This window comes from Drosophila persimilis, unplaced genomic scaffold (assembly GCF_003286085.1).
Source record: "Drosophila persimilis strain 14011-0111.01,24,50 unplaced genomic scaffold, DperRS2 tig00000677-arrow-arrow-pilon, whole genome shotgun sequence".
Classification (NCBI taxonomy): domain Eukaryota; kingdom Metazoa; phylum Arthropoda; class Insecta; order Diptera; family Drosophilidae; genus Drosophila; species Drosophila persimilis.
In genome coordinates, this window is record NW_020825333.1 from 706,944 (window position 1) to 851,122 (window position 144,179).

Genomic DNA, 144,179 nt, shown 5'->3' on the forward strand with positions numbered 1-144,179 from the left:
CTTAGCAGGCTCAGGAGGGCATTTGAGACGACAGAAGGATTCGCGAAGTAGTTGGGTCTGTTTTCATCGCAGCCAGGGAAGTGAATATTTAGGAGAAGATTTAGCGATTCATCGCTGGACGTAGTCCACGACTGGTCGGTGTTCTTCAAGTAGCCCAGGGTGGGTGTTGTCTTGGAGAGAACTCTGCGCAAGCGCGAGGCTTCTGAGTTACTCGCGATTTCGCTGCAGAACTTACGCCAGGAGGCGCGTTTGGCCTTTCTAAGTCCTTTGTTGTAGGTTGACAGACTGGCCTTGTATTCGGCCCAGTTTTACTCAACGTTCTCAGCCTTAGCTTTATTGAAGAGTCTCCGGGAGGCTTTCCGGAGTTGGTCCAGTTTCGGATTCCACCATTCAGGTTTCCTCCGGCCTCTGTTCTTGAAAGAGGGGCATGCTTTGTCGAGCGCCTTATTGCAGGCGTCGGTAAAGATCTTAAGAAGACGGGTCGTTGCCTCGGGGAGAACACGACAGAGGTAATCAGAGTATCGAGTCCAGTTTGTCCGCCTAATGTTCCGGAAACGAACTGGCTTCGATACTGAGAAGGAGAAAACAGTTTCCACGAACCTGTGGTCCGAGAAGGAGTGATCTTCCAGGACCCTCCAGGATACAATGTTACTCTGTATCTCATGAGAGGCATGTGTGAGGTCCAGGACCTCCTTGCGGTTTTTAATAATAAAGGTGGGATCATTACCCCGGTTTAATAAGACCATCTGAGTGGTCAGTAAGTAACTGAAAAGGTACTCACCCCTTTCGTTTGTGTCAGTGCTACCCCACTGACAGGGATGTGCATTGGCGTCGCACCCCACAATTAGGCCGAACATTATGCGATTAGAGCCCGAAGAGGCGCGTGTGGAGGGGGGTCTGGTTGATCATGCCCCATGTATGCGGAGCAGATTCTCAGTGAGCGCTCCTGGCCTTCGAGGCTCACTGCGGTGTGGTCTTCATTGCTGAAATTTGGGAGCAAAAATAAGTGCAACACTCTTTTTGCAAGAATGCAGGTACGACTTGTACCTGCGGTTTCAGCTACGTATAGCTTGTAGTCAGAAGTCCTCAGACCAGAGACCAGACCAGGATCCAGGGCTCCTGAATGAGGACTATGTCGGCTCCACCCTTGGCCAGGTGGAGCAGTAGAGCAGCGCATGCTGCCTTACAATGGTGGAGGTTTATCTGCAGGATCGTCAGTGACATTCCTGAGTCTCACCTCCACCATTGTTGCTTCTAGATCGCTGTCGGGGGAATCTGGCTCCTCCCCGACAACGATATGGCTGAGACCTCTGGCTAGGTCGCACTCGTCGAACGCGTAGTCGTCCAGGATATCGTCCGACATCATGGACGCCGCATCCGATGCCGGGTTGTTTTCCTCGCACGAGGCCCCCTCTTTCGGGATCTTCGGCAGCTCCGGGTCTGGCTCGACCTCCGCTTGCCTGCCCTTGCGATCCGACTTATAGGTGGTAATGGTGACCTTTTTGTATCCGTAGTCGACCACACCGTCCGTTTTGGCGAGGGGCTCTAGAGACTCCTTATTTAGGACGAGGATAATCTGGCGCCTCTGCCCCTGGATGTCCTCTACCTTGGCCACCTTCCAATCGGCTGTGGGAAGGTGGGGGTTGCAGACCTGCAGAAGCCTGAGGATTTTCTCAGGTTCTGCAGGTTTTGCCGATACCCATGCTCTGGCTCTCGGGCGGCTGGGAACATCCTCCCATCTCACGGCATCCAGTTTCGCCCCTGGGTAGACCTCTTTCAGAGCAGCCACCGCCTTCATGTAGAAGGCCGCAGAGCGAGCGTCTTGGCAGGCGATGGCTTTCACCTTGCCTTGATGCCACCCTGCGTCCTCACACTTTGGCGGTGGTCCGCCGTTCTCCTCCAGTTCCTGTAGGAACCGGTCCTGGAGCTCGTTCTCCACCAGGTGCCACTTATCGCGAGGGACATGGCCGTCCTCGGCGCCCCTGTCCAGGACACCGATCAGGGTCTTGCCCCTCGCCACCTCAGCGAACGACCGGTTCGTGGGGTGGGTCTTCACCCGCTTGGCTTGCTGGGCTTGGCCTGGCTGGCTAGCGGGGTCCTCCGCTGAGCGTTGCCGCTTTTTGGGGGCCTTGGCTGCGCCCTTTCCGGCTTTGGCTGGCTAGAAGAGTGGCAGGATTGAGGAGGCCCATAGCCTCTGCTCCTTTCCTTGTGCCGACGCCCTAAAGTTCGGGTCCTCGTTGGACAGGATGAAAGCCGCTCGTCTCCTGTCCTGGTACGACGGCTTTGCTCCCCGTGGTGCAGAGACGCTGCTCGCCGGGGCCCCCATGGGTTCCTTGGTCCCGGTGCGCTTACCAGCCGCGATTACGCTCTGCTTGGCAGCCACCCCGGTCTCCGGTTCGCCCTTGGAGCCACCCGACTTGGAAGGACCCGATTGGCTTTTCGGGCCCCCCCCTCGCTGCGGCCGCTGCCTGAAGACGGTGGACCGACTCAGTCTCCTTCCCCGTCTTCTTTGGACCTGTTTTCCCAGGCGTTGGTACAGAGGGATTGGCTTGTACCTCCGGTACTTTAAGAGGAGTACCGAGCTCCTTTGCGGTGTTTTTATTATGTATTTTTGATATATTTGGCAATTTTGATCCCACGAGTAGGCGGGAAGGGGTTGGTCACCCAAGGCATAGCCCGCTTGCCCCGGGAAGCCTAATTTAAACTGGAGGTCGGCAGGTATCCAGAGTCCGCATATTCGTGACCGGGCACCCCCCCGGCCATGCATCCCTCGGCTTATAACAGTGTCACTTTGGATTGGGGTAATTTCACTGAGAGTTTATTTCTCTCCGCCCGACTGCCATCCGCCAGCATCCTGGCAGAGATAGGACCGTGCCAGGACCTGTTTCCAGCCGCCCTCACGGGGAGAGTGTAGTCGCACTTCCACCGGTGTGTACAGTTACGGCGGGTGACGGTTCGCTCGCAACCCTCTGTGTTCTGTGTGGTGTGGGACGCAGGCCTCACCGGCTATTACTAACCGGAGCGGCTGCGCCTCAGTTCCGAGATCACAGTTGTGCGAGCCGACCCGTCATCTGTTTGTCCCCCTGTAGCACCCGATGGCTGACGGCCCAATTGTGGCATAATTTCGGACAAATTTTCTGTAATACCCTGTTAGTCCTAAGAAGCTACGTAGCTCTCTGATATTTTTAGGAATTGGATAGTTTTGTATTGTGGAGATTTTGTCTGGATCTGTTTTAATGATATTATGGGAAACAATGTATCCCAGAAATTTGGTTTCCAATTGAAAGAATTTTGACTTCTCTAGGGAAATTTTCATATTAGCGTTTTGCAAAATCTGTATTATATGAAACCTGACTCTAAATCAATGGCCGAGAAATACATTGCCTTACCTAAATTGGCAAGGATTACTGAAGGATCTTGCATAGGGTATCTATCCGGTATGGTGTTTTCATTAAGTTTCTTAAAGTCTATTACTAATCTATGTTTAGGAGTTCCGTCCTCATTTACTCCCTTCTTTGGTACTACTATTACCGGTGAATTATATGGGCTTTTACTAGATCTGATTATACCTTCATCTAACATTTTACTTATTTCGTTATTAACGAAATCGTTAACCGAATAAGCGTATGGATACTGTTTGCCATATACCGGTCTTTCATGTTCAGTGTTAATCTCTCCTTTTATATCCGTTCTGAACGGTAACTGTAAATCTATTTTGGCATGGTCTTCTTCGATGATAGATACCATTTTCTCTTTGAGATTTTCTAAATTGTCTTCTTTGTATGTTATTGTGTTATACAATTTCATTTTTTTCAATTCAGAATTTGCATAATTTTATATGTCGGATATTTCTACGACGGCGCGTTCAGGATTTTTGCATCCCAAACTTTTAAATCGTTCATTGTCGGATAATTCAACGACGGCGTGTTCAGGATTCTTTAATCCCAAACTATTCAAACTTTTAGTGTCGGATAATTCAACGACGGCGGGTTCAGGATATTTGAATCCCAAACTATTGAAACTTTGGATGTCGGATAATTCAACGACGGCGGGTTCAGGATATTTGAATCCCAAACTATTGACGGATAATTCTTCGTCAGCGTGCTCAGGATTTTTTTATCCCAAGCTATATATACTTACTTCCACCTTTACTGAATCACTTTTCATTTCTTTTTCTTCTTCAAAATATTTTTTTATTATATATTCCTTCAATAGAAGGATGGCTTTTCCTTCTATAAAGGTTAATTTGTTTAAAGAAAGAACCTCATCATATATTAGTTTCTCTTTATTGTCTTTATAACTTAAAGTCCCCTTTCCTGTATCAATAACAGCTCCGATTTTCTTTAATAGGTTAAATCCTATTAGTAAATCCGCCTCCATTCCATCTATTTCTTAAAACACTTTTTTTGTGTTAAAAATAGTTATATTATGGAAATATTTAATTATCGAAAACCCATTTACTGTAGCAACTTTCTTATAAATTGATAATTCTTTTTTATTTTCGTAAATTCCCTTTTTTATATAACAGGAAGTTGCTCCCGTATCTATCAAAACTTTTAATTCTTTGTTTATTTTTTTATCTACTCTTTTTAAGTAGGGCAGACCTACTTCGTGGGCTGATCTAAAAAATGGTCCACTTCAATGTTATTTATCCGCATTGCTTTATTAGCCGGTTGTTCCGAAGTTTCATTTGGTTTTCGTTTCTGCACTTGATTTGCGTTAGATTGATTATTCGGTACTACGTTTCCTCTAAATTGCTGAGCTTGGTTATAATTGTTATTATTTCTCCGATAATAACCATTAGTATTTTCCCGATAATATCTATTATTATTAGTATTATTATTATTACCCCTGTATTGAATGCTGTTCTGTCGGTTCTGGATTTCTATTGATTCGGCTACATCCATTGGTTCTGGGGCCTGTTGTTGTCTATTACCCAAGAAATAGGGTTGTCCCCATGACATGTTATTCCTTTGAAAATCCCTTTTTTGGTCGAATGGTGAACTATTAGTCCTTGGTTGCCGTTGGTTGAATCTTAATGTATTGTAATTATTATTCACTGAATTTCTGGGGCCTCTGAATTGGTAGGCAAATTGGGCCCGTATGTTATTTGATTGCAATTCCTGTACCTTTGCCAAGGCATTCGGTAAATCTGGGGGATTCAATGAGAATAGGATTTCTGCAATACCGCCGTTTAGGCCAGTGACAAAAATGCGTTAGGCATTGTCTCTAATTTTTATACCCGATACTCAAAATGAGTATTGGGGTATATTAGATTTGTGGTAAAAGTGGTAGTGTGTAACGTTCAGAAGGAATCGTTTCCGATTCATAAAGTATATATATATATTCTTGATCAGCCTCAATAGCCGAGTCGACTGAGCCCTGTCTGTCTGTCTGTCCGTCCGTCCGTCCGTCTGTCTATCCGTCCCTATCAGCGCCTAGTGCTCAAAGACTATAAAAGCTAGAGAGACGACATTTTATATCCAGACTTCTGTGATATGTCACTGTTACAAGAATATTTCAAAACTTTGCTCCGCCCTCTTCCGCCCCCACAAAGAGCGAAAATCTCAGAGACTATTAAGGCTAGAGCAACCAAATTTAGTATCCGCACTCCTGTTATATCTAACTATAAAACGTATATCTCAACATTTCGCCGCACCCCCTTCGGCCCCCACAAAGAACGAAAAACTGGTGCATCCATAATATTGAGGATACAAGAAAACTAAAAACGCAGAATCATAAATAATGACTATATCTTTTAGATTGCTGAATGCTGATCAGATCGAATCATTTTTGTAGCCAAAAGCAAGAAATCAATTTGCAGTAACTACGCAGCACCCGACGTCACGCTCAGACTCAGACGTCACGCTCCGGCGTCTGCCGGAGGAGAGCCATACTGACTTAGTATCGGGAATAACCGTAGAGTTGCGGTGTCCGCAGCAACTCACAACGTTCCCCCTCGTTTTATTTGATTCTTTTGTAATTTTACTGTCCTTTCCGTGAGTCATTATTGTCTTATTTATTAAAAAGGTCATTTTCTTGTTAACCTCGTTATAGAAATCTATTATTGAAAGGTTCCCTTGTCGGAGAACGCTTAACTGTAAACAAAGTCAAGTCGTGAAAGTATGGCATCGAAATTTAAAACTGTCCCGTGGTTGGTCAAGGCGTCATGTGCTGGTCCTGTTATTTTGTTTCTTAAAATTGTTAAGGCAATATAATATTGCTTACTTTCTTTCTTATATAGTTTCACTGCAGTTTCTGCAACTTCCCTCCATCCTACGTATTGGTTTAATCCACCATTGAAAATTGGTAGGGATTCTATTACTTTTAATGTGGTGTCATCTTTGATTGTCTTATCTATTGTTTTTGCCTGATAATCTGAAACCTGATCGGATTTAGATTCTATTTGTTGTTTCAAATTTACTATTTGCTCCTGTACTTGTGAAATTTGAAGTGCTATCAATTGTTTGACCAGATCTGCAGTGAGATCGGTCCTTGTCTGTGAGTTAATCATTTTTAGTTTTCCAAACTCTAAAGTTAGTTGATCCACCACAAATTGTTCTTATATTTTTGTTTTTATATTCTTGAAAACCGCTGGGCTTAAATTTAATTGAAATTATTTATTTCGTATTACTACTTTCGCTCACTAAATATCCGGTAGGGGTCGTCCTTCTTGGTTTGGCTGACAGATCTTCGAACGGGTCTTCCTTCGTAAATATCTTTGTTGTTTAACTGGGTCTTCTGGGGATCTTCCTTCTTTGGTTCAGCTGGTAGTTTCAATTTCTTTGTGTTTTGTTTTGATTTGTTTTGTTTAAAGATTTTGTTTTTTTTTTTATATTTTTGAAGTGTCTTGATTAGCTTTTTTGTATTTATTTTTGCACACCCTAAGCTCCGGTTTGTTTCCTTTTTATCTCAGTTTTTCTTATCTAATATCTCACAGTCACTCCGCGTTTTTATATTGAAGGATTTATTCCATTTATTAATTGTCCTTAGGGTTTCGGCACGACGCAAAACATGTATTATTCGGTGCTTTTTATACAACGTCGCCCCACGTTGGGCGCCAATTAAATAACTGCGGTAGCGGATTGCGTTTTTAAAAAGTTTTTATTTAATTTCTAAGTTTACAGATATAGATTTAAGTTGAGGGTCACAAAGGATTCCGGACAAAGGGTTTGCGCGATCTTAGTTTTTAGCTCGACTTTGCGGTGTCGCTTCTGGATCAAGACTGACTTGAACTTTTTGATCTTTGCATCGTCGATCCCTTTCGGGAATAGTTTTTCTATAAACATCTCAATTGATTTCGCCATCCCGAGTATTAGATTTCGTCATCCAAAGAGAGAACTGTAAAATGCCCAAAGTGCAGGATCTTCAGAAAGCCGGGTGTGAGATTGTTTATGAGAAGCCGGGTGTGGGCAAACATTGTTTTTCCATTTAGGCGAGTGTCAAAGATTGGGATTGTGGCGGGAGCCATTGAGATTGGACATCTTAGAAATCAATTAGGCGGAGGCCTAAGATTGAAATTGTTTTCGTTTTAGAAAGCCAAAGATTGTTTACAACTCGTATAAGAGCTCAATAGAATTGGGTACGTTAACTTGCACGCTGGCACATAGGTGACTGGCGAAGTTTATTTTCGCGTTTACGCATTGCCACCAAAGTTTGGTTATCCGGTGCTGGTATAACAGCTGACCCTACCATCATGTCAATATTTTCATGAATAGCACCACGATTAACAACACTACAAAGTCCATTATTAGCCGCTGCATTCATGTGGGACACCATATACAAGGTATCAGGAATATCTGGCAGGTGTCGTGACCTACGTATACGCATTAGTTTCACCTGGTGGTGAGATGAAGATAATCGATCATTCAACAAGGCCTTTACTTCCTCAAAATACGGCATAAATAGACGTGGTCTTACAAAGAGTCCGTGATTACTACCACTACGTATCCAGGCATTGATACGTAAATTTTCTCGTTCACCTCCAACCATATGTGAAGGTGGCGTGCTGATAAGACCTCGACGAATTGCTTGGCAGAGTATCTCACTATGTGGTGGTAAAACATGGTCTATGCGCACTAAAGGCAATAATTCTGCGATGATGTCTCGCAACTCTACATCACTCAAATCACAAAAAGTTTGGTTCACGATTCTTAAGACCTTAAAAGAAAAGTCTAGACATTTGCGAGTTGAGTTGTAAATTCAAACTAAATTTTATTCTTAAAATCAGAGCCTTATATGTGATTTGACAATGAGGTAGGAGGTACAATTTGGTAGTCTATAATTATCGTTAGACCTACGCAGAGGATACACTTTACTGAGGGTGTCTATTTGAATACATGCTTACATTAGTTTTATTTTAGGACCGCATTTGTTAAGTGTTTTCTCCACTTGTGTTTGTCGTATTAATGGGTTACAGATCTCTGTTTACACCCGTGCAGTCATAACTTGTCTACTTTATGTGATTTCTTTAGAGATCGGTGTTGTTACATGAGTGAATGTGTACAATAATCTATTAATGTTTAAACATTCAGCAAGGGGCCGAAAGTGGCATTGTATTGACGATAATATGTTCATGTTTGAACATTCTGCAAAGGGCCGAAAGTGGCATTGTTTTGTATTTTGATTCTTGTGAACCTTTTTGTGTACATTTTCTTTATTGCTATAATTACAAGTACAGATAATCATTTACAGTCAATTACAGTGGGTAGGGAAGTGCTATCGTTTGCAGTCTTCGTGCTACTTTAATTCTTCTTATGGCATTAATATTATTATAATTATTATTATTATTATAATTATTAATATTATTATAATTATTATTATGATTCCGATAATCAAGGCCGCATGTCCAGATACATGATGGAACTTAAGTCCTTTTAAATCATGATGACCTTCTTTTAACAATTTTAATTCGTTTCTTAACTTATCCATTTCTTCTGTTTGGTTAATTAATGGTACTGTTAATGGATTCAAAACAATTTTTGGTATTTTGCTTATATTACTTATATAAAATGATGAAATTGGCTCGTAGCTTTCTGTTGGAATACTGTGATGAGGTACTAGTATTTTATCATCGGTTCGCACAGTACAACCATGTATTATTGTTAAAATTCCTTGTTGCGGAAGATCTATTAGTTCTTGATTTGAGTTACTACATTGAAATCTAGCATTAGTGTTTACTGGAACTTTGAAGAGCCAACTACCCTGTCTTTCTAATTCGACCCAAAATGACCATGTCTCTGCTATCTTCCTATAAACGCAATTTGAATTACCTTTTACTACTACGAGTACTTCTGGTCTCTTTTGGAGTCATTCCTGAGTCTTGCTCTTCTGACTCGATTCCAGCTAATGGACAAATTCTAGTTATAGGTCGTTTTATCAACCCGTCTTTATGTTTTATAGTTACTACTCTGACTCTATCGTCCCTACCTTTATGTATTTCTTCTATTTTTCCCAAGGGCCATCTAGCTGGGTGACAGGTTTCATCTTTTATTAATACAATCTGTCCTGTTTTAATATTCTGCATTCCTATTTTCCATTTATTTCTTTGCTGCAGTGTGTGCAAATAATCTTCTTTCCATTTAATCCAAAATTCTCTTTTCATTTTCTGAATTAATCTCCATCTATCCAGATTCCCGATTTTTTACTCTGAAATTGTCTCAATCGGGCCAAATATTGGCCTTCCAATTATAAAATGACCTGGTGTTAATACATACAGATCGTCAATATCATTTGTAGCTGTATACAAAGGGCGTGAATTTAGTACCGCTTCAATTTGACATAATAGAGTTGCCATTCCCTCATAGGTCAAATTATTGTCCCCGATTAAGATCAATAAGTGATATTTCACGGATTTTACCCCAGCTTCCCAAATACCTCCGAAGTGAGGTCCTGCCGGGGGAATAAAATGCCACTCGATCTGTTCTCTTTCTAATATTGGAATCACTTTTATGTTGTCTTTGAGGGCTTTTCGGTATTCCTCGTCTAATTTGCGCGAAGCTCCCACAAAGTTGGTTCCATTATCGAAAAATTTTTTTGCACATTTTCCTCTTCTTGAAAAAAAATCTTCTAAGTGCAGCTAGAAATGCATCTGAAGTAAGATCGCTGACTACTTCCAAATTAATAGCTTTTGTCGCCATGCATACGAATATGGCAATATATCCCTTATAGGATTTCTGCCCCCGGTTTTTAGAGCATCGGATATGGTAAGGCCCGGCAAAGTCTACACCTGTATTTGTAAACGGGTGCGACATTGTAGCTCTGTGTTTCGGCAGATTTCCCATAATTTGTTCTGCAGTATTCTGTCGATACCTAGCACAGGTGACACACTCTTTAAGTTTTTTCTTTAAGCAATTTCTTAGCCCAAATATCCAAAACTTTCGCTGGATATAGTTTCGCATCAGATTAATTCCACCGTGCAATGTTTCTTTATGTGCATTCTTGATAAATAAAGACGTCAAGTGACACTTATCTAAAATCAAGGGATCAATCAAGATCTCAGAGACTATAAAAGCTAGAGCAACCAAATTTGGTATCCACACTCCCAAGATATCGGACCGAGACGAGTTTGTTTCAAAATTTCGCCACACCCCCTTCCGCCCCCGCTAAGGATGCAAATCTGGGGATATTCACAAATCTCAGAGACTATTAACGCTAGAGTAACCAAATTTGGTATCCACACTCCTGTTAGAACTCACTATTAAACGTATATCTCGCCCCACCCCCTTCCGCTCCCACAAAAGAGGAAAATCTGTGGCATCCACAATATTGAAGATTCGAGAAAACTAAAAACAATCATAGAAAATGATGATCTCATCCATATCTATCAGATTGCTGAATCTGGATCAGATCCGGATAATTTGTATAGCCAAAAGGAACAAATCAATTTGCAGTGGCTACGCAGCGTCTGACGTCACGCTCAGACTGATTTTCTGTCTCTCTCGCACGCACTCTTTGTCGTGTCGTTCGATAGAAGCGGCGTCTGCCGGGGGAGAGCCATACTGACTAAGTATCGGGTATAAATGTAGAGATACGGTCTCCGCAGCAACTCACAACGTTGCCCCTCGTTTTTTAATTTAATTGCGCGTCGAACGCGCAACATTGATAAGTGCGTTGAACGTTCCTTTCACGTGACCACGCGAATTGTATGAGACGAAATATTATACCGTTAACCTGGACATTATTGATTGATTTTATGCGGTTTTGGATCGTGTACGTCGGCAGGATCACTAGGGGAACTGCATGCCTTAACCAACACAGGAAGAGTGCGTCCAACGACACTAGAGGAAGCTATGGAGCTTTACCAGATTGGTCGGTTTTTAGAGATTGATATTTTGGCGCAAGGCTGTGAGGATTTAATACTCGAGTAGCTGTCCCTTGATACTTTACCAACAATTTTAAAGTGGGGTTGCCAACTCCATGGCTCCGCGTGGGTGTTTAGACAAGCATGTTAGTACCTACGAGAAGAATTTACCGTTATTAGCACCTCACCTGTCCTGCACCAAATAGATAAAACGCAACTGCAAAGTAATTTTTTAACCAGCTCCTAAGCTAGAGATTCTGCGGGCTGTTCTTAAATGTGGAGAACAGGAGCTCATTAGCCGCATGGAAGATCGTGAACCAAACTTTTTGTGATTTGAGTGATGTAGAGTTGCGAGACATCATCGCAGAATTATTGCCTTTAGTGCGCATAGACCATGTTTTACCACCTCATAGTGAGATACTCTGCCAAGCAATTCGTAGAGATCTTGTCAGCACTCCACCTTCACATATGATATGTAGTGGTAGTAATCAGGGACTCTTTGTTGAAGGATCGATTATCTTCATCTCACCACCAGGTGGAACTAATGCGTATGCGTAGGTCGCGACACCCGCCAGATATTCCTGATACCTTGAATATGGTGTCCCACATGAATGCAGCGGCTAATAATGGACTTTGTAGTGTTGTTAATCGTGGTTCTATTCATGAAAATATTGAAATGTCGGTAGGGTCGGCTGTTATACCAGCACCGGATAACCAAAATTTATTGGCAATGCGTAAACGCGAAAATAAACTTCGCCAGTCACCTATGTGCCAGCATGCATTGCTACTGCCACTTTCATCAAAACATGAAATTGAACGACAAATTCGGCTTCCTCCCTGATGAAGTATCAGCCAGAAAAGCTATGATGTTCACAAAGGAAATCCGTGTGGAGTTGCGTCCACTACTCAAAGCGAAGACAATTTGCTTGAAGATGAAGATCAAAGCCCACCGCCATCACCAGCGGCTACTGGCTCAGTTCCGCGAAACACAACCGTTGGATCTTCTTTTTTATCGTCCTCGTCAATGGGATCGTCAGCATCATAAATCTGTGGCACCGATGGAGTACACCCCTAATATAGCCGAAATCTCACTTTTCCGCGTCACCAATCAAATGGTCTTTTTGGTGTAGCCAGTATTTTAGCAACCAACTCTGGTCCTGCGCTTCAGTGTAGCTATGCACGTATTTCAGCGTCAGCGCGTCCACGAAATGAACTGCCGGCGTTAATAACTGAAGGGGACTTTCGATTTCCGCATGGAAATAGCTTGGGCTTGGATATTAGTGTTGAGAACGGCGGAGAATGGCCACCGCATCTTTAGGTCAGCTTCATTTGTCGAATAGTACTGGAAATACTAGCGGGCGTAGCGTCGGCAGCAATAACGACATGCCAGAAAGTTTACAATTAGATTTGGGGGATGGTCCAAACCCTCGCGTAGTTGGAAACGTTCTAAGTGCACTGACCCTGTGAAGTATACACGTTAGTATTTCCTTCTCGGTATTTATCCTAAAATAAAAATTTTCCATTCATTTTAGCACGCTCTGCCACAAAGCAACTATCACCGCTTCGTGCAGCGCTCTAGCTCGCCAATTGATATGATGCGTAATGGACAGTTATCGCCCACATCACACCCTCCAAATCCTGGGCCATTCAACTCTGGACCACCCAGGTTTTTATAGAGGTTGCAAGTGGGCCCAGATCCGGGGCACTTTATTTTGGGATGCCTTTCTGAACAAAAATTAAACTAAAAATGTAATTTAACAATCTAGATAAATAAAATAAACTATTAAATAAAGCTTACGGAATTTTTCTCTTCGGCAAGGGCTTAAAATTAGATAGTATGTATAATGTTAAAAATACTTAAGTATGTATATTATCTCTGGTATTTGCGAAGAAAAAAAAAGCTTAAGTAATTTGTTTATTACATCTGCAACCCTTTTGGACCTTTGTTACTCGTTAACCCTAGTAGTTGGCAGATTACAACACACAATAAATTGACCTTCCTTGCCAAATCCAACCCACCATAAACTTAAGTCGTCGAATGCTTTACCCGTTTAATCTGTCGAAATGTATAAAGTAGCTAGACTCAAGATACCTCTTGGTCATATGGTCATATATTTCAGATGTTTTAGATTTTATATAGAAAGATATCTCTCTAGTGAAAGGGAGGTACTGAAGTGGTGTATCTTTCAGCGTCTGGCTCGAATTGGGAGTGTGAGATCGCTCCCCTGCGGTTGGCCGAGTTTTTTTCGTTCTATCAAGTTCCACCAATAGACTGAGCAAGACAAACAAAATAAATGTATCGGACCATATAGTCTGGAAGTGCCAGCTGAAGTTATATACATATGTATATTAATGAATGCAGGTTTCAAGCCAGCCAGATCCAAAGCGGACGGAAGAAGGCGCCGACGCCGTCTCGTAGCGCAGAAGGGGAGCGGCGCTCGATCAGCATGGCCAAGCCGAGATAGGGGTGGGCAAAGCCATGAAGCTGCGGATGCAGCACGCCAGAGATTTCAACTTTTTCGCTTACACGTACACTGAGCCCAGTCTGTCTGTCCGTCCCTATTAGCGCCTAGTGCTCAAAGACTATAAGAGCTAGAGTATCGACATTTTATATCTAGACTTCTGTGATATGTCACTGTAACAAGTATATTTCAAAATATTGCCCCGCCCACTTCCGCCCCCACAAAGGGCGAAAATCTGTGGCATCCACATTTTTAACGATACGAGAAAACTAAAAACGCAGAATCGTAGAAGATGTCTATATCTTCTAGAGTGTAAAATCTGAATCAGATCGTATAATTATTATAGCCAGAATCAAGAAAACAATTTCATTCTTTCTCGTTCTGTCTCTCTCTAACACACAGGTTTCATGGTCGGTTTTGCCTGTTGCAAAATGTGAGTTTAAGGATCTCAGAGACTATAAAAGCTAGAGCAACCAAATTTGGTATCCACACTTCTGTGATATCAGACCTTTTCGAGTTAGTTTCAAAATTTCGCCCCACCCTTTTCCGCCCCCACAAAGAACGAAAATCGGTTACACCCACAATATTAAAGATTCGATAAAACTAACACAATCATAGAGAATGACCATATCTATCCGGTTGCTGAATCTGGATCAGATCGGATGTTAAGACCTTAAAAGAAAAGTCTAGACATTTGCGAGTTGAGTTGTAAATTCAAACTAAATTTTATTCTTAAAATCAGAGCCTTATATGTGATTTGACAATGAGGTAGGAGGTACAATTTGGTAGTCTATAATTATCGTTAGACCTACGCAGAGGATACACTTTACTGAGGGTGTCTATTTGAATACATGCTTACATTAGTTTTATTTTAGGACCGCATTTGTTAAGTGTTTTCTCCACTTGTGTTTGTCGTATTAATGGGTTACAGATCTCTGTTTACACCCGTGCAGTCATAACTTGTCTACTTTATGTGATTTCTTTAGAGATCGGTGTTGTTACATGAGTGAATGTGTACAATAATCTATTAATGTTTAAACATTCAGCAAGGGGCCGAAAGTGGCATTGTATTGACGATAATATGTTCATGTTTGAACATTCTGCAAAGGGCCGAAAGTGGCATTGTTTTGTATTTTGATTCTTGTGAACCTTTTTGTGTACATTTTCTTTATTGCTATAATTACAAGTACAGATAATCATTTACAGTCAATTACAGTGGGTAGGGAAGTGCTATCGTTTGCAGTCTTCGTGCTACTTTAATTCTTCTTATGGCATTAATATTATTATAATTATTATTATTATTATAATTATTAATATTATTATAATTATTATTATGATTCCGATAATCAAGGCCGCATGTCCAGATACATGATGGAACTTAAGTCCTTTTAAATCATGATGACCTTCTTTTAACAATTTTAATTCGTTTCTTAACTTATCCATTTCTTCTGTTTGGTTAATTAATGGTACTGTTAATGGATTCAAAACAATTTTTGGTATTTTGCTTATATTACTTATATAAAATGATGAAATTGGCTCGTAGCTTTCTGTTGGAATACTGTGATGAGGTACTAGTATTTTATCATCGGTTCGCACAGTACAACCATGTATTATTGTTAAAATTCCTTGTTGCGGAAGATCTATTAGTTCTTGATTTGAGTTACTACATTGAAATCTAGCATTAGTGTTTACTGGAACTTTGAAGAGCCAACTACCCTGTCTTTCTAATTCGACCCAAAATGACCATGTCTCTGCTATCTTCCTATAAACGCAATTTGAATTACCTTTTACTACTACGAGTACTTCTGTTCTCTTTTGGAGTCATTCCTGAGTCTTGCTCTTCTGACTCGATTCCAGCTAATGGACAAATTCTAGTTATAGGTCGTTTTATCAACCCGTCTTTATGTTTTATAGTTACTACTCTGACTCTATCGTCCCTACCTTTATGTATTTCTTCTATTTTTCCCAAGGGCCATCTAGCTGGGTGACAGGTTTCATCTTTTATTAATACAATCTGTCCTGTTTTAATATTCTGCATTCCTATTTTCCATTTATTTCTTTGCTGCAGTGTGTGCAAATAATCTTCTTTCCATTTAATCCAAAATTCTCTTTTCATTTTCTGAATTAATCTCCATCTATCCAGATTCCCGATTTTTTACTCTGAAATTGTCTCAATCGGGCCAAATATTGGCCTTCCAATTATAAAATGACCTGGTGTTAATACATACAGATCGTCAATATCATTTGTAGCTGTATACAAAGGGCGTGAATTTAGTACCGCTTCAATTTGACATAATAGAGTTGCCATTCCCTCATAGGTCAAATTATTGTCCCCGATTAAGATCAATAAGTGATATATCACTAATTTTATCCCCAGCTTCCCAAATACCTCCGAAGTGAGGTCCTGTCGCGGGAATAAAATGCCACTCGATCTGTTCTCTTTCTAATATTGGAACCACTTTTATGTTGTCTTTGGCTTTTTGGTATTCCTCGTCTAATTTGCGCGAAGCTCCCACAAAGTTGGTTCCATTATCGAAAAATTTTTTTGCACATTTTCCTCTTCTTGAAAAAAAATCTTCTAAGTGCAGCTAGAAATGCATCTGAAGTAAGATCGCTGACTACTTCCAAATGAATAGCCTTTGTCGCCATGCATACGAATACGGCAATATATCCCTTATAGGATTTCTGCCCCCGGTTTTAGAGCATCGGATATGGTAAGGCCCGGCGAAGTCTACACCTGTATTTGTAAACGGGTGCGACATTGTAGCTCTGTGTTTCGGCAGATTTCCCATAATTTGTTCTGCAGTATTCTGTCGATACCTAGCACAGGTGACACACTCTTTAAGTTTTTTCTTTAAGCAATTTCTTAGCCCAAATATCCAAAACTTTCGCTGGATATAGTTTCGCATCAGATTAATTCCACCGTGCAATGTTTCTTTATGTGCATTCTTGATAAATAAAGAATCAAGTGACACTTATTTCAAATCAATGGATGTTTAACCTCAAATACCGCATTGGAGTTTTGCAATGTACCTCCAACAAGTAACAATCCGTCTTTATCTAAGAACGGATTTAAGCTTAATAGTTTATTTTTTGTTTCTATTTCCTTTTTATTAATTAGGCTTGCTATTTCGGAACTGAATTGTATAGCATGTTGTTGTTTTACTATTAATACTTTGGCGCTCTTAAACTCCTTCACTGTCAAAAATGGAGGAAATTCTTTCTTTTTGGGTTTGATTTGAATAAACCTCAATACATATGCAATGACTCTAGTTTATGCATACACGAATATTTTTGTAATAATTCACAAAAAATGTTATTTTTTGCTATTACCATTTTTGTGCTAACTACTATTTTTTCTTCAATTTCCTCTTTTGGCCAATGTTCCTTAGATTTCGGCAACCATTGAGGCCCTTTCCACCAAATCTTAAAATCTTTTAGCTTATCTGCACTAATGCCCCTTGATGCTACATCTGCTGGATTGTCTTCAGTTCTAACGTGTTCCCATTTAATTTCCTTAATCTTTCTTACTTCGTCAGTTCGACGCCTGATAAACTTGTCTTTATTGTCTCCATTCTTAATCCAGGCTAGAGTAATAGTAGAATCACTCCAGGCATAACACTCTACATTACTTCCAACCGCTACTTTCACCCGTTGAATTAATTTTGCCAGAAGACGTGCTGCACAAAGTTCTAATTTTGGAATAGTTTTCCGATTCTTCTTTGGATTAACTTTGCTTTTGCTGGCTATTATAATTGTAGAACTATCTACCTTGGCATACACTACGGCAGCATAAGCCTTTTCGGATGCATCGGCAAACCCATGAATTTGCATCGACTTATTGTGCTGAGAATTTAGCCATCTCGGTATCCGAATGCTCTCTAACTCTGTTAAACTTTTTTAAACGAATTCCATTCCCGAGTATCCTGTTCTGATAATTCTTCATCCCAATTTTTGTCTGCTAGCCAAAGTTTTTGAATAAACAATTTTCCGACAAGTGTCACTGGAGACAACCAGCCTAAGGGGTGATATATCTTGGCTAAGGTAGATAATACTATTCTTTTGTTATTAAAAAACTCGTCTTTAACCGGTTCCCATTGTAGTCCTAATGTTTTGACGGATTCATTCTCCTCAATGGTTAATACTTTATTTTGTTGGTCATCTCTAATGCCTTCTATAATTTCTGGGATATTTGTTATCCACTTTCTTAAGTTAAACCCAACCTTATTAAACTCCCGGGTAACTTCCTTTACATGCTTTTTAGCATCCAGTATCGTGTCGGCACCTGTCATCAGGTCGTCCATATAAAAATCATTCTTTATGATTTCCCTAATTGCTTGATTTTTGCAATTATCTGCTATTGCAACCCTGGTTGCTAAGTAGGGTGCTGAAGCTGTACCGTACGTAACGGTTGTAAGTTTATAATCTTTAAACTTTTCGTTTGGATTATCTCTCCAAATTATATGCAAATATTGTTGATCGTCTTTATTAACATTAATTTGCCGGTACATTTTTTCAATGTCCGCCGATATTACAAATGGCCATTTACGCCATTTCACCATAATATCGAAGATATCTTTTTGGACCCTTGGTCCAACCCACATGATATCATTTAAACTTTTATTGTTTGTGGTTTTTGCTGAAGCATCGAAAACCACCCTCAGCTTTGTCGCTATACTGGAATACTTATGACTCCCTTATAAGGTAAATAATATTTCCAATCTTCTTTGGACTCTACCATATGTCCTAAGTTTTTATATTCATGCATGAACTTTATAAAATTTTCTTTTAATGTTTTATTATTGCTGAGCTTTCTTTCTAAACTATAAAATCGCGCTATAGCTTGGGGTTTTGAATCTCCCAGATCCTTTTTTTTTTAAATGGTATTTTAACCACATACCTACCATTCTCATCTCCTCTTGTTGTTTCCAAGAAATGCTCCTCGCACACATCTTCTTCTACGTCATTCTTTTCACTTTCCAATTCCCAGAACCGCTCTAAGTCCCCAACTTCAATTGTTGTCGCCACAATAAATTTATCACCTTTTGATTTGGTGCAACCGGATATAATCCATCCGAATTCTGTATTTTGTCCAAGTAGTCCGTCTATTTTTACTACTCCGTCTTTTAAAATATGGGTATACAAATCTATCCCAATTATTACATCTACCCTACTTGGTTTGTTAAAGTTAGGGTCTGCCAACACATAATCTTGCCACTTAGTTTTATCAATATTGAAAGACTTTAATGGTAAAGCTTTCATCAATTTCGGAAGAATAATTGCTTCAATATTTAGAGGACCTTTATTATAATCACGAGTTTTTACCGATAAAGTAACTTTGTACTTTAAAGTGCAAGAGTCTGTAGATGACACTCCACTTACCTCGGTGTTCGCTCTTTTTCGTACTAAGTTTAATATTTGCGCAGCTTCTTCTGAAATTATGGTACATTGCGACCCACAATCAATGAGAGCTCTAAGGTTTTGATAGCCACCATTCCTTGCCCTTACTTTTATAAGTGCTGTGGCTAAGAACGCTTGTTCTTTTGTCAAGCAAGTGTTAACATTTTCCCTCTTTTCGTAGGGAATGTGGAACATCGTATGATGAGGTTTTTTACAAATCCCACATAAAATTTCAGAAAAGCATTTCTTATACATATCATTCCTACAGCATTTTGTGCAAAGGCGCTGTTTTTTAATAAACTGGCCTCTATCTATCGGACTCATTCCCTTAAACTTATAGCAGTGAATTATGGTATGTCCTGCCATTTTACATAACGGACAATTTTCTTTTATTTTACCATATTGCTCTACTTTTTTCAACGGTTTCCACTCTTTATCCTGCGACGTGTAAAGAGAAGTGTACCGTTGTTCTAAAAATTCCATCACATCTGGCAATGCTTGGATCTCTTTTGTCCTTTTTATATGACTTTCATATAATTGTAAGGTATCTTTGTTGAATTTTTTCAACACAATGTGCGCGAAAATCACATCAACTTCTTCTGTTAAATGTGACTTTAATTTAATTAAATGTATTGACTCGTTTATAGAATCAGAAAACCATTTAATATGTTTCGCTGAATCGTGATCTAGCATTGGTAAGTCTAGTAAACGATTCAGCTGATCCGAAAAAATTTTTCGCTTATTTTCTTACCGCTTGGTCAGCAATTCCCAAGCGGCATTATAATTCTCCAGCGGCCCAGTTAAAAGGTGAGCTACCATACTCCGTGCCTCACCCTTTATCGCGATTTTCAAATAATTGAATTTTAGAGATGTACTCAGACTATCTCTGTTATGAATTAATTCACAAAATATTTGTGAAAAGCCGTACCACTCTTTTTCTTTGCCCGAGAATGTGGGTACTTCCACTTTCGGAAGATCAGGCAAATCGATATCTTCTTTTTTTACCGTTGCCCCTTTAGTATCCATTCTCCACTGATTGTAACTTTGTTTTTTCTACCTTCCCTTTCGTTAATGTTTCATTATTTTTTGACTCTACATACTTTTTATGTATGTCCTCTATATTTTTAATCATTTTTTCGTACTGCTGTCTCTTATAGTAGTCATTATAGACTACTCCATATGTTAACAGTGCAGAATTATTGCCTGTAACTTTGTTTTTAAGGTCTCCTAACCTTTGGATTACATCGCTGGTCAAATGACCAGCTTCAATCTTTTTAATCTCCCTTGCTATCGCTGCTTGAGCCTCTAATAGCTTAATTATTTGTTCCGACAACATCTTAGTTTAATTTTTTTTACTTTTACTTAATTAGGCTTAAAAAAAATTTGAAATATGAGACTTAGCTGATTCTGCTTCTGCTGTTGTTGTTACTGCTGCCGCTGAAGTCGCTGCTGCTGATACCGCTGTTGCTGCTGCTGGTGTTGCCTCTGCTTACGTCGCTGCTGCATCGCTGTCGCTGCAGTTATTGTTGCTGGCACAGTGGGCACACACAAACCCATTTATATATTTCTTTTTCACAGTCACAGTTATTTGCCACTTTTTTTTCAATTCTAGCCATTAAGCACTTTCGATGTTTCGGATTATTATTTTTTTTTTCTTTCGATGTTCCGGCCTCGAAAACGCCACCGTCGCGAAAAATTTTTATTTTTCAATTACAATAGATATACATATTTCGTTATCTATTAAAATACAGCCTGTACAGCTCGTATTTTTCAAAATTATTAATTGAAACTTCCGTTTCATTAATTTTTATTTATTTTATTTTTTTTTTATATTCTCCGATTACAATAGATATACCCAGTTATCTATTAAAAATACAGCCTATTTAGCTCGTATTTTTCCAAATTATTAATTGAAACTCTCGTTTCATTAATTTATTTTATACTCTGTTCCTTCCTATAGGAGGGAAATCAAAGTTTTTTTATTTTGCTACCTTTAACTGTCAGTGAACTAGACACTTGTTCAGTCTCAAGGAAGCTGGTTTAACTCCGTGCTCTTACCACAGGGGGGAAACAACGGAGAGTCTCGAAGGACCAAAATGTTAAGACCTTAAAAGAAAAGTCTAGACATTTGCGAGTTGAGTTTTAAATTCAAACTAAATTTTATTCTTAAAATCAGAGCCTTATATGTGATTTGACAATGAGGTACGAGGTACAATTTGGTAGTCTATAATTATCGTTAGACCTACGCAGAGGATACACTTTACTGAGGGTGTCTTTTTAAGTACATGCTTACATTAGTTTTATTTTAGGACCGCATTTGTTAAGTGTTTTCTCCACTTGTGTTTTGTTGTCGTATTAATGGGTAACAGATCTCTGTTTACACCAGTGCAGTCATAACTTGTCTACTTTATGTTATTTCTTTAGAGATCGGTGTTGTTACATGAGTTTATGTGTACAATAATCTATTTATATTTAAACATTCTGCAAGGGGCCGAAAGTGGCATTGTACTGACGATAATATGTTCATGTTTGAACATTCTGCAAAGGGCCGAAAGTGGAATTGTTTTGTATTTTGATTCTTGTGAACCTTTTTGTGTACATTTTCTTTATAGCTATAATTAAAAGTACAGATAATCATTTACAGTCAATTACAGTGGGTAGGGAAGTGCTATCGTTTGCAGTCTTCGTGCTACTTTAATTCTTCTTATGGCATAGATTATTAATATTATCATTATTATGATTCCGATAATCAAGGCCGCATGTCCAGATACATGATGGAACTTAAGTCCTTTTAAATCATGATGACCTTCTTTTAACAATTTTAATTCGATTCTTAACTTATCCATTTCGTCTGTATGGTTAATTAATGGTACTGTTAATGGATTCCATACAATTTTTGGTATTTTACTTATATTATTTGTATAAGAGGTTGAAATTGGCTCGTAGTTTTATGTTTAGATACTGTGATGAGGTACTAGTATTTTATCACCGGTTTGCACAGTACAACCATGTATTATTGTTAAAATTCCTTCTTGCAGAAGATCAATTAGTTCTTGATTTGAGCTACTACATTGAATTAGTACTGGAACTTTGAAGAGCCAACTACGCCGCCTTTCTAATTCCACCCAAAATGACCTTGTCTCTGCTATCTTTCTATAAACGCAAATTGAATTACCTCTTGCTTTGAAAGGAGCTATCTCACAAGCATTATCATTGGGATTGCTCCAAGGCCAACTACTTTCGCATACTCTTCTATTCGTTTTCCATTTCCGGCATTTGTTCAAGGTAGCTTCATTCAGCGAATGATAGGAATCAATTTCGAAGTTATATACTAAATACCTGGAGCTCAAATCTACTTTGACCAATTCTTGTTCATGCTCAACCGGCATCGAAATTATCCTAAACAAATGGGATGCGTGTCTACCAAACAGGTGAATCTTCACGTTCAGAATTAATTTGTTATCAACAAAAATTCCTTTCGCTGTTAATAGGCTGTAAATTTCCTTCAATTCTGTTCCTGTTCTTTTTCCTGGAAGCACCAATGTTTCTAATAAGTTATCTTTTATTTTTGCTATTTCTCCCTTTAATTGTATAGGTTTTAAAATATTTGAATTTAGTCTACCATGTTTAATATCTATCAGTAGATTAATAACTGCTGATTGAATTTTATCGCATTTTTCAATCAAGGAGCTTAGTTGCTTTGTTACCATAAAGAAATTTATAGATTCTGTGTACACATAGAAACTTTCCTTTAATGCTTCCGTTATGTTTTCTACTCTAGCACTCATACTTCTAAAGTTCAAATTTATTTCCTCGGTAGTTCTTTTGAGAATATTTACCGTTTTTCATATTTCCTTCCAACGTTTCCCTATCTTCGGCGTCCATTATCCCAAATAATATATGATAAAGTGAGCCCATAAACTCAAATGGGGCTCGCTTTTTTCTTTTATTATCCTGAGTCATGAAAAGTTTATTATTTCCTCCAGGTCTGCAATTTGTCTTTCCGTATTATCTAAGACATTATTGCATTGATCTTCAAAAGTATAAAGTTTATCACACACAACTCTCATTTTCCCAATCAATTCTTTCCCCTTTTTTATCATTTGGAAATACGGGTCCATGCTATAATAAAAAATTAAATCCCAAGATGAGGCGACTATTTCAACGTCCCCCATCGGGTCCAAATATATCGAAGTGGAACTGTTCATTTTTTCAATTGACCACTTCGCCGTTCCTCTAGCAGCAATGTTTGCATTTGACACTTGGCAACATAACACAAGCATTAACAATGCTGCCATCAGTCCTAGCTTGGACATTCAAGGTCTACTACGCGTACTTCTGGTCTCTTTTGGAGTCATTCCTGAGTCTTGCTTTTCTGACTCAATTCCAGCTAATGGACAAATTCTAGTTATAGGTCGTTTTATCAACCCATCTTGATGTTTAATAGTTACTACTCTGACTCTATCGTCCCTACCTTTATGTATTTCTTCTATTTTTCCCAAGGGCCATCTAGCTGGGTGACAGGTTTCATCTTTTATTAATACAATCTGTCCTGTTTTAATATTCTGCATCCCTATTTTCCATTTATTTCATTGTTGCAGTGTGTGCTAATAAACTTCTTTCCATTTAATCCAAAATTCTCTTTTCATTTTCTGAATTAATCTCCATCTATCCAGATTCCCGATTTTTTCCTCTGAAATTGTCTCAATTGGGCCAAATATTAGCCTTCCAATTATAAAATGACCTGGTGTTAATACATCCAGATCGTCACTATCATTTGTAGCTGTATACAAAGGGCGTGAATTTAGTACCTCTTTAATTTGACATAATAGAGTTGCCATTTCCTCATAGGTTAAATTATTGTCCCCAATTACCCTTTTTAAGTGATATTTCACTGATTTTACCCCAGCTTCCCAAATACCTCCGAAGTAAGATCCTGCCGGGGGAATAAAATGCCACTCGATCTGTTCTCTTTCTAATATTGGCGTGTCGGCACCTGTCATCAGGTCGTCCATATAAAAATCATTCTTTATGATTTCCCTAATTGCTTGATTTTTGCAATTATCTGCTATTGCAACCCTGGTTGCTAAGTAGGGTGCTGAAGCTGTACCGTACGTAACGGTTGTAAGTTTATAATCTTTAAACTTTTCGTTTGGATTATCTCTCCAAATTATATGCAAATATTGTTGATCGTCTTTATTAACATTAATTTGCCGGTACATTTTTTCAATGTCCGCCGATATTACAAATGGCCATTTACGCCATTTCACCATAATATCGAAGATATCTTTTTGGACCCTTGGTCCAACCCACATGATATCATTTAAACTTTTATTGTTTGTGGTTTTTGCTGAAGCATCGAAAACCACCCTCAGCTTTGTCGCTATACTGGAATACTTATGACTCCCTTATGGGGTAAATAATATTTCCAATCTTCTTTGGACTCTACCATATGTCCTAAGTTTTTATATTCATGCATGAACTTTATAAAATTTTCTTTTAATGTTTTATTATTGCTGAGCTTTCTTTCTAAACTATAAAATCGCGCTATAGCTTGGGGTTTTGAATCTCCCAGATCCTTTTTTTTTTAAATGGTATTTTAACCACATACCTACCATTCTCATCTCCTCTTGTTGTTTCCAAGAAATGCTCCTCGCACACATCTTCTTCTACGTCATTCTTTTCACTTTCCAATTCCCAGAACCGCTCTAAGTCCCCAACTTCAATTGTTGTCGCCACAATAAATTTATCACCTTTTGATTTGGTGCAACCGGATATAATCCATCCGAATTCTGTATTTTGTCCAAGTAGTCCGTCTATTTTTACTACTCCGTCTTTTAAAATATGGGTATACAAATCTATCCCAATTATTACATCTACCCTACTTGGTTTGTTAAAGTTAGGGTCTGCCAACACATAATCTTGCCACTTAGTTTTATCAATATTGAAAGACTTTAATGGTAAAGCTTTCATCAATTTCGGAAGAATAATTGCTTCAATATTTAGAGGACCTTTATTATAATCACGAGTTTTTACCGATAAAGTAACTTTGTACTTTAAAGTGCAAGAGTCTGTAGATGACACTCCACTTACCTCGGTGTTCGCTCTTTTTCGTACTAAGTTTAATATTTGCGCAGCTTCTTCTGAAATTATGGTACATTGCGACCCACAATCAATGAGAGCTCTAAGGTTTTGATAGCCACCATTCCTTGCCCTTACTTTTATAAGTGCTGTGGCTAAGAACGCTTGTTCTTTTGTCAAGCAAGTGTTAACATTTTCCCTCTTTTCGTAGGGAATATGGAACATCGTATGATGAGGTTTTTTACAAATCCCACATAAAATTTCAGAAAAGCATTTCTTATACATATCATTCCTACAGCATTTTGTGCAAAGGCGCTGTTTTTTAATAAACTGGCCTCTATCTATCGGACTCATTCCCTTAAACTTATAGCAGTGAATTATGGTATGTCCTGCCATTTTACATAACGGACAATTTTCTTTTATTTTACCATATTGCTCTACTTTTTTCAACGGTTTCCACTCTTTATCCTGCGACGTGTAAAGAGAAGTGTACCGTTGTTCTAAAAATTCCATCACATCTGGCAATGCTTGGATCTCTTTTGTCCTTTTTATATGACTTTCATATAATTGTAAGGTATCTTTGTTGAATTTTTTCAACACAATGTGCGCGAAAATCACATCAACTTCTTCTGTTAAATGTGACTTTAATTTAATTAAATGTATTGACTCGTTTATAGAATCAGAAAACCATTTAATATGTTTCGCTGAATCGTGATCTAGCATTGGTAAGTCTAGTAAACGATTCAGCTGATCCGAAAAAATTTTTCGCTTATTTTCTTACCGCTTGGTCAGCAATTCCCAAGCGGCATTATAATTCTCCAGCGGCCCAGTTAAAAGGTGAGCTACCATACTCCGTGCCTCACCCTTTATCGCGATTTTCAAATAATTGAATTTTAGAGATGTACTCAGACTATCTCTGTTATGAATTAATTCACAAAATATTTGTGAAAAGCCGTACCACTCTTTTTCTTTGCCCGAGAATGTGGGTACTTCCACTTTCGGAAGATCAGGCAAATCGATATCTTCTTTTTTTACCGTTGCCCCTTTAGTATCCATTCTCCACTGATTGTAACTTTGTTTTTTCTACCTTCCCTTTCGTTAATGTTTCATTATTTTTTGACTCTACATACTTTTTATGTATGTCCTCTATATTTTTAATCATTTTTTCGTACTGCTGTCTCTTATAGTAGTCATTATAGACTACTCCATATGTTAACAGTGCAGAATTATTGCCTGTAACTTTGTTTTTAAGGTCTCCTAACCTTTGGATTACATCGCTGGTCAAATGACCAGCTTCAATCTTTTTAATCTCCCTTGCTATCGCTGCTTGAGCCTCTAATAGCTTAATTATTTGTTCCGACAACATCTTAGTTTAATTTTTTTTACTTTTACTTAATTAGGCTTAAAAAAAATTTGAAATATGAGACTTAGCTGATTCTGCTTCTGCTGTTGTTGTTACTGCTGCCGCTGAAGTCGCTGCTGCTGATACCGCTGTTGCTGCTGCTGGTGTTGCCTCTGCTTACGTCGCTGCTGCATCGCTGTCGCTGCAGTTATTGTTGCTGGCACAGTGGGTACACACAAACCCATTTATATATTTCTTTTTCACAGTCACAGTTATTTGCCACTTTTTTTTCAATTCTAGCCATTAAGCACTTTCGATGTTTCGGATTATTATTTTTTTTTTCTTTCGATGTTCCGGCCTCGAAAACGCCACCGTCGCGAAAAATTTTTATTTTTCAATTACAATAGATATACATATTTCGTTATCTATTAAAATACAGCCTGTACAGCTCGTATTTTTCAAAATTATTAATTGAAACTTCCGTTTCATTAATTTTTATTTATTTTATTTTTTTTTTATATTCTCCGATTACAATAGATATACCCAGTTATCTATTAAAAATACAGCCTATTTAGCTCGTATTTTTCCAAATTATTAATTGAAACTCTCGTTTCATTAATTTATTTTATACTCTGTTCCTTCCTATAGGAGGGAAATCAAAGTTTTTTTATTTTGCTACCTTTAACTGTCAGTGAACTAGACACTTGTTCAGTCTCAAGGAAGCTGGTTTAACTCCGTGCTCTTACCACAGGGGGGAAACAACGGAGAGTCTCGAAGGACCAAAATGTTAAGACCTTAAAAGAAAAGTCTAGACATTTGCGAGTTGAGTTTTAAATTCAAACTAAATTTTATTCTTAAAATCAGAGCCTTATATGTGATTTGACAATGAGGTACGAGGTACAATTTGGTAGTCTATAATTATCGTTAGACCTACGCAGAGGATACACTTTACTGAGGGTGTCTTTTTAAGTACATGCTTACATTAGTTTTATTTTAGGACCGCATTTGTTAAGTGTTTTCTCCACTTGTGTTTTGTTGTCGTATTAATGGGTAACAGATCTCTGTTTACACCAGTGCAGTCATAACTTGTCTACTTTATGTTATTTCTTTAGAGATCGGTGTTGTTACATGAGTTTATGTGTACAATAATCTATTTATATTTAAACATTCTGCAAGGGGCCGAAAGTGGCATTGTACTGACGATAATATGTTCATGTTTGAACATTCTGCAAAGGGCCGAAAGTGGAATTGTTTTGTATTTTGATTCTTGTGAACCTTTTTGTGTACATTTTCTTTATAGCTATAATTAAAAGTACAGATAATCATTTACAGTCAATTACAGTGGGTAGGGAAGTGCTATCGTTTGCAGTCTTCGTGCTACTTTAATTCTTCTTATGGCATAGATTATTAATATTATCATTATTATGATTCCGATAATCAAGGCCGCATGTCCAGATACATGATGGAACTTAAGTCCTTTTAAATCATGATGACCTTCTTTTAACAATTTTAATTCGATTCTTAACTTATCCATTTCGTCTGTATGGTTAATTAATGGTACTGTTAATGGATTCCATACAATTTTTGGTATTTTACTTATATTATTTGTATAAGAGGTTGAAATTGGCTCGTAGTTTTATGTTTAGATACTGTGATGAGGTACTAGTATTTTATCACCGGTTTGCACAGTACAACCATGTATTATTGTTAAAATTCCTTCTTGCAGAAGATCAATTAGTTCTTGATTTGAGCTACTACATTGAATTAGTACTGGAACTTTGAAGAGCCAACTACGCCGCCTTTCTAATTCCACCCAAAATGACCTTGTCTCTGCTATCTTTCTATAAACGCAAATTGAATTACCTCTTGCTTTGAAAGGAGCTATCTCACAAGCATTATCATTGGGATTGCTCCAAGGCCAACTACTTTCGCATACTCTTCTATTCGTTTTCCATTTCCGGCATTTGTTCAAGGTAGCTTCATTCAGCGAATGATAGGAATCAATTTCGAAGTTATATACTAAATACCTGGAGCTCAAATCTACTTTGACCAATTCTTGTTCATGCTCAACCGGCATCGAAATTATCCTAAACAAATGGGATGCGTGTCTACCAAACAGGTGAATCTTCACGTTCAGAATTAATTTGTTATCAACAAAAATTCCTTTCGCTGTTAATAGGCTGTAAATTTCCTTCAATTCTGTTCCTGTTCTTTTTCCTGGAAGCACCAATGTTTCTAATAAGTTATCTTTTATTTTTGCTATTTCTCCCTTTAATTGTATAGGTTTTAAAATATTTGAATTTAGTCTACCATGTTTAATATCTATCAGTAGATTAATAACTGCTGATTGAATTTTATCGCATTTTTCAATCAAGGAGCTTAGTTGCTTTGTTACCATAAAGAAATTTATAGATTCTGTGTACACATAGAAACTTTCCTTTAATGCTTCCGTTATGTTTTCTACTCTAGCACTCATACTTCTAAAGTTCAAATTTATTTCCTCGGTAGTTCTTTTGAGAATATTTACCGTTTTTCATATTTCCTTCCAACGTTTCCCTATCTTCGGCGTCCATTATCCCAAATAATATATGATAAAGTGAGCCCATAAACTCAAATGGGGCTCGCTTTTTTCTTTTATTATCCTGAGTCATGAAAAGTTTATTATTTCCTCCAGGTCTGCAATTTGTCTTTCCGTATTATCTAAGACATTATTGCATTGATCTTCAAAAGTATAAAGTTTATCACACACAACTCTCATTTTCCCAATCAATTCTTTCCCCTTTTTTATCATTTGGAAATACGGGTCCATGCTATAATAAAAAATTAAATCCCAAGATGAGGCGACTATTTCAACGTCCCCCATCGGGTCCAAATATATCGAAGTGGAACTGTTCATTTTTTCAATTGACCACTTCGCCGTTCCTCTAGCAGCAATGTTTGCATTTGACACTTGGCAACATAACACAAGCATTAACAATGCTGCCATCAGTCCTAGCTTGGACATTCGAGGTCTACTACGCGTACTTCTGGTCTCTTTTGGAGTCATTCCTGAGTCTTGCTTTTCTGACTCAATTCCAGCTAATGGACAAATTCTAGTTATAGGTCGTTTTATCAACCCATCTTGATGTTTAATAGTTACTACTCTGACTCTATCGTCCCTACCTTTATGTATTTCTTCTATTTTTCCCAAGGGCCATCTAGCTGGGTGACAGGTTTCATCTTTTATTAATACAATCTGTCCTGTTTTAATATTCTGCATCCCTATTTTCCATTTATTTCATTGTTGCAGTGTGTGCTAATAAACTTCTTTCCATTTAATCCAAAATTCTCTTTTCATTTTCTGAATTAATCTCCATCTATCCAGATTCCCGATTTTTTCCTCTGAAATTGTCTCAATTGGGCCAAATATTAGCCTTCCAATTATAAAATGACCTGGTGTTAATACATCCAGATCGTCACTATCATTTGTAGCTGTATACAAAGGGCGTGAATTTAGTACCTCTTTAATTTGACATAATAGAGTTGCCATTTCCTCATAGGTTAAATTATTGTCCCCAATTACCCTTTTTAAGTGATATTTCACTGATTTTACCCCAGCTTCCCAAATACCTCCGAAGTAAGATCCTGCCGGGGGAATAAAATGCCACTCGATCTGTTCTCTTTCTAATATTGGCGTGTCGGCACCTGTCATCAGGTCGTCCATATAAAAATCATTCTTTATGATTTCCCTAATTGCTTGATTTTTGCAATTATCTGCTATTGCAACAAGCACCCTGGTTGCTAAGTTGGGTGCTGAAGCTGTACCGTACGTAACGGTTGTAAGTTTATAATCTTTTAACTTTTCGTTTGGATTATCTCTCCAAATTATATGCAAATATTGTTGATCGTCTTTATCAACATTAATTTGCCGGTACATTTTTTCAATGTCCGCAGATATTACAAATGGCCATTTACGCCATTTCACCATAATATCGAAGATATCTTTTTGGACCCTTGGTTCAACCCATGATATCATTTAAACTTTTATTGTTTGTGGTTTTTGCTGAAGCATCGAAAACCACCCTCAGCTTTGTCGTTACACTGGAATCTCTTATGACTCCTTGATGGGGTAAATAATATTTCCCATCTTCTTTGGACTCTACCATATGTCCTAAGTTTTTATATTCATGCATGAACTTTACAAAATTTTCTTTTAATGTTTTATTATTGCTGAGCTTTCTTTCTAAACTATAAAATCGCGCTATAGCTTGGGGTTTTGAATCTCCCAGATCCTTTTTTTTTTAAATGGTATTTTAACCACATACCTACCATTCTCATCTCCTCTTGTTGTTTCCAAGAAATGCTCCTCGCACACATCTTCTTCTACGTCATTCTTTTCACTTTCCAATTCCCAGAACCGCTCTAAGTCCCCAACTTCAATTGTTGTCGCCACAATAAATTTATCACCTTTTGATTTGGTGCAACCGGATATAATCCATCCGAATTCTGTATTTTGTCCAAGTAGTCCGTCTATTTTTACTACTCCGTCTTTTAAAATATGGGTATACAAATCTATCCCAACTATTACATCTACCCTACTTGGTTTGTTAAAGTTAGGGTCTGCCAACACATAATCTTGCCACTTAGTTTTATCAATATTGAAAGACTTTAATGGTAAAGCTTTCATCAATTTCGGAAGAATAATTGCTTCAATATTAAGAGGACCTTTATTATAATCACGAGTTTTTACCGATAAAGTAACTTTGTACTTTGAAGTGCAAGAGTCTGTAGATGACACTCTACTTACCTCGGTGTTCGCTCTTTTTTGTACTAAGTTTAATATTTGCGCAGCTTCTTCTGAAATTATGGTACATTGGGACCCACAATCAATGAGAGCTCTAAGGTTTTGATAGCCACCATTCCTTGCCCTTACTTTTATAAGTGCTGTGGCTAAGAACGCTTGTTCTTTTGTCAAGCAAGTGTTATCATTTTCCCTCTTTTCGTTGGGAATATGGAACATCGTATGATGAGGTTTTTTACAAATCCAACATAAACTTTCAGAAAAGCATTTCTTATACATATCATGCCTACAGCATTTTGTGCAAAGGCGCTGTTTTTTAATAAACTGGCCTCTATCTATCGGACTCATTCCCTTAAACTTATAGCAGTGAATTATGGTATGTCCTGCCATTTTACATAACGGACAATTTTCTTTTATTTTACCATATTGCACTACTTTTTTCAACGGTTTCCACTCTTTATCCTGCGACGTGTAAAGAGAAGTGTACCGTTGTTCTAAAAATTCCATTACATCTGGCAATGCTTGGATCTCTTTTGTCCTTTTTATATGACTTTCATATAATTGTAAGGTATCTTTGTTGAATTTTTTCAACACAATGTGCGCGAAAATCACATCAACTTCTTCTGTTAAATGTGACTTTAATTTAATTAAATGTATTGACTCATTTATAGAATCAGAAAACCATTTAATATGTTTCGCTGAATCGTGATCTAGCATTGGTAAGTCTAGTAAACGATTCAGCTGATCCGAAAAAATTATCTTCTTTTTTTACCGTTGCCCCTTTAGTATCCATGCTGTTTTCTTCAGCTATGGTTTGCATCCTAACTTGTAGGTTGCTCAACATGCTTTGAATATCAAATTCCAAAATCTCCGATCTGGTTGTCGAAGCTGTCGTTTGTTTCATAGCTATGATAATACTCCTCAATTTTTTAGCTCAGTCTTTTACTGAGGAACTCAATTTTTTCCTTTCTCATTCTACACTCTCCCATTTTAGCCTGATCAAACCTCTGCATGGTTTGCTCTAAATATGTCCTCAGGTTTTCCACTATTCTGACGATTTCCTCAGATACTTTTTCTATGCTATTGTCAATTTTAGGCTCTATGTCTTCCTTCAAAGTTCCAGACTCCACTGATTGTAACTTTGTTATTTCTACCTTCCCTTTCGTTAATGTTTCATTATTTTTTGACTCTACATACTTTTATGTATGTCCTCTATAAAAATTTTTTCGTACTGCTGTCTCTTATAGTAGTCATGATCGACTACTCCATATGTTAACAGTGCAGAATTATTGCCTGTAACCTTGTTTTTAAGGTCTCCTAACCTTTGGATTACATCGCTGGTCAAATGACCAGCTTCAATCTTTTTAATCTCCCTTGCTATCGCTGCTTGAGCCTCTAATAGCTTAATTATTTGTTCCGACAACATCTTAGTTTAATTTTTTTTTTTTTTTTACTTAATTAGGCTTAAAAACAATTTGAAATATGAGACTCAGCTGATGAATTCTGCTTCTGCTGTTGTTGTTACTGCTGCCGCTGAAGTCGCTGCTACTGATACCGCTGTTGCTGCTGCTGGTGTTGCCTCTGCTTAAATCGCTGTCGCTGATCTTCCTGTCGCTGCAGTTATTGTTGCTGGCACAGTGGGCACACACAAACCCATTTATAAATTTATTTTTCACAGTCACAGTTATTTGCCACTTTTTTTTCAATTCTAGCCATTAAACACTTTCGATGTTTCGGATTATTATTTTTTCTCTTTCGATGTTCCGGCCACGAAAACGCCACCGTCGCGAAAAAATTTTATTTTTCAATTACAATAGATATACATATTTCGTTATCTATTAAAATACAGCCTGTCCAGCTCGTATTTTTCAAAATTATTAATTGAAACTTCCGTTTCATTATTATACCCGATACTCAAAATGAGTATTGGGGTATATTAGATTTGTGGTAAAAGTGGATGTGTGTAACGTCCAGAAGGAATCGTTTCCGACCCCATAAAGTATATATATTCTTGATCAGCATCAATAGCCGAGTCGATTGAGCCATGTCTGTCTGTCTGTCCGTCCGTTCGTCCGTCTGTCCGTCCCTTCCACCCTCCGCCCTCTTCCGCCCCCACAAAGAGCGAAAATATGTGGCATCCAAAATTTCATAGATACAAGAAAACTGAAAACGCAGAATCGTAGAAGATGACTATATCTTCTAGAGTGCGGAACCAGATCGTATAATTAGTATAGTCAGAATCAAGAAAACAATTTCACTCTTTCTCGCTCTGTCTCTCTAACACACAGGTTTCATGGTCGGTTTTGCCAATGGCAAAATGTGAGTTCAAGGATCTCAGAACCTATAAGAGCAAGAGCAACCAAATTTAGTATCCATGCTCTTGTGATATCGGACCTTGACCATTTTGTGTCAAAATTTCGCCACACCCTCTTCCGCCCCCACAAAAGAGGAAAATCTGTGCATTCACAATATTGAAGATTCGAGAAAACTAAAAACGCACAATCATAGAAAATGACCATATCTATCAGACTGTTGGATCTGTATCAGATTGGATAATTTGTATAGCCAAAAGCAACAAATTAATTTGCAGCGCCCGACATAGGACGTCTATGGACTCAGTTATTAATAATAATCATTTTAATTTCGGTAATGCTTGTTCTTAAACTTTATACAATGCATAACAATCATCTTAAGAAAAGATACACCCAGAATATATAAATGAAGATTATTAAAAAAAAAAAATGCTAATTAATAATAATAAAGTAGATCCGAATATCTATGGAATGGAAAAAGATAGTAAGCAAAATTTCAAACAATAGAACCGAATTTGACAAATCATACAAATGCTTAAATAAAAGTGTGCCTATCACAACGCGTACAATAGTAAAACATACTGAAATCCTCATTACAAAGTACAACGAAATAGTAACTCTTCATCTAAATAATCAAAACGAGGGGGAACGTTGTGAGTTGCTGCGGACACCGCAACTCTACGGTTATACCCGATACTAAGTCAGTATGGCTCTCCTCCGGCAGACGCCGCTAATATTAAACGACACGACAAAGAGTGCGTGCGAGAGAGACAGAAAATCAGTCTGAGCGTGACGTCGGGCGCTGCGTAGCCACTGCAAATTGATTTGTTCCTTTTGGCTATAAAAATGATCTGATCTGATCCAGATTCAGCAACCTGATAGATATGGTCATTATCTATGATTCTGCGTTTTTAGTTTTCTCGAATCTGCAATATTGTGGATGCAACAGATTTTCGTCCTTTGTGTGGGCGGAAGGGGGTGGGGCGAAATTTTGAGATATACGTTTTATAGTGAGATCTAACAGGAGTACGGACACTAAATTTGGTTACTCTAGCCTTAATACTCTCTGAGATTTGTGAATATCCCCAGATTTGCATCCTTTGCGGGGGCGGAAGGGGGTGTGGCGAAATTTTGAAACAAACTCGTCTCGGTCTGATATATTAGGAGTGTGGATACCAAATTTGGTTGCTCTAGCTTTTATAGTCTCTGAGATCTAGGCGCTAATGTTTTACTCTAAGCAAAGCCGCCTATGCTACGTGTGTGTTAGAGAGAGACAGGGCGAGAAAAAATGAAATTGTTTTTTTGATGCTGGCTATAATAATTATACGATCCAATTCAGATTCTGCAGTCTAAAAGATATGGTCATTCTCTACGATTCTGCGTTTTTAGTTTTCTCGTATCGTCGAAATTGTGGATGCCACAGATTTTCGCCCTTTGTGGGGGCGGAAGTGGGCGGGGCAAAGTTTTGAAATATTTTTGGAGCAGTGACATATCACAGAAGTCTGGATCCAAAACATCATTGCTCTAGCTCTTATAGTCTTTGAGCATTAGGCGCTGAAGGGGACGGACAGACGGACAGACGGACAGACGGACGGACGGACAGACGGACAGACAGACATGGCTCAATCGACTCGGCTATTGATGCTGATCAAGAATATATATACTTTATGGGGTCGGAAACGATTCCTTCTGAACGTTACACACATCCATTTTCACCACAAATCTAGTACACCCCAATACTCATTTTGAGTATCGGGTATAAAAAAAAAACAAAACAATAGATCGTCTGTAATCCTACAATCGTACAGATTGTTATTAAAACCATTCAAAAACATACCTTCTTTAATATAAACACATATATATAAAACAAAAAAAAAACGCAACCACCAATAACTATTTATAACATACTCTCGAGTACTTATGTATGCGGATGATGTTAAACTCTGTGTCCAGTACAAGGACATTTCATTTCATTCTCTCTTGCAATCCGATCTCAATAGCTTTCAGTCATGGTGTTGTGCAAACTTGTTACACCTTAATGCCTCGAAATGCAAAGTTATGACATTTCATCGTTCTAGCCCTTTGTTGGCTCCCTACACCCTATTTGGTGGTTCTCTTGAGAGAATTACCCTGGTGGATGATCTGGGTGTTATGTTAGACCCCAAGTTAAAGTTTTCCGAACACATTTCTACCATGGTAAATAAGGCCATGGGCGTGCTTGGGTTTATAAAGAGGTGGTCAAAGGAATTTGACGACCCCTATATAACAAAGACTCTCTATACCTCGCTTGTTCGTTCGATCTTAGAATACGGCTCCTGTGTATGGTGCCCTCAGTACAAAGTACACCAGGACCGTATAGAAACAGTACAGAAAAACTTTTTACTCTTTGCTCCGCGGGGCCTTAACTGGGTGGCGGGTGTAAGACTCCCATCTTACTCTAGTAGACTACTATTAGTAAACCTCCCATCCTTAGTTAACCGTAGAAAAATGCTTGGTCTGATATTTATGCACAACTTGATCAGGGGTGACAAAGACGCCCTGATCTGTTGAGCCGCATAAACTTCACGATTCCTATTAGACTGACTAGAAATTTTATACCGTTGTTCCTTCCACTTTGTAGATCGAATTATTCCTTGCATTAACCGTTTAGGGTGTTATGCTCGGATTATAATTCCCTCTACCATATTATATCCAACACTAATTCTCTTCCTCTTATTAAATTATTAATCCTTACACACCTTTCTAATTAGTAACTGTAGTGGTATTTGTATTTTGATTGCATGCTTAGTTTCTTAGTAAGTTTAGTGCTAATTTTCCTCGAATGTTAGTCTAATATCTATCTTTCTTGCATGTTCGCGTTTGGTTCGGCTACGCACCGCGCGTCATGCGGCAGCGCCCCTCGGTCGGTTGGGCGGGAGGAGGGCTGCGTTTTGCCTGGGATTCGCGCGTAACAGCCTTCTGCTGATTTCACACGGGCCACTTGACGGTGCAGTAGCTGCATCGCCTCTTGAAAGATGCAGTCATTGCATGTCAACGTCCAAGAAGAAATACACACACTATATCCGACAACTGTCTTACACACATTGTCATTGTAATTTAGAATTTTACACTTTACACAAATCGCGATATAAAAAAAAAAAACAAAATAACGAGCATCGTTAGAATCGACATCACAGTCCTTTAAAAATTATACTATATTAAAAAAAAGGGGCAGAAGTAGAACAATAGGAAAACAACTTTCAGGAAAAGCAGGTGAATGTCGAAACTAGGCAAGGACAAAAGAGTTCCGATCACCAGGAGCAAATCAAGAAACAAGACCACAGATCCTAGAGAACCTATAAACAGAACAGATAGTAGCCCAGACAGGAATACACAGCTTCAATATGAATTGGTCTACAGATTCGTTCCCATCACCCTCCACCATCATCCCAACAAGCGCGGGGGAGATATTGACATCCCTACGAGTACCGGACGGAATACGACTACTGCACGACTACGACGGAGACACAAAAAAAACTGCACTCATTCATCAACAATGTTGAGGAAATTTTAATGCTCGTCAGAGGAACTGACGATACACCAAATGCCCAGTTCCCCTTGAGGGCCATCAGGAACAAGATAGTGGGTAAAGACGATGCCTTAACTGCATCGGACCCCGGGCTAAACTGGGACGAAATTAAAGAGACCTTGACCATCAACTTCGCCGATAAACGAGACCAACACGCGCTGTTGATCGAACTCCACAGCCTAGTAACAAAGAAGTTACCAGTGGACGAACTTTATAAGCGAACTGTACAAGGTGGCAACGGACCTTACTAGCAAGGCGGCTCACTGACTGTGGCGTTGAGGCGCCAAGTCGGCATATGGATCTACAGCTGCTACCTGGCACCCAGCCGCTCTCTGGAGACCTTCAGCCGCATTATGGACGAGCTGAGCTGCGATCTGCGGGACGGAAAAACGTCGTAGTCGGGGGCGACTTCAACGCCTGGGACCAGGAATGGGGGTCGTCCTGAACCAACGCCAGAGCCAGCGTGGTGCTGGAGGCATTTGCCTCTCTGGACGTCGTCTTTCTGAACGAAGGGTCCCAACATACTTTTTGCAGGGCAGGTGTATCGTCTATCATCGATCTCACCTACGCCATCAGCGCGCTGGCCTGGCCCGATGGAGGATCAGCGACGTGCACACTGCCAGCGATCACGAGACCATACTATGCTCCTTGGGCGCCTGCGACCAGAGCGTGCTACCGAGATGGTCGTTCCGGAAGCTCAAGGATCCAGATTTCTGGTGGAGTGAAGAGATTGCGATTTTCCGCAGAACCTGCCCTCCGCTCCAGAAGTCTGCTCCAGTGAGCCAGAAGCACACCGCGCTTGGCCCAATGCAGAAACACCTACAAAGCGGCGAGGAAAGAACTAAAGACCGGGACATCAAGAGGGAATGCTTCTTCAAGCTGTGGGTTGTCGCCGAAAATGATCCCTGGGGAAGCGCGTATAGGAGGGTTATGTAGGGCTAAAGCCCCAACTGGCCCTGTACCACTGCACAGTGGTTGCGCTTATAAGGGGCTGGTGGCCAAAAATACTTCCCGTAAAGATAGAGCACTGAGATTTGTTTCTGGGTATTAGAGATGAATTTAGATAGCATACAGTTAATATTTGTGAAAGAGAAACTCCACTACCCCCTCCGCACCCGCCATAAATCATTAAAAAAAAAATTGTTCAATCATATATAACAGCAAATGTAATTTAATTATAAGATAATAAAAATTACGAAAATTCAAAAGAAATAACAAAAAAGGTTAACATACATCATCCAATAAATCATACAGACGGCACTTTTTTATCTCTTTATTGTTTGACTCTGCAGCTTCCTCTGAGAGCTCTTCAATCGAAACCAAAGCGTGCTCTATTACCTTGGGACCATGAATTAAAATTGTAAGCACTGGTTCAGGAAAATAGTACCATGGATACATTTCAATTAATTTATTAGCCGTATCTAGTGCGTATTTGTCGAATTTGTGTATATTAATTTTGTATCCTGATGCTAAGGCTTGCAATATCGTAGCGCATCGGGCAATCACTTATTCAACAATGCCTGAGATGCTAAGCTTGGGTTACTGAAAAATTTCCTGGCAGTATTTCCATCGTTGGAGTTTCCTCTGCCTCCATCCTTTGGCTTATCGACAAGTAACCCCATTTTCTCGCGAAACTCCGCTTGAATTTTTTTTTTCTCTTTAACACAATAGACTTGAGATCTACCGATCGTATTTGCCAAAACTTTTCATCCAGTTTATACGAAATGTGCAAGAAATATTCAAAGAACCGGATATATGAATGAAGTGGTGATAACCCGATGTAATTTTGTATTGCAAATTTTATGCTCAGTTGTCTTTAAGTCAGCTATTTTCTCCTTGAAGTAGAGCTCTTCTTCGACGGAAAGTGCGGCGGTCTCCATTTTAAATTTAAGTCTGAGTGGTCTACAATATCGGGTAGACGATGGCCTGGGATTTTTCCATATTATCTTAGAGTCGGTTACAAGCTGAAGTGGGACGTACGATGTGACAAATAAACTTTTCTCGTCATCAATACAATTGGCAAACTTTTGTTTATACTCGCTGTGACCAGTGCTGCCATCGAATCCCCATTTTCCAATTAATGCTAGGGTTTTTTCTGTTTCATCCAAACGTTCTTCAATTAAAGTCTTTTGAAGAAGAAGAATAGACTTTCTAGTTCCACTTCTGCATATGTTTCGTCTATAACAATATTATTTGGATATCTCAATGTTTTAAATGTAAGAATTTTTTTTATAGTTTGGCAATAAGTTGTAGGAAACTTCTGAATTGATAAATGATCTAAAGACCAAGTATTGGTGTTTGGACAATCCAATGTCCACGAAAAGCGACAAGATTTTTTCAATATTTATTTCAGTGGCATAAAGTTTTGACTAAGAATCAGATGAGCGGAAAACAGAAGCTGCTGACTCATCATGATTTTGTAGCAGGGCTATTCGGTGACGTTTCGTCCGTTTTGAGGACTCAGCAAAATCCATTGTGGGCCGTCCACGACTAGAACTCGGATCAATTTGTTGAGCACTACCAGTAGGCTTCAGGGCAATCAATTCTTTAGTTTTTAGCCATTCAGATTGGTATTGTACAACTGAACTTCTAATTCTTTTGTATTGAGTCCAGTAGGCAACTATCTTTTTGCAAATGTACTGAATGCATTTCTTAAGGTCAACCGTATTGACTTCGTAGCCTTTGCTTATTATGTTAAGTTCCAGCAAATTATTTATGTCTTGCATTTTTTCGACATTCGTGCCCTTTTCTTGGCACCAAAGATCAAAGATGTGCATGCGTGAAAACACACAGTTATGAGAATCTCCTTTACAATGAATAGTAAAATGTCACAAGAAGACAAAATTATAAACAATAATATTTAAAAAGTTGAATATACAAACGAAAACGACAGCAACATCAAATAAACAAAAGAATAGCAGCTGATTGCGTTGCCTGTTTGTTCTTGAAAAATAGTCAGACCGCTTTAGTTTATTTAAGAATATACGCAAATCAGCAACTATCAGCAGCTAAACTTTTCATTTTTATTTCCTAAAAACATTGACAAACACAGTGATAACACTCACAATGGGGGCATCTGGGGGTAACATAACTAAAATATTAAGTAAACATAAAATAGACGTTCACAAAATACACAAAAACAGTTAAGTTGGTTAAAAGGACACAAAAAAGATTTAATGAATTATATTAATGCTACAATAATAATTTCTTTAACTAAATACCGTCAACTACAAAATCCATTTTAAATAATTAATCTTCGAACACTTTGCCAAACGATTAATAACTTTGAAGTGCGCTTTTGTTTTGACAAAAAGCATAAAAAGCAGAGACGCGTCGCAAAAATGAACACGTGTTCGTTATTTCAATTCTATTTTTTAAAAGTCCCGTTGCAAATCCGGTTTGCCACAAAGAAGTTTGGACATTTATGAGACGATATGGACATGTTGTCAAAATATTTTCTAATTGATTTTTTTGATTTTTGGCCTATGGGCCTATGGCAACCACTGTGCACTGGAGGGAATAGTCGACGCATTGTTTCCTCGAGGACGGCAGATCACTACCTCTTTAAGGATCGAGCATAGCCCGAGCGACATCTGCGAGGTTACGGAAGCCGAGGTGTTGCAGATAGGCAGAAACCGGATGCATAGGATTTCCAACAGTGCGTTAAGGCTGGCACTACTGCTGCACCCGAGGGAAGTTGCGGGAGTTATGTATATGTCTATATCCGTGTGCCGTGGTGGTCCTTTTCCAGTGGAGTTTTAATCCGTTGTAGCTATATGTATGTATTATGATCGTCCTTCTTTTCCATAGACTAATGATTATTATGACGATTGTGGCCATCAATAGACATGAATATGTGTAAGTGAGGTAGTTTTCTGTTGTTTTTTTTTAAGTCCCCTATCCTCATGGAGTTTTTTAAACGGTACAGATGTAGTTCAAATGTAGGTTCAATTCTTGATTCGTTCTGTTGATCTTTATCAGTATTAACGGTGGGAGCTCAATTGTTAATGCCTCCGTGAACTGTAATGAATCTTCTCCGTAAGTTAGATTGTTGATTTGGGTGGAACAGTTACGGGTGTTAATTATAGCTGTTCCGGTGAATGGGAAGTTCGATCCGCAGGAGGGTGTTATTGATGTGTTAATCGCGTTGATTAGTACTACGTTTCCATATTCGATTTGTACTATTATTTCCTCGCCTCCAGTCTATTTTGCTTCGCACGACAAGGCTTTCTGCTGAACGATCCCTTCCAAGCAGTCTTTACAAAATTCCTGACCAACCGACGCGTCGGAAAATATAATCTTTGTGCATTCTAATACAATTATTATTTGTGATTTTAATCCTATTGCTCTTATTTTAAACAATGTAGTTAGGTAACATTAAAAATTTGGTGTTATTAATTGTTCTAATTTATAATTTTCAAACATATTGGTTGATGCAGTGGTTTCTAGATTTAGGATTCTATACAATATTCCTCTGATTCCACATAGTAGTTTTTATTGATCAATATTTGTTCTATTATTTGCAGTTGATCTTTAGATAGTATAAATTTAGGAATGATCTTTATTTATTTTTTCTTTTTTTTAGGTTTTAAGTTACCATGCTACCCGTGAGTAGCGTGGGATTATTTGGCCGCCCGCCTTTTGAAGGTGGAAATTGCCAAGTCAAAGATTAGAAGATGTTGGAGTACTGTTTATAGCTTTACATCAATTTCGTCGATTAAGTCAATTAGTGTTTGGTATGCGCTGATGTTTTCTTTTTCAAAGAATTTGTAAATATCATTCAGCCAGGCTCCGTTTTTCACATTCACAAAAGTTTTCCGATTTACTTTTGAAATCACATAAATTGGGGCTCTCTTTTTCCCATTCCGCAAGATTTCTTCGTTTTCAAAACGAAAACATTTTCGTTGACGAAATGAAAAGTAAACGGCTTTTTATACAACAAAACGAACCTTAATTGCAAAAGGAAAAAAATAGATGACTTATTGATGCATTAACATAAACTTGATACCTATATCAGGGTAATTTAACTTGTGCTTTCTTTATAAATAATTTTATTTTAACCCAACCTAAAATTTGGTTCGGAAAAAATTGGCCACAGCAACAACAAATTTCGTTTTGGTGTAAGCAGCTGACGCATTCCGATTTGGTTATCGGAACGTTGGCAATTAATAAATTTTTGCGTATAACAGCACAAATGTGCATGTAACAGCTCAGACTGTGCTTGTAACATGTGCTTAACAGAACATCTGGGTGAGCACAGCTGTTTCCCGCCCAATTTAATTCGGACTTCAAAATGTAACATATCGATAAAAAAAATATGTGAAAAATGGAACACCTTAAAACGAAAACGAAACGTTTTGGCTGAAAACGTAATCCGCAAAAGTAAATGAAAAACGGAGCCTGCCTGATTATATTTTCTTAGAGATGGGAAGTTTTGCCTTGTTGTGTTGTACTTTGTACAATAGAAAATTAAATGCGAGGCGTTATCGATACTATCGCATGTATCACATATGTTACTAGGAACTACATGCATTTTGGCGAGAGTGTGCCTATCGAATGCGTTACCACTAAGCAGTCTGTTGATTCTTTTAGCGTCAATGGCTTTAAGCTTAGTTTTATTTAGGAACCACGGTTTGGATGATGTTGAGGGAAAAAGCGAGCAGTAACTTCGGTGCTTGAGACCAGCAAACTCGGCGTATTCTCTCTCCCATTCTGCTTTTAAGATTCTGTGTATTTCGCACATAGCGTCTTTAAGGTTCCATTGAACCACTGTGTATTTTCCTCGTCTGTGGGCTTCCTTGGCTGCTGCGTCAACTGAAGTGTTCTGAGGGATGTTAGCGTGTCCGGGAATGTAGTGAACCTCTACAGTTCTTAGATGTGGATTTTGTTGGATCTTTTCTCTGATTTTGTAGGCGATAGAGTTATCCTGAATGTTCTTCGCCAGAATGAGAGCCCCGTTTCTGCTGTTTGTCAGGAGCGCGACACGAGGAAAATTGTACAAAATAGCATGGCCTTCTCGGAAGCAAGCTGCTCGGCCGACAACGAGGAAAGGGTTTTGTGTGTGTAATAGCTATCTAAAAAACCTGTCCTATCGTGCAGGAAAGCGGCGCTGGAATGCCCATCTGCGACTGACCCATCTGTGTAATAGATTTCAAAACCAACTTTTGTCAGCTGATCCTTCTTTTCCCCGTGGAGCAGCATGATACCTGCCTGGTCTATAGCGTGCTTGTTGGCCGCAGAACCCTTGAAAAAATCTAAGTCGGAGCTGATTTTAGTGCAAAACGAAGATGTGTTCTCGAAAACCTCGACTCTATCTATTATGCTGCCAAACTCCCGATATGCCTTAGCGTAGCCCGTGTTTAAATCCCTTTTTGCTGACACCGTTTCACTTGCTGGGAGATTAAATGCAAACACCTTAACCAACTGTTTCGCCGCCAGGAATCTCATCCTGTAGTCCGGGGGAAGTTCTCCTGCCATCTGATATATGATAGGAACGGGAGTGCAGATTATCAGACCCAGCGACTTTCTGAGGTGATGGTTGCAGTGGGATTTGATTTTGGCCAAGGCAGACTTGGACAGGTTGCAGAATGACGAGCACGCGTACTCTAGCCTGCTTCTGACGAATGACTTGTAAAATATAAGCCCTCTTTTAGGGCTGATACCATAGTGACACCCACTGACTAATCTGAGAAACGCACAGTTTCTGTTCGATTCCGAGATGGCCAGATCAATGTGACCAGAGGCTGATTCACCGGATTGAATGACAGGTTTAGCCTATTGCATTTTCCTCGAACTTATCTATACTGTCTTCCAGCACCCGTTTCGCAATGGATACGTCTTTATGGAAACAAACTATGAAAAAGTCATCAGCATACTGAAACAGTAAGCAGTTATGACTGTTAATATCATGTAGTTCGGCTGTGTAAAGGTTGAAAAGGGTTGGGCTGAGACAGCTACCCTGGCAAACACCTCTGTTCACCTCTACCACGCTTTTGCCCTTTATGAGGATTCGTCTGTTAAGGTATCTGGAGATCCAAGCCGTGAGGCTTGTATTGAACCGCATATCCCTCATCCTGTGCTTGAGTGTGTCCACTCTTACGCAGTCGAACGCTCTTTGTAAATCCTGGCAGGCCGCGACAACCTGACAACCCCACGCCTTCAGCGCCAGAACTTTGTTGATAAGGTCGTTGATGCAAAGAGCCGTGGACCTGTTTCTCCTGAAGGCATAGGACCTGTCCGGCAGCAGGTCACAGTTTGCTATGCGCTCGCCCAACTTCAACTTTATCAACCCCGCTATGGATTTGAACAGCGTGTTAATCAAACAAATCGGCCTATGGTTTTGGAAGGAACTAGGATCTGCATTCTTCTTGGGGATGGGTACCACTTTTATCCTGCGCCAGACTTCAGGGATGACGCCACTCAGCCATACTTTATTTATAATTTCAAAAATGTCTTGTTTTTTCCCGCTTGGTAGCTTTTGAAGCATCCTGAACGAAATGCCATCAGGGCCTCTAGCCGAATTGGGGTTCCTGGTTTTTAGGAAGGCCAGGAATTCTTCCAGTTCCAGGGGTTCCGGGTCGTCTGGTCCTAACAAAGGGGCAGGAATTTTCTTAGGGGGCCTACTGTTTGACGTGGATGGGGTCACTTTCACCATATTGAGAAAGTTTTTGTCATCTTCGTTCGTCCATTTGTTCCCTACATATTTGATTTAACCGTATTTTTGTATGTTCTTCACCCTGCTCCACATAGAGGGCGATGAAGAGACCTCTTCTATAAACTTGGAAAAGTTGCTCTTTCTACGATTTTTTACGTGATTTTGTAGATTTTTGTCAGCTTCTAAGGTTGCTCTGGCATCAGCCAATTTTTTGGTGAGGTAGAATTTTTGCCTGCAAGAGTTTCTCACGCGAAAAAGTTTTTCCGTTTCCTCGTTCCACCATTTCTTAGCGACGTACTTGTTCTTGCTTGGGAATGTGACCGTGTTTTTTAAGGTCAGGGATTTCACTTTTTCATTGAGCTCCTCCAGATTTGAGAAGTCACTTGCACCCAGAATCCGGGCAATTCTGTTGTGAAGGATCTTCTTGCCTTGGAAGGGGGCATTTAGGCCTTGCACTGATATTAAAATTGGGAAGTGGTTGCTGTTCGTAATTTTTGTTTTAAGGACTTGCCAGTTAATAGTTCCATTTCTAAAGTTCGAAAAAGAAAGGTCAAGAACAGAGAATTGAGATGGGCTCCTGGAGAAGGTTGGGGAACCGTCGTTTAGGCAGATAAATCCGGCCTCTCGGGTGGATTTCTCAATGTTGCGACCCTTGCGATCGCAGATCGGATCTCCCCAGATAGAAGACCTAGCGTTGAAGTCCCCGCCCACTATTGAGGGTATGTCAAGCGAAGCCGCGAATTCGAAAACCTTTTTTGTGCCCGATTTAAACTGTGAAACTGTTGTTGATGGCGGTGTATATATGCTAAAAATATTGAAATTGCTCTTGAGGTTTAATGTTTTTATTCCTAAAATTTCCAAGTCGTTCTCTATTTTTAAAATGCTGAATTTAATGTTTTTCCTGACGTAAATGCCAACCCCACCGTAGCCGTCCTCTCTGGGCCTGCAGACAAAGTTGTAGTCTAAAATGCTGCAGTCCGCGTTGTTCAGCACCCAAATCTCTGAGAGGATGTCAATATCTATTGCGTTGTTGTCTAGGAACATTGAGAGGAGCTGTTTGTTGTTGTTGTGTGTCAGACTTTGAATATTTAGCTGGAGAATCTTCATTGTTGGATGTTTTGAGAACCAACAGCCATCCCTTGGGCAATCTGACGCCTATCTAGTTCTGCGTTGGAAGCATTGACAAATTCTCTAATTTCCTTAATAAATTTATTCGCTATAGAATCCCCTTTACTATGTTGTTTGGATCAACCAGGAACGCTGTGAGTTTGGCTCCTAGTGCGTTTAGCTTATCCTGGGCCAGAGAAGAAGCCACGGATGAAGATCTAACAAATTTCTCGCTCATTTGGACGCAGTCTGAGATTATTGAGTTCTTCCACTCTGTCATGTTGGCTGCTGCCTTGGCCGCGTCTGCGTTCCGGGCGGCTACCCTATTGGTTTTGGTCACTTCCGCGATAGAGGTGACAGAATGAACTTCCCTGGCGGACTCTGAGCTGTTATTTAGGAGTTCAGGGGAGCGGCTAGATTGCCAACTGGGTCTGGGAAATTCCACTTGATCCCTTAGGTTGGGGGAAGTTCTATCAAAAAGGATCGGATATCTAGCCTTGACCTCAGCTCTAGTTAGGTTTTCTAGTGTCATAAACTTTTGAATGACGTACGCTTTTTTCCTGGCCTCACACTGCGGGTGGGTGGCAGCATGTTCCCCCTTGCAGTTTGCACAGGCCAGCCCTGAGCAGATAATATCCTTGCTGTGATCTTGTCCGCATTTGAAACATTTCGCTCCACTCTTCCAATGTTGCCCCAGATGGCCAAACCTAAAGCACCTGAAACATTGAATAAGCTGAACAAAAGGTTTCACTTCTACTTTAGAATATAGAAAATTGATTCGGGTTGAGTACCCTTGAGCAGCGAAAACACTGTTTTCCACTAGACCGTTTGCACACTCCGCCGACCCGCACACAATCTTGCACCTGCCATCGCCCATTCTAGCAACCTCCTTGATATCGCTAATGCCCTGTTTCAGCAGCAGATCGGATAGATCAAACTGGTTTATAGCAATTCTGGCATTATTCGCACTCATTTTGTCGATACAAACAATGTATGGGCCTTTATGCCCCTCATAATACTTGTTAGCGATGATTTTACGGTTATTTCCGTTTTTCGTACTCACGGAAGCCACACAAACCGCGTCAGTCTTCTCTCTCTCTTTCGTCGTAGAAATGTTTGCTGTCATGCTTGTTGTCATGTTCGTGGACATATTTGTCGACACGTTCGTCGACATGTTTGATTTCTTGCACAGCAGTTTAGAAGCCAAAAGATGCGGAGCCGTTTTTGCCGCCATCTTTACTCCAGCCCGCATGGCGGAATTAGCTTCTTCTTCCCTTTTTTTCAGCGTTTCCATGCGAATTTTAACTCCCGTCGCCTTTTAGGTACGCGCCATACCAGTGTTGAACAACGTATTCTTCTGAGGAATGATCTTTAATTTCAATATCTGCGATATTATTCAGGTGATTTGACAACACGTCGATATTGAACTTGATGCGACTTATGTATTGTAACAAGTGTATCTCGTTGTGCTCTTGTGAGAGCTTCAAATAAACATCGTTTTTATAATTATTTATAATACTACTGAATGTTTCCTGCTCTTTGTTAATATGGTCTGTTATGTTTCTGAACCTAATTGTCGTTTCCCCATTTACTAGGCTTTGTTGTTTAATGTTAGCTGTAATCTCCTCATCGGCTCTATTTATTGTAACGAATTTATTTATTATTTTCTCTGCGTCGCTTGCGTCCAAGTTCCCTTGAGTCGCTTTTCTTGAGTCTTTTAACTTTTTATTTTTGTTAGTGATCAGTTTTGTTCCGAGGTCATCTAGCACCACGTGTTTGGTGAATCTAGGTGTTAATTTGTTTCGTCTGTTTTCTTTTCTAAACATTATATCGTCTGTTTTGGTCGGTACTGGTTCTTGGCGGTCTTCATTTAGTATAATGTTACTGGTCCTTTATTGGTTCTGGGTTTTTTCCTGTACTTGTGTACATAATCTTTCTCTGTACGCGTTGAGCTCTCTGAGGAACTCGTGTTCGTTATTGAATCGCATGTCTCTGTTAAACGTATGAGTCCATCCAGGGAAAAGCTCGTACGGTGATAGTTTAGTAGCTGAGTGGAAAGCGTTGTTGTATGTGATCAGGGCTTCGGAGAGTATGTCGTCATGGTCTAAGGGTATGATTCGGTAAATTTCCGTTAAGGACGTGTGGAGTCTTTCCACTGAGGAATTACTCGAGGATTGTAGGAACGTAGTTACGTGCATTTGTATATTGAATTGATCGCAAAAATCTCTTCAGATTTTTCCTAAGAACTCCGGACCGTGATCAAATACCAATTGTTTTGGGATTCCGTGTGTATTAATGAATGTTCTCAGGACTCTAGTTGTGTGTAGGCATCTCTGGCTGGGATTATATATCCTGAAGCGAATCTCGAGAATTCGTCCATTATTGTCAGTATGGTTTTGCCATTTATGGTATAGATATCGATATTTATTATCGCTAGTGGGCATGGAGGAGATTCTGTTTCTATGTATTTAATTTTTTGTGGGCTTCTGTCATACTTTAAAGCCTGGCAAATGTCGCAGTTGTTGATGAGTTGTGAGATTTTTTGTCTCATTTGTCGTCTCATTCTGTAATTATTCTTCTTATCTTGTTTCTGAAGGGTACATGTATATTTGTGGAGGGATTTTCTCCTATTACAAATATGATTTGTATGTTAAAGGTGTTCAAGGGATTTTCCGATACTTTGAAATGGTTTTCTTCGTTTGGGTTTGTCATATTGACGTTAATTGTGTTCGCTTCTATGGCTACTCGGCTTAGAGCATCCGCTACTATGTTTTGAGAGACCTTTGTGTATTCTACGTCGTAGTTGTATTCTAATAGTTGTAGTTTCCAGCGTACTAGTTTGGAGTTAGGATCTTTAAAATTCATTAACCATGTTAGGGGTCTGTGATCTGTACGAATCGTGAATTTTTTACCGAATAGATATGGTCTGAAGTATTTTGTTGCCCAAATGATCGCAAGCAATTCTTTTCCGACCGTGAAATACTTTGATTCCGTGTCCGATAAGGTTCTGCTGGCGAATAGACCGGTGTCTGACCCTGGTGTTCCCTGTGATAGGTATGCTCCTATGGCTACATTACTAGCGTCTGAAGTAAGAATAACGGGTTTTGTAAAATCTAGGTATCGTAATATTGGGTCGTCACATAGTAGTGTTTTGCATGTTTCGAACGCCTGTTTATAGTCATCATCCACTCTTACGGGTGCTTTCCCTTTTAGTTTAATTGTCAGTGGTTTTGTAATTTTGGCGAAATCTCTGACAAATTTTCTATAATACCCCAGTAGTTCCAGAAAAGATCTGATTTCTTTCCTAGTTTTTGGTATTGGGAATGACTTTATCGTCTCGATCTTCTTGGGGTTGGGTCTGACCCCTTCCTCTGAGACAATGTGTCCCAGAAATTCGATCTCTTTTCTAAGAAATTCGGATTTTTCGGCTTGAAGTTTGAACTGAGCCTTGGAGACTTTATCGAACACTTGTCTTAAGTTGGCTATGTGTTATTGCAGGGAGGTGGAGAATACTATGATATCATACAAGTAGATGAGGCAGCATATACCAGTTAAGTCAGCGAGGACATTGTCCATGACTCTTTGAAATGTTGCTGGAGCGTTGGTAAAGTCAAAGGGCATGCGGACGAACTCAAAATGTCCTCCTTCTGCTGAGAAGACCGTCTTTTGTGTGTCTCTGGGGTCCATCTCTACTTGATGATATCCGCTTGCTAAGTCTAACGCTGTAAAGTACCTTGCTCTGCCTATCTTATCTAGAACCTCATTCGTATTGGGCATTGGGAATTTATTTTTAACTGTATTTTCCTTTAGTTGTCTGTAGTCGACTACTAGCCTCCACTTCTTTTTGTTGGATGCGTCCATTTTCTTGGATATCGAGAAAACTGGAGCGCTCCACGGGCTGTTGCTATGTTTGATTATGTTTTGGTCAAGTAATTTGATTAATTTTTTCTGAATTTCTATTCTATTTGAACGTACTCGCATGAGAATATGCCGTACTGAACGCTGACTGGGATGTTGATAATTGTTCTTGATTCTTCTTCAATGACATGGACCTCTGTGGCTGAGTTAATCTGCATCGAAGCTAGTTGTCTTTAATATGAGTTTTGGGATGTGGATAATGGCGTTAACTTGCTTAAAATGTCTATTCCTATAAGACCATGGAAGTAGTCGTGGAAATGGAATATCATGAACTGGAATTTTCTATTGTCATTGAATTGTTTGAATATTTGTAGTTCCGTTCTACTTTTAACATGGTGTACGTTTAGTACCGTCTTTATAGGGATTGATGTTTGTATCTCTATCTGGTCGTGGTCCGGTGTGGCATGTGGCCCGGGGGTGGCATGATTGCTGGTACGTTTTTACCAGGTTGGCTCCTAGGGTCTGTATACTAGTTTTGTTGTCCCTGACGATAGTTCAAATTCCTATTATAATAGTTAGAATACCCTCTTTGATTGGCCTGAGAATTTCTGTTTTGGTTGTATCTATTGTTGTTATATTGTGCGAAATTATTTCTCGGTCTAAAATTGTTCATTTGTTGATTGGGGTTGTAATTATTGTTACTGTAAGTATTCGGATTGGTGTTAACTTCCTTGGTAACAGCGTTGGTAGTCTTTGTTATGGTGTCATTTTTTAGTGCGAGAACATTTTGTTCTTGGGTCGCTAAGTTGTGAGCTTCCTGTAGTGAGGTTGGTTCCATGGCTCTTACGACTGTACCTACTTGTCCTTGGCGACTAGTCAGGAAGGTTTGTATGCAGGATTCACTGAAAATTGCCTTCCCGGCTTTTGCCATGATCGGAGTTGATTCGAGAGCGTCTGCGGCTTTGTATAATGCCGACTTTATTTCTGTCACTTGCTTATAAAGTTTGTCCACTGGTAACTTCTTTGTTACTAGGCTGTGGAGTTCGATCAACAGCGCGTGTTGGTCTCGTTTATCGGCGAAGTTGATGGTCAAGGTCTCTTTAATTTCGTCCCAGTTTAGCCCGGGGTCTGATGCAGTTTAGGCATCGTCTTTACCCACTATCTTGTTCCTGATGGCCCTCAAGGGGAACTGGGCATTTGGTGTATGGTCCGTTCCTCTGACGAGCATTAAAATTTTCTCAACATTGTTGATGAATGAGTGCAATTGTTTTTTGTGTCTCCGTCGTAGTCGTGCAGTAGTCGTATTCCGTCCGGTACTCGCAGGGATGTCAATATCTCCCCCGCGCTTGTTGGGATGATGGTGGAGGGTGATGGGGACGAATCTGTAGACGAATTCATATTGAAGCTGTGTATTCCTGTCTGGGCTACTATCTGTTCTGTTTCTAGGTTCTCTTCTCTAGGATCTGTGGTCTTGTTTCTTGATTTGCTCCTGGTGATCGGGACTCTTTTGTCCTTGCCTAGTTTCGACATTCACCTGCTTTTCCTGAAAGTTGTTTTCCTATTGTTCTACTTCTGCCCCTTTTTTTTAATATAGTATAATTTTTAAAGGACTGTGATTTTGATTCTAACGATGCTCGTTATTTTGTTTTTTTTTTTATATCGCGATTTGTGTAAAGTGTGAAATTCTAAATTACAATTACAATGTGTGTAAGACAGTTGTCGGATATAGTGTGTGTATTATACATGGTTATTGGTGGTTGTGTTTTTTCTTTTTTGTTTTATATATATGTGTGTATGTAAGTTGATTGGTAGGGTCTTATTTGTCTAAAATTAAAGCAGGTATGTTTTTGAATGGTTTTAATAACTAGTGTTTTGTTTTTATACCCGATACTCAAAAGGAATCGTTTCCGACCCCATAAAGTATATATATTCTTGATCAGCATCAATAGCCGAGTCGATTGAGCCATGTCTGTCTGTCCGTCTGTCCGTCCGTCCGTCTGTCCGTCCCCTTCAGCGCCTAGTGCTCAAAGACTATAAGAGCTAGAGCAACGATGTTCGGATCCAGACTTCTGTGATATGTCACTGTTACAAGAATATTTCAAAACTTCGCCACGCCCTCTTCCGCCCCCACAAAGAGCGAAAATCTGTGGCATCCACAATTTCGACGATTCGAGAAAACCAAAAACGGTTTCATGGTCGGTTTTGCCAATTGCAAAATGTGATTTCAAGGATCTCAGAACCTATAAAAGCAAGAGAAACCAAATTTAGTCTCCATACTCCTGTGATATCGGACCTTGACCATTTAGTGTCAAAATTTCGCCACAACCCCTTCCGCCCCCACAAAAGAGGAAAATCTGTGGCATTCACAATATTGAAGATTCGAGAAAACTAAAAACGCACAATCATAGAAAATGACCATATCTATCAGATTGTTGGATCTGGATCAGATCGGATAATTTGTATAGCCAAAAGCAACAAATTAATTTGCAGTGGCTACGCAGCGCTCCACGTCACGCTCAGACTGATTTTCTGTCTCTCTCGCACGCACTCTTTGTCGTGTCGTTTAATATTAGCGGCGTCTGCCGGAGGAGAGCCATACTGACTTAGGTTAGGTTAGGTTAGGTTAACCCGGACGGCCCTCAGCGGGGCCGCGCATAGGCCAATATGGCCCTTAGTTATCCGGATGGGGGGGTGTATGAACCGTCGCGGGAGTGTTAATGTGGTTTTAAAAAGTCCCCGAGAATCGAGGTGTTTTTAGCATAGGCCAGCAGTTCCTGAGGCGTCCTTTTGGAGGCATCTTCCAGTGATGCCAACACTGGGGCGCCCAGGTATCTCCTCCTTGCCCTTGAGAGAGCCGGACAGTTGCAGATGAGATGTTCCAGGGTTTCGATAGCCCCAGGTTCCTCACATTTCCTGCAACTGTCTCTGTTGGTGATGCCTAGCTTTGCTGCATGTGCAGCCGCCAGACAGTGACCTGTTAGTATTCCCACCATCAGTCTGCAGTCCTTTCGTGGTAGGTGCAGTAGGTAGTGGCTAAGTTTCTCGTTGCGCTCCTTGCACATTATCTTCGAGGTTCTGCAGGTGGTGGTACTCCTCCACCTGCTATCAGTCTGTGCTCTAGCCTGCTTCTCTAGATCGCCTTGCAGCGTTCTGAGGGAGACAGGCACGTTCTCGGTTCTCCTATTCTCCAGCCCGACGCCCTCCTTAGCTAGTACGTCCGCCGCTTCGTTTCCTTCGATGCCCTGGTGGCTGGGAACCCAATAGATCCGCACTGTCTTTGTCGTGCTTAGGATGTCTAATGCCTCCCTGCTCGCCAAGACACTTCTGGAACTGACCACGGACGACTGCATGGATCTTATCGCCGCTTGGCTGTCGACGAATAGGTTGACCGCATCGTGTGCTCGTTCTGTGAGGAGAGCGACCTCCGCTGCTTTCCCGATGGCAAAAACTTCTGCCTGGAATATGCTGCATGGGTCGGGTAGCTTATACGACAGCCTTATCTCGGGGTCTGTGCAGTATAGGCCCGCTCCTACTCCTCCGTCCATCTTGGAGCCGTCTGTGTATATATTGAGGTGCTCAGTTTGGTCCCTTCCAATCTTCCAGTCTTCAGGTCCCAGAGATGTGGTTGATTTGACGTCAAGGCAAGTTTGGGGGGTCATGTAGTCAGTTGATCTGGTCATTTCCCTGCCGATTGAACTATGCCCGTATCCTTGTGGCGATAGATTTCCTGATGCTATGAGGCGTTGTGCTGCCTTTCCCGCAATCAGGCGAGCTTGAATGTCCAGGGGGTCGATTCCGAGTATGGTTTCGAGTGCTTTTGTTGGGGTTGACCTCAGCGCCCCTGTAATACAGAGCAGAGCCTGTCGCTGAGTCTTCTCCATAAGCTTATGGTATGTCTTCTTTTCAGTAGCCTGCCACCACACTAAGGCTCCATACAGCAGAGTTGGTCGCACCACCGAGATGTAGATCCAGTGCATTAGAGCAGGTGACAGGCCCCATGTGCTGCTGAGCATCTTCTTGGATGCATAAAGCGCAATGGTAGCCTTCTTCACCCTTTCCACTACATTGGGCCTCCATGCCAGCTTGCTGTCCAGTACTGTGCCTAGGTATTTCACCTGTGATTTTGGGGTCAGCCTAGTTTGGTCAATTTTCGGGGGGGTCCATATCGGTACCTTGTACCTCTTGGTAAAGAGGATGAGGTCCGTCTTGTCCGCGTTGATACTGAGTCCTACCTCTTCCGCCCACTCACGTATCTCCCTGAGTGTACGTTCCATTAAGGAGCTGAGGGTCGATGGACATACACCCGTAATAAGTATGCTTATGTCATCTGCATAAGCTGTTATCTTTGGGGCCTTCCTTTCAAATCTCTTGATGAGGTCGTCGACCACCAGATTCCACAGTAGTGGCGACAGGACTCCACCCTGAGGTGTGCCTCTGTGTGCCCCCTTTACCATGGAAGCAGTGCCCCACTCCGATTGCACCCGTCTGCAACTTAGGAGGTTTTTGATCCAGACGTTGATTGCAGGGTGTTGTTATTCGCTTCTAGGCGACTTGTTATTGCGGTTGTGGCCACGTTGTTGAATGCTCCTGAGATGTCCACAAATGCTCCCAAAGCATACTTTTTGTTGTGAAGGGCGCTCTCGATGGTGGCTACTAGCGAGTGTAGTGCCGTCTCCACTGATTTCCCTTTAGTGTAGGCGTGTTGGTTTGTTGACATCAGTCCCTCTACCTCATTCCTGATGTGCAAATCCAACAGCTTTTCTAGTGTTTTTAGTATAAAGGAGGTAAGGCTTATCGGTCTGTAGTCCTTGGGACTCACGTGGCTGCACTTTCCTGCCTTAGGGAGGAAGACAACTCTCGAGGTTCTCCATTGGATGGGGATATAGCCTGTGCTTAGGCATGCTGAGTATATTGCGAGGAGCCATGGGGTGATAACCTCTTTGGTCAACTGCATCATGGCTGGGAATATCCCGTCCAGTCCTGATGCTTTTATGCCCGCGAAGGAGTCTATGGCCCAGTGTATTCTCTTAGTGGTTAACAGACCTATTGGAGGGTGGTGTTCCTCGGTTGCTAGGTCCTGATGCTCCTTGGCGTCAGTGACCTCGGTGCATCCAGGGAAGTGCGCCTCCATTAGTGCTGTTAGGGCTTCTTTGCTGCCCTCTGTCCACTGTCCGGTGTCTAGTTTTAGTTGGCTCTGTACTGACTTAGTATCGGGTATAAATGTAGAGATACGGTCTCCGCAGCAACTCACAACGTTGCCCGAGGGGCGCGTCGAACGCGCAACATTGATGAGTTCGTTGAACGTTCCTTTCACCTGCCCACGCGAATTGTATTAGACGAAACCTTTATACCGTTTAGCTGGACATCACTAGGGGAAGAACATGCCTTAACCAACACAGGAAGAGTGCGTCCAACGACACTAGAGGAAGCTATGGAGCTTTACCAGATTGGTCGGTTTTTAGAGATTGATATTTTGGCGCAAGGCTGTGAGGATTTAATACTCGATGTCCCTTGGTACTTTACCAACAATTTTAAAGTGGGGTTGCCAACCCCATGGCTCCGCGTGGGTGTTTAGACAAGCATGTCAGTACCTACGAGAAGAATTTACCGTTATTAGCACCTCACCTGTCCTGCACCAACTAGATAAAAAGCAACTGTTACATGTTCTGCAGAGTAATTTTTTACAAGCTTCTGAGCTAGAGATTCTGCAGGCTGTTCTTAAATGGGGAGAACAGGAGCTCATTCGCCGTATGGAAGATCGTGAACCAAACTTGTTGTCACACACAGCTCACTCAGTTGCTCGCAAGGGCGTAAAAAAACGTGATTTGAGTGATGTAGAGCTGCGAGACATCATCGCAGAATTATTGCCTTTAGTGCGCATAGACCATGTTTTACCACCACATAGTGAGATACTCGGCCAAGCAACTCGTCGAGGTCTTGTCAGCACGCCACTTTCACATATGATTGGAGATGAACGAGAAAATTTACGTATCAATGCCTGGATACGTAGTGGTAGTAATCAGGGACTCTTTGTAACACCACGTCTCTTTATGCCGTATTTTGAGGAAGTAAAGGCCTTTTTGAAGGATCGATTATCTTCATCTCACGACCAGGTGGAACTAATGCGTATGCGTAGGTCACGACACCCGCCAGATATTCCTGATACCTTGTATATGGTGTCCCACATGAATGCAGCGGCTAATAATGGACTTTGTAGTGTTGTTAATCATGGTGCTATTCATGAAAATATTGACATGATGGTAGGGTCGGCTGTTATACCAGCACCGGATAACCAAACTTTATTGGCAATGCGTAAACGCGAAAATAAACTTCGCCGGTCACCTATGTGCCAGCGTGCATTGCTACTGCCACTTTCATCAGAACATGAAATTGAACGACAAATTCGGCTTCGGGTCGTGAGAGAGTTTAACCTCCTTGATGAAGTATCAGCCAGAAAAGTGATGCTGTTCACAAAGAAAATCCGTGTGGAGTTGCGTCCACTGCTCAAAGCGAAGACAATTTGCTTGAAGATGAAGATCAAAGCCCACCGCCATCACCAGCGGCTACTGGCTCAGTTCCGCAAAACACAACCGTTGGATCTTCTTTTTTATCGTCCTCGTCAATGGGATCGTCAGCATCATCAATCTGTGGCACCGGTGGAGTACACCCCTATTATAGCCAAAATCTCACTTTTCCGCGTCACCAAACAAATGGTCTTTTTGGTGTAGCCAGTATTTTAGCAACCAACTCTGGTCCTGCGCTTCAGTGTAGCTATGCACGTATTTCAGCGTCAGCGCGTCCACGAAATGAACTGCCGGCGTTAATAACTGAAGGGGACTTTCGATTTTCGCATGGAAATAGCTTTGGCTTGGATATGAGTGTTGAGAATGACGCATGTGCTTTGGACTCTGGAAATAGTCATCTTTCAGATATGATGCCGGATGTGGCTATGGCCACCGCATCGTTAGGTCAGCTTCATTTGTCGAATAATACTGGAAATACTAGCGGCCGTAGCGTCGGCAGCAATAACGACATGCCAGAAAGTTTACAATTAGATTTGGGGGATGGTCCAAGCCCTCGCGTAGTTGGAAACGTTCCAAGTGCACTGACCTTGCGAAGTATACACGTAAGTATTTCCTTCTCGGTATTTATCCTAAAATAAAAATTTTCTATTAATTTTAGCACGCTCTGCCACAAAGCAACTATCACCGCTTCGTGCAGCGCTCTAGTTCGCCATTTGATATAATGCGTCATGGACAGTTATCGCCCACATCACACCCTCCAAATCCTGGGTCATTCAACTCTGGACCACCAAGGTTTTTATAGAGGTTGCAAGTGGGCCCAGATCCGGGGCACTTTATTTTGGAATGCCTTTCTAAACAAAAATTAAACTAAAAATGTAATTTAACAATCTAGATAAATAAAATAAACTATTAAATAAAGCTTACGGAATTTTTCTCTTTGGCAAAGGCTTAAAATTAGATAGTATGTATAATGTTAAAAATACTTAATTTGTTTATTAAATCTGCAACCCTTTTGAACCTTTGTTACTTGTTTACCCTAGTAGTTGGCAGATTACAACACACAGTAAATTGACCTTCCTTGCCAAATTCAACCCACCATAAACTTAAGTCGTCGAATGCTTTACCCGCTTAATCTGCCGAAATGTATAAAGTAACTAGACTCAAGATACCTCTTGGTCATATGGTCATATATTTCAGATGTTTTAGATTTTATATAGAAAGATATCTCTCTAGGGAAAGGGAGGTACTGAAGTAGTGTATCTTTCGGCGTCTGGCTCGAATTGGGAGTGTGAGATCGCTCCCCTGCGGTTGGCCGAGGTTTTTTCGTTCTATCAAGTTCCACCAATAGACTGAGCAAGACAAACAAAATAAATGTATGGGACCATATAGTCTGGAAGTGCCAGCTGAAGTTATATACATATGTATATTCATAAATGCAGGTTTCAAGCCAGCCAGATCCAACGCGGACGGAAGAAGGCGCCGACGCCGTCTCGTAGAATGGGACATGCCCTGTAATCTGGAAAAAAATCATAGCTAACTATCATACCCTAACAAACCTAACATATACTATATTAAAACTAGTCTTTAGTCTTCAACACATATGTAGCTATACCCCCAAACCATAATGGCCGAACCGACATTGTACATACATAAATCAGTCGAAAATTTCATATAGCACATAAACTTTATTATAAAGGTTATTATTATTAGGATTATATTTGGTTTTTTTATACCCGATACTCATAATGAGTATTGTGGAGATTTGTGGTGAAAATAGATGTGTGTAACGTCCAGAAGGAATCGTTTCCGACCCCATAAAGTATATATATTCTTGATCACCATCAATAGCCGAGTCGATTGAGCCCTGTCTGTCTGTCCGTCTGTCCGTCCCTATTAGCGCCTAGTGCTCAAAGACTATAAGAGCTAGAGCAACGACATTTTATATCTAGACTTCTGTGATATGTCACTGTTACAAGCCCTCACAAAGGGCGAAAATCTGTGGCATCCACAATTTTAGAGATACGAGAAAACAGAAAATGTTGAATCGCAGAGGATGACTATATCTTCTAGAATGCAAAATCAGAACCAGATCGTATAATTATTATAGCCAGAATCAAGAAAACAATTTCATTCTTTCTCGCTCTGTCTTTCTCTAACACACAGGTTTCATGGTCGGCTTTTCTTATTGCAAAATATGAGTTAAAGGATCTCAGACACTATAAAAGCTAGAGAAACCAAATTTGGTATACACACTCCTGTGATATCGGAACTTGACCGTTTTATGTCAAAATTTCGCCACACCGCCTTCCGCCCCTGCAAAGGACGAAAATCTGGGGCATCCACAAATCTCAGAGAGTATTAAGGCTAGAGCAACCAAATGTGGTATTCACACTCCTGTTCGAACTCACTGTTAAACGTATATCTCGCCCCACCCCCCTCCGCTCCCACAAAAGAGGAAAATCTGTGGCATCCACAATATTGAAGAAACGAGATCGGATCATTTTTGTAGGCAAAAGGAAGAAATTAATTTGCAGTGGCTACGCAGCGCCCGACGACACGCTCAGACTGATTTTCTGTCTCTCTCGCACGCACTCTTTGTCGTGTCGTTCAATAATAGCGGCGTCTGCCGGAGGAGAGCCATACTGACTAAGTATCGGGTATATAGGTATAGTTGCGGTCTCCGCAGCAACTCAAAACGTTGCCCCTCGTTTTGTAATTTAATTGATGTATTGATAATTTGTAAACATTGATGAGTGCGTTGAACGTTCCTTTCACGTGCCCACGCGAATTGTATTAGACGAAATATTATACCGTTAACCTGGACATTATTGATTTGTCACTGATTTTACGCGGTGTTGGATCGGGTACGTCGGCAGGATCACTAGGGGAAATGCATGCCTTAACCAACACAGGAAAAGTGCGCCCAACGACACTAGAGGAAGCTATGGAGCTTTACCAGATTGGTCGGTTTTTAGAGATTGATATTTTGGCGCAAGGCTGTGAGGATTTAATACTCGATGTCCCTTGGTACTTTACCAACAATTTTAAAGTGGGGTTGCCAACCCCATGGCTCCGCGTGGGTGTTTGGACAAGCATGTCAGTACCTACGAGAAGAATTTACCGTTATTAGCACCTCACCTGTCCTGCACCAACTAGATAAAAAGCAACTGTTACATGTTCTGCAGAGTAATTTTTTACAAGCTTCTGAGCTAGAGATTCTGCAGGCTGTTCTTAAATGGGGAGAACAGGAGCTCATTCGCCGTATGGAAGATTGTGAACCAAACTTGTTGTCACACACAGCTCACTCAGTTGCTCGCAAGGGCGTAAAAAAAACGTGATTTGAGTGATGTAGAGCTGCGAGACATCATCGCAGAATTATTGCCTTTAGTGCGCATAGACCATGTTTTACCACCACATAGTGAGATACTCGGCCAAGCAATTCGTCGAGGTCTTGTCAGCACGCCACCTTCACATATGATTGGAGATGAACGAGAAAATTTACGTATCAATGCCTGGATACGTAGTGGTAGTAATCAGGGACTCTTTGTAAGACCACGTCTCTTTATGCCGTATTTTGAGGAAGTAAAGGCCTTGTTGAAGGATCGATTATCTTCATCTCACCACCATCTCACCACCACCACCACTTCATCGCGACACCCGCCAGATATTCCTGATACCTTGAATATGGTGTCCCACATGAATGCAGCGGCTAATAATGGACTTTGTAGTGTTGTTAATCGTGGTGATATTCATGAAAATATTGACATGATGGTAGGGTCGGCTGTTATACCAGCACCGGATAACCAAACTTTATTGGCAATGCGTAAACGCGAAAATAAACTTCGCCAGTCACCTATGTGCCAGCGTGCTTGTTTTGGGTTCACAGATCCTCCCATTTGCATGGGAATAGCTTGTTGGTTTTTCGGCAAATTCGTTTCGGAATTCCCAAATATCCTTATTCACAGGGTCGCCTTTCGGGCTTTCCCCTACTGGTTGTAGTGGCATCACCGTCATCTGATGATCCGCGCACTGTATTGGCTTTTTTCATATTACAATCGCACAACTCTCGATTGTAACCGTTCTCAGTATCTTTTCAATACCATGAATGACCATGAGGTTCCCCGTTCTTTCAACGGGCTTACTACCTCAACTTGTTTGTTTTATTTCAAAAATTCTTAGAAACTTTTTCAGTTTTTTCAAACACCTTGATTTGTTTATTTCAAACATTCTCTCAACTTTGTTTCAGTCGATCTGCTTCATTTCTTGCTACTGCCACTTTCATCAAAACATTAAATTGAACGACAAATTCGGCTTCGGGTCGTGAGAGAATTATCTGATATTCTGGAAAACTCACACCAATCCAGCTAGAAAAGTGATGATGTTCACAAAGAAAATCCGGGTGGAGTTGCGTCCACTACTCAAGGCGAGGACAATTTGCTTGAAGATGAAGATCAAAGCCCACCGCCATCACCAGCGGCTACTGGCTCAGTTCCGGGAAACACAACCGTTGGATCTTCTTTTTTATCGTCCTCGTCAATGGGATCGTCAGCATCATCAATCTGTGGCACCGATGGAGTACACCCCTATTATAGCCGAAATCTCACTTTTCCGCGTCACCAATCAAATGGTCTTTTTGGTGTAGCCAGTATTTTAGCAACCAACTCTGGTCCTGCGCTTCAGTGTAGCTATGCACGTATTTCAGCGTCAGCGCGTCCACGAAATGAACTGCCGGCGTTAATAACTGAAGGGAACTTTCGATTTCCGCATGGAAATAGCTTAGGCTTGGATATGAGTGTTGAGAACGGCGCATGTGCTTTGGACTCTGGAAATAGTCATCTTTCAGATATGATGCCGGATGTGGCTATGGCCACCGCATCGTTAGGTCAGCTTCATTTGTCGAATAGTACTGGAAATACTAGCGGCCGTAGCGTCGGCAGCAATAACGACATGCCAGAAAGTTTACAATTAGATTTGGGGGATGGTCCAAGCCCTCGCGTAGTTGGAAACGTTCCAAGTGCACTGACCTTGCGAAGTATTCACGTAAGTATTTCCTTCTCGGTATTTATCCTAAAATAAAAATTTTCCATTAATTTTAGCACGCTCTGCCACAAAGCAACTATCACCGCTTCGTGCAGCGCTCTAGTTCGCCATTTGATATGATGCGTCATGGACAGTTATCGCCCACATCACACCCTCCAAGTCCTGGGTCATTTAACTCTGGACCACCCAGGTTTTTATAGAGGTTGCAAGTGGGCCCAGATCCGGGGCACTTTATTTTGGCATGCCTTTCTGAACAAAAATTAAACTAACAATGTAATTTAACAATCTAGATAAATAAAATAAACTATTAAATAAAGCTTACGGAATTTTTCTCTTCGGCAAGGGCTTAAAATTAGATAGTATGTATAAGTATGTATATTATCTCTGGTATTTGCGAAGAAAAAACAAGTTTAAGTAATTTGTTTATTACATCTGCAACCCTTTTGCACCTTTGTTACTCGTTGACCCTAGTAGTTGGCAGATTGCAACACACCATAAATTGACCTTCCTTGCCAAATCCAACCCACCATAAACTTAAGTCGTCGAATGCTTTACCCGTTTAATCTGTAGAAATGTAAAAAGTAACTAGACTCAAGATACCTCTTGGTCATATGGTCATATATTTCAGATGTTTTCGATCTTATATATAAAGATATCTCTCTAGTGAAAGGGAGGTACTGAAGTAGTGTATCTTTCAGCGTCTGGCTCGAGATGGGAGTGTGAGATCGCTCCCCTGCGGTTGGCCGAGGTTTTTTCGTTCTATTAAGTTCCACCAATAGACTGAGCAAGACAAACTAAATAAATGTATGGGACCATATGCTGGAAGTGCCAGCTGAAGTTATATACATATGTATATTCATAAATGCAGGTTTCAAGCCAGCCAGATCCAAAGCGGACGGAAGAAGGCGCCGACGACGTCTCGTAGCGCAGAAGGGGAGCGGCGCTCGTTCAGCATGGCCAATCCGAGATAGGGGTGGGCGAAGCCAAGAAGCTGCGGATGCAGCACGCCAGAGATTTCTACTTTCACCCAATAAGCGCAGAGAAGGACCATTAGAAGCCGTTGCAAGGCGTGGCAAGGCGAATGGGACATGAACTGTAACCTGGAAAAAAAACAGCTAACTATCATACCCTAACAAACCATATACTATATTAAAACTAGTCTTTAGTCTTCAACACATATGTAGCTATACCCCCAAACCATAATGGCCATAATTGGATAGCGAACCGACATTGTACATACATAAATCAGTCAAAAATTTCATAAAGCCCATAAACTTTATTATAAAGGTTATTATTATTAGGATTATATTTGGTTTTGTTATACCCGATACTCAAAATGAGTATTGTGGAGATTTGTGGTGAAAATAGATGTGTGTAACGTCCAGAAGGAATCGTTTCCGACCCCATAAAGTATATATATTCTTGATCACCATCAATAGCCGAGTCGATTGAGCCCTGTCTGTCTGTCCCTCTGTCCGTCCCTATTAGCGCCTAGTGCTCAAAGACTATAAGAGCTAGTGCAACGACATTTTATATCTAGACTGCTGTGATATGTCACTGTTACAAGCCCTCACAAAGGGCGAAAATCTGTGGCATCCACAATTTTAGAGATACGAGAAAACAGAAAACGTTGAATGGCAGAGGATGACTATATCTTCTAGAATGCAAAATCAGAACCAGATCGTATAATTATTATAGCCAGAATCAAGAAAACAATTTCATTCTTTCTCGCACACACAGGTTTCATGGTCGGCTTTGCTTATTGCAAAATATGAGTTCAAGGATCTCAGACACTATAAAATCTAGAGAAACCAAATTTGGTATACACACTCCTGTGATATCGGAACTTGACCGTTTTATGTCAAAATTTCGCCACACCGCCTTCCGCCCCCGCAAAGGACGAAAATCTGGGGCATCCACAAATCTCAGAGACTATTAAGGCTAGAGCAACCAAATGTGGTATTCACACTCCTGTTCGAACTCACTGTTAAACGTATATCTCGCCCCACCCCCCTCCGCTCCCACAAAAGAAGAAAATCTGTGGCATCCACAATATTGAAGAAACGAGATCGGATCATTTTTGTAGGCAAAAGGAAGAAGTTAATTTGCAGTGGCTACGCAGCGCCCGACGACACGCTCAGACTGATTTTCTGTCTCTCTCGCACGCACTCTTTGTCGTGTCGTTCAATAATAGCGGCGTCTGCCGGAGGAGAGCCATACTGACTAAGTATCGGGTATATAGGTATAGTTGCGGTCTCCGCAGCAACTCAAAACGTTGCCCCTCGTTTTGTAATTTAATTGATGTATTGATAATTTGTAAACATTGATGAGTGCGTTGAACGTTCCTTTCACGTGCCCACGCGAATTGTATTAGACGAAATATTATACCGTTAACCTGGACATTATTGATTTGACACTGATTTTACGCGGTGTTGGATCGGGTACGTCGGCAGGATCACTAGGGGAAATGCATGCCTTAACCAACACAGGAAGAGTGCGTCCAACGACACTAGAGGAAGCTATGGAGCTTTACCAGATTGGTCGGTTTTTAGAGATTGATATTTTGGCGCAAGGCTGTGAGGATTTAATACTCGATGTCCCTTGGTACTTTACCAACAATTTTAAAGTGGGGTTGCCAACCCCATGGCTCCGCGTGGGTGTTTGGACAAGCATGTCAGTACCTACGAGAAGAATTTACCGTTATTAGCACCTCACCTGTCCTGCACCAACTAGATAAAAAGCAACTGTTACATGTTCTGCAGAGTAATTTTTTACAAGCTTCTGAGCTAGAGATTCTGCAGGCTGTTCTTAAATGGGGAGAACAGGAGCTCATTCGCCGTATGGAAGATTGTGAACCAAACTTGTTGTCACACACAGCTCACTCAGTTGCTCGCAAGGGCGTAAAAAAAAACGTGATTTGAGTGATGTAGAGCTGCGAGACATCATCGCAGAATTATTGCCTTTAGTGCGCATAGACCATGTTTTACCACCACATAGTGAGATACTCGGCCAAGCAATTCGTCGAGGTCTTGTCAGCACGCCACCTTCACATATGATTGGAGATGAACGAGAAAATTTACGTATCAATGCCTGGATACGTAGTGGTAGTAATCAGGGACTCTTTGTAAGACCACGTCTCTTTATGCCGTATTTTGAGGAAGTAAATGCCTTGTTGAAGGATCGATTATCTTCATCTCACCACCAGGTGGAACTAATGCGTATGCGTAGGTCACGACACCCGCCAGATATTCCTGATACCTTGTATATGGTGTCCCACATGAATGCAGCGGCTAATAATGGACTTTGTAGTGTTGTTAATCGTGCTATTCATGAAAATATTGACATGATGGTAGGGTCGGCTGTTATACCAGCACCGGATAACCAAACTTTATTGGCAATGCGTAAACGCGAAAATAAACTTCGCCAGTCACCTATGTGCCAGCGTGCATTGCTACTGCCACTTTCATCAAAACATGAAATTGAATGACAAATTCGGCTTCGGGTCGTGAGAGAGTTTAACCTCCCTGATGAAGTATCTGATATTCTGGAAAGCTCACACCAATCCAGCCAGAAAAGTGATGATGTTCACAAAGAAAATCCGTGTGGAGTTGCGTCCACTACTCAAAGCGAGGACAATTTGCTTGAAGATGAAGATCAAAGCCCACCGCCATCACCAGCGGCTACTGGCTGAGTTCCGCGAAACACAACCGTTGGATCTTCTTTTTTATCGTCCTCGTCAATGGGATCGTCAGCATCATCAATCTGTGGCACCGATGGAGTACACCCCTATTATAGCCGAAATCTCACTTTTCCGCGTCCCCAATCAAATGGTCTTTTTGGTGTAGCCAGTATTTTAGCAACCAACTCTGGTCCTGCGCTTCAGTGTAGCTATGCACGTATTTCAGCGTCAGCGCGTCCACGAAATGAACTGCCGGCGTTAATAGCTGAAGGGGACTTTCGATTTCCGCATGGAAATAGCTTGGGCTTGGATATTAGTGTTGAGAACGGCGCATGTGCTTTGGACTCTGGAAATAGTCATCTTTCAGATATGATGCCGGATGTGGCTATGGCCACCGCATCGTTAGGTCAGCTTCATTTGTCGAATAGTACTGGAAATACTAGCGGCCATAGCGTCGGCAGCAATAACGACATGCCAGAAAGTTTATAATTAGATTTGGGGGATGGTCCAAGCCCTCGCGTAGTTGGAAACGTTCCAAGTGCACTGACCTTGCGAAGTATACACGTAAGTATTTCCTTTTCGGTATTTATCCTAAAATAAAAATTTTCCATTAATTTTAGCACGCTCTGCCACAAAGCAACTATCACCGCTTCGTGCAGCGCTCTGGTTCGCCATTTGATATGATGCGTCATGGACAGTTATCGCCCACATCACACCCTCCAAATCCTGGGTCATTTAACTCTGGACCACCCAGGTTTTTATAGAGGTTGCAAGTGGGCCCAGATCCGGGGCACTTTATTTTGGCATGCCTTTCTGAACAAAAATTAAACTAAAAATGTAATTTAACAATCTAGATAAATAAAATAAACTATTAAATAAAGCTTACGGAATTTTTCTCTTCGGCAAGGGCTTTAAATTAGATAGTATGTATAATGCTAAAAATACTTAAGTATGTATATTATCTCTGGTATTTGCGAAGAAAAAACCAGTTTAAGTAATTTGTTTATTACATCTGCAACCCTTTTGCACCTTTGTTACTCGTTGACCCTAGTAGTTGGCAGATTACAACACACAATAAATTGACCTTCCTTGCCAAATCCAACCCATCATAAACTTAAGTCGTCGAATGCTTTACCCGTTTAATCTGTCGAAATGTATAAATTAACTAGACTCAAGATACCTCTTGGTCATATGGTCATATATTTCAGATGTTTTAGACTTTATATAGAAAGATATCTCTCTAGTGAAAGGGAGGTACTGAAGTAGTGTATCTTTCAGCGTCTGGCTCGAATTGGGAGTGTGAGATCGCTCCCCTGCGGTTGGCCGAGGTTTTTTCGTTCTATCAAGTTCCACCAATAGACTGAGCAAGACAAACAAAATAAATGTATGGGACCATATAGTCTGGAAGTGCCAGCTGAAGTTATATACATATACATATACATATACATACAAATATAGACTTTTTATACCCGATACTTAAAATGAGTATTGGGGTATATTAGATTTGTGGTGAAAATGGATGTGTGTAACGTCCAGAAGGAATCGTTTCCGACGCCACACCCCCTTCCGCCCCCGCAAAGGACGAAAATCTGGGTCATCCACAAATCTCAGAGATGCGATAATTATTTAACCCCAGGGCGAGCTTAGCTATAGCGACATCCTCCGTTTGGTTACCAGGCGCCAGGATGGCAAGCTCCAGGAGGTAGGGAATAATGTTAATAGAATCCGAAGGACGGCAAAGGGCGAGCTGTTGCTCGAGCTCAACGGCGCGAGTAAAAGCAACATGGCCAAGCTCAAGCAGCAGTGATAGCTGCAGCGATAGACGTTCCCAGCGTGGACATCAGCGCCATTAAAAGCCTGAGGCCAACTTTTGCTGGTACACAACTGGCAGTTGTGTGCCTGCCGCCCGTGCAGGCAAGAGCTCTTCTCGAAGCGGGAAAACTCAAAGTTGGCTGGACAAGCTGCAGGACCCGGGAGCGGACAGCTCAAAGACGATGCTACAGATGTGTGGAGTTTGGGCACCTACCAATCAGGTGTAAGAGCGCGGTGGATCGCACCGGATGCTGCCTCAGAAGCTGCGTAAATGGGCACAAGGCGGCAGCCTGCCAGAGCGATCTGCGGTGTTTCATCTGCACTGCTAAGAGAATTGGCAATTGATCTCGCCATGCTCAGCGAGGCATACCAAAATAGGGAGTCCCCTGGGTTCATCCTGAATGCCACCAAAAACGCTGCGATATGGCTATGCGGGGCCACGCCATTGCAATTTTCCCTCATAAGCGCTGCGGCTGGATTTGTGCGCGCTAAGGTCAGAGGGGTGGGGATATACAGCGTCTACCTCGCCCCAAACCTGTCGCTCTCCGAGTTCGCAGGTACTCTAGACAACATAGCGGCTGATGCTAGAGGACGTCAGCGTGGCGACGAATGCGAGAGGAAGGGCTCTGCTGGAGATCACTGTGCCCCTGGACATCGCGCTCCTCAACCAGGGAAACCAGCATACATTCTTCAGAGCGGGAATCGGATCGGCCATCGGCCTTACGTTCGTCAGCAGCTCACTCTTCAACTCAGCGGGCTGGATCTTCAGCAGCCTCTACACATGGAGCGAACAGGTCAATTATCTGGCACATAGGCCAACAGACGGCTAGCGTAGAGACAGCTACGCCTAGATGGAAATGCTATTGCGCCTATACGCTCAACACGGCATTGTTCACGGAGCTTATGTCCAACCTCACGGCGGATGGAAATGCTTAGTGCATGGTCAACCATGTCATGGAGCATCTGGAAGCAGCATGCACTGCCACCATGGCTCAGAGGAGGCAACCTGTGAATGCAATCAAGCACGACGCCGCTACCAGCGCTCGCGCGGAAGCACTGCCTTTCCGCAATGGCAATCCACGTTCAGGGACTGAGAAGAGCTCTCAAGGCGGCCTGCTCAACCAGTGCCTTCGCGAAGGAGTGTTTCCCGTGAGATGGAAAATCCAGAAGCAGGTGCTCATTCCCAAGCCAGGCAAGCTGCCGGGGTCAGCGTCGTCGTATAATCTGCGTAATCGACACCGCGGGTAGGTTAGGTTAGGTTCAGGCGGTAGCCTGGGGGAGTGATGAAACCCTCCCAAGCTCACTTGGACCTGTAGAAGGTCCTGTGGTGCCGCATGGGCGTGTGCCCGGTCCCAGTGCTTAAAAACCGTGGAGAAACAGGCTGTTGCAAATTAAGGGCAGTCCCATCCGGAGGCTTGGATGAATCCGGACAAGGTCCCCGGTTTGATTTCCGACAGGTCCGAAATGTCTGTGAGAAAAGCGGCCCCGAGAATACGAAGACGACGATTTCCAAGGGCCGGGCAGTGGCAGAAGTGGGGGACCGATTCCTCCTCTTCCTCGTCGCGACAACTCCTGCAGAAGTCGTTATGAGGGATTGAAAGTCTAGAGGCATGAGTGCCGATCTGCCAGTGTCCCGTAATGGCTCGAGTAACTGCAGAGCACTGTACTCTGCTGAGCCTATACAGCTCGGCTGAGCGCTTCTTCGATCGATATGGCCATATCAATCTTGAGATTTTACAGGAAACGGTTTGCTGCCATCGCCTATTGGCATTTTGCTCGAACAATTCGTGCGTGAGGAGCCTGCACGTAGCCAGACGCATCGCTACCGGCTTCCTCTCCATAAGGAGAGGAATTGTAGTACCCTGCCTTGCTAGCTCGTCGGCGGCGTCGTTCCCCTCGATGTCCCTGTGGCTTGGGACCCATATAAGGGAGAGGTCTAACTGCTCTGCGATCTCGTGCAGAGACCTGCGGCAGTCATTTACAGTCGCTAAGTTCGACGATATTGAGCCTAGAGCTTCAATAGCTGCTTGGCTGTCCGAGAAAACGCACACTAAGTGCGTGTCTAGAAGTAGTTTGGAGACGATGGAAATGGCCTCCTTGATGGCTTCAATCTCCGCTTGGAACACACTACAGTGGTCCGGGAGCCTGAAGCAATGACTGATTTTCAGCTCGCTGCAGTAGACTCCGCCTCCCACGCGGCCGTCTAGCTTCGAGCCATCAGTGTAGAAGTGAACCGCATTTGCAGGTCCTGGTTCGCCCATCTCCCAGTCCTCCCTAGGTGGGATTGATACCTGGAAGGCCGTCGAGAGGTGATCACTAGGAATACAGTTATCTGTCCTCTCTGGTAATTGCGGGAGTCTCACAGGAGTCCCGAATGGCCAACCGCGGACGCCTTCCACAGTCTGGCTTCTCTCATTCTGAGGGCAGAAAGTGTTGCCACCTTCTTTCCCATGAGATCTACAGGGAGGAGGTCCAGCACAGTATCCAGGGCTTCCCCTGGAGTAGTGCGTAGCCCGCCAGTGATGCATAGCTCTGCCATGCGTTGAACTCTGCTGAGTTTATTGAGGCATGTCTATTTGTCTAGGGCTGGCCACCATACCACCACTCCATAGAGCATGATCGGTCGTATGATGGTGGTGTAGAGCCACCGGACTATATAGGGGGTAATTCCCCTTCTTAGTCCGATGGCTTTCCTGCAAGTATAGAGGGCTACTGTGGCCTTCTTTACTCTATCCTCTATGCTCAATTTCCAATCGAGCTTTCTATCGAGGATTAGACCAAGATACTTGGCGTTGTTGCTGAAGACTAGCGCTTCCCCACATAGTCTTCTGGGAATCAGTGCCGGAACTTTGTTCTTCCTAGTGAAGAGCACCAGTTCCGTTTTAGACGGGTTGACGCCTAGACCGCATTTGTCTGCCCATTTTGACATCTTCATGAGTGTGCTTGTCAGGCACTCACGCAGCGTCTGCGGGAATTTACCCGAGAATGCTATAGCCACATCGTCCGCATACGCCACCACGCGGCAGCCACCCCCCTCTATCTCACGCAGCAGTTCGTTCACTGCCACGTTCCATAGAAGGGGCGAGAGGACTCCGCCCTGCGGGGTGCCTCTACTGACAAATCTGGTGGACGTTGACGTCCCCAGTGTTGCCTCCACCGTCCTGCATTGTAGCATCTGATCGATCAGGCTCACCGTCCGGGAGTCAACCCCCAGGTCCGTCAGTGCGCCCGTGATGGCGGTCGGGAGGATGTTATTAAAGGCGCCTTCTATGTCGAGGAAGGCTACCAGGGTGTACTCCTTACAGCTGAGGGACGCTTCAATGATCGATGTGATCGTGTGTAGGGCCGTTTCGGTGGATCTTCCTTTCCGATAGGCATGCTGGGAGTCTGAGAATAGACTAGGCGGAATGTTTACCGTGAGATGCATCCCCAAAAGCCGTTCCATCGTCTTCAGAAGGAAGGACGATAGACTTATGGGTCTGAAATCTTTGGGGGCAGTGTGCGAGGGCTTGCCTGCCTTGGGGATGAAGACGACTTTGGTATGAAGCCAGGTTTCCGGGATATATCCATGAGAGAAGATTCCCTCGTATATCCTTTTGAGCCAATTAGTGGCTTTTTGTCCAGCGTGAATCAGTTGGGCTGGGATGATGCCATCTGGTCCCGCAGACTTGTATGGTTTGAAGCTTTTTATTGCCCAGGAAACGTTCTCCTGGCTTAGCAGGTTCATGATAACACTTGAGGCAACGGAAGTAGTGTGGTCTGTTTTCATCGCAGCCGGGAAAGTGGGTGTTAAGGAGAAGATTTAGCGACTCATTGCTGGACGTTGTCCATGATTGGTCGGCATTCTTCAGGTAGCCCAGAGTGGGTGTAGTCTTCGAGAGAACTTTGCGCAAGCGCGAGGCTTCCGAGTTATTCTCAATGTCGCTACAGAACTTACGCCATGAGGCGCGTTTGGCTTTCCTCAGTTCTTTATTGTAAACTGACAGACTGGCTTTGTAATCGGCCCAGTTCTGCTCAGCGTTTTCAGCCTTAGCTTTATTGAAGAGTCTCCGGGAGGCTTTCCGGAGTTCCCTCAGTTTCGGATTCCACCATTCAGGTTTCTTCCGGCCTCTGCTCTTGCTAGAGGGGCAGGATTTATCGAGCGCCTCATTGCAGGCGTCGGTAAATAGTTTAACAAGATGAGTCGTGGCTTCCCTGGAAATCTCCTCCTCAGGTGGAGTCTCAGGGAGAACACGACAGAGGTGGTCTGAGTACCGAGCCCAGTTTGTCCGCCTATGGTTCCGAAATTGAGCTTGTCTCGGTAGTGAAAAAGAGAATACGGTTTCCACGTACCTGTGGTCCGAGAAGGAGTGCTCTTCCAGGACCCTCCAGGATACGATGTTCCCATATAACTCATGAGAGGCAAGTGTGAGATCCAGGACCTCCTTGCGGTTTTTAATAATGAAGGTGGGATCACTCCCCCTATTTAAAAGGACCATCTGAGTGGTCAGTAGATAGTTGAAAAGGTACTCACCCCTTTCGTTGGTGTCAGTGCTGCTCCACTGGCAGTGGTGTGCATTGGCGTCGCACCCTACGATTGGGCCGGTGTCCTTGGCCTCGCAGTCTGTGATTAGCGCCCTGAGCGCCTGTGGAGGGGGGTCTGGTTGGTCGTGACCCATGTACGTGGAGCAGATTCTCAGTGAGCACCCCTGGCCTTCGAGGCTCACTGCTGTTTGGTCTTCATTGCTGAAATTTGGGAGCAAAAATAAGTGCAAATCTCTTTTTGCAAGGATGCAGGTGCGAGTTTTACCTGCGGAGTCAGCTACGTATAGCTTATAGTCAGGAGTCCTCAGACCAGAGACCCTGTTTCCGAGGATCCAGGGCTCCTGAATGAGGACTATGTCGGTTCCACCCTTGAGGTGGAGCAAGAGAGCAGCGCATGCTGCCTTACAATGGTGGAGGTTTATCTGCAGGAGTATCAGTGACATTCCTGAGGTTCACCTCCACGATTGTCCTGTCGTGGTCGCTCTCCGAAGAGCACAACTCCTCCCCGACCCCGATGTGCTTGAGATCCTTAGTGAGATCGCTCACGTCTGACACGTAACCGTCTAGGCTGTCATCCGACACCACTGATGCCACGTCTGACATCGCAGGCTTGATCTCCATGCTAGGGATCTCCGGGGGCTCCAGGTCTGGCTCGACCGTCGGTTGCATGCCCTTAGAGTCGGACTTGTACGGTACTTCTCCGTGTCGTGGAGAAGTCTAACCGACTCATCGTTCAGGACGAGGATAATTTGGTGCCTCTGTCCGTTGCTCTCCTCTACCTTGGCCACCTTCCAATCGGCTGTGGGAAGGTGGGGGTTGCAGACCTGCAGAATCCGGAGAATCTTATCCGGCTCTGCAGGCTTCGCCGAGACCCACGCTCTGGCCCTCGGTTTGCTGGGGATGTCCTCCCACTTTACGGCCTCCAGCTGGGCTCCTGGGTAGACCTCCTTGAGCGATGCTACCGCCTTCGCGTAGAGGGCCGCCGAGCGAGCATCTGGGCAGGCAATGGCTTTCACCCTGCCTTGGTGCCACCCGGCGTCCTCACACTTGGGCGGTGGTCCTCCATTCTCCTCCAACTCCTGGAGGAAACGGTCTTGGAGCTCGTTTTCCACGAGGTGCCACTTGTCCCTAGGGATCTGCCCGTCTTTAGAGCCCCTATCTAGGACTCCAATCAGGGTTTTTCCTCTCGCCACCTCGGCAAACGAGCGGTTGCTCAGTGTCTTCGTCCTCTTGGCCTGTTGGACTTGTGTGGCGGTGTCCTCCGCCGAGCGTTGACGCTTGCTTGGGGCCTTGCATGTGGCCTTGCCAGCTTTGGCTGGCTGGTAGTCGGGCAGGACTGTCTTGGCCCATCGCCGCGATTCGATTCCCCGGGCAGACGCCGGGAACACCGGGTCGTCGTTGCCCAGGATGAAGGCCGCAGGATGTCTTGGAACTTGGGCCTATCTTTCGAGGCAGAGGCGCCGCCTGCCGGGGTTGTCAAGGGGTCCCCGGTCCCAAGGGGTCTGCCAGCCGCGATATCGCTCTGCATGGTCGCCCCCCCGGTAACCGGGTCGCCCTTGGGGCCCCCCGACGTGGATTGGCCCGATTGGCTTTTCGGTCCTCTCCTCACAGCGCCTGCTGCCTCGAGACGGTGGACCGACTTAGTCTCCTTCCCCGTCTTTTTGGGCACTGGTTTCCCAGATGCGTTTGTAGAGGGATGGTCTTTTCCCTCCGGCACTTTAGGGGGAGTTCCGTGCTCCTTTGCGGTGTTTTTTGTTTGAATAGTTAAATTTGGCATATCTGATCGCACGAGTAGGCGGGAAGGGGTTAGTCGCCCGGGGCATAGCCCGCGTGCCCCGGGAAGCCTTATTAAAACTGGAGGTCGGCAGGTATCCAGAGTCCGCATATAAGCGACCGAGCACCCCCTCGGCCATGCATCCCTCGGCACACCTCGGCACACCTGACAGTGTCACCTTGGATTGGGGTTATTTCACTGAGAGTTTTCTTCTCTCCGCCCGACTACAATTAGCCAGCATCCTGGCAGAGACATGACCGTACCAGGACCTGTTTCCAGCCGCCCTCACGGGGAGAGTATAGTCGCACTTCCGACGGTGTGTACAGTTACGGCGGGTGCCGGTTCGCTCGTGCCCACCTGTATCATATGACGCGGAGCACAATCGCCTTGGATCCAGGGCAAGCCATGAACCCGAGGCGCCTGTGCCCCGTTCCGAGTCTACAGTTGTGACGAGCCGACATCCGTTTATCCCCCTGTAGCACCCGACGGCTGACGGCTACACACCGAGGGTAACCTGCTTGAGAAGGTGGTTTGCGCGCGGCTGGAACGTTCCATCGCGGATGCTGGCGAACTCTCACCGTACCAATACGGCTTTCGTAAGGCCAGATCCACGCACACTGTGCAATTGCCTCCCCCACGGAGTACACATGGTGGGTTTTGCAGACGATGTGGCAGTACTAGTGGTGGCAAAAGACCTGTCCGTCGTGGAAATGACCTGCAACCAGACGATAGCGCGCATCCAACAGTGGCTGGACCTGGTCGGGCTCGAACTCGCACCCCACAAAACAGAGGCAGTGCTGGTATCCAGCCGGAAGAAAGTTGAGACGGCCAACATCTCAGTGGCAGGTACCCTGGTTTCGTCTTAGCGCGCTATCAAATACCCTGGTGTCCTGGTGGACACACGTCTCTGCTTTCGGGAGCGCTTGGCCTAAATGGGCACGAAGGCGGCGACCAGCAACGGTGCGCTCTCGAGGCTTATGCTGAACACCCGAGGACCAAAGCAATGGCGACGGCAACTGCTAACGAGTGTGACGAGATCGGTGATGCTATATGCGGCGCCCATCTGTGCAAAGGCCCTTCATACAGCGAGCTACGCACGGGGTCTGGCAGCTACGCATCGCCTCTCTTCGCTTCGGATCACCTGTGCCTACCGAACGGTCTCGGACGATCAGCACACGTAATCGCGGGTATAGAACCGCTGGAATTCCTGGCGGAAGAACGGTCCACCTACTACCAGGAAACGCATGGCAGAGGAATGGACGTGGCTGGAAAAAGGCAGGCGGGCATGCAGACGCATGGCTTGCAAGCAGGAGAGCCTCAGAAGGTGGCAACAGCACTGGGACATGACCCCTAAAGGGCGATGGACCCACCAGCTTATCCCGGTCATCGACGCGTTGGTAAGCAGAAACATGGACAGGTCAACTTTTACCTGACGCAGCTCCTCAGCGGCCACGGCAGCTTCCGAAGCTACCTCCATCGCTTCGAGCACGAGGACTCCGCAGAATGCTCTTGGTGCGGGCACAACGTGGAGGAGGATGCCGAACATGCAATATTTTCGTGTGGCAGGTTCGGAGCGCAGCGCCAGCGGCTAGAAGAAGCGCTGGGTGGGGCTGTAACCAAGCAGAGCTTGGTGCCGTCCATGCTCCTGTCCCCGGATAACTGGGAGGCGACGAGCAACTTCGCGGCGATCATTATGATGGAACTGCCCGCGGTTGAGCGCCAGACATGATACCAGTAAGACTAAGCAAAGCCTGCACATGTGTGAAGCATTTCTTGCATAGCCTAACGTATACTATAGTTTGCATTAAGTATAAAATAAGTTGTAAATACGAGCAATTAAATGGAATTAAAAAAAAAAATCTTTATTATTGACCCGTCGCTCGCCCTGAACTGCGAATCTTAGTATTTTGAGACTAGAGATTTATTCTTTTGGTGCACACACACATTCATTGAAATTTTTATTTTTGACCCGTCGTTCGCCCTGAACTGCGGATTCTTAATATTCTGTAGCTAGATTTTGCTTCTTTTAGTGCACAATTCATTATATTTCTGCATTCGGTCCGTCGTTCGCCCTGAACTGCGGCCCTAATTCATGTAATCCTTTTTTTTTTTAGCATTTTTTTGCACCTTTGTGCGGCAGTACGCAAACACGCCACTACACTGTTGTTGGATGTATAATTTTGTATATTATGTTTTGTTTTTGGGTCTTTCTGTCGGTCATTTCACACACAAATTTTTGTCGTTGAGAACATAAAAATTACTTATATTTTTTACTTACAATAAGATTAGAGTTTCTCCGTGCATTTTTGAGCGTTTTTTTGGTCCTCTCCGGTGTTGATTTTATCCGAAATCAAGGTCTTTCGGCTGCACCAGTTATGTCTATATGTCTGTATCCGTGTGCCGTAGTGGTCCTTTTCCAGTGGAGTTTTAATCCGTGGTAGCTATATTTGAATTTGAATATATTTGTTCTTTTTTTACTCTACCCTGCCTACTGGGAAGCGACGGTTGGTCAAGAACGCTGAGTCTGCATTCTTGTTGCTGGTATTCGGTGGTGTCGTATTGCTGAGTGTTGGGGTAAACACACTAACGGATGTGAGGCATGCTGAGGCAACATAGTTGCCCTGCATGTGTTTATGTAACATGTGCATGTGTTTATGTATGTGGTACTTGTCTATGATGCCACGGGATGGTAACTTGGGCCTTTTCAACAAATGCCTCCAGGAAGGAGCGTTCCCCGAGAGGTGGAAAAGGCAACGGCTGCTATTTCTAGTCTGAGCACAGCCATCGAAGCAGCAGGCGGTCTCTCCCAGAACCAAATCCCAGAACGACGCTGGACGCCATGCTGAGGGCCGTGGAAACGGCGGAGAAGTGGTTCAAAGTCCTTTTGTCTGGTGTTGCCACTAGACATAAGAAACGGCTTCAAATCGGCCCACTGGGCCCGGACGCTGGAGGCACTGAGGTCCCTTAACAGCCCGACCTACCTGCTAAATAAAGCGCGCAGCCATTTGAGCAACAGGGTGCTCACAATTGACACGTGTCAGGGCTCCAGGGCATACGAAGTCTCAGCTGGAGTCCCTCAAGGCTCCGTTGGAAAGCCTGTCAAGCAACACCAACTTTATGGGATTCGCCGACAACGTCGCAACAGTGCCAGTAGCGAAGGAACTCGACGCAGCAGAGGATCTTGCCAACTTTGCCATACTAGTTGTAGAGGCTTGGCTAGATGCCGCAGTAATGGAGCTGGCGACCCAAAAAACAGAGGCGATCCTCATATTTAGCCGTAAAGTGGTTGAGACCACTAGAGTGCAGGTTGGTTGTCCAATCCAATCCAATCACAGAGGCCTATCAAGTACCTGGGCATGCACCTCCTCCTTCAAGGAGCACTTGGAGTTCACAAAGACTGGCGTGACCCCGGGAGCGCTATCCAGGATGCTGCTGAGCACCAGAGGACCAAAGCAGGCAACGAGGAAGCTGCTCACGAGCGTCGTAACATCGCAGATGCTTTACGCCGCACCAGTGTGGGCGAAGCCGCGAAGGTGAAAACCTACATGCGAGGAGTGAAGGAAACTTATAGATTGTGCACTATCAGGATCGCGTGCTCGTTCCGGACCATCTCGGACGAACAGCGTTAGTCAATGCCGAGCAAGATCCACTCAGGGAGGCGCCAGAAAGACCAGCGTGGACAGATGGCAGACTCGGTGGGACCACTCACCCAAAGGCCGATGGGCCCACACTCTCATCCCAAGCATTGCATGCTGGGTAAAAAGGAAGCACGGCCAGGTGGATTTCTACCTCACCCAGGCACTGAGCGGATGGCTGCTACCTCGGCTACCGCAAGCGCTTCGGCCACGAGACAGGGAACTGGTGCCCCTAGTGTGGCACATGCATAGAGCGGCTGCGGATTACACCTCTGGCGTGACGCGAACGCTTAAGTCCCTGGAGAGAAGACGGAAGGAGCAGACGGAGTAGCCACTCAAAGCAATGCTTTGCCGTAGTACCGCAGTCCACGGGGCACCTTGTCCAAACAGTACCCCTGTCCCTTAATTAATTTAAGCATACAGAAAATAAAGAAGAGATACATCAACAGTCGATCGATTGGGCTTGCAGTTCCGGAAATAAATCTCCAAGTCTGTCAGTGCACCTTTTTTTTTGAGGAAGGCTACCAAGATGTACTCCTTTCAGTTAAGGGACACTTCGATGATCGATGTGATCGAGTGTTGGGCCGTTTCGGTGGATCTTCCCTACCGGAAGTCTGAGATTAGACTATGCGGAATATTCGCCATAAGATGCAGCCCCAGAAACCGTTCAATTGTCTTCAGATGGAAAGACTAGAAACTTATGGGTCTGAAATACTTGGGAGCAGTAAATGAGGGCTTGCTTGCCTTAAGAAGGAGGGCGACTTTGGTCTTAGGCCAGGTGTCAGGGATGTGCTCGTGGGAGAAGACTCCCCCGTAGATCCTTTTGAGCCAATTAATGGCTTTTTGTCCAATGTGAATCAGTTAGAGAGGAAGATGTCATCTGTAATTGCAGAGTTGTAGGGCTTACATTTGATTGCCCAATAAATGTGCTAATGACTTAGCCAGTTCAGGATAGCACTTAAGGCAACATAAGAGGCACGATGTAATTAGGTCTGTTTTCATCGCAGCTAGGGAAGTTGATATTGAGGAGAAGATTTAATTATTCATTGCTGGATATTGTCCAAGACTGTTCGGCTTTCTCACGTAACCCAGGGTTATTATTATCTTCGAGAGAACTAACCGGTAAGATTTACCAAGTGCCCTGCTGCAGCCCTCGGTAAAGTTTTTAACCAGACGTGAAATTCTTGAATTTCCTCTTCAGGGGGGAGTTCGGGGACAATACGGACAAGTTGATTGAGGTTACAGAATTGAAGTGGACTTGGAAAGGAGAAAGGGAATACAGTTTCCACGTACCTATGGTCAGTGACATTCCAGCGGTTGAACTCCACTATTTTTTTCTCTGGGTCGCTATCGTGGCACTCTAACTCCTCGCCGACACTGATAAGTCTGTGACTCCTAGGTCTAGGCTAGGTCGCTCTCGTCGGACTCGTAGTCGTCCAGGATGTTGTCCGCCACCACAGACGCTATGTTCGACGCTCCCGGGTTGGCCTCCACACTCAGGTCCTCCCACATCGGAATCTTTGGCAGCTCCGGATATGATATGATCACCTTCTTTTAGCCATAATCCACTAGGACTCCTCATTCAGGACGATGATGAACTGGCCTCTCAGCCCTGTGACATCCTCTACCTTGGTCACCTTCCATTCAACTGTAGTAAGGTGAGAATTACAGACCTGCAGTAACCTCAGGATCTTCTGCGGCTCTGCAAGCTTCGCCAAGACCCAAGTTTTGCCCCTCCTGCATAGACCTCATTTCGGTCAGCTACCGTCTTCATATAGAGGGCCGCAGAGCGAGCTTCGTGGCAGGCCATGGCTTTTAACGTGCCTTGGTGCCATCCTGCGTCCTTAAATTTTGGTGGTAGCCCGCGGTTCTCCTCCAGCTTTTTATTTCTAGTCAATTTAAGTGTATTGGAATATTTGAGTTGTTAAAAAGTTTAAATTTGTTAACAAATAGGAAACAGTATAATGGCAGGGCATGCTAACAATCCTTTTATCGTTTACCACGAAAATCAACCCATTTATACCAACGATATATGTATCGTGTCTCAGTATTAGGCTCAAACAGTGAAGACCTCTTTCAAGAATACCATATATGTAATTATGTGTTTCAGCGTATATCGCAGTAAAATTAGTTACGTGTGTAGTCGATAAATTTTAGTTAAAAAACGGGCTTACTATTTTTGCAAACTTTTTTTTCCATATAAATAAAATAATCATTTTTAACTTTATAAAAAACACAGTTAAATGTGAATATTAATTGTTTTTCTGAGCATCCAGCTGGGAATTGATTTTACATATTGGTAATCCAATTGTGTGCTCGTTAATACATAAATACATCTTCATAACAGTTTTAAAGTGCATAAAAAACAACCACTTCATATTAGTACGTACATATTGTACATACCACATGTCGATGTGTGAAAAGTAATACATATTCATACGTATGTTTTGAAAAGTGATAAAATATTAGAATTCCTCTCAATCATAAATAAAAAAGATTGATGTAAATTTTCGTCTGAAATTTTCAACAGCCGCTCTCCGAACTCATTTTGAATAATGAATGAGAATTCATGTTTGTTGCTTTGATAAATATTTCGTTTGGGCATGTGTTCATGCATATGATATGTATTAGCTTCTATTGATTTTGCGCATATATTAAAGATAAAAATTAAACCAATCGAATTAATTGAAAAAAAATGGATGCTTCTTTATACATATGTATGTATATGTATATCTTTGCGCATAATATGTATGTACATGTGCAAACATATACGTAATGAGGTATACAACATGAATTTATTCTATTTTTTCCAGTCCTTTAATTTCTTTAAAATAAATGTACGTTTCCCCAATAATTACGTACATACATATGTACATATGTATGTATAGAATTGAATATAAACTTTTTACATTTCTTCTGCAATTAGGTCAAGGTTGACGCTTCCATATTGGTACATACTATATGTACATAAAAGTTGAAGCAACACAAAATATATACATATTAAAAAAAAAAATTCTAGACTAGATACAATGACGAACTTAAGTATTAGCACAGAAATTCCATTTCAGTTTACCCTTGTTTTAAGAGCTTTTCTATCGGTATTTAAAAAAGTAAAACGAGGGGGAACGTTGTGAGTTGCTGCGGACACCGCAACTCTACAGTTATACCCGATATAAGTCAGTATGGCTCTCCTCCGGCAGACGCCGCTAATATTAAACGACACGACAAAGACTGCGTGCGAGAGAGACAGAAAATCAGTCTGAGCGTGACGTCTGGCGCAAATTGCACTGCAAATCCACTGCAAATTGATTTGTTCCTTTTGGCTATAAAAATGATCTGATCTGATCCATATTCTGATAGATATGGTCATTTTCTATGATTGTGCGTTTTTAGTTTTCTCGAATCTGCTATATTGTGGATGCAACAGATTTTCGTCCTTTGTGTAGGATGAAGGGGGTGGGGCGAAATTTTGAGATATACGTTTTATAGTGATATCTAACAGAAGTGTGTATACCAAATTTGGTTACTCTAGCCTTAATAGTCTCTGAGATTTGTGGATGCCCCAGATTTTCGTCCTTTGCGGGGGCGGAAGGGGGTGTGGTGAAATTTTGACACAAAACGGTCAAGGTCCGATATCACAGGAGTGTGGATATCAAATTTGGTTGCTCTAGTTCTTATGGGTTCTGAGATCCTTGAACTCATATTTTTCAATTGGCAAAACCTACCATGAAGCCTGTGTGTTAGAGAGAGACAGAGCGAGAAAGAATGAAATTGTTTTCTTGATTCTGGCTATAATAATTATACGATCTGGTTCAGATTTTACACTCTAGAAGATATAGACATCTTCTACGATTCTGCGTTTTTAGTTTTCTCGTATCGTTGAAATTGTGGATGCCACAGATTTTCGCCCTTTGTGGGGGCGGAAGTGGGCGGGGCAAAGTTTTGAAATATTCTTGTAGCAGTGACATACCACAGAAGTCTGGATCCAAAACATCGTTGCTCTAGCTCTTATAGTCTTTGAGAACTAGGCGCTGAAGGGGACGGACAGACGGACGGACGGACAGACAGACATGGCTCAATCGACTCGGCTATTGATGCTGAAAAAGAATATATATACTTTATGGGGTCGGAAACGATTCCTTCTGGACGTTACACACATCCACTTTTACCACAAATCTAATATACCCCAAAACTCATTTTGAGTATCGGGTATAATTAGTTTTATCCGAATGAATTCAGATTCTTGAGATTGTATTGCATTGTTTTGTACAACGCGGTGAACGATAAAATTTCTAAAATGGTAATGGTAATCGTTTAATTTCACCAATCTCACCTAACGAATTGCCTTGGCTGGAAATATGCAGATTTTCCTTTGGTTTGTTTTGGTTTACCGCTCATTAAACCTATTACCCAATGATAAAGGAATACATCAAATTTGTGTAGATGTGTGTAACACATATGTACAATGGCTTATAGCTGAAATAAGCCAGAGCACCTTTCACACTTAAGTGTTAAAACTTCTAAGCCATGTAATCTACCATTAAAAACATATACTAAACATATAAACATATATTGAGCCTTAATCTAAACCAACCTCATATATGTTTCAACATTTTTTTAATACAGTTTTAACAGTTAAAAATAAAAATACTGCCTTTCTCCAACACACAGCTTATTTGAACCGGACTGTTTAAAAAATTATTTTTATACCCGATACTCAAAATGGATGTGTGTAACGTCCAGAAGGAAGCGTTTCCGACCCCATAAAGTATATATGTATGTATATGTATATGGAAGTTACACACATCCATTTTTACCACAAATCTAATATACCCCAATACTCATTTTAAGTATCGGGTATAACAAAAAATAATTTTTTAAGAAATCCGGATTTTTTTAATCGACGAAATCCGCGTTGCTCCGATCGCACGAAGTCGGTCGATAGAGCATCCAGATGTAAAACGCAATGAGCACGTATGAGTGTGTTTTTGTCCATGCAGCCCATTTCCGAAACGAAACTTGTTTACAAAATTTCTTCTTTTCGAAAATTATTTTGCCATTGACTGGTTAAATAATAAAATATTTATATTCAATGTAATCATATTTAATTTCTTATTCTGCTTAAATTCGCTGTGCTGTGCACACACACATATGTATGTATGTACATGCATGCATACGTACTTCAAAAGTCATTGCTTATTGACACGACGCACGCTGAATACCCTTGTTGAGACAACGAGCTTTTTCGCTGACTATGATTGTTCGATAATTTCACGAATTAATAATTTCCGAAACGTTATAAATTTTATTATAGGTATTTTGTGTGTTGAGGGTGGCCGAAGATGCCAGAGCCTTTTACAATAGTATTAGAGTGATACACTTGGATGAGGCAAGCGAGCCGATCTCGAGCCAAAGTAATAGATTGGGGACAAAAAAGGTCTGTTCTCCAACTATATCAAGCGGTAACTGCAAGAGCAGGCGCAACTGCTGACGGCTTAGAGACGGCATAGGAGAGAAAAGATAACAAGAGCGAGCTAAGCATGTTGCTGAGCGAGCATAGATAAAGCTACGCTTACGTTACGTTAGTTTATTATAATGACCAAAATGGAAAGGAAAGTGAATTGATAGGCAATAGAACGATGGTACAAAATTTACACTCGGGTTTCGCCCGAACATACTCCCCAGTGGAAGGATCCATGCCTTTCACCTCATCTCGTAGAGGTAATAGACATAGTTTTGCAAGTGCTCTTCGGCTAACAGGCATCCTGATTAAGGCGACTCGAGATACGCCATCAGCTCCTGGGATGAGCTCGAGGATTCTCGCTAGAGGCCACTTCAGAGGAGGGAAGTTCTCGTCCTTAACAAGAACGACATCATTGACGTGAAGCTCAGGATTCCTGGTCCGCCACTTCGGCGAGACCAAAAGATTTCCTGAAGCTGTGTGACCTTCTGCCCACGGTCCAAGCGATCGACGTTTAAATGAACCAAGTCAGGCTCCAAGAAGGTTGTGATGGGGGCGCCAACCAGAAAATGGCTGGGCGTGAGTACATCGAGATCTGCAGGGTTCTCTGAAAGAGGAAACAATGGCCTTGAATTAATGATTGCACAGATATTGCACGCGAGAGTGCGCAGCTTATCAAATCCAAGAAGTTAGGAGGGCAGCGAGGGGACGTCGAAGATGATGTTTAGCAAGCTTGACTGCAGCCTCCCACAATCCTCCAAAATGTGGCGATCTAGGAGGAATGAAACGCCAATCGATGCAATCGGTGAGACAAGCTTGATGCACGGCTTCTTGATGACTGTCCCTTAGGAATAGCGACTTAAGTTCCGCCAGTTTGTTCCGCGCTCCAACAAAATTTGTGGCATTATCTGACCAAATACGAATCGGTCTTCCACGGGTGCAAATGAAACGGCGAAGAGCAGAGAGGAACGCAGACGTTTTAAGATCCTTCACAAGCTCGATGTGAACCTCCTTGGTGGAGAAGCATATAAAAATGCTCATGTAGCACTTTAGTGGGGCCTTCGAACTTCTGATTTATACAGGAACGGACCGCAATAGTCCACGCCGGTAACTAAAAATGCACGAGATTCGCTGACTCTGTCCACCGGAAGATCTCCCATTATTTGCTCGAGAGTTCGAGGCTTCACTCTAAACCATCTGACACACTTTTGGATTACGTGTGCTTTCCGTCCTTCGGCCACCGATTGGCCAGTACGTTTGACGAATGATGGCTAATAGCGACTGGCGTCCAGCATGAATGTGTTTTTCGTGTAAGTGCCGTATCAGAGCAGAAGTGATGGAATGATTCTTGGGCAATATTATGGGATGCCGTGCTTCGAAGTCCAAGGTAGAGTTTTTAAGACGCCCTCCAACTCGAAGCAAACCGCAATCATCTAAAAATGGCGAAAGCGAGACGATCGAGCTTGAAGCCTTGATGTCCTTTCGCGTTTCCATGGCTCTTATTTCAGTAGATAGACGAGATTGCTGAGTAAGACGAAGAAGCAGTTCGGTTCCCAAACGCAAGTCCTCCACAGTTATTCCAGACTTTCGTCGATGAATGAATTTGCATATATACGCAAAAATTCGTTGCATTTTGGTACTTTGATAATAATTAATTGATAATAGCTTTGATAATAATTAGTATGGTTTAACGTGCCTCCAAAACCGGCTCTGGAAGAGCCGGCGTACTTGGCCATTGATCCTTACTGGCTGTCAAGTATGTAGGTCCATACTTCCAAAGATGAGAATTGATGAGCTCAGCTGGTAATGATCCTCTAGAAAGCATATCGGCAGGGTTTAGATCAGTTGGCACGTGCAGCCAAGACATTCCAGATGTGAGTTCCTGAATAACAGAAAGTCTATTAGCGACAAATACATTGAAGTTGGATGGTTGATTCTTGATCCAAGCCAAAACGACTGTGGAGTCACACCAGCAATAATAAGAGCAATTGAAGTTCATCAAAGACACTTCATGCATAAGCTGAGCGAGTAGCGCTGCACCACATAATTCCAACTTGGGTATTGTTATAGTCTTCAGTGGCGCTACACGAGATCTGGAAGATAGAAGATTTGCCTTGACTCCATTGTCGCCTTGCGAAACACCGTAGATGCAAGCTCCATAAGCACTCATGCTGGCATCACAAAATCCATGCATTTCAAGGTTGCTGCTTCGAAGGAATGATAGGCGCGGGAAAGAAATTTGTTGCATAGAGTCAAACTGCTGAATAAAGTTGGTCCAAGTTGTGCGTAAAGAGACTGGCAGATTTTCATCCCAATGAAGCTTTTCTTTCCACAGCTGCTGTAGAAATATTTTTGCTTTAGTAATTACTGACCCTATAAGTCCGAGTGGATCATAAAATCGTGCAATAGTTGACAATACAATTCGCTTAGTTGGTTTCGAAGGGACTTGATTGGGACAGAATGAAAATAATAGCTCATCCGAAGTGGGATTCCATACTAAACCTAGCGTCTTAGTTACATCGCTGCCATCAGTAAATTTAACAAATGTTTCCCTATCTTCATGGGGTGTTTGATCGAGTACAGATGTATCGTTGGAACACCATTTCCTGATCTTGAAATTTCCTTTGGCTGAGAGTCCTGACACCTGGCGAATTATTTCCAGCACCTTATTTGTAGTATCTCCCCCCGTTAGCAAATCATCCACGTAAAAGTCCCGCAGCACAACTTCAGCGCCAATTGGATATGACGAAACTCTCGACTGCCGCTAGTTGGTGCATAGAACGGACGGCCAGAAATGCTGCTGGTTTCGTTCCATAGGTCACGGTATCCAGCTTGAATGTTCTTAGCTCCTCGAGGGTAAGTCACGCCACAGTATGCAATGCAGAAAACTATCTTGGGGCTAGACACGGACGCATCTATACATTTTACAAATGTCACCAGTCAATGCTCTACGAACGGTACGAAATCGAAGAAGAGTCGTAACTAACTTTGGTTGAATTGTTGGGCCTGACATCAATATATCGTTGAGGGAATATCCTGTAGATGTACAAGCGGATCCGTCGAAAACTACTCGGAGTTTTGTGGTGGTTTTGTCTTCTCTTAAGACGCAGTGATGAGGAAGAAAAAATTTGCATTGTTTAAGTGCGTCACCTTTGACAGGGGACCAGTTGATTCAAATCGACGTATTCCTTTATAAATGCGGCGTATTGGGCCTTGGTTTGCGAACCAACTTGCGCTCTAGATTGAGGAATCTGCGATAGGCTTGTTGATAAGAATCTGCAAGAAAACTGTCACTCAGCTTTAAAGGCAATTGAACGCAGTACTCGCCACTTGGAAGCCGACCGCTATGTTTTTTGAAATGTTCCTCGCAAGCAATTTCCTCCTTTGTTGCTTCTGTGGCGGGACCGTGGCAGCTTTCCACTTCCCAGAACCTTCGCACTAGCTCATCCAAACCAACGTAGGTTTCCTGGTTTCCTGTAATACGTGGAGCAACGAGAGCTGTGAGACTCGTGAAGTAATCGGTAGTCCTGGATTGAATGACCAAATTAACTGAACCTTCCTTGTGAAATGCAGAATCAGCGCCGATACCGGATACTGATACCGACCCTTTAGCTCGTTTCAGCTGAAGCTTCTGAGCAAAGCGAGAGGTTATTAAATTAATCTGAGAGCCTGAATCCAGAAGAGCCCGGCAGGGAAGAAGATCACCAAATCGACTCTTTATCATAATGACTGTCGTGGCTAGAAGCTCTACGTCTGAGCTAAGATTCTGAGCAGGAGGCGAGCATGGTGTTGAAGCGGCAACAAGAGAACTTGAAAGATTGGGGCCTGAGCATGAGTCTGTCTGAATAGGAGACGTAGTAGCGTTTGCAGGTTCCGTGTTAACTGATGTAGGCAGTGGATTGTTGATATGTAAAAGGGTGTGATGCTTTTCACCGCATGTGCGACAATAGCCTGAACTGCAGGAGGTATTCCGATGTCCCTTCTTCAAACAGTTGAAGCAAACTCTAAGCTTCCTTGCCTCTCTAAGACGCAAAGATGGCGAAAGGTTTCCAAAGCGAGTGCAGCTGTAAATGTTATGCTCTTTACTATCATAGAATACGCATTCCAATACGATTGTATTTGCAGCAACAAGACTGTGTTTTGAATGAGTGATCCGTTTATGTTTTCCAACCTGACTGCTATGGGTTTGTATCAACATAGCTTGATCCATGGTCTCCATGGCTTGACATCTCCTCTCCAAAAAAACCGAAAAATGGTCCCATGTTGGTATGACGTTAGGGGGCGACAGCTCCTCCCATTTGGTCCTGGTATCAGAGTCGAGATACTTGTATGTGGAGTGAACGATGATGCATCATGCTATTTCCTCCATGGTACCCATCGACCTAAGCGCTCTCATGTGAGAATGAAGCTTGTCCGATAAAGTACGTAGCTTTGTAGTTGACCCATCTTCAACCTTCTCATGCCTCAGAATCTCAGCGACGTGTGCCTAAAATATTAAACGTTTATTATTGAAAATATTGTTTAAAATGTCCAATGCAATATGATAATTGCTCTCCGATACTTCCAAAGAGAGAACGGCCTCCAGGGCAGGTCCATCCAAACATGAGCGCAGGTGCTGGAACTTCTCAATCTTTGATAGAAAGGGCTTCTGATCTATTACTGTGCTAAACATCGAGTAAAAGTCTGCCCACTCAGTATAACCTCCACGGAAAGTGGGAAGTTTGATGTCAGGAATATGATATCGTGACCGTACATTTCCGGAGGCAGTAACGTTGAGCTCGGGTCGTATCGTTGAGTGATGCGGCATGTTCTGGATAGTCCTGCGGAGTGCTGAGCGAATACGAACTTCGATTTCCATCGCCAAATCCTCAAAATTGTTGCTTAAGTCGCTGCCAATTTCGCTTACATCAAGCTCTTCTAAATTAGAATGAGTAACATTAAATGAGTCGGACATTTTTTCCAAGAATTTTAAATGAACACTTAGCGCATCCTCACTGATTGGGTTGTTTTCATCATTCAATATCGTCTCTCGAAGTGAAACGGCTTTGTCGTATATTGAGAGTGCCTTTAGTTTGTAAAAAGACACCCTGTTCTCCGGCAAGTCATTAGACTCATCCATTTTCGACAGGCAGCAGCGAGCAAAGCACAAAGAAGAATCGAAGAACCAACCGTTTGATTTTTATACCCGATACTCAAAATGAGTATTGGGGTATATTAGATTTGTGGTAAAACTGGATGTGTGTAACGTCCAGAAGGAATCGTTTCCGACCAAATAAAGTATATACATATATTCTTGATCAGCATCAATAGCCGAGTCGATTGAGCCCTGTCTGTCTGTCCGTCCGTCCGTCTGTCCGTCCCTATCAGCGCCTAGTGCTCACAGACTATAAGAACTAGAGCAACGACGTTTTATATCCGGACTTTTCTGATATGTCACTGCTACAAGAATATTTCAAAACTTTGCCCCGCCCACTACCGCCCCCACAAAGGACGAAAATCTGTGACATCCACAATTTCAACGATACGAGAAAACTAAAAACGCAGAATCGTAGAAGATGGCTCTATCTCCTAGAGTGCAAAATCTGAACCAGATCGTATAATTATTATAGCCAGAATCAAGAAAACAATTTCATTCTCTCTCGCTCTGTCTCTCTCTAACACACATGTTTCACGGTTTTGCCAATTGCAAAATATGAGTTCAAGGATCTCAGAACCCATAAGAGCTAGAGCAACCAAATTTGATATCCACACTCCTGTGATATCGGACCTTGACCGCTTCGTGTCAAAATTGCGCCACACCCCCTTCCGCCCCCGCAAAGGACGAAAATCTGGGGCATCCACAAATCTAGAGACTATTAAGGCTAGAGTAACCAAATTTGGTATACACACTTCTGTTAGATATCACTATAAAACGTATACCTCAAAATTTCGCCCCACCCCCTTCCGCCCCCACAAAGGACGAAAATCTGTTGCATCCACAATATTGCAGATTCGAGAAAACTAAAAACGCACAATCATAGAGAATGACCATATCTATCAGATTGCTGAATCTGGATCAGATCGGATCATTTTTATAGCCAAAAGGAACAAATCAATTTGCAGTGGCTACGCAGCGCCAGACGTCACGCTCAGACTGATTTTCTGTCTCTCTCGCACGCACTCTTTGTCGTTTAATATTAGCGGCGTCAGCCGGAGGAGAGTCATAATGACTAAGTATCGGGTATAAATGTAGAGTTGCGGTCTCCGCAGCAACTCACAACGTTCCCCCTCGTTTTATTTAAAAAATGGTTGGTTTTTTTTATTTTTGTAAAATAATCCTCTACTTCCTGTTTAGTGGGAGGAATATCTAATAAACTTATTATTTCTTCAGAATAACTGTTTGCCGATTTTATTTGTTGTCTCACATCTAATGTTATCTAATGGATGGAATATATGGATCTGAAGAGGCTGCCGTTTTTTTTTTTTTTTTACCGTTTTTCGTGCGAGGTTGGGACAGGTAAATCGGTATAGACGCGGTATAAAACGGCTAAAACGGTAATAAATAGTTCAAGGAACATATAAAAAAAAATTCTCGGGAAAATTTAAGGATATATTTTTTAAAAGTCCAGTCAAAGTTGAAAAATAGCCCAAATTTTAGATGGTTTGCAAAACAACTTTTTCTAAAGAACTGCCTATGTAACTGACCATATTTTTAAAAGTTTTCCTAAGAATTAATGCAACTAATTGGAATAGGTTAAATAAGATTCTAGACTTAATGTTTGTTACTGACCATTGCAGAATGTGACATGCATCAAATGCCGTTCGTATTGTCAGCTTCTTATAGTGTTTCCTACGTACCTATCGTCATATTATTGCTTCTGGAAAAGTGCATGGCTCCTATAGGCTACCGTAGTATACAAAGGGTCTTTTGAAGTGTAAGTAATCTACGTAAAAATTATTTTAGAGGATTTGGTGAGACCTGTGACCCTGTTGACTAGCCGAGGTACGTGCAGCATAAGCATAAGCGAGAGTTTTTAGAAAAATTTTAGGAGGTGACTAATCAATCTTCCTTCAGTTTAGAACTCTAATACGAATAGTGGCATAGCAAACCTTTTTGCTTCTTTTTTATCTCAAACTTTTGAGCCATTCGCAGCTTGTCATAATTTCGATGACCTGCAGTCTATTCCTTCGGTGGTCAATATTGGCACACTTGATGTATCATCAGAGGTGGAAATTTTGGAAGCAATTGATGAGTTAGACAATTCTAATAAACCCGACAATGATGGAATTTCTTCCTTCTTGCCTTCCTGTTTCGCAACTGTGATGTTGCGTTCTGTGAACCTCTTCTCAAATTCGCTGTTAACGTGTCGGTTTATTAGCAAGTGGAATTCTGGAACGACCACTAATCTTATCGCTTTCAGTAATTTTTGCACTTATGTCTTTGAAATGCACTTTCAAGTTGATGTTGTGTATTCTGACTTTGCGTTGTAGAGAGTCTGCCGCCTTAATAGCCAAACTGCATCGGTTAGGTATTCATTCCTGCCTGCTCAGTTGGTTTAGATCATATCTTGAGGGGCGAGAGTAGGTAGTAATTGTAAATGGGAAATTATCGGACCCATTCTTGGCTACCTCCGGCCTTCTACAGGGAAGTGCACTTGGCCCACTCCTGTTCTAAATATTTATCAATGACATATGTCTCAGCATTCAAGCTTTTGAGCATTTGCTCTATGCTGATGATCTTAAAATCTTCCGATCTGTCAAAACCTTAGACACAGTATCCTTCTTCAACGCGACCTGGATAGAGTTGCTCGTTGGTGCAAACTTCACTCGCTGCCTCTCAACATTAGAAAATGTTACTCTTTTTCTTTTAGCAAGTGTGTCTTCAATGTGCTGCTCTCATATTCAATAGATGGCCATCGGCTCTTAAAGCAGTCGGTGATACTAGAACTCGATTCAAAATTTCTTTTTATCGAGCATTTGAATTTCATATTGCCATGCTATGTTCGGCTAAGTCTGTACTCATTCCTTGTGCGATCGAGCGTTGAATATGCTACAATGGTCTGGAATCCCAATGGGGTTTTTCAAGTTTCACGCATCGACGGACTGCAAAGAAAGTTTTTAAATTTGCAGTCCAGCCTTTGCCCTTTTCCATTACGTTACCGTCTTATGTCGTCTAGTGCATCTCTCCTCTCTCGAGGATCGAAGGACCATTGCCTCTCAGATCTTTATTTATGATCTTCTAGGATTGGCTTCAGTACGCCTGACAGGAGCCTAAGGACCGATGCACCCTTTGTAGTTGTTCTCCACCGGACCAACTATACCTGAAATGAGCCCATTTGTAGGGCGGTTCGCCAGCACAATGCGCTGTCAGCTAGGATGCGTTTTGACTTTTGCCAGGGGAAGGGTGCCGTCAGACGGTTGCTTGCAGATCTCTTCCTTTTCCATATATAATTTTGTTATTTTCTATTATTTAAGACAGATATGAGTGAGTCTAACCAGTTAAGGATTATTTTGATAATGAATTAATAAATAAGTTTCTGTTGTAGCTCTAGGTATTCTGCATCCATTTTCTGGTTTTGGAGTTGCAAATTTGGCGCCAAGGGTGCCCTCACTGATATGATTATGTTGCCAAATCGAATATAGGTTGACTGCACTTCGTTTGTTATTGTGCTGAAGGTGCTGATGCCTATCTCTGTATTATGAGCGGTGCATCCAGGAAACAGTGAGAATAGACCATACTGCTTGAAGTTCCATTGTTTACTGCGTTGTGAATTTGTAGGCAGCGTCGAAAGTCCTCGGGTGATATCCTTGACCTGATATCGATGGATGTTCACAGTTACTGTGGTGGTTCTGAGATCGATCAAGCTCCAACTTGTTGAGTCCCAGTCAGGAAGAAGACTTCGAGCTGAACTATTGAGACCAGAGGTCAGAGGTAGCGTCACTTTGTAACCGACGTCTGTTGCAGTCGAGGTTCCTTCTGTCCGTATGATTCTGTATGGTGGAATCACATTTTGCGTTGTGACAGGCAGTTGTGATTAAATTTCAGATGGCAAATGATCCCGTATTTGGTCTAGTTGGTCTCTTAATTGTTCGGGAGACACAAGCGTGAGGCTTATTCTCCGATGATGAATACTGATTACTACATCAGATATGCCAGACTGCATTCGTTGGAGACATGTTGTGAGTAGGGTTAATTGTGTTAAGTACGCTTAGGTTAGATAATCGCTGTGTTATGATCCCCTCTCTCGGTTAATAGTTGTCACTTGCTGTTCCAACATTTTTAGGCGATTATCCGTGTATAATTTGGCCTTTCTGACTACGTTTATTATAGCTTGGACAATTGATGCTTGATTTCGGAGCAGATTTAATAAAAAGTCTTCATTGGTTTTCAATCTTTCAATTACTTTGTTTATTTCCTCAGCGTATTTTGAGTCGAAAACAACAAAAAGACTTGTTGCTACATTTCCTATTGTATCCAGCGGTGTTCTGCGTTTTCGAGTTTTTCATTAAAACTTTTCCTCTTTGTAGCTCATTATATAAATTTTTTTTTGGCTATCCAATCCGAAAGCTGGAGTGCAACTTCAGGACGATGAACTTATGGACAGATGAGGTCGCTTTTCAGTTCCAGTGCTCATTTTGTAAACGATTCATGCATTTACCACAAGGGAAAAAGCCAAATGCAGTGCAGTATATAAACAGATTTGGTGGAGGCACAGTGGTGTTCTGGAGTGCACGTCGTATTATGGATTTGGAGACTTCGTACCAATAGAAGGCACTCTCAATCAGACCGGCTATCTTCTAATATTGAATAATCATGCTTTTGTGTCTGATGACAGGCTATTTCCAATCAGCAACCGGGTTCTACAACACGACGCTGCTCCATGGCACAAGGGATCGGCACCAGCTAAATTTGTAAAAGATCTCAATATAGCTGTTCTTCCATGGACTACGCAGAGCCATGATCTGAATATTATTGAAAACGTTTGGTCATTAATCAAAGGGCAAAGAATCGAAGACACGACGATATCATCATCGAAATTACAATAATTTGGTTAAAATTGGATCTTGCCAATGCTCGGAACTTGGTGGAACCAATTCCAATCAGGTTGCAGGACGTTATTGATGCCAAAGGTGGAATCACTAAATATTAGTTATTATTGTTATTCTTCATCCAAAACAATTAAACAAAAATCATTTAATCATAATAAACGAGGGGGAACGTAGTGAGTTCCTGCTGCGACCGTAACTCTACATTTATACCCGATACTTAGACAGTATGGCTCTCCTCCGGCAGACGCCGCTAATTTTAAACGACACGACAATCGGGCGCTGCGTAGGCACAGCAAATTGATTTGTTCCTTTTGGCTATTCAAATGATCCGATCTGATACAGATTCGACAAACTGGTAGATATGGTCACTCTTTATGATTGTGCGCTTTTACTTTTGTCGTATCTTCACTATTGTAGATGCCACAGATTTTCGTCCTTTGTGGGGGCGGAAGGGGATGGGGCGAAATAATGATATATACGTTTTATAGTGAGATCTGACAGGAGTGTGGATACTAAATTTGGTTACTCTAGCCTTAATAGTCTCTGAAATTTGTGGATGCCCCAGACTTTCGTCCTTTGCGTGGGCGGAAGGGGGTGTGGCGCAATTTTGACACGAAGCGGCCAAGGTCGGATATCACAGGAGTGTGGATACCGAATTTGGATGCTCTAGCTTTTATACTCTCTGAGATCCTTGAACTCATATTTTGCAATAGGCAAAGCCGACCATGAAACCTGTGTGTTAGAGAGAGACACAGCGAGAGAGAATGAAATTGTTTTCTTGATTCTTTCTTTTATACGATTATACGATCTGGTTCTAGATCGTATAATCTAGAAGATCTAGTCATCCATTACGATTCAGCGTTTTCAGTTGTCCTGTATCTTTGAAATTGTGGATGCCACAGATTTTCGCCCTATGTGCGGGTGAAGTGGACTGGGCAAAGTTTTGAAATATACTTGTAACAGTGACATATAAAATGTCGTTGCTCTAGCTCTTGTAGTCTTTGTGCACTAGGCGCTGATAGGGACGGACAGACAGATAGACAGACAGGGCTAAATGGACTCGCCTATTGATGATGATCAAGAACATATATATGTCGGAACATGAAGACCCTGATGCGGCACATCGTTCTCTTGATTTTCATCCGCCATTTTGTATCACCGCTGTAGCACAGCAAGTCACTTGAGACTGACTCTCAACAACAACACTAGCAACATGCTCATCTGAGACGCTCTCTCTCTCGCTCAGACTATGCTCTCAGCAACATTGTATATCATGAAATGTATCGATACAGCTATCGTAGTAACTAATTTTATTGTAAGTCGATTACTTATTTTATTTAAAAATACTGGAATTATTTCATAATCTCCGACACGGCCTTCCTGACGCTCACACGTCCTCGTGGGCCAGGCCATACCAATTAACGACAAATACATAGTAGTCCATCCCTTGCTCAAGTAATTTAACATTTTATTTACATTCGCTTTTATTTGTTTTTAATCAATTGTTTATTTCAACTTAAACTTATTTTCCAATCAATTCCAATTTTCAATTGCTCATTTCAATTTAAACTTATTCTTCAATCTTTATCTTTTAATTCTTACAATATACCAAAGCCACATTTTCTTTTTTTCAATGGTGCTCTTAAATTCTTGTTTCGTTTACATCTATAGTACCATTGTACCATCGCACCATCACTCTCTCACTCTTCTCTCATGATTGTCACTCACATATCCTTCATACCACGTTCTCAGGCTCTTGCTGTCTCAATACAACGCTCTCACGCAAATTTTGCGTCCTGGCCTCTCTCTAGACCCTCATGACCCCCGCCACGCGACATCAACCGCGCCGCACGCCATTTTGGACTCTCTCTTAGCCCACACTTGTGCCATCGGTTGACCATCGTGGTGCAGTCGTAGCCTTCGTGTATGATTCATCTCAACACACCCACTGGTGCCGGAAAGTATGGTACTTCTTCAGCCGCAACTAGCTCACTTGACATAGCTCGTAACTGTTCATGAGCATACTTAAATGTTCTCTTACTTGACTTTACTGGACCTTTAAATTTAGGATCCAACTTCGTTTGGTGACGTTCCTCACACTTGAGCAAGACATGGTCGCCTACGCCAAATCTCACAATTTTGGCCTTATTTTTATCAAATCTTTGTTTGTCATATTCTGCATTTTCTATCATGTTTCGCCGCGCTCGAGTTCTGACACCTTCTACATCTACCTTTTCTTCTTCTATCAATGGCATCATATCCAATGGCCTTGCCTCTTTCCCAATCAACATTTCCAATGGACTAGCCTTAGTGACTCGATTCGTTGTACAATTCAAAGCCAACTGAACATCTTTCAACGCATCCTGCCAAGATCTTTTACTTTTTTCCACAGCCGTCAACATTGCCTTCATTGTACTTATAACGCGCTCTACCTGTCCATTCGCACGACTAGCGCCAGTTGCTATTAGATAAAAATCAATCTTTTGTGCAGAGCAAAACTGTCGGAAATCACTACTCGCAAAACTACGGCCCTGATCTGCGATTATCCGATTGGGAACACCAAATAAGGATATGGCAGATTTCACTGCCTCAATGCAGCTGTCTGTATCGAGATTCAAAGTGTGATAAAGATACACGTACTTGGTGAATGCATCGACTTGCACTATCACGTATTCTTTGAGGTCACTCTTGCCACTGAGCTTGCCGCTGATATCGATGTGTACCGTATGCCATGGTATATCGATCTTAGGTATGGAATGCAGTTCTATTTGTGTTTTGCCCGTGGCCGGTTTTGCCAATTTACATGTAATGCAATTTTCCACAAACTTTCTCACATATTTTGACATATTTTCATACCAATACTGTGTGTAAACCTTATCTAAAGTCTTCTCCCAGCCCAAATGCATTATAGCTTCGTGTACGTGATTGATGACTGACCATCTGAACGCCCTAGGTATTACAGGTAGGCACCTGGTTCGAACATCTCTTTGTATTTTCCTACACAGCATACCCGCTCTCAATTCATATGTCCTTGCAATCTCATCCTGTAATTCATTATTTTGCAATTTCGAAACTACGTCTGCTAACTTTTGATCTCGCTGCTGTTCTGCTAAGAGCCAATTATCCGTTATTTACGCTAGTTCTACACGAAATTCATTTATATTCGCAGCATTCGCACGTTTTTCAACCGACAATGAATTGCGTAAAAGAAAGTCAACATGTGCCATATGATTTCCTTTTCTATACTCCACACTAAAATCAAATGATTGCAGATAAGCCCACCAGCGATTTACCCGAGGCGACAAATCTATCTTATGGCGGCTAGCTTTACACTACAAAAGCACAACCATGCAGGTAATGGCGAAAATGTTTAACAGCATTAAACACGGCTAGTGTTTCCAGCTCATACGAGTAGTATTTTGATTCGGTTGCTGTAGTGCATTTGCTGTAATATTCAATCACTCTCGGTTTGCCATTTACCTTGTGCATCAATGTGCATCACCAATCGAACTAGCATCGGTGTGCAACTCAACAGGGTATTGTGGATCGAAGATTATCAGAACGGAGTCGCTAACTAGCGTTGATATAATTTTCTGTCGCACCTGTTGATGTTTTGGTTCCCACTAAAATTTGCTGTTCTTAGAGGTAAGAAAATATAATGACTTCATTTCCTCGGAGAACCTGGGAACAAATTTCCGAAAGTAGGATGACAACCCAAAAACTGTCTCAGTTGGGTCACAGATTGTGGTGCCGACAGAGCAGCCAACGCTTCTATCTTACGCGGATTCGGCCTTAATTCGCCATCTTAAACTTTGAACCCCAGATATTCTACGCTTGGTTTCAGAAAAGTACACTTGGCTATATTAAATGAGAATCCGGCCCCAATTAGTACGTTCAACACCTTTTCAAGTCTTTCATACGCCTCCTTCCTCGTGCCGGCAACAACCAGAACATCATCGATGTAAACTATGGCATACGAATAGGCCAGTTCTCCCAAAGCTCATGTTATTGCTCGTTGAAAAACAGATGATGCGTTTTTCAGGCCAATCGGCATGGACAGAAACTCGTACTGACCCTCAAGTGTTACAAATGCTGTGCGTTCTATCGAGTCCGAATGTATGGGTACCTGATAGAAACCACTCGCCATATCCAAGCTTGAAAAGAATTTGCTGCCACGCAGTCTGTTGATCTGGTCAGATATCAAGGGCAGCGGGTACTTATCCGCAATCGTATTCGCGTTCAATTCTCTATAATCTAAACACAGTCGATCATTTCCGTCTTTCTTCTTTACTAGCAGCATTGGCTGGCGAATGGGGAACAGCTCGGGCGGATGACATCAGTCGCTATGAGTTCCTGTATTTTGCCTCTCACTAACGTTTTCTCTTCTGAGCTAAGTCTATACGGACGCCTCATTACAGTTTTATTTGCATCCATCAAACGGATTTCTAGCTCACCAGTTGTTACTCGACTATTTGGGATACCCTTTATGAATCTGTGCGCGTATGGCTCCAATAATTTGACTAGTTTGGCCTTGTCTGAGTCATGCAACTCTGGATCATTATTTATGAGCATTGCAAAATCCACTTTGGCAATGTCCGACAGCGTGTTGACAGTTTTGATCTTATATATCTCAAATTTGTTGGCATCTATGGAAACATTAAAACCCTGACTCAGAATCTCGCGGCCGATTAACACATCATGCTTTATACATTCATTCATTACCACGTGAAATAAGATTTCTACGGAATATTCACAAATTTTGACTGTTGATAAGATTTGCAAATTACATGATATAGAACTTTCCCCAATTCCTTTTAAAACTACCTTATTGTTCAATCTCTTGCCTGCAAACTTTTCAGCCAGTTTTTCTTTCAATAACACTCAGCACCTGAGTCAAAGAAGAATGGAACGGGCTCACCAAACTGATGCAGGGTTCCTCTCGGCTCCATCACGGTACACACATCTACTCGCTTCTCGTATGTGCTGCTCTTACTTGACGCTGAGGTACCTTTGGTACATACAGACACAATATGTCCAGGGTTGCCACACTTAAAACATGTCACTGCTGCTCGTTCCTTGCCCTGTGACGTGTTGCCGTGCGTCTGATGACCCTTGAACGCATTCCACTCTCCAGCTCTCCTGTTTCGGCACTCTGCAATTTTGTGTCCAACTTTACCACAAGAATGGCACGTATATGCGATGTCAATTTTTGCTTCTTTCGTTCAGTGCCATGACCTTGATCTGCCGTATACTGATCACTCCGTTTACCATACGCAAACGCTCGCAAGTGCTGCTCCAATTCGCTACGTGTTCTGATATTGGTGGTGAATATCAAGCGCTGCAGTCTGTTGTCTATTTTAGACGTATGAGCAAGCACAAAAGACACTGCTATTTCCTCCAGAGTCATCATTTTCCATTTTGATAGCAGTGACGTCACCAAGCGGCTGCCATATACCGACAAACACTCGCTCGGCTTCGGGCTGCCATTGAAGATGTTTAGCAAAATGGCTGCCGCCGTCTCTATTCCTTCGTAGCGCTGAACAAATAGATCTCGAAACGCAGGACATTTGATTCCTGTGTAACAGATCTGTGATAGTCACTGTGATGCTCCTCCCTCCAGCGAGTCACTGAGTGCCATCACAAGTGCGCTGCCCTCTAGCGGATTCTCTGCCATGATTATATCCACCGTTTTGCACCAAGCAGAGGCATCTGCACCTACAGCGTCGGGGTTGTACTTTGGCAAGGTTACAACTTTGGCTTTTTCATCCGAATTTTTTGATGCCTGCATTGATTTAATAAGCTCCATGAAATTTCGGTTCTGGGCCTCGAGAAGTGTACGCCAGTATTTGTCAGAGTGGTCTGGTGGCGTGGCCGATCCCACTTCTGATGTCGGAACATGAAGACCCTGATGCGGCACATCGTTCTCTTGATTTTCATCCGCCATTTTGTATCACAGCTGTAGCACAGCAAGTCACTTGCGTCGCGTTCTTTTCGTAGTCCAATCTCGACTGACTCTCAACAAATACACTAGCAACATGCTCATCTGAGACGCTCTCTCTCTCGCTCAGACTATGCTCTTAGCAACATTGTATATATTGAATATATCAATAATTTTATTGTGAGTCAATTACTTATTTTATTTAAAAATACTGGAATTATTTCATAATCTCCGACATATACTTTATGGGGTCGGAAACGATTCCTTCTAGACGTTACACACATCTATTTTCACCACAAATCTAATATACCCAATACACATTTTGAGTATCGGGTATAAAAAGGTTTCCCGAATGACTTTTGAGTTTTTGAATACGTGCCATCGGTGAAGTTAGATAACATGAGTGCCCACATTTCACTGTCCACCACTGTAGAACTTGAGAAGATTAGTGCATGATCAACGCACAATCGCTGTGGCAACCAAATTTGGTATCTACACTCCTGTGATATCGAACCTGCACAAGTGTATTTCAAAATTTCGCACCACCCATACCAAATATGGTATCCACACTCCTGTTAGATCTCACTGTTACAAGTGTATTTCAAAAATTCGCTCAACCCCCGTTCGCCACTTCGCCATCCACACTTTTGCAGATACGGGAAAATTAAAACGCATTATCATAGAGAACCATTTCTACCAGATTGCCCAATCTTAATCAGATAAGATTATTATTATTAGAATGCAGCGTATGCAGTGGCTACGCAACGCCCGACGACTCGTTCAGATTGATTTTCTGTCGCCTCTCGCACGCACTCTTTTCTAGCGCGGTCTGTCGGAGGAGAGCCATACTGACAAAGTATCGGGTATAAATGTAGAGTTGGAGTCGCAGCAGCAACGTTTTATTTTAAAATAAAAAATGTTCAGGGAAACCTAATTCCGCCTAATGAGCACCACATTCCGCTTGCTGACGCCCTCATCTTCTAGGACGATTCTGCTCCTTGCCATCGTGCAAGATTAGTCAGCATATTTTTTCAAGCTTTGTTATTGTATCGTGTAATGATATATTCAAAAAGTTTGATTTTTCCAACGATGGGCTATCTTAGCTAAATAATATTTCTACATAGTGGGAATTGAGACATTCGACTGGCAGGGAAATGGTCCTGGTTTTAATCTGATCGAAAATCTTTAGCATATCAAGAAAGTTTTAATATGAAAGTAGAGACTATCTAAATTTTAAGAAATATTTAAAAAAGGTTGGCATAACGATATAAATATCGAATCAATCTACAAATTAGGAAGTGCCAAGCATTCGCGTAAAAAACTTTTTAAACTGTAAACACCTAGGAGGTTCAAAAAAAAAAAATATTTAACTAACTCATTACATACTCTTTAACATTCATAGAACTAAACGTAATAACAAAGACTCGAAACCTAGGATGAATTTTTCCGTACAATTATAAAAGTGAATACTTTTTGATTTAAGAATTTTTTGAAAACAAGGATGTTTGGACTTAAGCTATTAATCTGTTTCGAAAGCGTTTTATATTGTTTAGTTAGTATCATGAGCAGTCCGATTTGGTTATCGGAAAGTTGGCAAAACTTAAATTTTTCCGCATAACAGCACAAATGTACATGTAACAGCACACACTGTGCTTGTAACACGCACGTAACAGAAAATTTGAGTAAGGAGTAAGTTACCGTAACATTTAATTCAAAATGTAGGTGCAACAAATTAACTTTTTATTTTTATTTTCAATATGCATGCTGTTACTCACAGTTTGTCAGACATGTTAAATACACAAGGGTTGCATCTAAGATGTTTTGATCGTCTTGATGTCTTGAAAATATACTGCTGTATATTTTCAAAGCAATCAAGTCAGCTGTTTTTGTTTGTCAGAACCGATGAAAAAATGAAACACATCGATACCAAAAATTTGTGAAACCGGGGGCACACACTTTTCGTAGTGTAATGTGTCCTCCAAATATTGACTGAGTATCAGGTAACTGCAAAGGCCCTTAGTTCCGTCTTTAAAAGAACGTTCCCATGTCCCGTCAAATTTTTTAACAGCATATTGTGGGACAGTTTGTCTTTTGTAGCGTTTGGTTAGTTTCCAAAGTGTGTAATTAGAGGATTCATCTGCATTGTGTTGCTCTAACATTCTGTCCGTTGAAGCTCTTTTGAGTAGACCTATGTATATAGCTCCTTGTTTACATTATAGGAAATTCGACGAAATATTCTATCACTGTTGGAAATTCCCTTGAATTCCCTTCCCGTCTGATCCGTTCCTAATATACATTTTTTTCCAAGCTATAACGTTTCCGGATTGGCTGTTGTTAAGTAATTTATACTCTTAAGAAAAGTATTTATTTGCTCCTTAATTAAGATCTCGTAAGTTTTTCAAAAGGCCGGAAGTATGGATGTTGGTCCGCAATCTAGAGAGATGCTTTTGGGATAGGTAATATTTTAATGTAAAATAAAATATTTTAATGTTGAAAATATGCTCGGGTTCGGTTAGGATAGGTAGAGGCGGCTGCCAGGCTCGCTAGGTGTCCTTCAAACTTTGGCCGGTTCCGGCCCGTTGTGGTACCGCTTGGCACCTTCCCTTTTCTAAATCGTGAGAAATGATGGCAGAAATTATCATATCCGGAAGCTCTTATAAAGTTTTCTATGTTCTTGGGACATATAATATCAGTTATGAATGGCAATCCCAAGTTGTGTTGCCATTATCTTCTGAGAGCTAGTCAGGTGCAGAACAGGTTTTACACCCTGTCTTCCTTTTCTTCGTCTCTGCAGCTGCGGCAAAAATCATTGTAGGGGCGCCCATCCTGTTTACATGTGTACTTATTAGCTAATGTCTTTTGAGGTTACGCATGACTGCGCCTCACATTTTTCTGCTAAGCTTGCAGAGCTAAGAGTTGCGCTTCATATTTATTTTCGGACATGTAGCGATTTGATCGCAGCTTGGCTGTTGCTGTATGCGAGTTGCCGTGACGGTAACCGCTTCAAGGTAGTCCAAGGCTTCCCTGATTGCTATGACTTTTGCCTGGAAAACGCTGCAGTGATCCTGAGTGCCTGAAGAAGTGCCTTATTTTCAGCTGGTCGGAGTAGATTCCCCCTCCGACCTCCGATCTTGTTGTTCATCCTGGATCCTTCTGTGAAGATTTGTATAGCCTGGTGGTCGAGCCATTCATCTCTGTGAGAGAAGATTGTGTTGAAAGGAGTAGCTGTGTGTTTTTTTGTGAACAATATTTCTAATATATTTTAATATATATATTTAATTTATTTTAATATGATTGGTCGGAGTCTCTCAGAAGGCATAAGATGGCATTCAGCGAATCATTTGGAGTGGTGCCGCCCTATGCACTGATGCATAGGGCGGCGGTTTGCTGACCCTTGCACAATTTTTTGCGGATCGTCCTTTTCGATAGGACACTGTAACTCCGTAGAGTAGTATTGGTCTAACTATTGCCAGATATATCCATTGGACTATACTATAGAGACATAGAGTTGCCTTCTTCACTATTTTTTTTTACGTTCATGTTCCAATTAAAATTTTTGTCAATTACCAACTTTAAGTAACTGGCACTGTTGCCAGTTGCGAGGTTGGGGTGTGGTACCTTGTATTTATATTGAAAAGCACGAGTTCCGTTCTCGAGGGATTTACTCCCAGTCCGCGTGATTCTGTACATTCTAACAGTCGCTAGCTTTGCGGTCATTTAGTCGTAGGGTGTTTGGGGGTATTTCGATGAGATTCACAAAGCGGCGGTATGACATTGTTAAAGGTCCCTGAAAGCATCTGAGGATTCACAGTTGTCCTAAGCTGTTGCCCGACTATTTTCTCAAAAAATTTGAGAAGGAAGGACGATAGACCATCATTTTTTTTGAGGTACCCCATCGACGATAGTTTTCGAGAGGATCTTGTGTAGCATTGCGGCATTTGACGTTTCCTCGATTTCAGAGTAAAATGTTGGATATCTATCCCACCAGGCGGATTTCTTTTTCCCCCCAGCTTTGTTGAAAGGGCATTCTGCCGTGAAAGCTTTGTTGCATGCTTCCGTGAACTTGTTTACTAGACGGTTTAGGTCTTCCTGTGTTTGAAGCTTTGGTTTGGTGTTTTGTAGGGGAGTATTTTCTCCATGGCTGTTCTGTATTTTTTCCAGTTGGCTATCCTGTGATTAATATTGTCAGTTTTGGGGTCTCGAGAGATGATATCGACTTTTCAAGTCTTGAATATGTCTGACGCTGGGATTTTTTGACAGATGTGAAACCCCGATCCACACTGGCGCCATCTGCCATCCGTCAAAAAGCAGCTGATAAGCTGAAATTAAAAAGTTTTGGTCTAAATTGTGAAATTTTCACAATTTTAAATTAGTAAATTGCCTATATTATTGGCTTTAATAAAACAATCCATATGTGGAGATAATGTTTTTTATCCCCAATCGGCCGACTAATTATTTCGAATTAAATAAAACTCGGCGCAGAAATAAAATTACGATATGTTCTTTAATGCGTGACATCCAAATTGCAAGTGTGGCTTGCCTGCCCTTTACATTGCCGCTCCGATCGCTAAGCGCAGCTTCGCTCGGCCGACGTCGGTAGGCAGACGCAAAGCGGAGATAGCGAAGAGCGAGCTGGCAGAGAGCGTTTAGCAGGGCAAGCACGCGCAAAGCTTTAACAAACAAATGAGTGACATAGACATAAGTAACAAACAAAATAAGCGGCTGAGGGCCAATAATTAGGTGCTGTTTGGCAAGCAGCTAATCGGCTGGGTTCTGCTCCGAACACCATATATGTACAATAAACGTTATTCTTTGGACTCCCTTAAAAATTGTAGCACCTCTGTTTGGAAGTTGGTTTTTCAGAAGATTTTCCAGTTTAATCCGCTTTGCGTCGACATTAACGGAATTATTGGTCAAATGTTTATATCGAGCTTTTCCATCTATGCAGTCAATTTCGACTTGCGTGTTTTGTTTGTTCAAATCATAAAAAAGAGAGCAAATACACACATACATATGTACATATGTTGAATTATTTCCACCAAATTCTGGTCTCTCCATTTTGTATTGTGTCTGTTGCACTCTTATCTCTTTTTAAGTCTTCAACGATTTAAAATTCGAATTACGATTTGAAATATGTCTGGGTGCGAACTATTTTTTTTTATTGTAATTCATTGTTTTCTTGGGTTGCATTTAGGAACATCCCAGATGGATGGTGGAATAACTGGAAAATTTTCGGAACGGCAAAACCTTACGGACCATCCCCGAAATGGATGGTGGATGGTCGTCAGTGTGAGTAGACTATTAGTGAGACATTATCGTCATGGCGGATTTTTTATTATAAATGTAGAGTTGTTGCCCCGATTAAAAATTAATAAATTATAGTTTATCTGAAAAGTGACTCACCACCTACCATTTTTGTCCGAGCTCTCTCATTAGGTGTGGTGAGCGTTGCCGTCGCAGCCCATTAACAGACCTGTATCTGACTTCTTGCTGTCGGTGGCTAGCTGACGAACGAGGTCGCTTAGAGCATAGCTTTCCGCATGGGACATGTAGGACGACAATAATCTTAGATGTTTCCCTTGCAGCTTAAGGCATCCTAAAGTGTTGTCGCCATCGATAAAGTTAAGGAACGGAAAAATGTTTAAGTGCGTTCTAGTAAGAATGCAGGTACGGATTTTACTTTCATTTTGAGCCACAATCATCTTCCTCATGGCTAATCCACATACCTTGTCTCCCGCTATCCAATGCTCCTGGATTAGGACTAGATCGGCTCCGCTCACATCTAAGCGGAGTTTTAGGCCAGCAGATGCTGCTTAACAGTGGTGAAGATTGATTTGAAGTAGTCCCAGGGGCATTGCCACAGACGTTCTCTCGGTACATAGACTCTAAATCGAGCATCAGCTTTGTGCCTTCTTGGACCGGCTCCTGCTCAACTGAGCTGTCGTGCACAGGATGCGCCTTACACTTGTACACCTTAATGGTGCATAAGCTGGCTGCCTTTAACAGGGCCAGCGACTTCTGGTTAAGCACGAGAACAAACCAGGCTTGTCGGTCACCTCAACCTTTATTACCTTCCAATCAGTGGTTGGAAATCTTGGGTTGTATCTCTGCAACATCCTGGTCCTCGGATTTCTAGGAGCTCGAAGCAGCCGTCGGGCAATGCCGCGAGTCCACCCACTCTCACTGGTGCCTGGGAATTTTAGCGTCCGCGCTGCCTTTATCCAAGACATCGATCAGAGTCATTTCTTTGGCAATCTGCGCGAAAGATACGTTGGGTTTCCTGTTGTTAAGCTGTTTGGGTCAGTTGTTTGTGTTGCCGTTCGCGGACACCCGCTGGCTGTCCGGGACTGCTTATTTCCGGTATTCTCCCGCAAATACAACTAAGTTTGATTTTGGGATGCCCGCTTATTCGCAGCTGACCTGCCGAGATGGACGGTTCGATATTGGGAATACGTAACGTACACCCATATAGCATCTCTGCTGCTGATGCCTTTATGTCCTCCTTGAGGAGGCCAAGCATGACGTTTGGAAGCAGCTTGAGTCTTTCATGGACCTGTGCCAACGCTCCATCATGCCATTTGACTGGGGGTGGTATGGCGTCGTGTGAATGTGCACGCTTCCCAGCATATTCGCCAGAGACTTAGACTGCAGATTCGAATTGAGTTCCTTGATCGGTTGTAATAGTCAATGGGCACGCGACACGCGATATCCAGCGCGACAATATTGCTTCACATATGGTCTCTGCAGTCATATCTTTCAACGGCACAGCCTCCAGCCAGCGGAAAAAGCGGTCAATCATTGTCAGACAATATCTGTATCCGTGAATCAAGGGCATCACAACAATGTCTAGATGTACGTAATCAAACATTCCATCGGGGACAGTGTTTTTTTCCGGAATTAGAGCGTTGTGCTTATGAATTTTGGCTCGTTGGCACGGAAGGCAATTCCTCGAATACTCCAGAACGTTCTTACGTTGCATTTTTTGAATGCTTTGATCGAGCTTGGCGTCCACTGCACTGGCCGTTTGTCGTTTATCTTCATGCTGCGTGTCGTTGAGTGGCGACTGTATTTCTGATGCAAAAGGTATGCAGCGGTGGTAATAGTTAACTATACCAAGAAAATTACCTAATTCGCAGATAGTTTGTGGCTGAGTGTACTTAGTAATTTACTTCACTCGATTCTCTGGAGGCTGAATTCCGTTGCCGTTGACTGTGTAACTCAGTAATGTCACTTGAGGTTGTGCGAAACAGCACTTCTTCTCGTTGATGCAAAGTTTATGCGCTTGTAAGATTTGCAACACATTGTGTGTACTCCTCCATTGAGTTGGATATTATGAGAATGTCATCAATGTAGCAAAACACGTAAATGGCATTTTTACAAATTCAATTAGCCCAAACGGTGTGCATACGACTGTTTTTTCGATGTCCTCTTCGGCCATCGCTATTTGATAGTATGCTCGTTCGAGGTCTAGTGTAGTAAAAACGTTTTTGCCATATGAACGATCAGCAAAATCGTAAATGTGGGGAATCGGGTAACGATCTGGAACGGTTATGTATGTAGTGGCGAACTGAAGGTGAATCTGATGGGTTCGTGTTGTCGAGGTTGAAGTCGGTGTGTCGGTCCTTGCCTTGATGCGCTTTGTCGATATTTGGCGAAGCAAAATCCTGCGAGATTACAGATAGGCTTGTGCCCTTGGTAAGACGTTGTGCAAGACCATAGTGCAGGGAAACCTCTCGCTCTGGCGAGAGAGAATGAAATTGTTTTCTTCATTCTGGCCATAATAATAATACGATCTGGCTCAGATTCTGCAGTCTAGAAGATATAGTAGTAATTCTCTATAGTTCTATGTTTTTGATTTTCTCCTGACTTCAAAAATGTGGATGAAACAATTTTCGTCCTTTGTGAGGCGGAAGGGGGCTGGGTGAAGTTTTAAAAAACACTTGTAACAGTAAGTTGTCATAGCTCTAGCTTTTATAGTCTCTAAGAACTAGGCGCTTAAAGGGACGGACAGACGGACGGACAGACATTACTCAATCGACTGAGCTATTGATGCTGATCAATAATATATATATACTTTATGGGACCGGAAACACTTCTTTCTGGGCGTTGCACACGCCCACTCTTCCCACAAATCTAATATACCCCAATACTGATTTTGTGTATCAGGTAAAACAAAGACACCAAGACCGGTTCGACCACAAAACAACTTAGGTGTCCTTAGGAGGGATGAACGCGGTCCTTTTCTTAGCGCTGGTTGGAACCTACAACTCTGACTCCACATTTACAAAATTAAAAATTACAATTTAGCGTTTATTGTTCAATACTGTTTCTGTGTTTTTGTTAGAGTTTGTTCACGGCCACGGGAACTTAGACTAAGGTGTTAGGCGCTTCGCCGATGAAGGCCGACTGTCTTGAAGAGTACTGAGTCGAAGCTGTGGATTATAAGAAGTAAGAACGTTACCTATGTGTGTGCGCGATAATAGAAAGCTTAAGAGATACTTTCTTGATGTTACTTAAGAGCTCTACTCCCCCCCGTTGAAAGACCAGGCTATCCTCAACTGGAAGGACGCACAGCTTGTTGACAGCTAGAGTGATGACCTTGATTACCCGCGCTAAGGGCCACATCAACGGCGGCAAGTTTGACCTCGTTGGATCGAGGATTGTGGTGTGCAACGTGGGCACGTTGTCGAAAAGCAGAGTCAGGTACTCCTCACTCCAACGTTTCTAAAAAATCTGCTAGGCACAGGCGACTCGCTGCCAGCGATCGAGTCGATTGAAGTTGAGACCCGTAACGTTTGGCTCAGGAAACTCCATCAGCGGACGATAAATTAAAAAATGTCCGGGTATAAGGACGCCAAGATCTTCCAGGTTTTCTGAAATCGAGATAAGGGGATGAGAATTCATTACAACCTGGATTTGGCACACCAATGTCCGCAGAGCATCGAATCAAAAAAGTGACGATCCCAACGTGCGATACAAATTATGTTTGACCGCCTTCACCGCTGCCTCCCACAAACCGCCGAAATGCGGCGAGCGAGACACAGTTTTCATGCCACCGATGGGCAAAAACTTTAAGCGAATCGCTCCAAGTAGCGACTGTCGACCAGCATGGTGATGATTCCGTTGAAAGTGCGTAATGATGGCGAGCGTTAATAGATAATGCCTGTGCAAAATGATTGGGTGGCGTGAATCGAAGTGAGTGCCGCAGGCGGCCACCAACACGAACTAGACCAAAGTCATCTATGAAAGGCGAGAGCAAGATGATTCTGCTGGGAGCCTCGACGCAGTTCACTTTCCGCACAGCAATGTACTTATGTGCCCGTTGAACGATGCGACATAATAATCCTTTGCTAAGGTACTCAGACGAGAGATCCGGTGACATCGTCCTACTGATGACTTTCTGAACGTAACCAAAAATGCGCATCATGACTCCAAATGAGTTGTGCTAACGAAAGTGTATGAAAACGGATGAGTGTGTGAAATAGCTTGGCTTGAATGGTGAGGAATAGACATAAGCAGATCATTTAACGAAAGACCAGATGTGGTAGCCGCAGAGCCGTCGAATACGACCCTCAGATTTGTTGTGGAGCTGTTCTCTTTGATGACGCAATGATGTAGCAAGAAATATTTGCACTTGTGCCCATCTTCCTGGGGCACCAGAGACATATTCCGCGTATTCCCCTGAGGGTAAGCGAGCGTTGGCGATGGTTGACGAAGTATTCCTCGCAGTGAAGTTCCTCCTTTGTTGCCCTAGCGATTGGCTCAAAGATGTCCTTCACTTCCCAAAATTGACGAACCAATCCTTACACACCTTTCTATTAATTAATAACTGTAGTGGTATTTTTATTTTGATTGCATGCTTAGTTTCTTAGTAAGTTTAGTGGTAATTTTCCTCGAATGTTAGTCTAATAGCTATCTTTCTTGCATGTTTGCGTTTGGTTCGGCTACGCACCGTGCGTCATGCGGCAGCGCCCCTAAAATCCGCGATTTCAGAACGAGATCCACCGAGATATCTTCAGTTAAGAAGGTAGCATCTCCTATGCCAGAGACAGCAGTAAGCGATTTAGTTTTACGCAGTTGAAGCTGATTAGCTATACGAGTAGTTACGAAATGCAATTGCGAGTCCGAGTCCAACAATGCGCGACATGGTATGAAAGTTCCAGCGCTGTTTTTGACGAGAACGACGACGGTGGCTAATAGAACAGGCTCAAACGGACGCTAGAATATATAAACTAGCGGCGAGGAGGGCGACAATGCAACCATGGCGGTATGATTTGGCTGTGGCTCGATTGAAGAAACAGTATGGAATGTCTCTGTTAGACGAAGAAAATGCAGAAGAGTGTGGTGCTTCGATTGACAAGTACAGCACGGACCTGATTTACAATCTTTCACGTGATGACCCTTTCGTAGGCAATTGACGCATAACAAGACCCTCTTTGTGTAATTGTGACGATCATTCGATAGATTTTTCCACCGTTGACAACTGGCGATCATATGGTTCGTGCCTTCACAGAACACACTGGAAACATGAGCGCATGATGCTACAAACGATTTTCATGATGCGTACTCGCGGTTTTCCCTGACCCGGTTGCCAACCTGACCATGTTGCCCTTGCATGGAGTGGTGAATGCCTACGACATCTTTGTTCCAGAAAGGCAGATATTTCTCCCAGGATGGAAGATTTTGATTCGACGACGCTGCTTCCTATTTAACTTGAGGAAGCAAGTGGACGATGATGCAATCAGCTATTTCCTCCTTAGTTGCCAGCGCTTCCAACGCGTGAAGATGTGAGGTGGCGGCGTCCGTAAGCGCCCGCAGCTGAACAACAGATGAGTCCCCACTCGCCAGCCCAAATATTTCTCTAATGTGTGCCTGTAGAATGAGACGTTTATTAGCCAATCGTTTTTTGAGAATATCTAATTGCAATTATTGTAATTAGCCTCGCTCATCTTCAACGAACTAATGGTGTCCAACGCCGCTCCGCTCAAACAAGACTGCAAATGCTATAATTTCTCGATAGAAGTCAGTTCAGCTTCACTATCAATAACAGCTGTGGACATGGCATAGAATATAGGTCCACTCTGTATAGTCTCCGCTGAACTTGGGCAGCTGCAGCTGTGGCAAGCGCAATCGACTGGCTATGTACATAATGGATTGGGATTCACTTGGGTTCATTTGAAACGTGGAACAATGCGTGGCTTGCGAACTCTGGCCCAACTCACGCTGAAGAATGGTCCTCAAAGATAAGATGGACGAGTCCAATTTTCCAGGTGGTGTGGCCACAATAAAATTCATTTAAGCTTCGTCAATGATTTTAACAATCCTCGCAGATCATCCATTTCGCGTAGCTTTTCACGATCCATCTCTGTTCGTATGGACTCTAGCCTGTCCAAAATGGCTCTAGCCCTTAGCCTCCTGAAGGAAATCCAAGATGCAAGGAATTGGGTGCTGGCTGCGTTAGCACTAAACCTTTCATCAGATAGAGCATCGCCAACTTTCACAGTATTACTGTCATTGCGCATAGCCACCGATTCACTCCTTCTATTATTTTTTTTCTTGCCCATGGTTTCGGCTATAGTCTGTTAACGCGGAGTGTATAAGTCGATCAGAGTTAAATAAAATGATGCAACGCGCTAGTTCAAACGAGTTCAAAACTTGTTGGCGTTCACTTTTGCTGCACTTTTTATGTATTTATGTCCATAACGTATGCGCGCCAAAGCAACGAAGCGACGACCGAAAAGAACCAACAGTTATGCACAAGCGAACGAGTTCAAGTTGTGCAGACGGTCAAGAGAGCTGACTGAAGCAAACGACGAAAGAGGAGGCGAAGAAAACTATCGGACCACGCTTAGATCTCTATGCGACGAAAGAGAAGCGAAAACGAAATGTTAAGTTCACAATGTTCGTCCTTTGCGTGGGCGGAAGGGGGTGTGGCGAAATTTTGACACAAAACGGTCAAGGTCCGATATCAAAGGAGTGTGGATACCGAATTTGGTTGCTCTAGCTTTTATAGTCTCTGAGATCCTTGAACTCATATTTTGCAATAGGCAAAGCCGACCATGAAACCTGTGTGTTAGAGAGAGACACAGCGAGAGAGAATGAAATTGTTTTCTTGATTCTGTCTTTTATACGATTATACGATCTGGTTCTGATTTTGCATTCTAGAAGATCTAGTCATCCATTACGATTCAGCGTTTTCAGTTTTCCTGTATCTTTGAAATTGTGGATGCCACAGATTTTTGCCCTATGTGGTGGTGAAGTGGACGAGGCAAAGTTTTGAAATATACTTGTAACAGTGACAAGTATTTCTCTAGCTCCTGTAGTCTTTGAGCACTAGGCGCTGATAGGGACGGACAGACGGACGGACGGACGGACAGACGGAGAGACAGACAGGGCTCAATCGACTCGGCTATTGATGCTGATCAAGAATATATATACTTTATGGGGTCGGAAACGTTCTGGACGTTACACACAGCCACTTTTACCACAAATCTAATATACCCCAATACTCATTTTGAGTATCGGGTATAATTACACCGTTGTTAAGGTTACAATTTGGATTTTATTGTCCGATATTGTTTGTGTGTTTTTGTTAGAGGCCGTGGCCGTGAACTTAGACTTTGGTGTTAGGCGCTTCGACGATGAAGACCGACTGTCTTGAAGAGTACTGACCTATTACCTTAAATAGTACTGACCGACTGTCTGACCGAAGCGTCGAAGCAGTGGATTATAAGAAGTAAGAACGTTACATATGTGTGTGCGTGTATGCACTGAGAGCGTACATGGGATGAACGCGATAATAGATATTAAGAGATATGTTCTTGACGTTACTTAAGGGCTATTCACGGCTGCTGCTCCGAACACGGTCATTACGTTTTTGTAATTTTTATATTTTTAACTTTTAATCACGTTATAGTTTTCTACATGTTGTGCATAAGTTTTGAAAATAAAACAGGTCGAATTTAAAACTCATCTGCCTAAGCCTTTACGACGGCTATGGGCTCCGTTTTCCGATCGCTCAAACTGAATTAAGAAAATATTTTGATGTCTTGTGATATTTACAAATTTGTTTATTCCAGAATCAATAAATGCCAAAATGAACAAAAACACGTCGACTCTGGAGGACGCATAAGCACTATCTCGAAGGTTCCATATACCCATTCGGATAACGTAGTGCCATATTGGCCTATGTGTATCCCCAAGAGTGGCGTCCGGGCTAATCTAGCCTAAATATTGAGCATGAAAAAAATTGAATCTCTATGAATGTCCTAAAATGTATCAGGGCGTATTGATAGCGCCTCATATTTGGAATAGGAAAATTTACTTACCTTAGCTGGAAAATGGGAGCCAGTACTTCCAGTATTAACTATCCTAACGTCGCATCATCAGGAGCTGCACTTAATAGTACCGGAAACTCTAATGGAAACATATCGGTGCTGCTGCCCATGAGCATGGCAGGTATGGTCACAGCAGGAGCGGTTGGTATGACGACTGGCAGTGGTACTGGTATCAGTGGCGCACAGTACCATCGAGATCAAAGACGAAAGCGTGTAACTGGTTTTGCGACGCTTAAGAGAAAGTTTATACGTAGACGACGTTCGTCAAAAGCATATGATCACGCTCGCGTTCTACGAGATTTTGTGTCAGACTGGGCACCTATGGAGCTGGCAGCTCTGTGCGAGGAGTTCGAAGCCTTGTCGGCTTTAAGAGACTTATCGGTTAGAATGAAAACATTTATTGTTTGTCTATTAGTTTTTTAAACATCATATATTTATAGGTGCAAGCTGAATTGGCGCGACCTCCGGCAGCAACATACAAACAAGACCTTGCTGCTCTTTACGATCTAAATTTTTGCACTGATTGTGATCTTGTTTTTCGCGGGACTATTTTCCCGGTGCACAGATCAATATTATCAGCTCGTTGCTCCTATTTCCGCGACTTACTCGCAGGTTGTCCTGGTTTCGGAGCGCGTATATGTCTTGAACTGCCCACTTCGCCTATTGACGTGCCGCTTTTCTCTTCCCTATTGCGTTATTTATATACTGGCGATATGTGTCCGCATGATCCGAACATCGAAATCACAGTGTTGCGTCAGCTGGGAGACGACTTTGGCTCACCAAATCCTCTGGATCATGATCTTCGCTATTTGTTGGAGACTGGCGACTACGCAGATGCGGCACTTGTTTTCACAGCAGATGGTAACAACGACAATCTGCGACAAGACTCGGGTACCTCGGAGTACGGGTTTCGACCAAAGATCGAACTTCCATGCCATAAAGCTATTTTGAGTGCGCGCTCACCCTTTTTTCGTAATTTAATTGCGCGTCGAACGCGCAACATTGATGAGTACGTTGAACGTTCCTTACACGTGCCCACGCGAATTGTATTAGACGAAAGCGTTATACCGAAGAGATATGCGCGTGTACTGTTGCAAGCGATTTACCTGGACGTTGTTGATTTGACACTGATCTTACGCGGTGTTGGATCGGGTACGTCGGCAGGATCACTAGGGGAAGTGCATGCCTTAACCAACACAGGAAGAGTTCGTCCAACGACACTGGAGGAAGCTATGGAGCTTTACCAGATTGGTCGGTTTTTAGAGCTTGATATTTTGGCGCAAGGCTGTGAGGATTTAATACTCGAGTGGCTGTCCCTTGATACTTTACCAACAATTTTAAAGTGGGGTTGCCAACCCCATGGCTCCGCGTGGGTGTTTAGACAAGCATGTCAGTACCTACGAGAAGAATTTACCGTTATTAGCACCTCACCTGTCCTGCACCAACTAGATAAAAAGCAACTGTTACATGTTCTGCAGAGTAATTTTTTACAAGCTTCTGAGCTAGAGATTCTGCAGGCTGTTCTTAAATGGGGAGAACAGGAGCTCATTCGCCGTATGGAAGATCGTGAACCAAACTTGTTGTCACACACAGCTCACTCAGTTGCTCGCAAGGGCGTAAAAAAACGTGATTTGAGTGATGTAGAGCTGCGAGACATCATCGCAGAATTATTGCCTTTAGTGCGCATAGACCATGTTTTACCACCACATAGTGAGATACTCGGCCAAGCAATTCGTCGAGGTCTTGTCAGCACGCCACCTTCACATATGATTGGAGATGAACGAGAAAATTTACGTATCAATGCCTGGATACGTAGTGGTAGTAATCAGGGACTCTTTGTAAGACCACGTCTCTTTATGCCGTATTTTGAGGAAGTAAAGGCCTTGTTGAAGGATCGATTATCTTCATCTCACCACCAGGTGGAACTAATGCGTATGCGTAGGTCACGACACCCGCCAGATATTCCTGATACCTTGTATATGGTGTCCCACATGAATGCAGCGGCTAATAATGGACTTTGTAGTGTTGTTAATCGTGCTATTCATGAAAATATTGACATGATGGTAGGGTCGGCTGTTATACCAGCACCGGATAACCAAACTTTATTGGCAATGCGTAAACGCGAAAATAAACTTCGCCAGTCACCTATGTGCCAGCGTGCATTGCTACTGCCACTTTCATCAAAACATGAAATTGAACGACAAATTCGGCTTCGGGTCGTGAGAGAGTTTAACCTCCCTGATGAAGTATCTGATATTCTGGAAAGCTCACACCAATCCAGCCAGAAAAGTGATGATGTTCACAAAGAAAATCCGTGTGGAGTTGCGTCCACTACTCAAAGCGAGGACAATTTGCTTGAAGATGAAGATCAAAGCCCACCGCCATCACCAGCGGCTACTGGCTCAGTTCCGCGAAACACAACCGTTGGATCTTCTTTTTTATCGTCCTCGTCAATGGGATCGTCAGCATCATCAATCTGTGGCACCGATGGAGTACACCCCTATTATAGCCGAAATCTCACTTTTCCGCGTCACCAATCAAATGGTCTTTTTGGTGTAGCCAGTATTTTATCAACCAACTCTGGTCCTGCGCTTCAGTGTAGCTATGCACGTATTTCAGCGTCAGCGCGTCCACGAAATGAACTGCCGGCGTTAATAACTGAAGGGGACTTTCGATTTCCGCATGGAAATAGCTTGGGCTTGGATATTAGTGTTGAGAACGGCGCATGTGCTTTGGACTCTGGAAATAGTCATCTTTCAGATATGATGCCGGATGTGGCTATGGCCACCGCATCGTTAGGTCAGCTTCATTTGTCGAATAGTACTGGAAATACTAGCGGCCGTAGCGTCGGCAGCAATAACGACATGCCAGAAAGTTTACAATTAGATTTGGGGGATGGTCCAAGCCCTCGCGTAGTTGGAAACGTTCCAAGTGCACTGACCTTGCGAAGTATACACGTAAGTATTTCCTTTTCGGTATTTATCCTAAAATAAAAATTTTCCATTAATTTTAGCACGCTCTGCCACAAAGCAACTATCACCGCTTCGTGCAGCGCTCTAGTTCGCCATTTGATATGATGCGTCATGGACAGTTATCGCCCACATCACACCCTCCAAATCCTGGGTCATTTAACTCTGGACCACCCAGGTTTTTATAGAGGTTGCAAGTGGGCACAGATCCGGGGCACGTTATTTTGGCATGCCTTTCTGAACAAAAATTAAACTAAAAATGTAATTTAACAATCTAGATAAATAAAATAAACTATTAAATAAAGCTTACGGAATTTTTCTCTTCGGCAAGGGCTTTAAATTAGATAGTATGTATAATGCTAAAAATACTTAAGTATGTATATTATCTCTGGTATTTGCGAAGAAAAAACCAGTTTAAGTAATTTGTTTATTACATCTGCAACCCTTTTGCACCTTTGTTACTCGTTGACCCTAGTAGTTGGCAGATTACAACACACAATAAATTGACCTTCCTTGCCGAATCCAACCCATCATAAACTTAAGTCGTCGAATGCTTTACCCGTTTAATCTGTCGAAATGTACAAATTAACTAGACTGAAGATACCTCTTGGTCATATGGTCATATATTTCAGATGTTTTAGATTTTATATAGAAAGATATCTCTCTAGTGAAAGGGAGGTACTGAAGTAGTGTATCTTTCAGCGTCTGGCTCGAATTGGGAGTGTGAGATCGCTCCCCTGCGGTTGGCCGAGGTTTTTTCGTTCTATCAAGTTCCACCAATAGACTGAGCAAGACAAACAAAATAAATGTATGGGACCATATAGTCTGGAAGTGCCAGCTGAAGTTATATACATATGTATATTCATAAATGCAGGTTTCAAGCCAGCCAGATCCAAAGCGGACGGAAGAAGGCGCCGACGCCGTCTCGTAGCGCAGAAGGGGAGCGGCGCTCAATCAGCATGGCCAATCCGAGATAGGGGTGGGCGAAGCCAAGAAGCTGCGGATGCAGCACGCCAGAGATTTCTACTTTCACCCAATAAGCGCAGAGAAGGACCATTAAAAGCCGTTGCAAGGCGTGGCAAGGCGAATGGGACATGAACTGTAACCTGGAAAAAAAACAGCTAACTATCATACCCTAACAAACCATACACTATATTAAAACTAGTCTTTAGTCTTTAGTCAACACATATGTAGCTATACCCCCAAACCATAATGGCCATAATTGGATAGCGAACCGACATTGTACATACATAAATCAGTCAAAAATTTCATAAAGCCCATAAACTTTATTATAAAGGTTATTATTATTAGGATTATATTTGGTTTTGTTATACCCGATACTCAAAATGAGTATTGTGGAGATTTGTGGTGAAAATAGATGTGTGTAACGTCCAGAAGGAATCGTTTCCGACCCCATAAAGTATATATATTCTTGATCACCATCAATAGCCGAGTCGATTGAGCCCTGTCTGTCTGTCCGTCTGTCCGTCCCTATTAGCGCCTAGTGCTCAAAGACTATAAGAGCTAGAGCAACGACATTTTATATCTAGACTTCTGTGATATGTCACTGTTACAAGCCCTCACAAAGGGCGAAAATCTGTGGCATCCACAATTTTAGAGATACGAGAAAACAGAAAATGTTGAATCGCAGAGGATGACTATATCTTCTAGAATGCAAAATCAGAACCAGATCGTATAATTATTATAGCCAGAATCAAGAAAACAGTTTCATTCTTTCTCGCTCTGTCTTTCTCTAACACACAGGTTTCATGGTCGGCTTTGCTTATTGCAAAATATGAGTTAAAGGATCTCAGACACTATAAAAGCTAGAGAAACCAAATTTGGTATACACACTCCTGTGATATCGGAACTTGACCGTTTTATGTCAAAATTTCGCCACACCGCCTTCCGCCCCTGCAAAGGACGAAAATCTGGGGCATCCACAATCTCAGAGACTATTTAGGCTAGAGCAACCAAATGTGGTATTCACACTCCTGTTCGAACTCACTGTTAAACGAATATCTCGCCCCACCCCCCTCCGCTCCCACAAAAGAGGAAAATCTGTGGCATCCACAATATTGAAGAAACGAGATCGGATCATTTTTGTAGGCAAAAGGAAGAAATTAATTTGCAGTGGCTACGCAGCGCCCGACGACACGCTCAGACTGATTTTCTGTCTCTCTCGCACGCACTCTTTGTCGTGTCGTTCAATAATAGCGGCGTCTGCCGGAGGAGAGCCATACTGACTAAGTATCGGGTATATAGGTATAGTTGCGGTCTCCGCAGCAACTCAAAACGTTGCCCCTCGTTTTGTAATTTAATTGATGTATTGATAATTTGTAAACATTGATGAGTGCGTTGAACGTTCCTTTCACGTGCCCACGCGAATTGTATTAGACGAAATATTATACCGTTAACCTGGACATTATTGATTTGACACTGATTTTACGCGGTGTTGGATCGGGTACGTCGGCAGGATCACTAGGGGAAATGCATGCCTTAACCAACACAGGAAAAGTGCGTCCAACGACACTAGAGGAAGCTATGGAGCTTTACCAGATTGGTCGGTTTTTAGAGATTGATATTTTGGCGCAAGGCTGTGAGGATTTAATACTCGATGTCCCTTGGTACTTTACCAACAATTTTAAAGTGGGGTTGCCAACCCCATGGCTCCGCGTGGGTGTTTGGACAAGCATGTCAGTACCTACGAGAAGAATTTACCGTTATTAGCACCTCACCTGTCCTGCACCAACTAGATAAAAAGCAACTGTTACATGTTCTGCAGAGTAATTTTTTACAAGCTTCTGAGCTAGAGATTCTGCAGGCTGTTCTTAAATGGGGAGAACAGGAGCTCATTCGCCGTATGGAAGATCGTGAACCAAACTTGTTGTCACACACAGCTCACTCAGTTGCTCGCAAGGGCGTAAAAAAAACGTGATTTGAGTGATGTAGAGCTGCGAGACATCATCGCAGAATTATTGCCTTTAGTGCGCATAGACCATGTTTTACCACCACATAGTGAGATACTCGGCCAAGCAATTCGTCGAGGTCTTGTCAGCACGCCACCTTCACATATGATTGGAGATGAACGAGAAAATTTACGTATCAATGCCTGGATACGTAGTGGTAGTAATCAGGGACTCTTTGTAAGACCACGTCTCTTTATGCCGTATTTTGAGGAAGTAAAGGCCTTGTTGAAGGATCGATTATCTTCATCTCACCACCAGGTGGAACTAATGCGTATGCGTAGGTCACGACACCCGCCAGATATTCCTGATACCTTGTATATGGTGTCCCACATGAATGCAGCGGCTAATAATGGACTTTGTAGTGTTGTTAATCGTGCTATTCATGAAAATATTGACATGATGGTAGGGTCGGCTGTTATACCAGCACCGGATAACCAAACTTTATTGGCAATGCGTAAACGCGAAAATAAACTTCGCCGGTCACCTATGTGCCAGCGTGCATTGCTACTGCCACTTTCATCAAAACATGAAATTGAACGACAAATTCGGCTTCGGGTCGTGAGAGAGTTTAACCTCCTTGATGAAGTATCTGATATTCTGGAAAGCTCACACCAATCCAGCCAGAAAAGTGATGATGTTCACAAAGAAAATCCGTGTGGAGTTGCGTCCACTACTCAAAGCGAGGACAATTTGCTTGAAGATGAAGATCAAAGCCCACCGCCATCACCAGCGGCTACTGGCTGAGTTCCGCGAAACACAACCGTTGGATCTTCTTTTTTATCGTCCTCGTCAATGGGATCGTCAGCATCATCAATCTGTGGCACCGATGGAGTACACCCCTATTATAGCCGAAATCTCACTTTTCCGCGTCCCCAATCAAATGGTCTTTTTGGTGTAGCCAGTATTTTAGCAACCAACTCTGGTCCTGCGCTTCAGTGTAGCTATGCACGTATTTCAGCGTCAGCGCGTCCACGAAATGAACTGCCGGCGTTAATAGCTGAAGGGGACTTTCGATTTCCGCATGGAAATAGCTTGGGCTTGGATATTAGTGTTGAGAACGGCGCATGTGCTTTGGACTCTGGAAATAGTCATCTTTCAGATATGATGCCGGATGTGGCTATGGCCACCGCATCGTTAGGTCAGCTTCATTTGTCGAATAGTACTGGAAATACTAGCGGCCATAGCGTCGGCAGCAATAACGACATGCCAGAAAGTTTATAATTAGATTTGGGGGATGGTCCAAGCCCTCGCGTAGTTGGAAACGTTCCAAGTGCACTGACCTTGCGAAGTATACACGTAAGTATTTCCTTTTCGGTATTTATCCTAAAATAAAAATTTTCCATTAATTTTAGCACGCTCTGCCACAAAGCAACTATCACCGCTTCGTGCAGCGCTCTGGTTCGCCATTTGATATGATGCGTCATGGACAGTTATCGCCCACATCACACCCTCCAAATCCTGGGTCATTTAACTCTGGACCACCCAGGTTTTTATAGAGGTTGCAAGTGGGCCCAGATCCGGGGCACTTTATTTTGGCATGCCTTTCTGAACAAAAATTAAACTAAAAATGTAATTTAACAATCTAGATAAATAAAATAAACTATTAAATAAAGCTTACGGAATTTTTCTCTTCGGCAAGGGCTTAAAATTAGATAGTATGTATAATGTTAAAAATACTTAAGTATGTATATTATCTCTGGTATTTGCGAAGAAAAAACCAGTTTAAGTAATTTGTTTATTACATCTGCAACCCTTTTGCACCTTTGTTACTCGTTGACCCTAGTAGTTGGCAGATTACAACACACAATAAATTGACCTTCCTTGCCAAATCCAACCCATCATAAACTTAAGTCGTCGAATGCTTTACCCGTTTAATCTGTCGAAATGTATAAATTAACTAGACTCAAGATACCTCTTGGTCATATGGTCATATATTTCAGATGTTTTAGATTTTATATAGAAAGATATCTCTCTAGTGAAAGGGAGGTACTGAAGTAGTGTATCTTTCAGCGTCTGGCTCGAATTGGGAGTGTGAGATCGCTCCCCTGCGGTTGGCCGAGGTTTTTTCGTTCTATCAAGTTCCACCAATAGACTGAGCAAGACAAACAAAATAAATGTATGGGACCATATAGTCTGGAAGTGCCAGCTGAAGTTATATACATATGTATATTCATAAATGCAGGTTTCAAGCCAGCCAGATCCAAAGCGGACGGAAGAAGGCGCCGACGCCGTCTCGTAGCGCAGAAGGGGAGCGGCGCTCAATCAGCATGGCCAATCCGAGATAGGGGTGGGCGAAGCCAAGAAGCTGCGGATGCAGCACGCCAGAGATTTCTACTTTCACCCAATAAGCGCAGAGAAGGACCATTAAAAGCCGTTGCAAGGCGTGGCAAGGCGAATGGGACATGAACTGTAACCTGGAAAAAAAACAGCTAACTATCATACCCTAACAAACCATACACTATATTAAAACTAGTCTTTAGTCTTTAGTCAACACATATGTAGCTATACCCCCAAACCATAATGGCCATAATTGGATAGCGAACCGACATTGTACATACATAAATCAGTCAAAAATTTCATAAAGCCCATAAACTTTATTATAAAGGTTATTATTAGGATTATATTAGGTTTTGTTATACCCGATACTCAAAATGAGTATTGTGGAGATTTGTGGTGAAAATAGATGTGTGTAACGTCCAGAAGGAATCGTTTCCGACCCCATAAAGTATATATATTCTTGATCACCATCAATAGCCGAGTCGATTGAGCCCTGTCTGTCTGTCCGTCTGTCCGTCCCTATTAGCGCCTAGTGCTCAAAGACTATAAGAGCTAGAGCAACGACATTTTATATCTAGACTTCTGTGATATGTCACTGTTACAAGCCCTCACAAAGGGCGAAAATTTGTGGCATCCACAATTTTAGAGATACGAGAAAACAGAAAATGTTGAATCGCAGAGGATGACTATATCTTCTAGAATGCAAAATCAGAACCAGATCGTATAATTATTATAGCCAGAATCAAGAAAACAATTTCATTCTTTCTCGCTCTGTCTTTCTCTAACACACAGGTTTCATGGTCGGCTTTGCTTATTGCAAAATATGAGTTAAAGGATCTCAGACACTATAAAAGCTAGAGAAACCAAATTTGGTATACACACTCCTGTGATATCGGAACTTGACCGTTTTATGTCAAAATTTCGCCACACCGCCTTCCGCCCCTGCAAAGGACGAAAATCTGGGGCATCCACAAATCTCAGAGACTATTAAGGCTAGAGCAACCAAATGTGGTATTCACACTCCTGTTCGAACTCACTGTTAAACGTATATCTCGCCCCACCCCCCTCCGCTCCCACAAAAGAGGAAAATCTGTGGCATCCACAATATTGAAGAAACGAGATCGGATCATTTTTGTAGGCAAAAGGAAGAAATTAATTTGCAGTGGCTACGCAGCGCCCGACGACACGCTCAGACTGATTTTCTGTCTCTCTCGCACGCACTCTTTGTCGTGTCGTTCAATAATAGCGGCGTCTGCCGGAGGAGAGCCATACTGACTAAGTATCGGGTATATAGGTATAGTTGCGGTCTCGGCAGCAACTCAAAACGTTGCCCCTCGTTTTGTAATTTAATTGATGTATTGATAATTTGTAAACATTGATGAGTGCGTTGAACGTTCCTTTCACGTTCCCACGCGAATTGTATTAGACGAAATATTATACCGTTAACCTGGACATTATTGATTTGACACTGATTTTACGCGGTGTTGGATCGGGTACGTCGGCAGGATCACTAGGGGAAATGCATGCCTTAACCAACACAGGAAAAGTGCGTCCAACGACACTAGAGGAAGCTATGGAGCTTTACCAGATTGGTCGGTTTTTAGAGATTGATATTTTGGCGCAAGGCTGTGAGGATTTAATACTCGATGTCCCTTGGTACTTTACCAACAATTTTAAAGTGGGGTTGCCAACCCCATGGCTCCGCGTGGGTGTTTGGACAAGCATGTCAGTACCTACGAGAAGAATTTACCGTTATTAGCACCTCACCTGTCCTGCACCAACTAGATAAAAAGCAACTGTTACATGTTCTGCAGAGTAATTTTTTACAAGCTTCTGAGCTAGAGATTCTGCAGGCTGTTCTTAAATGGGGAGAACAGGAGCTCATTCGCCGTATGGAAGATTGTGAACCAAACTTGTTGTCACACACAGCTCACTCAGTTGCTCGCAAGGGCGTAAAAAAAACGTGATTTGAGTGATGTAGAGCTGCGAGACATCATCGCAGAATTATTGCCTTTAGTGCGCATAGACCATGTTTTACCACCACATAGTGAGATACTCGGCCAAGCAATTCGTCGAGGTCTTGTCAGCACGCCACCTTCACATATGATTGGAGATGAACGAGAAAATTTACGTATCAATGCCTGGATACGTAGTGGTAGTAATCAGGGACTCTTTGTAAGACCACGTCTCTTTATGCCGTATTTTGAGGAAGTAAATGCCTTGTTGAAGGATCGATTATCTTCATCTCACCACCAGGTGGAACTAATGCGTATGCGTAGGTCACGACACCCGCCAGATATTCCTGATACCTTGTATATGGTGTCCCACATGAATGCAGCGGCTAATAATGGACTTTGTAGTGTTGTTAATCGTGCTATTCATGAAAATATTGACATGATGGTAGGGTCGGCTGTTATACCAGCACCGGATAACCAAACTTTATTGGCAATGCGTAAACGCGAAAATAAACTTCGCCAGTCACCTATGTGCCAGCGTGCATTGCTACTGCCACTTTCATCAAAACATGAAATTGAATGACAAATTCGGCTTCGGGTCGTGAGAGAGTTTAACCTCCCTGATGAAGTATCTGATATTCTGGAAAGCTCACACCAATCCAGCCAGAAAAGTGATGATGTTCACAAAGAAAATCCGTGTGGAGTTGCGTCCACTACTCAAAGCGAGGACAATTTGCTTGAAGATGAAGATCAAAGCCCACCGCCATCACCAGCGGCTACTGGCTGAGTTCCGCGAAACACAACCGTTGGATCTTCTTTTTTATCGTCCTCGTCAATGGGATCGTCAGCATCATCAATCTGTGGCACCGATGGAGTACACCCCTATTATAGCCGAAATCTCACTTTTCCGCGTCACCAATCAAATGGTCTTTTTGGTGTAGCCAGTATTTTAGCAACCAACTCTGGTCCTGCGCTTCAGTGTAGCTATGCACGTATTTCAGCGTCAGCGCGTCCACGAAATGAACTGCCGGCGTTAATAACTGAAGGGGACTTTCGATTTCCGCATGGAAATATCTTGGGCTTGGATATTAGTGTTGAGAACGGCGCATGTGCTTTGGACTCTGGAAATAGTCATCTTTCAGATATGATGCCGGATGTGGCTATGGCCACCGCATCGTTAGGTCAGCTTCATTTGTCGAATAGTACTGGAAATACTAGCGGCCGTAGCGTCGGCAGCAATAACGACATGCCAGAAAGTTTACAATTAGATTTGGGGGATGGTCCAAGCCCTCGCGTAGTTGGAAACGTTCCAAGTGCACTGACCTTGCGAAGTATTCACGTAAGTATTTCCTTCTCGGTATTTATCCTAAAATAAAAATTTTCCATTAATTTTAGCACGCTCTGCCACAAAGCAACTATCACCGCTTCGTGCAGCGCTCTAGTTCGCCATTTGATATGATGCGTCATGGACAGTTATCGCCCACATCACACCCTCCAAATGACCAGGGTCATTTAACTCTGGACCACCCAGGTTTTTATAGAGGTTGCAAGTGGGCCCAGATCCGGGGCACTTTATTTTGGCATGCCTTTCTGAACAAAAATTAAACTAAAAATGTAATTTAACAATCTAGATAAATAAAATAAACTATTAAATAAAGCTCACGGAATTTTTCTCTTCGGCAAGGGCTTAAAATTAGATAGTATGTATAATGTTAAAAATACTTAAGTATGTATATTATCTCTGGTATTTGCGAAGAAAAAACCAGTTTAAGTAATTTGTTTATTACATCTGCAACCCTTTTGCACCTTTGTTACTCGTTGACCCTAGTAGTTGGCAGATTACAACACACAATAAATTGACCTTCCTTGCCAAATCCAACCCATCATAAACTTAAGTCGTCGAATGCTTTACCCGTTTAATCTGTCGAAATGTATAAATTAACTAGACTCAAGATACCTCTTGGTCATATGGTCATATATTTCAGATGTTTTAGATTTTATATAGAAAGATATCTCTCTAGTGAAAGGGAGGTACTGAAGTAGTGTATCTTTCAGCGTCTGGCTCGAATTGGGAGTGTGAGATCGCTCCCCTGCGGTTGGCCGAGGTTTTTTCGTTCTATCAAGTTCCACCAATAGACTGAGCAAGACAAACAAAATAAATGTATGGGACCATATAGTCTGGAAGTGCCAGCTGAAGTTATATACATATGTATATTCATAAATGCAGGTTTCAAGCCAGCCAGATCCAAAGCGGACGGAAGAAGGCGCCGACGCCGTCTCGTAGCGCAGAAGGGGAGCGGCGCTCAATCAGCATGGCCAATCCGAGATAGGGGTGGGCGAAGCCAAGAAGCTGCGGATGCAGCACGCCAGAGATTTCTACTTTCACCCAATAAGCGCAGAGAAGGACCATTAAAAGCCGTTGCAAGGCGTGGCAAGGCGAATGGGACATGAACTGTAACCTGGAAAAAAAACAGCTAACTATCATACCCTAACAAACCATACACTATATTAAAACTAGTCTTTAGTCTTTAGTCAACACATATGTAGCTATACCCCCAAACCATAATGGCCATAATTGGATAGCGAACCGACATTGTACATACATAAATCAGTCAAAAATTTCATAAAGCCCATAAACTTTATTATAAAGGTTATTATTATTAGGATTATATTTGGTTTTGTTATACCCGATACTCAAAATGAGTATTGTGGAGATTTGTGGTGAAAATAGATGTGTGTAACGTCCAGAAGGAATCGTTTCCGACCCCATAAAGTATATATATTCTTGATCACCATCAATAGCCGAGTCGATTGAGCCCTGTCTGTCTGTCCGTCTGTCCGTCCCTATTAGCGCCTAGTGCTCAAAGACTATAAGAGCTAGAGCAACGACATTTTATATCTAGACTTCTGTGATATGTCACTGTTACAAGCCCTCACAAAGGGCGAAAATCTGTGGCATCCACAATTTTAGAGATACGAGAAAACAGAAAATGTTGAATCGCAGAGGATGACTATATCTTCTAGAATGCAAAATCAGAACCAGATCGTATAATTATTATAGCCAGAATCAAGAAAACAATTTCATTCTTTCTCGCTCTGTCTTTCTCTAACACACAGGTTTCATGGTCGGCTTTGCTTATTGCAAAATATGAGTTAAAGGATCTCAGACACTATAAAAGCTAGAGAAACCAAATTTGGTATACACACTCCTGTGATATCGGAACTTGACCGTTTTATGTCAAAATTTCGCCACACCGCCTTCCGCCCCTGCAAAGGACGAAAATCTGGGGCATCCACAAATCTCAGAGACTATTAAGGCTAGAGCAACCAAATGTGGTATTCACACTCCTGTTCGAACTCACTGTTAAACGTATATCTCGCCCCACCCCCCTCCGCTCCCACAAAAGAGGAAAATCTGTGGCATCCACAATATTGAAGAAACGAGATCGGATCATTTTTGTAGGCAAAAGGAAGAAATTAATTTGCAGTGGCTACGCAGCGCCCGACGACACGCTCAGACTGATTTTCTGTCTCTCTCGCACGCACTCTTTGTCGTGTCGTTCAATAATAGCGGCGTCTGCCGGAGGAGAGCCATACTGACTAAGTATCGGGTATATAGGTATAGTTGCGGTCTCCGCAGCAACTCAAAACGTTGCCCCTCGTTTTGTAATTTAATTGATGTATTGATAATTTGTAAACATTGATGAGTGCGTTGAACGTTCCTTTCACGTGCCCACGCGAATTGTATTAGACGAAATATTATACCGTTAACCTGGACATTATTGATTTGACACTGATTTTACGCGGTGTTGGATCGGGTACGTCGGCAGGATCACTAGGGGAAATGCATGCCTTAACCAACACAGGAAAAGTGCGTCCAACGACACTAGAGGAAGCTATGGAGCTTTACCAGATTGGTCGGTTTTTAGAGATTGATATTTTGGCGCAAGGCTGTGAGGATTTAATACTCGATGTCCCTTGGTACTTTACCAACAATTTTAAAGTGGGGTTGCCAACCCCATGGCTCCGCGTGGGTGTTTGGACAAGCATGTCAGTACCTACGAGAAGAATTTACCGTTATTAGCACCTCACCTGTCCTGCACCAACTAGATAAAAAGCAACTGTTACATGTTCTGCAGAGTAATTTTTTACAAGCTTCTGAGCTAGAGATTCTGCAGGCTGTTCTTAAATGGGGAGAACAGGAGCTCATTCGCCGTATGGAAGATCGTGAACCAAACTTGTTGTCACACACAGCTCACTCAGTTGCTCGCAAGGGCGTAAAAAAACGTGATTTGAGTGATGTAGAGCTGCGAGACATCATCGCAGAATTATTGCCTTTAGTGCGCATAGACCATGTTTTACCACCACATAGTGAGATACTCGGCCAAGCAATTCGTCGAGGTCTTGTCAGCACGCCACCTTCACATATGATTGGAGATGAACGAGAAAATTTACGTATCAATGCCTGGATACGTAGTGGTAGTAATCAGGGACTCTTTGTAAGACCACGTCTCTTTATGCCGTATTTTGAGGAAGTAAATGCCTTGTTGAAGGATCGATTATCTTCATCTCACCACCAGGTGGAACTAATGCGTATGCGTAGGTCACGACACCCGCCAGATATTCCTGATACCTTGTATATGGTGTCCCACATGAATGCAGCGGCTAATAATGGACTTTGTAGTGTTGTTAATCGTGCTATTCATGAAAATATTGACATGATGGTAGGGTCGGCTGTTATACCAGCACCGGATAACCAAACTTTATTGGCAATGCGTAAACGCGAAAATAAACTTCGCCAGTCACCTATGTGCCAGCGTGCATTGCTACTGCCACTTTCATCAAAACATGAAATTGAATGACAAATTCGGCTTCGGGTCGTGAGAGAGTTTAACCTCCCTGATGAAGTATCTGATATTCTGGAAAGCTCACACCAATCCAGCCAGAAAAGTGATGATGTTCACAAAGAAAATCCGTGTGGAGTTGCGTCCACTACTCAAAGCGAGGACAATTTGCTTGAAGATGAAGATCAAAGCCCACCGCCATCACCAGCGGCTACTGGCTGAGTTCCGCGAAACACAACCGTTGGATCTTCTTTTTTATCGTCCTCGTCAATGGGATCGTCAGCATCATCAATCTGTGGCACCGATGGAGTACACCCCTATTATAGCCGAAATCTCACTTTTCCGCGTCACCAATCAAATGGTCTTTTTGGTGTAGCCAGTATTTTAGCAACCAACTCTGGTCCTGCGCTTCAGTGTAGCTATGCACGTATTTCAGCGTCAGCGCGTCCACGAAATGAACTGCCGGCGTTAATAACTGAAGGGGACTTACGATTTCCGCATGGAAATATCTTAGGGCTTGGATATTAGTGTTGAGAACGGCGCATGTGCTTTGGACTCTGGAAATAGTCATCTTTCAGATATGATGCCGGATGTGGCTATGGCCACCGCATCGTTAGGTCAGCTTCATTTGTCGAATAGTACTGGAAATACTAGCGGCCGTAGCGTCGGCAGCAATAACGACATGCCAGAAAGTTTACAATTAGATTTGGGGGATGGTCCAAGCCCTCGCGTAGTTGGAAACGTTCCAAGTGCACTGACCTTGCGAAGTATTCACGTAAGTATTTCCTTCTCGGTATTTATCCTAAAATAAAAATTTTCCATTAATTTTAGCACGCTCTGCCACAAAGCAACTATCACCGCTTCGTGCAGCGCTCTAGTTCGCCATTTGATATGATGCGTCATGGACAGTTATCGCCCACATCACACCCTCCAAATCCTGGGTCATTTAACTCTGGACCACCCAGGTTTTTATAGAGGTTGCAAGTGGGCCCAGATCCGGGGCACTTTATTTTGGCATGCCTTTCTGAACAAAAATTAAACTAAAAATGTAATTTAACAATCTAGATAAATAAAATAAACTATTAAATAAAGCTCACGGAATTTTTCTCTTCGGCAAGGGCTTAAAATTAGATAGTATGTATAATGTTAAAAATACTTAAGTATGTATATTATCTCTGGTATTTGCGAAGAAAAAACCAGTTTAAGTAATTTGTTTATTACATCTGCAACCCTTTTGCACCTTTGTTACTCGTTGACCCTAGTAGTTGGCAGATTACAACACACCATAAATTGACCTTCCTTGCCAAATCCAACCCATCATAAACTTAAGTCGTCGAATGCTTTACCCGTTTAATCTGTCGAAATGTATAAAGTAACTAGACTCAAGATACCTCTTGGTCATATGGTCATATATTTCAGATGTTTTAGATTTTATATAGAAAGATATCTCTCTAGTGAAAGGGAGGTACTGAAGTAGTGTATCTTTCAGCGTCTGGCTCGAATTGGGAGTGTGAGATCGCTCCCCTGCGGTTGGCCGAGGTTTTTTCGTTCTATCAAGTTCCACCAATAGACTGAGCAAGACAAACTAAATAAATGTATGGGACCATATAGTCTGGAAGTGCCAGCTGAAGTTATATACATATGTATATTCATAAATGCAGGTTTCAAGCCAGCCAGATCCAAAGCGGACGGAAGAAGGCGCCGACGACGTCTCGTAGCGCAGAAGGGGAGCGGCGCTCAGTCAGCATGGCCAATCCGAGATAGGGGTGGGCGAAGCCAAGAAGCTGCGGATGCAGCACGCCAGAGATTTCTACTTTCACCCAATAAGCGCAGAGAAGGACCATTAGAAGCCGTTGCAAGGCGTGGCAAGGCGAATGGGACATGAACTGTAACCTGGAAAAAAAACAGCTAACTATCATACCCTAACAAACCATATACTATATTAAAACTAGTCTTTAGTCTTTAGTCAACACATATGTAGCTATACCCCCAAACCATAATGGCCATAATTGGATAGCGAACCGACATTGTACATACATAAATCAGTCAAAAATTTCATAAAGCCCATAAACTTTATTATAAAGGTTATTATTATTAGGATTATATTTGGTTTTGTTATACCCGATACTCAAAATGAGTATTGTGGAGATTTGTGGTGAAAATAGATGTGTGTAACGTCCAGAAGGAATCGTTTCCGACCCCATAAAGTATATATATTCTTGATCACCATCAATAGCCGAGTCGATTGAGCCCTGTCTGTCTGTCCGTCTGTCCGTCCCTATTAGCGCCTAGTGCTCAAAGACTATAAGAGCTAGAGCAACGACATTTTATATCTAGACTTCTGTGATATGTCACTGTTACAAGCCCTCACAAAGGGCGAAAATCTGTGGCATCCACAATTTTAGAGATACGAGAAAACAGAAAATGTTGAATCGCAGAGGATGACTATATCTTCTAGAATGCAAAATCAGAACCAGATCGTATAATTATTATAGCCAGAATCAAGAAAACAATTTCATTCTTTCTCGCTCTGTCTTTCTCTAACACACAGGTTTCATGGTCGGCTTTGCTTATTGCAAAATATGAGTTAAAGGATCTCAGACACTATAAAAGCTAGAGAAACCAAATTTGGTATACACACTCCTGTGATATCGGAACTTGACCGTTTTATGTCAAAATTTCGCCACACCGCCTTCCGCCCCCTGCAAAGGACGAAAATCTGGGGCATCCACAAATCTCAGAGACTATTAAGGCTAGAGCAACCAAATGTGGTATTCACACTCCTGTTCGAACTCACTGTTAAACGTATATCTCGCCCCCCCCCCTTCCGCTCCCACAAAAGAGGAAAATCTGTGGCATCCACAATATTGAAGAAACGAGATCGGATCATTTTTGTAGGCAAAAGGAAGAAATTAATTTGCAGTGGCTACGCAGCGCCCGACGACACGCTCAGACTGATTTTCTGTCTCTCTCGCACGCACTCTTTGTCGTGTCGTTCAATAATAGCGGCGTCTGCCGGAGGAGAGCCATACTGACTAAGTATCGGGTATATAGGTATAGTTGCGGTCTCCGCAGCAACTCAAAACGTTGCCCCTCGTTTTGTAATTTAATTGATGTATTGATAATTTGTAAACATTGATGAGTGCGTTGAACGTTCCTTTCACGTGCCCACGCGAATTGTATTAGACGAAATATTATACCGTTAACCTGGACATTATTGATTTGACACTGATTTTACGCGGTGTTGGATCGGGTACGTCGGCAGGATCACTAGGGGAAATGCATGCCTTAACCAACACAGGAAGAGTGCGTCCAACGACACTAGAGGAAGCTATGGAGCTTTACCAGATTGGTCGGTTTTTAGAGATTGATATTTTGGCGCAAGGCTGTGAGGATTTAATACTCGATGTCCCTTGGTACTTTACCAACAATTTTAAAGTGGGGTTGCCAACCCCATGGCTCCGCGTGGGTGTTTAGACAAGCATGTCAGTACCTACGAGAAGAATTTACCGTTATTAGCACCTCACCTGTCCTGCACCAACTAGATAAAAAGCAACTGTTACATGTTCTGCAGAGTAATTTTTTACAAGCTTCTGAGCTAGAGATTCTGCAGGCTGTTCTTAAATGGGGAGAACAGGAGCTCATTCGCCGTATGGAAGATCGTGAACCAAACTTGTTGTCACACACAGCTCACTCAGTTGCTCGCAAGGGCGTAAAAAAACGTGATTTGAGTGATGTAGAGCTGCGAGACATCATCGCAGAATTATTGCCTTTAGTGCGCATAGACCATGTTTTACCACCACATAGTGAGATACTCGGCCAAGCAATTCGTCGAGGTCTTGTCAGCACGCCACCTTCACATATGATTGGAGATGAACGAGAAAATTTACGTATCAATGCCTGGATACGTAGTGGTAGTAATCAGGGACTCTTTGTAAGACCACGTCTCTTTATGCCGTATTTTGAGGAAGTAAAGGCCTTGTTGAAGGATCGATTATCTTCATCTCACCACCAGGTGGAACTAATGCGTATGCGTAGGTCGCGACACCCGCCAGATATTCCTGATACCTTGAATATGGTGTCCCACATGAATGCAGCGGCTAATAATGGACTTTGTAGTGTTGTTAATCGTGGTGATATTCATGAAAATATTGACATGATGGTAGGGTCGGCTGTTATACCAGCACCGGATAACCAAACTTTATTGGCAATGCGTAAACGCGAAAATAAACTTCGCCAGTCACCTATGTGCCAGCGTGCTTGTTTTGGGTTCACAGATCCTCCCATTTGCATGGGAATAGCTTGTTGGTTTTTCGGCAAATTCGTTTCGGAATTCCCAAATATCCTTATTCACAGGGTCGCCTTTCGGGCTTTCCCCTACTGGTTGTAGTGGCATCACCGTCATCTGATGATCCGCGCACTGTATTGGCTTTTTTCATATTACAATCGCACAACTCTCGATTGTAACCGTTCTCAGTATCTTTTCAATACCATGAATGACCATGAGGTTCCCCGTTCTTTCAACGGGCTTACTACCTCAACTTGTTTGTTTTATTTCAAAAATTCTTAGAAACTTTTTCAGTTTTTTCAAACACCTTGATTTGTTTATTTCAAACATTCTCTCAACTTTGTTTCAGTCGATCTGCTTCATTTGTTGCTACTGCCACTTTCATCAAAACATTAAATTGAACGACAAATTCGGCTTCGGGTCGTGAGAGAATTATCTGATATTCTGGAAAACTCACACCAATCCAGCTAGAAAAGTGATGATGTTCACAAAGAAAATCCGGGTGGAGTTGCGTCCACTACTCAAGGCGAGGACAATTTGCTTGAAGATGAAGATCAAAGCCCACCGCCATCACCAGCGGCTACTGGCTCAGTTCCGGGAAACACAACCGTTGGATCTTCTTTTTTATCGTCCTCGTCAATGGGATCGTCAGCATCATCAATCTGTGGCACCGATGGAGTACACCCCTATTATAGCCGAAATCTCACTTTTCCGCGTCACCAATCAAATGGTCTTTTTGGTGTAGCCAGTATTTTAGCAACCAACTCTGGTCCTGCGCTTCAGTGTAGCTATGCACGTATTTCAGCGTCAGCGCGTCCACGAAATGAACTGCCGGCGTTAATAACTGAAGGGAACTTACGATTTCCGCATGGAAATAGCTTAGGCTTGGATATGAGTGTTGAGAACGGCGCATGTGCTTTGGACTCTGGAAATAGTCATCTTTCAGATATGATGCCGGATGTGGCTATGGCCACCGCATCGTTAGGTCAGCTTCATTTGTCGAATAATACTGGAAATACTAGCGGCCGTAGCGTCGGCAGCAATAACGACATGCCAGAAAGTTTACAATTAGATTTGGGGGATGGTCCAAGCCCTCGCGTAGTTGGAAACGTTCCAAGTGCACTGACCTTGCGAAGTATACACGCTAGTATTTCCTTCTCGGTATTTATCCTAAAATAAAAATTTTCCATTAATTTCAGCACGCTCTGCCACAAAGCAACTATCACCGCTTCGTGCAGCGCTCTAGTTCGCCATTTGATATGATGCGTCATGGACAGTTATCGCCCACATCACACCCTCCAAATCCTGGGTCATTTAACTCTGGACCACCCAGGTTTTTATAGAGGTTGCAAGTGGGCCCAGATCCGGGGCACTTTATTTTGGCATGCCTTTCTGAACAAAAATTAAACTAAAAATGTAATTTAACAATCTAGATAAATAAAATAAACTATTAAATAAAGCTTACGGAATTTTTCTCTTCGGCAAGGGCTTAAAATTAGATAGTATGTAGTATGTATATTATCTCTGGTATTTGCGAAGAAAAAACCAGTTTAAGTAATTTGTTTATTACATCTGCAACCCTTTTGCACCTTTGTTACTCGTTGACCCTAGTAGTTGGCAGATTGCAACACACCATAAATTGACCTTCCTTGCCAAATCCAACCCACCATAAACTTAAGTCGTCGAATGCTTTACCCGTTTAATCTGTAGAAATGTAAAAAGTAACTAGACTCAAGATACCTCTTGGTCATATGGTCATATATTTCAGATGTTTTCGATTTTATATATAAAGATATCTCTATAGTGAAAGGGAGGTACTGAAGTAGTGTATCTTTCAGCGTCTGGCTCGAGATTGGGAGTGTGAGATCGCTCCCCTGCGGTTGGCCGAGGTTTTTTCGTTCTATTAAGTTCCACCAATAGACTGAGCAAGACAAACTAAATAAATGTATGGGACCATATGCTGGAAGTGCCAGCTGAAGTTATATACATATGTATATTCATAAATGCAGGTTTCAAGCCAGCCAGATCCAAAGCGGACGGAAGAAGGCGCCGACGACGTCTCGTAGCGCAGAAGGGGAGCGGCGCTCGTTCAGCATGGCCAATCCGAGATAGGGGTGGGCGAAGCCAAGAAGCTGCGGATGCAGCACGCCAGAGATTTCTACTTTCACCCAATAATCGCAGAGAAGGACCATTAGAAGCCGTTGCAAGGCGTGGCAAGGCGAATGGGACATGAACTGTAACCTGGAAAAAAAACAGCTAACTATCATACCCTAACAAACCATACACTATATTAAAACTAGTCTTTAGTCTTTAACACATATGTAGCTATACCCCCAAACCATAATGGCCATAATTGGATAGCGAACCGACATTGTACATACATAAATCAGTCAAAAATTTCATAAAGCCCATAAACTTTATTATAAAGGTTATTATTATTAGGATTATATTTGGTTTTGTTATACCCGATACTCAAAATGAGTATTGTGGAGATTTGTGGTGAAAATAGATGTGTGTAACGTCCAGAAGGAATCGTTTCCGACCCCATAAAGTATATATATTCTTGATCACCATCAATAGCCGAGTCGATTGAGCCCTGTCTGTCTGTCCGTCTGTCCGTCCCTATTAGCGCCTAGTGCTCAAAGACTATAAGAGCTAGAGCAACGACATTTTATATCTAGACTTCTGTGATATGTCACTGTTACAAGCCCTCACAAAGGGCGAAAATCTGTGGCATCCACAATTTTAGAGATACGAGAAAACAGAAAACTGTTGAATCGGCAGAGGATGACTATAATCTTCTAGAATGCAAAATCAGAACCAGATCGTATAATTATTATAGCCAGAATCAAGAAAACAATTCCATTCTTTCTCGCACACACAGGTTTCATGGTCGGCTTTGCTTATTGCAAAATATGAGTTCAAGGATCTCAGACACTATAAAAGCTAGAGAAACCAAATTTGGTATACACACTCCTGTGATATCGGAACTTGACCGTTTTATGTCAAAATTTCGCCACACCGCCTTCCGCCCCCGCAAAGGACGAAAATCTGGGGCATCCACAAATCTCAGAGACTATTAAGGCTAGAGCAACCAAATGTGGTATTCACACTTCTGTTCGAACTCACTGTTAAACGTATATCTCGCCCCACCCCCCTCCGCTCCCACAAAAGAAGAAAATCCGTGGCATCCACAATATTGAAGAAACGAGATCGGATCATTTTTGTAGGCAAAAGGAAGAAATTAATTTGCAGTGGCTACGCAGCGCCCGACGACACGCTCAGACTGATTTTCTGTCTCTCTCGCACGCACTCTTTGTCGTGTCGTTCAATAATAGCGGCGTCTGCCGGAGGAGAGCCATACTGACTAAGTATCGGGTATATAGGTATAGTTGCGGTCTCCGCAGCAACTCAAAACGTTGCCCCTCGTTTTGTAATTTAATTGATGTATTGATAATTTGTAAACATTGATGAGTGCGTTGAACGTTCCTTTCACGTGCCCACGCGAATTGTATTAGACGAAATATTATACCGTTAACCTGGACATTATTGATTTGACACTGATTTTACGCGGTGTTGGATCGGGTACGTCGGCAGGATCACTAGGGGAAATGCATGCCTTAACCAACACAGGAAGAGTGCGTCCAACGACACTAGAGGAAGCTATGGAGCTTTACCAGATTGGTCGGTTTTTAGAGATTGATATTTTGGCGCAAGGCTGTGAGGATTTAATACTCGATGTCCCTTGGTACTTTACCAACAATTTTAAAGTGGGGTTGCCAACCCCATGGCTCCGCGTGGGTGTTTAGACAAGCATGTCAGTACCTACGAGAAGAATTTACCGTTATTAGCACCTCAAATGTCCTGCACCAACTAGATAAAAAGCAACTGTTACATGTTCTGCAGAGTAATTTTTTACAAGCTTCTGAGCTAGAGATTCTGCAGGCTGTTCTTAAATGGGGAGAACAGAAGCTCATTCGCCGTATGGAAGATCGTGAACCAAACTTGTTGTCACACACAGCTCACTCAGTTGCTCGCAAGGGCGTAAAAAAACGTGATTTGAGTGATGTAGAGCTGCGAGACATCATCGCAGAATTATTGCCTTTAGTGCGCATAGACCATGTTTTACCACCACATAGTGAGATACTCGGCCAAGCAATTCGTCGAGGTCTTGTCAGCACGCCACCTTCACATATGATTGGAGATGAACGAGAAAATTTACGTATCAATGCCTGGATACGTAGTGGTAGTAATCAGGGACTCTTTGTAAGACCACGTCTCTTTATGCCGTATTTTGAGGAAGTAAAGGCCTTGTTGAAGGATCGATTATCTTCATCTCACCACCAGGTGGAACTAATGCGTATGCGTAAGTCGCGACACCCGCCAGATATTCCTGATACCTTGAATATGGTGTCCCACATGAATGCAGCGGCTAATAATGGACTTTGTAGTGTTGTTAATCGTGGTGATATTCATGAAAATATTGACATGATGGTAGGGTCGGCTGTTATACCAGCACCGGATAACCAAACTTTATTGGCAATGCGTAAACGCGAAAATAAACTTCGCCAGTCACCTATGTGCCAGCGTGCTTGTTTTGGGTTCACAGATCCTCCCATTTGCATGGGAATAGCTTGTTGGTTTTTCGGCAAATTCGATTCGGAATTCCCAAATATCCTTATTCACAGGGTCGCCTTTCGGGCTTTCCCCTACTGGTTGTAGTGGCATCACCGTCATCTGATGATCCGCGCACTGTATTGGCTTTTTTCATATTACAATCGCACAACTCTCGATTGTAACCGTTCTCAGTATCTTTTCAATACCATGAATGACCATGAGGTTCCCCGTTCTTTCAACGGGCTTACTACCTCAACTTGTTTGTTTTATTTCAAAAATTCTTAGAAACTTTTTCAGTTTTTTCAAACACCTTGATTTGTTTATTTCAAACATTCTCTCAACTTTGTTTCAGTCGATCTGCTTCATTTGTTGCTACTGCCACTTTCATCAAAACATTAAATTGAACGACAAATTCGGCTTCGGGTCGTGAGAGAATTATCTGATATTCTGGAAAACTCACACCAATCCAGCTAGAAAAGTGATGATGTTCACAAAGAAAATCCGGGTGGAGTTGCGTCCACTACTCAAGGCGAGGACAATTTGCTTGAAGATGAAGATCAAAGCCCACCGCCATCACCAGCGGCTACTGCCTCAGTTCCGGGAAACACAACCGTTGGATCTTCTTTTTTATCGTCCTCGTCAATGGGATCGTCAGCATCATCAATCTGTGGCACCGATTGAGTACACCCCTATTATAGCCGAAATCTCACTTTTCCGCGTCACCAATCAAATGGTCTTTTTGGTGTAGCCAGTATTTTAGCAACCAACTCTGGTCCTGCGCTTCAGTGTAGCTATGCACGTATTTCAGCGTCAGCGTGTCCACGAAATGAACTGCCGGCGTTAATAACTGAAGGGAACTTACGATTTCCGCATGGAAATAGCTTAGGCTTGGATATGAGTGTTGAGAACGGCGCATGTGCTTTGGACTCTGGAAATAGTCATCTTTCAGATATGATGCCGGATGTGGCTATGGCCACCGCATCGTTAGGTCAGCTTCATTTGTCGAATAATACTGGAAATACTAGCGGCCGTAGCGTCGGCAGCAATAACGACATGCCAGAAAGTTTACAATTAGATTTGGGGGATGGTCCAAGCCCTCGCGTAGTTGGAAACGTTCCAAGTGCACTGACCCTGCGAAGTATACACGCTAGTATTTCCTTCTCGGTATTTATCCTAAAATAAAAATTTTCCATTAATTTCAGCACGCTCTGCCACAAAGCAACTATCACCGCTTCGTGCAGCGCTCTAGTTCGCCATTTGATATGATGCGTCATGGACAGTTATCGCCCACATCACACCCTCCAAATCCTGGGTCATTTAACTCTGGACCACCCAGGTTTTTATAGAGGTTGCAAGTGGGCCCAGATCCGGGGCACTTTATTTTGGCATGCCTTTCTGAACAAAAATTAAACTAAAAATGTAATTTAACAATCTAGATAAATAAAATAAACTATTAAATAAAGCTTACGGAATTTTTCTCTTCGGCAAGGGCTTAAAATTAGATAGTATGTATATTATCTCTGGTATTTGCGAAGAAAAAACAAGTTTAAGTAATTTGTTTATTACATCTGCAACCCTTTTGCACCTTTGTTACTCGTTGACCCTAGTAGTTGGCAGATTGCAACACACCATAAATTGACCTTCCTTGCCAAATCCAACCCACCATAAACTTAAGTCGTCGAATGCTTTACCCGTTTAATCTGTAGAAATGTAAAAAGTAACTAGACTCAAGATACCTCTTGGTCATATGGTTATATATTTCAGATGTTTTCGATTTTATATATAAAGATATCTCTATAGTGAAAGGGAGGTACTGAAGTAGTGTATCTTTCAGCGTCTGGCTCGAATTGGGAGTGTGAGATCGCTCCCCTGCGGTTGGCCGAGGTTTTTTCGTTCTATTAAGTTCCACCAATAGACTGAGCAAGACAAACAAAATAAATGTATGGGACCATATGCTGGAAGTGCCAGCTGAAGTTATATACATATGTATATTCATAAATGCAGGTTTCAAGCCAGCCAGATCCAAAGCGGACGGAAGAAGGCGCCGACGACGTCTCGTAGCGCAGAAGGGGAGCGGCGCTCGTTCAGCATGGCCAATCCGAGATAGGGGTGGGCGAAGCCAAGAAGCTGCGGATGCAGCACGCCAGAGATTTCTACTTTCACCCAATAATCGCAGAGAAGGACCATTAGAAGCCGTTGCAAGGCGTGGCAAGGCGAATGGGACATGCACTGTAACCTGGAAAAAAAACAGCTAACTATCATACCCTAACAAACCATATACTATATTAAAACTAGTCTTTAGTCTTCAACACATATGTAGCTATACCCCCAAACCATAATGGCCATAATTGGATAGCGAACCGACATTGTACATACATAAATCAGTCAAAAATTTCATAAAGCCCATAAACTTTATTATAAAGGTTATTATTATTAGGATTATATTTGGTTTTGTTATACCAGATACTCAAAATGAGTATTGTGGAGATTTGTGGTGAAAATAGATGTGTGTAACGTCCAGAAGGAATCGTTTCCGACCCCATAAAGTATATATATTCTTGATCACCATCAATAGCCGAGTCGATTGAGCCCTGTCTGTCTGTCCCTCTGTCCGTCCCTATTAGCGCCTAGTGCTCAAAGACTATAAGAGCTAGTGCAACGACATTTTATATCTAGACTGCTGTGATATGTCACTGTTACAAGCCCTCACAAAGGGCGAAAATCTGTGGCATCCACAATTTTAGAGATACGAGAAAACAGAAAATGTTGAATGGCAGAGGATGACTATATCTTCTAGAATGCAAAATCAGAACCAGATCGTATAATTATTATAGCCAGAATCAAGAAAACAATTTCATTCTTTCTCGCACACACAGGTTTCATGGTCGGCTTTGCTTATTGCAAAATATGAGTTCAAGGATCTCAGACACTATAAAAGCTAGAGAAACCAAATTTGGTATACACACTCCTGTGATATCGGAACTTGACCGTTTTATGTCAAAATTTCGTCACACCGCCTTCCGCCCCCGCAAAGGACGAAAATCTGGGGCATCCACAAATCTCAGAGACTATTAAGGCTAGAGCAACCAAATGTGGTATTCACACTCCTGTTCGAACTCACTGTTAAACGTATATCTCGCCCCACCCCCCTCCGCTCCCACAAAAGAAGAAAATCTGTGGCATCCACAATATTGAAGAAACGAGATCGGATCATTTTTGTAGGCAAAAGGAAGAAATTAACTTGCAGTGGCTACGCAGCGCCCGACGACACGCTCAGACTGATTTTCTGTCTCTCTCGCACGCACTCATTGTCGTGTCGTTCAATAATAGCGGCGTCTGCCGGAGGAGAGCCATACTGACTAAGTATCGGGTATATAGGTATAGTTGCGGTCTCCGCAGCAACTCAAAACGTTGCCCCTCGTTTTGTAATTTAATTGATGTATTGATAATTTGTAAACATTGATGAGTGCGTTGAACGTTCCTTTCACGTGCCCACGCGAATTGTATTAGACGAAATATTATACCGTTAACCTGGACATTATTGATTTGACACTGATTTTACGCGGTGTTGGATCGGGTACGTCGGCAGGATCACTAGGGGAAATGCATGCCTTAACCAACACAGGAAAAGTGCGTCCAACGACACTAGAGGAAGCTATGGAGCTTTACCAGATTGGTCGGTTTTTAGAGATAGATATTTTGGCGCAAGGCTGTGAGGATTTAATACTCGATGTCCCTTGGTACTTTACCAACAATTTTAAAGTGGGGTTGCCAACCCCATGGCTCCGCGTGGGTGTTTGGACAAGCATGTCAGTACCTACGAGAAGAATTTACCGTTATTAGCACCTCACCTGTCCTGCACCAACTACATAAAAAGCATCTGTTACATGTTCTGCAGAGTAATTTTTTACAAGCTTCTGAGCTAGAGATTCTGCAGGCTGTTCTTAAATGGGGAGAACAGGAGCTCAATCGCCATATGGAAGATCGTGAACCAAACTTGTTGTCACACACAGCTCACTCAGTTGCTCGCAAGGGCGTAAAAAAAACGTGATTTGAGTGATGTAGAGCTGCGAGACATCATCGCAGAATTATTGCCTTTAGTGCGCATAGACCATGTTTTACCACCACATAGTGAGATACTCGGCCAAGCAATTCGTCGAGGTCTTGTCAGCACGCCACCTTCACATATGATTGGAGATGAACGAGAAAATTTACGTATCAATGACTGGATACGTAGTGGTAGTAATCAGGGACTCTTTGTAAGACCACGTCTCTTTATGCCGTATTTTGAGGAAGTAAAGGCCTTGTTGAAGGATCGATTATCTTCATCTCACCACCAGGTGGAACTAATGCGTATGCGTAGGTCGCGAAACCCGCCAGATATTTCTGATACCTTGAATATGGTGTCCCACATGAATGCAGCGGCTAATAATGGACTTTGTAGTGCTGTTAATCGTGGTGCTATTCATGAAAATATTGACATGATGGTAGGGTCGGCTGTTATACCAGCACCGGATAACCAAACTTTATTGGCAATGCGTAAACGCGAAAATAAACTTCGCCAGTCACCTATGTGCCAGCGTGCATTGCTACTGCCACTTTCATCAAAACATGAAATTGAACTACAAATTCGGCTTCGGGTCGTGAGGGAATTATCTGATATTCTGGAAAGCTCACACCAATCCAGCTAGAAAAGTGATGATGTTCACAAAGAAAATCCGGGTGGAGTTGCGTCCACTACTCAAGGCGAGGACAATTTGCTTGAAGATGAAGATCAAAGCCCACCGCCATCACCAGCGGCTACTGGCTCAGTTCCGGGAAACACAACCGTTGGATCTTCTTTTTTATCGTCCTCGTCAATGGGATCGTCAGCATCATCAATCTGTGGCACCGATGCAGTACACCCCTATTATAGCCGAAATCTCATTTTTCCGCGTCACCAATCAAATGGTCTTTTTGGTGTAGCCAGTATTTTAGCAACCAACTCTGGTCCTGCGCTTCAATGTAGCTATGCACGTATTTCAGCGTCAGCGCTTCCACGAAATGAACTGCCGGCGTTAATAACTGAAGAGAACTTACGATTTCCGCATGGAAATAGCTTAGGCTTGGATATGAGTGTTGAGAACGGCGCATGTGCTTTGGACTCTGGAAATAGTCATCTTTCAGATATGATGCCGGATGAGGCTATGGCCACCGCATCGTTAGGTCAGCTTCATTTGTCGAATAATACTGGAAATACTAGCGGCCGTAGCGTCGGCAGCAATAACGACATGCCAGAAAGTTTACAATTAGATTTGGGGGATGGTCCAAGCCCTCGCGTAGTTGGTAACGTTCCAAGTGCACTGACCTTGCGAAGTATACACGTAAGTATTTCCTTCTCGGTATTTATCATAAAATAAAAATTTTCCATTAATTTCAGCACGCTCTGCCACAAAGCAACTATCACCGCTTCGTGCAGCGCTCTAGTTCGCCATTTGATATGATGCGTCATGGACAGTTATCGCCCACATCACACCCTCCAGATCCTGGGTCATTTAACTCTGGACCACCCAGGTTTTTATAGAGGTTGCAAGTGGGCCCAGATCCGGGGCACTTTATTTTGGGATGCCTTTCTGAACAAAAATGTAATTTAACAATCTAGATAAATAAAATAAACTATTAAATAAAGCTTACGGAATTTTTCTCTTCGGCAAGGGCTTAAAATTAGATAGTATGTATAAGTATGTATATTATCTCTGGTATTTGCGAAGAAAAAACAAGTTTAAGTAATTTGTTTATTACATCTGCAACCCTTTTGCACCTTTGTTACTCGTTGACCCTAGTAGTTGGCAGATTGCAACATACAATAAATTGACCTTCCTTGCCAAATCCAACCCACCATTAACTTAAGTTTTGCTTTACCCGTTTAATCTGTCGAAATGTATAAAGTAACTAGACTGAAGATACCTCTTGGTCATATGCTCATATATTTCAGATGTTTTAGACTTTATATAGAAAGATATCTCTCTAGTGAAAGGGAGGTACTGAAGTAGTGTATCTTTCAGCGTCTGGCTCGAATTGGGAGTGTGAGATCGCTCCCCTGCGGTTGGCCGAGGTTTTTTCGTTCTATTAAGTTCTACCAATAGACTGAGCAAGACAAACAAAATAAATGTATGGGACCATATAGTCTGGAAGTGCCAGCTGAAGTTATATACATATGTATATTCATAAATGCAGGTTTCAAGCCAGCCAGATCCAAAGCGGACGGAAGAAGGCGCCGACGCCGTCTCGTAGCGCAGAAGGGGAGCGGCGCTCGTTCAGCATGGCCAATCCGAGATAGGGGTGGGCGAAGCCAAGAAGCTGCGGATGCAGCACGCCAGAGATTTCTACTTTCACCCAATAAGCGCAGAGAAGGACCATTAGAAGCCGTTGCAAGGCGTGGCAAGGCGAATGGGACATGCACTGTAACCTGGAAAAAAATCATAGCTAACTATCATACCCTAACAAACCAGTATATGGTTATATTAAAACTAGTCTTTAGTCTTCAACACATATGTAGCTATACCCCCAAACCATAATGGCCATAATTGGATAGCGAACCGACATTGTACATACATAAATCAGTTAAAAATTTCATAAAGCCCATAAACTTTATTATAAAGGGTTTTATTATTAGGATTATATTTGGTTTTTTTATACCCGATACTCAAAATGAGTATTGGGGTATATTAGATTTGTGGTGAAAATGGATGTGTGTAACGTCCAGAAGGAATCGTTTCCGACCCCATAAAGTATATATATTCTTGATCACCATCAATAGCCGAGTCGATTGAGCCCTGTCTGTCTGTCCCTCTGTCCGTCCCTATTAGCGCCTAGTGCTCAAAGACTATAAGAGCTAGAGCAACGACATTTTATATCTAGACTTCTGTGATATGTCACTGTTACAAGCCCTCACAAAGGGCGAAAATCTGTGGCATCCACAATTATAGAGATGCGAGAAAACAGAAAACGTTGAATCGCAGAGGATGACTATATTTTCTAGAATGCTAAATCAGAACCAGATCGTATAATTATTATAGCCAGAATCAAGAAAACAATTTCATTCTTTCTCTCTCTGTCTTTCTCTAACACACAGGTTTCATGGTCGGCTTTGCTTATTGCAAAATATGAGTTCAAGGATCTCAGATACTATAAAAGCTAGAGAAACCAAATTTGGTATACACACTCCTGTGATATCGGACCTTGACCGTTTTGTGTCAAAATTTCGCCACACCGCCTTCCGCCCCCGCAAAGGACAAAAATCTGGGGCATCCACAAATCTCAGAGACTATTAAGGCTAGAGCAACCAAATTTGGTATCCACACTCCTGTTCGAACTCACTGTTAAACGTATATCTCGCCGCACCCCCTTACGCTCCCACAAAAGAGGAAAATCTGTGTCATCCACAATATTGAAGAAACGAGAAAACTAAAAACGCAAAATCATAGAGAATGACCATATTTATCAGATTGCTGAATCTGAATCAGATCAGATCATTTTTGTAGGCAAAAGGAAGAAATTAATTTGCAGTGGCTACGCAGCGCCCGACGACACGCTCAGACTGATTTTCTGTCTCTCTCGCACGCACTCTTTGTCGTGTCGTTCAATAATAGCGGCGTCTGCCGGAGGAGAGCCATACTGACTAAGTATCGGGTATAAAGGTAGAGGTGCGGTCTCCGCAGAAACTTAAAACGTTGCCCCCCGTTTTGTAATTTAATTGCGAGTCGAACGCGCAACATTGATGAGTGCGTTTATGAGGGAGCGTACGCTCCACCCACATTTTTCCGCCCATCAACTCGCCGGCATTTTCGCATTGGAGGGATCCGGACCTACTTTATTAGAATTAAGATTTTCAGAACCAAACCCAACAACAACGACGCAGCGACGGCCAAAGGGAGGCGAGGAAAACACTGAGAACCAAAAACCAGCAACAACGACGCAGCAGCAGCCAATGACGGTGAGGAATACACCGAGAAAGCAGAAACTCAACGACAACGACGCAGCAGCAGCCAAAGAGGGAGAGACACCGACACAGCAACGGGAAGGAATACACCAAGAACCGAAACCTAACGACAACAACGCAGCGGAAGCCAAAGCGAGAGAGGAATACACCAAGAGCCGAAACGGTAGCCAACAGCATCAATTCAGCGACGGCCGAAGACGAGAAGCGCCGAAAAGATAAGCCGCCAGCGTCGACGCAGCAACGAAGCGCCGAAACGGTAAGCCCACAGCAGCAACGGCAGAAGAGAAACGCGGAAAAAACCAAAACCGAGTAACTACGCTCCAGCAGCGAAAACGAGAGAGACAAAAGTCACCGGCGCAGCGTAGACGCCGAACGACGGCGCCAGCCCTCTGCTGCCGCAAGAAGGACGACGCTGACCGCCCACGCTGACGCTGGATCGGGAGAGCTCTGAGCCTGGAGGAAAAAAAACGTGCATAGGTAATTCGATTGGGAGCAGTCGTAGGAGTCGGACGTGTTCGCGGAAAAATTCGAGTGGCTTGGAAAAAGTAAAAACACGTGGCGGTCCGGATCCACGCCAACGCTATCAGTGACACGGAGAAGATCCTACATCGACGCTGCGCCTACGGGGAGAAGACCCTGCATCGATACTACACTTACGGA

At 42.4% G+C, this 144,179-nt stretch overlaps 2 protein-coding genes and 8 pseudogenes across 4 annotated transcripts; all 10 read left to right on the forward strand.

Annotated features, from left to right (window-relative positions):
• The first annotated feature begins 11,078 nt into the window (after positions 1-11,078).
• Positions 11,079-12,978, forward strand: LOC6603991 (annotated as a pseudogene).
• Positions 12,979-13,781: 803 nt separating this feature from the next.
• Positions 13,782-57,192, forward strand: LOC113566366 (BTB/POZ domain-containing protein 7-like). The gene is given in 5 exon segments (XM_026991671.1): positions 13,782-13,845; positions 55,110-55,368; positions 55,370-56,355; positions 56,358-56,992; positions 57,049-57,192. Coding segments are annotated over 5 exon segments (2,088 nt in total).
• A 1,937-nt stretch (positions 57,193-59,129) lies between these two features.
• Positions 59,130-61,679, forward strand: LOC113566367 (annotated as a pseudogene).
• Positions 61,680-63,746: 2,067 nt separating this feature from the next.
• On the forward strand, positions 63,747-65,941 carry LOC113566368 (annotated as a pseudogene).
• A 29,675-nt stretch (positions 65,942-95,616) lies between these two features.
• On the forward strand, positions 95,617-119,114 carry LOC6604350 (BTB/POZ domain-containing protein 7). Of its 3 annotated transcripts, XM_026991669.1 has the most exons (5): positions 103,497-103,571; positions 111,362-112,000; positions 112,060-112,966; positions 117,243-118,853; positions 118,910-119,114. In XM_026991669.1, exons 2-4 carry the CDS (start codon positions 111,623-111,625, stop codon positions 117,524-117,526), a joined length of 1,569 nt encoding a protein of 522 aa, XP_026847470.1. In that variant the 5' UTR covers positions 103,497-103,571; positions 111,362-111,622; the 3' UTR covers positions 117,527-118,853; positions 118,910-119,114. The 3 variants fall into 3 exon arrangements, with proteins under 3 accessions (XP_026847468.1, XP_026847470.1, XP_026847469.1); XM_026991667.1 differs by lacking the exons at positions 103,497-103,571; positions 117,243-118,853; positions 118,910-119,114 and adding exons at positions 95,617-95,698; positions 114,633-114,871 and having other exon boundaries at positions 112,060-114,576; XM_026991668.1 differs by lacking the exons at positions 117,243-118,853; positions 118,910-119,114 and adding an exon at positions 114,633-114,871 and having other exon boundaries at positions 112,060-114,576.
• Positions 119,115-121,208: 2,094 nt separating this feature from the next.
• LOC113566369 lies at positions 121,209-123,397 on the forward strand (annotated as a pseudogene).
• A 2,091-nt stretch (positions 123,398-125,488) lies between these two features.
• Positions 125,489-127,674, forward strand: LOC113566370 (annotated as a pseudogene).
• Positions 127,675-129,912: 2,238 nt separating this feature from the next.
• Positions 129,913-132,335, forward strand: LOC113566371 (annotated as a pseudogene).
• A 2,780-nt stretch (positions 132,336-135,115) lies between these two features.
• LOC113566372 lies at positions 135,116-136,968 on the forward strand (annotated as a pseudogene).
• A 2,028-nt stretch (positions 136,969-138,996) lies between these two features.
• LOC6603985 lies at positions 138,997-141,135 on the forward strand (annotated as a pseudogene).
• The last annotated feature ends 3,044 nt before the right edge of the window (positions 141,136-144,179 follow it).

What these genes read in the sequence shown, in the direction of transcription:
- LOC6604350 (XM_026991667.1), top strand. Translation starts at nt 111,623, where the DNA reads ATGGGAGCCAGTACTTCCAGTATTAACTATCCTAACGTCGCATCATCA. An exon ending in CGGCTTTAAGAGACTTATCG is followed by an intron (nt 112,001 to 112,059) that starts GTTAGAATGAAA and finishes ATATATTTATAG; the next exon opens with GTGCAAGCTGAATTGGCGCG. An exon ending in TGACCTTGCGAAGTATACAC is followed by an intron (nt 114,577 to 114,632) that starts GTAAGTATTTCC and finishes CATTAATTTTAG; the next exon opens with CACGCTCTGCCACAAAGCAA.